The 144179-nt window shown below is 49.8% G+C and overlaps 1 protein-coding gene and 1 long non-coding RNA gene across 5 annotated transcripts in view; one reads left to right on the forward strand and one right to left on the reverse strand.

Annotated features, from left to right (window-relative positions):
• Positions 1-3660: 3660 nt before the first annotated feature.
• On the reverse strand, positions 3661-76498 carry LOC140400717 (uncharacterized). Of its 4 annotated transcripts, none has more exons than XR_011938090.1 (5): positions 76303-76498; positions 38502-38721; positions 15039-15253; positions 4299-4417; positions 3661-4169 (listed from the first exon to the last, which is right to left on the reverse strand). It is a non-coding gene; the product is annotated as an uncharacterized lncRNA (long non-coding RNA). The 4 variants fall into 4 exon arrangements; XR_011938091.1 differs by lacking the exon at positions 76303-76498 and adding an exon at positions 50129-50173; XR_011938092.1 differs by lacking the exon at positions 38502-38721.
• Positions 76499-111648: 35150 nt separating this feature from the next.
• gnpnat1 (glucosamine-phosphate N-acetyltransferase 1) overlaps positions 111649-144179 on the forward strand; it is a 112886-nt gene continuing 80355 nt past the window's right edge. The window contains exon 1 of the mRNA XM_072489733.1: positions 111649-111668. The gene's annotated coding sequence lies outside the window, so the exon portion shown is untranslated. The remainder of the gene's footprint in view (positions 111669-144179) is intronic.

The raw sequence follows: 144179 nt of genomic DNA on the forward strand, positions 1-144179 counted from the left end.
GAGAAGCAGCCCCAACAATTCTGATTGATCAGGTATTGCCCATCGTTCCATAGATACATAGAAGATGGGAGCAGGAGGAAGCCTTTTGGCCCTTCGAGCCTGCTCCGTCATTTATCACGATCATGGCTGATCATCCAACTCAATAGCCTAATCCTGCTTTCTCCCCATAGCCTTTGATCCCATTCTCCCCAAGTGCTATATCTAGCTCCCTCTTGAATTTTTTGCAATGATTTAGCAGCAATTACTTCCTGTGGTAATCCATTGCACAGGCTCATCATTCTTTGGGTGAAGAAATGTCTCCTCATCTCTGTCCGAAATGGTTTACCCTGAATCCTCCGACTGTGACCCCTGGTTCTGGACACACCCATCATTGGGAACATCTTCCCTGCATTTACCCTGTCTGGTCCTGTTAGAATTTTATAAGTCTCTATGAGATCCACTGCTTTCAAGACTATCAATTATAATTGTCAAATAGCTGAACAAAAATAAAAGTAATCTTCAAGAGGGAAGACAATGTACAATATTGGTGCATTACTCTAGTAGTAATACTCTGGAAGGGTTGGCTCATTATGAAGTTACAGAATGAATTCATACAAATGCAGCCCTCAACTTGCAATACCTGTTCAATTTATCTGCCATCTCCAATTTTCCAGACTCACTTTCTATAGGACCAATGCTCATTTTGTTAACTCCTTTTTAAAACTCTTACGATCTGGTTTTATATTTCTAGCTTTCTCTCGTACTCTAATTTTTTTCCTTCTTATTAATCTTTTAGTTAAAGGATTCCTTATATTCTCTCTAATCTGACCTATTTGGCAGAATTGTATGTTTTCTCTTTAAGTTTGACACTATCGTTAACCTTTCTAGTTAACCACAGATGGCGGGTCCGACCATTGGACTTTTTCTTACTAGTTGGAATGTATCCATTCTGTGCATTCAAAAATATCCCCTTAATTGTTTGCCACTACATCTCTCTATTGACCTATCCCTTAACCTAATTTGCCAAATCACTTTAGCCAGCTCAGTTTTTATGCCCTTAAAAAACATAGGGGGCAATTGTCTGGCCAAGTTGCCCCCAGCGCCAATCCCCCCATGTCGGGACAATAGCCGAAGAACTCTGACGGGTGCCAAACGGTTTGCCATTCTCCTGGCCTGCTCCAGCTGCCGTCATCAGGCTCTCACCCAGAAAGGACAAGAAACTGATCACACGTCATTTGCATTCATTTTAATCACAATAAATTATAATGCAGTGGCTGCCCGAGAGCCCCCCCCCCCCCCCCGCCCCCCCTCCTCCCTAGCCCACGGTGGGAAGTAATTCAGCCATTTTGTACTACTCTACAAAAGCGGGGACTAGGTGCCATGGACATAGAGGGAGAAAGGAGATGAGTAGCCCACTCCACTTGCCTCCATGCAACTCAAGGGCACTGTAGCTGATGGCTCCGTGCTGGCGAGGGGGTCCTTTAAGGGAGGGGGGCCCTTTAAGGGAGCTGGAGAGGGCCAGGTTGGGAGGTTGCCACAGGGTTGTTGGGGGGGGGGGGTGCAAGTTTTTAATATGTGAGGCATTCAAGCCACCTAGATCTTATGGACACCCATAACAGGGCTAACCACAGCTGCAGCCTATCTGCCCTACCAAACTCTCAGGACAGAGCCATGCTGCAGCTTGTCTCGCGAAAGTCCTTTTCACCCCCCTTTGACGTTCCAATCAACTGTGTGGTTTCAATGTTGCAGTCTGCCTTTTCTAAATTTGTTGTGGTTGACATTCCATTTCATACTCCTTTGGCTGTGACAAGCCTCTTGCTTGACAGCTGAAGGCTATCTCAAAGGAGGGATTAGCCATGTAAGTCATGGTAATACTTGATGGTCCCTGAACTCTGAAGTGTCTCCTCAAAAGATCAGGTGGCCTGTCTAAGGGGATAATTTTTAGGCTGGATGTCCTGCAATCAGAACAGCCTGCCTGTACCCCAGGAGAGTCAGTACCATAAAGGCAGCTGCCAACAATCAAACAGTAAAGAGCAGGGCTTCACTGGACCCTTTCGTGGCAAGAGGCTAACTAACTGGATGAGCGGAAGACAGCTGAGCACAACCTCCCTAAAATTTCTGGCAGTGGTCTGGGGTCTAGGGACTCGTGATCTGGGCAGGAGTAAGTGTGCAAAGCGAAGGTTACACAAGTGGCTCGCTGGATGGCACTCTGAGAGGAGGTGGTCAATCATGTTAAGCGTAGGGGAGGGTTCCAGCACTGACTCCCCGTCGGACATAAGGGGACAGTGCAAGCTCTGACATAAGAACTAGGAACAGGAGTAGGCCATCTGGCCCCTTGAGCCTGCTCCGCCATTCAATGAGATCATGGCTGATCTTTTTCGGACTCAGCTCCCTTTCCGGTCCAAACACCAAACCCTTTATTCTTCAAAAAACTATCTATCTTTATCTTAAAAACATTTAATGAAGGAGCCTCAACTGCTTCACTGGGCAAGGAATTCCATAGATTCGCAACCCTTTGGGTGAAGAAGTTTCCTCCTAAACTCAGTCCTAAATCTACTTCCCCTTATTTTGAGGCTATGCCCCCAAGTTCTGCTTTCGCCCGCCAGTGGAAACAACCTGCCCGCATCTATCCTATCTATTCCCTTCATAATTTTATATGTTTCTATACGATCGCCCCGCATCCTTCTAAATTCCAACGAGTACAGCCCCAGTCTACTCAACCTCTCCTCGTAATCCAACCCCTTCAGCTCTGGGATTAACCTAGTGAATCTCCTCTGCACACCCTCCAGCGCCACTACGTCCTTTCTCGGGTAAGGAGACCAAAACTGAACACAATACTCCAGGTGTGGCCTCACGAACACCTTATACAATTGCAGCAGAACCTCCCTAGTCTTAAACTCCATCCCTCTGGCAATGAAGGACAAAACTCCATTTGTCTTCTTAATCACCTGTTGCACCTGTAAACCAACTTTTTGCGACTCATACACTAGCACACCCAGGTCTCTCTGCACAGCGGCATGTTTTAATATTTTATCATTTAAATAATAATCCCTTTTGCTGTTATTCCTACCAAAATGGATAACCTCACATTTGTCAACATTGTATTCCATCTGCCAGACCCTAGCCCATTCACTTAGCCTATCCAAATCCCTCTGCAAACTTCCGGTATCCTCTGCAGGAGATTGCCATTCTGCGGAAGTTACGGCCAAAGTCTGTATGCAATAATAAGCACAGTAGCACCAATTCTCATAGAATGAAATCATTTTGTATAATAGTTTCTACTTTAAATGGTTTATTTTAGAAAGACACCATTGGCACATTTTGCAAATTAATTGGACAATTCCTGTAACATATTTATTGCAGTATTTAATTCCAGCTATATCGTTAGTTATTTTTGTAAATCCAGGTCACTGAGGGCGGGATTCTCCCAGCCTTGCGCCGGGTCGGAGAAACCCGCAACTGTGCCACGCCGCCCCGATGCCGGCACGCGATTCCCCGCGCAGCAGAGAATCGGCGCGGCGCCGGTCGCGGGCCGCTCTACGCGGCCGGGCTGCCGTTTCTCCGGCCCGAATGGGCCGAGCGGCCGCTCTAAGAAGGCAGAGTCCCACCGGCGCCGTCCACGCCTGGTCGCAGCCGGCACTCTGCGCGCAGAGTCGGAGGCCGGCCTGTGAGGGGGGGGGGGGGGGGGGAGGGGGGGCTCCGATGGGGCCTGGCCCGCGATCGGGGCCCACCGATCGGCGGGCCGACCTCTCGCTCTCCGGGCCTATTTTCTTCTGTGCCGGCCCCTGAACTCCCGCGCCATGTTGCATCGGGGCTGGCACATTGAGGGAGGTCACTGCGCATGCGCGGGTTGGCACCGGTGCCACTGCGCATGCGCGGATCCCGCGGCACACAGTTCGTGCCTGGATGGGAGGCTGGAGCAGCGTGAACCACTCCAGCGCCGTGCTGGCCCCCTGTAGGGGCCAGAATCGGTACTCCCAGGTGCCCGTTCACGATTTGGAGAATCCCGCCCCAAATTTATTCGAATAATAGGTGTCATGTCTTGAACTTCAAACTACACTGACTACAAATGGCTGCAAAAAGATGACTAAACGAGGGTCACTTGACTCTTCTTGTGGATTGAAATACTCCACTGTCTCAAGAGGGAGCAAAAGAAACCTTCCAGACTGATGTTGACTTGATGCTTTTGCCTGAAAATCAATTCAAAGGAGTTAATATTCAAATTGAATGGGTCACACCGATGCAAAAACACTGGCTGTCTCAAACTCTTGAGATGTGAAATCCAAAACACGGGATGTATAATCAACCTAGCCACTTGCCTTATTTAGGAAAAGGACTTTGGACCTGTAAAAGGTCATGTGATGAGTCAGCCATGTTTTCTGTTTGCTTTCAAGATAACAGCAAGAAGTTGTTCTGCAAAGTTCCATCAGAAAGCCATCTGCAAGTCACCAAAAGAAAGTTATAAACAGCACTTCCTTGTAACTAGGAGAAAAAGTCCTCCCTCCCTCCCCAACCTGTGTGGACTTCAAGATCACCTAAGAACCAAAACGTTTGATTACAAAGAAGCCTCATAGTTTACTGAGAATCCTCTGCTTTGTAAAACCTTCACTTCAACACATCTAAGAAACAACAGGATTGCCACAAAAGAGCCTGAGACAATCATAAATTGTAATTGTATTGTTTTACCTTCGCCTGTATCTAGTCTTGGTGTGTGTGAGTCGAGTGAGTGAGCCATCCTTGGAAAGTGTATGGTAATAATTAAAACCCAAGAGGCTTGCAGCAGGCAATTATTTAAATTAGGACAACCACTCTTGAGGATAGGAAAGCACACACCTTTACATACTGTATATTGATCACTGGCACTAAAAAGGAACTCAGAGATTCTGTCCATGACACAGTTACAAATGAATTGAGGTTTGGCAACTTTAATCTACTCCCCATAGGATGAAATTCTGCAACACAAAATCGGTGCCAAATTTTGACCAACTGGCAATTTCAGTTATGGTTTCCATGGACACGTGTACAGGACATTGATTCAAAATTTCTACTTTGCTTGCAGTCAAAAATCATTTTTCTGGATAACTGCTTAGAAGGACAGGGTGGTGTTGGTTTAAACATCATCCTGCCACACATGGGACTTTTGTTCAAATTGATCCCAGGTTGCTGTGTCTCCCCCTCCCCTCCAACCTGCGGCGCAAAACTGCCCTCAAATTGGCACAATGGGCATAAATTACAGGGGCTGGTTTAGCACACTGGGCTAAATCGCTGGCTTTGAAAGCAGACCAAGGCAGGCCAGCAGCACGGTTCAATTCCCGTACCAGCCTCCCCGAGCATGTGGCGACTCGGGGCTTTTCACAGTAACTTCATTTGAAGCCTACTTGTGACAATAAGCGATTTTCATTTCATTTCATTTTCAAATTCAACATTGTCAGTGGAAGTAGCCAACATAGCGTTCTGCCCTGAATTACTGCATCAGACATGACAATCCTTCCTAATGCAACCATGGAGCAATGGTTATCAGTGTTGTTGCAGGTTTTTCAGAGTTCTGTGGCGTATAGCTCTTATGACAAAAATAACCAGCAGCTTCATGATCTTTCATAATTTTTAAACAGTTCATCGTAAGTGGCACAATCACAGTCAATTGGCACCCTGATGCACTGTACCTTGAAGCAGTAGAATGTGGGTTCACAAATGCAGATCTCGTATGGTACCAATTCATTCGGCCAGGTTTACTCACATATATGTATCCCAACAGCAGGCATTGATACCTGGCATTTGATACACATTCTAAAAGAAAGACTTGAGGGACATTGAGTCTAATTCCCCTCCAACACTACATCTGTCCACAAATCCAACCCCAACCAATTGCATGGCTGGGAACAGTTAACCCAGTACAGATCAAAGGGTAGATTTTGACGTGGGCTGTCTGGCTAGAATGGGGTGATGATGGTGGTCTGACGATGTACTTACACTATTGCAGACATCATCCTCAAAGATCATTAATCAAAACATCTGAGTGCTTGTCTGCTTTTTCTAAATTTAAATTTAGAGTACCTAATTATTTTTTTTCCATTAAGGGGCAATGTAGCATGACCAATCCACCTGACCTGCACATCTTTGGGTCGTGGGGGTGAGAACCACTTAGACACTGGGAGAATGTGCAAACTCCACCCGGACAGTGACCCGGGGTCGGATCGAACTTGGGTCTTTGGCGCCACTGTGCTGCCCCTGCGCCTATCTGTTTCATCTGGCAAGTCCTCAGAATATGTACGTCAAACTTCTATACTGTATACTTCGTTCATTGTCTATGTTTATGTATTTTCATTCTGTATCCTCATGTATTTATTTTATGTTCTATGTGCTCATTGTAGCCACATAAAATGGCTGCTTCCCGATTAATTTGGCCAAAACCCGATTTTAAATGGCTACCCGGAAAGGCTGATGGGAAAAGCAGGTAACAAGACACAAACGGACAGCTGCAGGCAGAATATCATATTCGGCTCTGGGGAAGTCAGCCCAGATCGATACTCAGGGCTATTCATTTGCAGTTATACTCAGGACTCTTAACAGCCCATCAACCCAGACATCTACAGTTTAATCGGCTATCCCCGGGAACAATTGCAACATATTAGCAATTGAATACCAGGCCAGACCTGTCGGCGCCTGCAGTGGCCGAAACAAAGGCAGGTGAACGACTACCCCCCGATCGGGGAATCGCCTCGCAATTGGACGTATCGAACCCAGTGATTGGGAACAAGTCCAATGACTTGGGACTCAGGGTCAAGGGCCGCCCCGGGAGGCGGGAAGCCCCTGGGCCCTATAAAGTGAGGGGCCAAGTTCAGATCTCTCTCTCTCTCTCCCTTCTTCGCCTGCTCGAGACCTTCGCAAGAACAGCAACCGGCAACTGTAAGTTTGAATCCAGCGATCGCTATCCGATAAAGACTCCTAGCCATCGACCTGTATCAGCCTTTTGAATCCCGCGGGCCAGATCCGATTGGATAAGCCATTTGTTTCCCTGACCTGGTGGGCTCTTCCTAAAGTTAAGTATTGGCCAGTAGTGATAGGTTTATTATATAGATAGTAGGATTATTGTGTAAACATTACTTGTTGTATATAATAAATGACCGTTGAATTCAATCTTACTAAGCGGTGTGCTGATTTATTAATCATAACTTGAACTTGAACCACATGGCGGTATCAGAAAGATACCTGGCGACTCGTGAGCAAAGGTGACGTAATCAGAGCTAATAAACTAAGGCTAAAAAGAGCAACATCATGTATGGAGCAATTTGCTTGGACTATGCAGAACAATACTCACTGTACCTGGGACAAATCTAAATCTATGAAATGCAAAGGACTTTGATCATAGTTTTGAGGGACAACGCAGTGTAAAAAGTAGAATTATCTCATGACAATGTCCAGCTGCATTCTATGTTAGAACTAATCTGAAGCTATTATCCCCTATTAACACTTTAAAAATGCATTCTGATTTAATTAAATATCACCATCTAATTTTATTCAAGTGTGCATGCATTGAATTAATGTATATGAATGTGTGTACATGTAAATGATTCATAAATAGAAATAAAATATATAATACTCCTAATTGCATAGCATTTACAGCATAGAAACATGCCTTTTGACCCAACAGGTTCATGCTCCACATGTGGTTCCTCCCAATCTTCTTCTAACCCCATCAACATAGCCTCCTTTTTTTCCTGTCTCATGTATTTACATAGCTTCACCTTAAATGTTTCCATGCTGGTTTCCTCAACTACTCCATGAGATAGCGAGGCAGCACAGTGGTTAGCACTGCTGCCTCACAGCGCCAGGCACCCGGGTTCAATTCCGGCCTTGGGTGACTCTCTGTGTGGAGTTTGCACGTTCTCCCTGTGTGGGTTTCCTCCGGGTGCTCCGGTTTCCTCCCACAGTCCAAAGTTGTGCAGGTTAGGTGGATCACTCATGATAAATTACATCTTAGTGTCCAAAAGGATAAGTGGGGATACAAGAATAGGGTGGACTGAGGTACGGTGCTCCTTTGGAGAGTCAGTGCAGACTCGATGGGCTGAAAGGCCTCCTCCTGTACTGCAGATATTCTATGATTCCATGATACAATTGTGGTTATGGAAATTTATTGGAGATTATCCTGTATCTATGTTCTCTATTTCTGGTCTTTGTGCAAGTGGAACTGTCTTTGTGTCTACTGTATCAACTTTCACAGTTTATTATCAAGTCACTTTCCGTCTTCTCTTCCACCAATGCTGTCGAATCACACAGCACATGCATCCAATTCGATTCTCCAAAAAAAGAAGTGGTGCTAGTTCTACAGTGTGCTAAATATTATCATAAATTTTCTCTGTTGACTTCTGGTGGCGCCCTCGAGGAAGCAGGTCGCAGGTCGGATCGCTCCCGCCCGCGATGGGCAAACGGACCTGTTTCACAGGATTTTTTCGGGACCTGACTACCTGAATCGGTGGAGGAGACAAAAGGAAGAGGTTTTCCCCCCGGGGTATGAACAGTTGGACCAGAAGTGGTCGAGTGGAGCGGCGAAGTTCGAAGCAGGAGCAGCGGGGACCCCAGACCGGGCGGCGAAGCATGGCGGACGGCAGGGAACAGGGAGCGGAGGCTCACTGGCCAAGGGAGCAGCAGATGGAGTTTTTTAGGAACTGCTTCACCGAACTGAAGAGGGACACGTTGGACCCGATGAGGGCGGTGATGGACAGAATGGTCGAGGCGCAGGTCGTCCAAGAGAAGGCACTAAGGGAGGTTGAGGTGAAGCTCTCCACCCAGGCGGACACGGTAACGGAGCTGGAGCACGAGGTGGAGGAGCTGAACTCCCGCCAGAGGAGGATGCAGGAGCAGCTTGAAGAGCTGAGGAATAGAGCCAGGAGGCAGAACCTGAGGATCGTTGGCCTCCCCGTGGGCTATGAGGGATCGGATGTGGGTGCATATGTGATGGGTATGCTCGGGGCGTTGATGGGACCGGATGCCTTCCCTCGACTCCTGGAGTTGGATGGGGCGCATAGAGCCCCCGCAAGGAAGCCCAGGACTGGCGACCGACCGAGGGCCTTGGTGGTTCGCTTTCACCGGCTTGCCGACAGGGACCGTGTGCTGCGATGGGCCAAGGTGGAAAGGAGCAGCAGATGGGAGAACTGTGAGGTGCGCATCTACCAGGACATGGGAACGGAGCTGGCCAAGAGACGTGCAGGATTCATCAAGGTAAAGGCAGCTCTCTACAAAAAGCAGGTGAGGTTTGGAATGCTGTATCTTGCGAAGCTTTGGGTCACGTTTGAGGAACTCCATCACTACTTCGAGACACCAGAACAGGTTTGGGCCTTCATTAAAGAGAAGCTGGACTTGAACTAACGGGCACTTAGTTTTTTCAGTGCTCTACAGTGGCGGCGGTCTGTTAACCTAACTTGCTCTGACTAGGAATGGACTTTGACTTTTATTAAAAGAAGAAGCTGGACTTGAACTAAAGGACTCTGGGCTCACAGAGCTTTTGTGTGGCGGCGGTCTGTTAAATTATCCTGTACTGTAATGTTTTATTTAAGATTGTTTTCAGCCTGGACAGAGAGCAGGGGGCTGGAGGGCGCACTGCTTAGGGTGATTTTGGGAGATTGCAACGAGGGGTGAGGGGGGGGAAGAGAGGGGCCCTGCAGGGGGGGCCCTGCACTTGGTATCTTTTGGCGGGAGATCGGGGCCTCTGATGGGGGGATGGGCTAGGGGCTGGTTAAGGGACTTGAAAGCACGGGGAGATACAATCAGGTTAATGGGTCCTTGGTGTGTGGGGTGAGGGCCCGAGCACTTGGGCGGGAGACAGTCAGGCGCCAAGGGCAGGGGTCAGCGTAGCTAGCGTAGGTCAGGGGGCACCAGGGAGAGTAGAAGTGGCGGGCTAGGGCCAAGCGCGGGGCGGACCTGTCAGGTCATGCCTCGGGGGGCGGTGGGGGGGAGGGCAGCCGGGAAGGAGAGCGGAGAGGACTTAGGTGGGCAAGGGGGGGGGGGGGTGATCAGGGATCCCCCGGGGGAGAAAGTTGCTTGCAGGGAACAGCGTGGGAAACCGACAGCAGCAGCACCCGGGGTGGGGGGGGGTTAGAGCCACATTAGTTTGAACACGTGGTAGGGGAAGTGCCTTATTAATATGTTTATTCTTTCCCACTGTTCGTTTTCAATATGTTACGGCTTTTGTATATGGCCTTCTTTTTTCTCTGTAAATGTTACAAATCTGTTTTAAATAAAAAATTTCAAAAAACAAAAAAAACCAGAACAAAAAAAAATTCTCTTTTTAAATTAACAGAGGGAGTGAAATTTGTGAAGGATTACAGGTGGCTGCGACAGCATGTAGGCTTGGAAGCTGCAGAAAAAGTGGAAAGGCAAGTGATGGTCAAAGGGAAATGTCAGTTTCTTGGAAATGTCACTGGCTGTGAATTGTAACAGATTGAGAAAGGTGGAGTCATTAAAAAAAAATTTGAGATTGACCAATGGGAAACTGATCTGATTGAGATTGACTCAATAGATACCACTAACTCAACCATTGATCGTTTGCTGAGTAGGTAAATTAGCCACGCTAAATTGCTCCTTAAATGAAAAAAAAAGAATTGAGTACTCTAAATTTAAAAAAGGGGAAAAAATTATATAATTATATTTAATTATATAAAAAATTATATTAATTAATACACATGGTTCTGTTCTTCATACACATGTACAAAAATTGTATATTGCTCCTGTTTCAGCTAAAAAAAATAAGTGATAGCCATTCGCTGGTTCATTCCATAGGGCAAAAGGTTGGCACAGTTAGCACTGCTGCCTATGGCGCTGAGGACCCAGGTTCGAATTCCTATCCTGGGTCACTGTCCGTGTGGAGTTTGCACATTCTCCCCGTGTCTGCGTGGGGTTCACCCCCACAACCCAAAGATGTGCAGGTTAGGTGGATTGGCCATGCTAAATTGCCCCTTAATTGGAAATAAATAATTGGGCACTCTAAATGTATTTTTTTTTTATTCCACAGGGACTTGACTAATCAGGGTCAAGCTGATCATAGAATTTACAGTGCAACAGGAGGCCATATGGCCCATCGAGTCTGCACCAGCCCTTGGAAAGAGCAACCCATTTAAACCTACACTTCCAACCTATCCCCGTAATCCAGTAACCCCACTTTTGTGAGGGCCACAAAGAATCCAGCACAAGTTTCAAGGATACAATAAATAACATTTATTTACAATAACATATACACATATAACAGCATCAACCTCACTTGCTGCTTACTCCTTCCTGCTTGTTCCAAACTGGCCAGCTTTATTTATACAGGGAGTCTGCAAATGATTTCTCCGCCCCCCTCATTGGGGAAGCTCATACTCCCACAGGATTGTGGGATTGTCATTACTCCCCCGCCAATGGTAAGCAGGCAGGTTATAACACCCACCTAATGTTTTTGGACACTAAAGGCAATTTAGCATGGCCAATCCACCAAACCTGCACATCTTTGGACTGTGGGAGGAAACCGGAGCACCCGGAGGAAACCCACGCAGACACGGGGAGAACATGCAGACTCCGCACAGACAGTGGTCCAAGCCGGGAATTGAACCTGGGACCCTGGCGCCGTGAAACCGTGGTGCTAACCACAATGCCTCCGTGCTGCCCAAATGATGCTGATGGTCAAGAGGGTGGTGAATCTGTGGAGCTGTTTGCCGCAGAAGGCTATGGAGACCAAATCACTGAGTGCCTTTAAGATAGGTTCTTGATTAATAAGGGGATCAGGGGTTATGGGGAGAAGGCAGGAGAATGGGGATGAGAAAATATCAGCCATGATTGAATGACGGAGCAGACTCAATAGGCTGAATGGCCTAATTCTGCTCCTCTGTCTTATGGCCTTATGGTCTAAGCTGCTGGGTTTAAATTTCAAACGATGCTCAGCAATTAACTGCCAGTCACCATCAACTGGTGCATTCTCCATGACAGCGCCCCTGCCAATCAGATTCCACTTGCCAACTAATAAGCACCTCTTCTCAAACAGTATAAAGTTGTGGTATCTCCTGATATTGGTATTCATGCGATTGTCCTGTTGAGTGCAAGACAAAAAGATTTGAAAAATGTGGGCGGGATTCTCTGATCCTGAGGCTAAGCGATGACGCTGCCGTAAATGCCGTTGTGTTTCTCGACGGCGTCAACATGGCCTCAGGTGCAGCGATTCTGACCCCTACAGGGGCCAGCACAGCACTGGAGAGACCCACACCGCTCCAGCTGCCGATCCCGGTGTTAGATGGGCGCCGCGGGTCTGCACATGCGCAGTGGAGCCGGCGCCAATGCACACATGCACAGTGGGACCAGCGCGATTGGTGGCTCCCTACTCCGCGCCGGCCCCGACACAACATGGTGTAGGGCTACAGAGGCCGTCGCGAAACAAAAGGCGCCCCCAGCCCGAGAGGCCGGCCCGCCGATCGGTAGGCCCCGATCGCGGGCCAGGCTACAGCGGAGCCCCCCCCCCGGGGTCGGGACCCCCTCCCCCCCCCCCAATCAGGCCGCCCCCAAATCCATTGACACCGAGGTCCCGCCGGGTAAGACCAGGCGTGAACGGCGCTGGCGGGACTCGGGTTTTTTTGTACGGTCGCTCGGCCCATCCCAGGCCGAGAATCGCCGGGGGGGGCCCCGTAGAGCGGCCCCCGACTGACACCGCTCTGTGGAGAATCGGCGGACTAGCGTTGGGGCGGCGTCGCGCAATGCACACCCGTCCCGGCGATTCTCCGGCCCGGCGTGGGCTGAAAGAATCCCGCCCTGTATTTCTTCATCAACACTTATGTTAAATTATTGATCATATTTCAAGAGTGTTTTCTTTACATGCCTGGGACAGTTGATTAAAATTCAGCTTCAGATTTGTTGACAAAGTGTGCATATATGTTATTTAGTAAAATAATCAGTGTCCACAACAGATATTCGTATTCTACATCTTTAGAATTACCACCATATTTTTGAAGAGCTAAGTCACTGAATTATGAGGATGAGGAACACCTGTAAAGCATTGTAGCTCTTTACTCTTGGTGGGCAGTCATTTGAAAACCATTAGACCTTTTCATAAAGTATCTTGTTAGGGCGGCTGGTCAGTCACTGTCGCTTGTGCAAGCCAAGGTAAGAAGTCATTCGTTTGTTCAATAACCTAGCAGTAATTCATTATCACTGGAGAAAGGTCCTCACTTGTTTCCAATCAGTTCCATAGATGTTGTATTTTCACCAATATCTTTGTTCTGAATGCATGTAATCAGTCTAAAACAAAGATATTCATAAATACAGAATCATAAATAAATTGTTGTATAATGTAGATTATGGCAATATAGCCCAGACCATAGTTCTTTAAAGAATTTTTGTTTTATTTTCCCTGTTTATTCACTATCAAACTTCATGAGACAGGGGCACGGGTTCAATTCTGGCCTCAGATGACTGTCTGTGTGGAGTTTGCACGTTCTCCCCGTGTCTGCATCGGATTCCTCTGGGTGCTCCGGTTTCTTCCCCCAGTCCAAAGATTGCGCAGGTTAGGTGGATTAGCCACGCTAAACTCTGGACTTAACTCTCTAAACCTTTCCATGTCTCCCTCCTTTAAGATGTTTTCAAAACTAACACTGACCAAAATTATGGTCCACTTGTCCTAGTTTCACCTCATGCAACTCAGTATCAAATTTTGGTTTATAACATTCCTGTGAAGTGCTTTTTATTACGTTAAAGATACAATATAATTACAAGGTGTGGTTGGGTTCCATGCTTTCCCATGATCTTGCCTGATATTTTAGCTGTCTGCTGTCTGATAGCCAGTGTCCCAAAATGTTATTAGCTGACAATTGGATTTTAAGAACATAGGTACAGAACGAGGCTATTTGGTCCCTCAAGCCTGTTCTGCCATTCAATGATATCATGGCTGACTGTCAGTCTCTTTTGTCCCATATTCCTTAATACCATTTTTAACAAAAAGTCTGTCAATTCTGGATTTAAAATGAACAATTGGCCTAAGCATTGATTGCCATTTACCTCTGACTGCTCCCACTTTTGCATGCAGATGTGTTTCCTAAACACACTCTTCAAAGACCCCAGTTCTAATTTTTATGAGAATCCTAGATTCTCCAATCGCTCTGAATTACTCAATCTCACCAGTTTTACTTGTTTCCTTTTGCTGTTTTAGCTCTGCTTGTATCGCACAATCACTGGCTATGAAGTGACCTGTTCCTAATTCTTTGACTATCCCTGGGTTCACTCAACCTCTAATTTTTCCTTATTCGTTTTTGTGGAGATACGCCTCACTTCCATTGAACAGCTCTACTCGTTGATCCTCCCCAAAACCAGTAAGCATGAATGCATTCTAATCACTCTGTAGTACAAAACACGGCAAAATAGTAATAGTAATCTTTATTATTGTCACAGGTAGGCTTACATTAACACTGCAATGAAGTTACTGTGAACATTCCCTAGTCGCCACACTCCGGCGCCTGTTCGGGTACACAGAGGGAGAATTCAGAATGTACAATTCACCAAACAGCACATCTTTCGGGGCTTGTGGGAGGAAACCGGAGCACGCGGAGGAAACCCACGCAGACTCGGGGAGAACGTGCAGACACCACACAGACAGTGACCCAAGCCGGCAATCGAACCTGGGACCCTGGCGCTGTGAAGCAACAGTGCTAACCACTGTGCTACTGTGCCACCCAAAAGAAATTGAGTTGTAATTTTACAAATTTTGGCTGAGGTATCTTGTAAATATCAGGCACTGGCAAGATATTCTTTCTGGTGTTACAACACCCTGACCTGGGGCGCGGTCAATTCCAGCCCCCCTTGACCCAGAGTCGTAACACAATTGAATTAATCAATAATTCTTAGAAATATACCCAAAATCTTTGGCCCTTAGCTGCCCAATAATTATAGTCATCAGTTTGTAAAAGTAAATACAATTAAGTTTATCAATAATAACTATAATTAAATATGCAGCAAATACAACTGGTTATTATCTCATTCTTAATCTCCCCACATTAACTTGCCCCAACCCATATAATATGTATATATATATATATTATTATACATACTCATACCCACGTGCGCACACATGACAAACAAACACAGAGGGGAAGAGAGGGGTAAAATAATAAGTAAAAGATAAGAGTCTTTGTTTCAGATGGTTGTTTCTAGCACACTTTCCTTCAAACCAGACTCTTGGGTCGAGAATTTGGCCTTTCGGTCTGTAATGTTTTCACTCTAGATTCATTCGGGTCTCTGCAGTTTCAGAAATACAGCAGCTTTTCTGGAGAAAACACAAGAGAGAGAGGTCAGGTCCTTTCCCCTGCATGCCCAGGGACTCGACTCGTTCCTTAGGTCTCTAGAAATCATCCCACTCAGGCAGATATAATCATCACCTGTTACCAAGCTGAATATGGCCTCTTGGCCAATTCATTGGCCACCAGCCAACCAATCGAACTGAGTCCCACCCCATCTCTTGGGTGCCACAAAGTCTGTGTTCTGTTGCCCGAAGACTAGTACCATATACTATGTTGCAACTTTTTGAATTCTTCATTCGCTCCACTGCTTGACTTAAAGATACAGATCCATTAAGCATCCATGGATGAAAATGATAATAGCAAAAATAAAGAAACAGGAAATAAGGGAGTCATCAGGAAGGACCCTTACACTGGAAAATGCATAACATTTCACCTAAAGATTCAAGGCATATTATCAGTTATTTAGATCCTCTACAAAATTTGGAAAGGCAAACGCACTTATAGAAAATGTGAATTAAAATTAATTGCATGCTACAGGGACTTCGGAATTGTTCTTTGCTCTTTTCCATAACAGGTTTAACTTTCCGCCTGCTTATGTCATTCGTCCTTCACCTGACTGACAGAGGGAACGTCAGTGTGGGGGAGAGCTGTTTAAGTCACAGTGACTTTCAAATGCGTTCCATCTTTAATCTCATTATGTCGCAAGTTGCAAACTATTTTGTATTTATGAACATCTAAACTGTGGAATTTCCTTACCAAATTTCTTCACCCCTTCCTCTCCCATTTGCACCCTTCTTAAAATCTATCTCTTTCGGAAAGTTTTGGTCGTCCATCCTTATACCTACCTCTTTGACTGCCTGTCAATATACTACTATCATTATGCTCTTGCAAAGAACATTGGGATGTTTTCTGTATAGGAGGTGCCAAGCAAATGCAAGTTATTATTGGCTGAGTCAAGAAAATGCAATATTTCTCTTTTGGGAATATAATTTCATATTTCTTATGTGCTGGAAATCAAGCCATTGGAGGGTTACAAGTATTGTAATTGGAGTGAGAGACAGGGTGACTGCGAGACAGTAAATCAACGGTAAGAAATGGTTTTCACATGTTAATAAACCCAGAGTAACATCAATCAGGTTTTTACATATTGCAATGACAGGAATAGCTTTGAATGTATCGTTTGTTCAAAGGGGGATATATGCAGGGTGTAAAAAAGGTATGACTAAGTAAAGTAAAGATATGGTAAAATTGGGCAGCACGGTGGCACAGTGGTTAGCACTGCTGCCTCACGGCGCTGAGGACCCATGTTCGATCCCGGCCCCGGGACACTGTCCGTGTGGAGTTCTCCCCGTGTCTGCGTGGATCTCATCTCCACAATACAAAAAGATGTGCAGGGAGGTAGATTGGCCACGCTAAATTGCCCCTTAATTGGAAAAAAAATAATTGGGTACTCTAAATTAAAAAAAAAAAGATATGGTAAGATTAATTTTGAAATCTGAAAAGCTAAAGTAAAGAAATAAATGTAATCAGTTCTGGGAAGAAAGCATTTCTAAAGATATTGGGTGAGATAATGGAGAGATCAAAGGGAAAGAATGTATTTAAGGAAATAATAAAGCCTATGTGAGAGGGTATCTGCTTAGATCTCCCAGAAGACAACAGGATAATTGTCAGAACTCCCACTATGAAAAAAGCCAGACCTGAAGAACCATCTGCTGTCAGCCTCCGAGGATACCCCAAGAGAAAATAAAGCCCTATGTGGTAGCAATTAGTGGAATTCGATAGATTTTAAAATTTATAAGGATAGTTGCTGAACAGAGCTTAGCTCCGAGAATAGTGAAGATCTTTTGGAATTGTTTTAAAGGACTGATTATTGTGTGACGCCATTTTGTGCTTTGGTGTAATTCTATTTATTTGAATATATTTATTCTCCTTTTTCACATTTTCATCCAAATTTACACCCACCAACAAATACATTGACAATCCCCTGGCCAACATTCCTCCCTCCCACCAACCACAAAACAACCCTCAACATTTTAAATACAAACATCATAAAAAGGATTCAGGAATCCACCATCCACCCATACATAGTCACCAACAATATACACAGTCCAACACCAACCCCCCCCCCCCCCCCCTAATGTTTGATGTCATCCAATTCTTGAAAGTGCATAATAAACAAAGCCCATGAATTGTAGAACCCTCCTTCCTTCCCCTCAACTCCAACTTCACCTTCTCGAGTGTTGAAAACTCCAACAGATCCCCCCGCCACGCCAGGGCACAGTGTGGAGAAACTGACCTCCACCCCAACAAGATCCACCTTAGGGTGTTCAGCGAGGCGAAGGCTAAAACATCCAACCCCGGCCGATCCGATACCCCGAATATGACCTCCAGAGGACCCAGCTCAAGCCTCACATGTACCACCTTCAAAATTATCCTGAACTCCTCCCTCCAATACGCCTCCAGCTTTGTACAGGACCAAAACATATAAACGTGGTTTGCAGGCCCCCCCCCCCTCCCCCGCAACACTCAAACACATCCTTTACCCCCTCAAAGAGTCGGCTCATCCTCGCCTTTGTAAAGTGCACCCTTTACACCATCTTCAGCTGTATCAGCCCCAACCTCGTGCACAAAGTTGAGGCATTCACCCTCCGGAGCACCTCACACCACAACCTCTCCTCCATGTCCTCTCCCATCTATTCCTCCCACTTTGCCTTAATCCCCTCCAGCGGTGCCTTCTCATCTCCCAAAATAGCTCATAAATCGCCAGTACCACTCCCTTCTCCATTCCTGTCATCAACACCTCCTCCAACAGTGTGGAGTCCAGCGCCACCGGAAAGCTCTGTATCTCCTTCTTAGCGAAATCTCGGACCTGCAGAGACCTAAACATTTCCCCCTGCCCCAATCCATATTTCACCCCACCTCCTTCAATCCCGCAACAGGCCCCCTAGAAACAACTCCTTTAGTGCCCTGAGATTGTCCATGCTGACGCCCTCAGCCATCTGCCATTGCCCGTGGCAGATGAAGTGGTTACAACTCTCAAATTGATGGATACCTTGCCAGTGACGGCTACTCAGTCGCGCACATGGCTGCAGTGGGATCCAGGACTGGCGAAACTTCGCCTCATGTTGTTGAGCGACACAATGCACCGGGCCCTTCTTGTAGCCCTCTGTCCTTATGTCCCGATATTCGTGGAACTCAGTGTGGAGGACAGCGTCATATTGTAGAGAGCTTGCGTGGTCATCCCACTGCAGGGTCAGGTGTCCCTGATGTAGTATCTTCACAGTGGGCACCCAGGTGCCTCGAAGATGAAGATGTTGGCCTGTAGTTATGTCTGGTCGCCTGGCATCGATGGGGCCATCGAAAGGGTTGTGCGCAGCTGCTCGCCATGCCAGAACCATCAAAAGCTCCTGCCGAGGGCCTCCCTTCACCCCTGGGAATGGCGACGTCGCCCGTGGATGCGCCTACATGCGGATTTCTTAGGACTGTTCATTGGATCCATGTTCCTCGTCATTGCGGATGTCCACTCGAAGTGCGGCTGGAGATGGACAGGATGGCCTAGATAACATCCAGGGCTACAGCAGAAAAGCTCCGCAGCTCATTTGGCGCCCATGGGGGTCCCTGAGGTCCTGGTAACAGATAATGGGATGCCATTCGCGAGCAAAGAATTTGTCCCGTTTACGAAGCGAAAAGGCATTCTGCATATTTGAACCTCCCCGTATCATGCCTCCTCCCACGGTCTGGCAGAAAGGGCAGTCCAGACCTTCAAAAGGGTCATTAAAAAACAATCCATGGACACGGGGCTGGCGCGGTTCCTATTTAATTGCCGTACGATGCCACATGTGACGACGGGAACCGCCCCTGGGAACTGTTGATGTGCCGACAACTGTGAAGCCAGTTGATCTCACATTTCTGAGCTTCGGCAGGAAAGTGGAGATGCAGCAGGGAATGCAGAAGAGGCACCATGACATGAGGACACCAGGGCAACAATTTCACTCAGGGTGCAGTCTATGTCCACAATTTTGGTGATGGGGCACTTTGGCTCCCAGGCGTCATGCTGGACAGAATGGGTCCGACATCGTATAAAGTCCAGGTTCAGGTAAAAGTTCAGCGAAAGCACTTGGACCACCTGAAGAAGCGAGAGCCCGTGCTTCACAATGCCCAACCAGTGGTATTGATGTCTCCTCCGCGCCAGGAACTGCTCCTCAGCCTGGGGACCCAGCTGTCTGGATCACAGCGCCCGGTCCAGCAGGAGGAGGGTGTTTCCAGATCAGAGACGGACACAGATGTGTGCGTACCTACGGACAATGTCGAATCCGGGACCGAGTTGCTGTCTTGAGCAGAATATTGTATGTAGTTAAATAAATGTCTGTTCTCTTACGCTGGTTTCCTCAAGTTACTAAAAGCGTATAAGATACTTGTCATGATATTCAAACACACACATCATGATGGACACACTAACAGGCAAATCAGAGTACACAACACCACAACCAATCACAGACAAGAACACCAACCACATAAAAAGCACGAGCACGACACCTGGTGGTCAGTAGGTCTGGGGAGAAGGGAACAAGAAAGAGCTGTTAAAACATCACAAGCAGGGAACCCCCCACGTGCAGAGTGCAAAGACCAAACTGTAAATAGTAAGTTTAAATAAAGTAGCGTTGTACCATATGCAACCGTGTTGGCTCATCTGTGTGTCAGAACACCCAACACCACATGGTACAGGAGTGGATCGATACCTGCCTACTAACCTGCCATTCTGGACATGGACCACACCGGCAAACCGCAGCCGATGCAAGTCGCGGGGAACCTAGGTACCAACTGGAAGCTCTACAGGCAGCGATTTGACCTGTACATCCGTGCCACCGAGAAACAGAATGTCTCGGATGACACGAAGATTGCAATGCTCCTCTTCTACGCAGGTCCGCACGCCACCGACGTTTTCAACTCACTGGTGTTCGAAGAAGGCGAAAACCAAGCCAAATATGACACGGTCATCCTCAAACTGGACCAGCACTTTCAAGTTGAAGTAAATGAAAGTTTTGAAAGATACCTCTTTCAGCAACGCCTGCAAGGTAAGGAGGAGCTTTTTCAACCCTTTTTGACGCACCTCCGGATTCTAGCGCAGTCCTGCGGTTACGGCACCACCACAGAGTCCATGATCAGGGACCAGATTGTTTTTGGCGTTGCCTCTAGTGGCCTACGCCAGCAGCTTCTTAAAATGAAAAGCCTCACCTTAGCGTCTGCTGTGGAAGCCTGTGTCCTCCACGAAAATGCTACCTGCCGTTTTGCCCGATTTCAGGCGTCTGAGTTGGCACGGAGGGGGTCCCCAGCCGTCGAATCGGCAAGCCAGGCCGCCCACGACGTCGAACGCATCCAGGCCATCGATTACTTCCCGACCCACGGCCCGGACGACAGCGGCCGCTTCCCGCGCTTTTCGCGGTCTCCCGCGCAGGTGCGCGCCAAAAATAACGGCCACAACGAGGGACGCACTGCGCAGGCGCGCCCACCGCAAGATCGCACTGCGCATGCGCAGTGGCGCAACGAACGCCGTGACGTCATGACGTGCGGCAATTGTGGAGCTCTACATTTAAAAGGGCAATGTCCTGCAAAAAACCGACAGTGCCACAGATGTGGCACGATGGGCCACTACGCAGCCCACTGTCGTTCGGCTCAACCCATGGATCCGGCGCATCCTCGACAACCTCGCAGACGAGTCAGGACCGTCCAGCCCACGCATCAAGACTTCCAGTTAAGTGATGCAGATGACCAGGATGCCTTCCGAGTTTCCGTCATTGATGTCAACAAGGTCAATGCCATCAATCCAGCCGATGAGTGGTGTGCCACCCTGACGGTCAACCGATCGCGCGTCGCCTTCCGTCTGGACACCGGTGCATCCGCCAACCTGATTGCTTACTCTGCAGTCCAGGCCATGAAGGTCAAACCACCCATCACGCCATCCCGGCTCAAGATGGTTGACTATAACGGGAACGTCATCCCGTCCATAGGATCTTGCCAGCTACAGGTGACTCACAAGAGGTACACGGCCACACTCCCCTTCGAAGTTGTCGGCTCATCAAAGGACTCGTTACTGGGTGCACAGGCGTGTAAGGTCCTTCACCTGGTACAGCGCATTATGTCTCTCTCTCCAGATGAGATATCCGACTTCCCGGATGCTGAGTTCCACGCAAGTCTCCATTCCCTCCTTGCTCACAACCAGGAGGTTTTTGAAGGCATGGGGACATTGCCATACACGTACAAGATTCGACTCAGACCGGACGCCATCCCTGTCGTTCACGCACCTCGCAGGGTTCCTGCGCCACTCAAAGACCGCCTCAAGGCACAACTGCAGATTCTTCAGGACCAAGGGGTCCTATCCAGGGTCACGGAGCCCACGCCATGGGTCAGCTCCATGGTCTGTGTAAAGAAGCCCTCTGGCGAGCTCCGTATATGTATAGATCCAAAAGATCTGAATAACAACATCATGCGGGAACACTATCCCATCCCGAAACGAGAAGACCTCACCAGCGAGATGGCGCGAGCCAAAATATTCACTAAATTGGATGCGTCCAAAGGATTCTGGCAGATCCAATTGGACCCGGCCAGCCGAAGACTATGCACATTCAACACCCCTTTTGGCAGATTCTGCTACAACCGGATGCCATTCGGCATCATTTCGGCATCTGAAGTTTTCCACCGCATTATGGAGCAGATGATGGAAGGCATCGAAGGGGTACGTGTATATGTGGACGATATCATCATTTGGTCCACCACTCCGCAGGAACACATGCATCGTCTACGACGTGTCTTTACCCGCATACGACAAAATGGCCTGCGTCTCAACCGTGCGAAGTGTGCCTTCGGCCAGACGGAGCTGAAATTCCTCGGGGACCACATCTCAAGGTCCGGGGTCCGTCCCGATGCAGACAAGGTTAGCGCCATCACAGCCATGCCACGACCGGCTGACAAGAAGGCTGTCTTAAGATTCCTGGGCATGGTCAACTTCCTTGGGAAGTTCATTCCCAACCTGGCTTCTCATACAACAAATATGCGCCATCTCGTAAAAAAATCGACAGAATTCAACTGGCACCAATCGCATCAGTGGGAATGGGAGGAGCTCAAGCACAAACTAGTCACGGCACCAGTGCTGGCCTTCTTTGACACGACTCGCCCTACAAAGATCTCAACAGACGCCAGCCAATCTGGTATTGGAGCGGTACTCCTGCAAAAAGACAGCACGTCGTCATGGGCCCCGGTTGCATATGCCTCACGAGCCATGACCCCTACCGAACAGCGCTACGCGCAAATCGAAAAAGAATGCCTGGGCTTGTTAACTGGACTGGACAAGTTCCACGACTATGTGTATGGCCTGCCACGATTTACGGTCGAAACTGACCACCGCCCCCTGGTCAACATCATTAACAAAGACCTGAACGACATGACTCCTCGCCTCCAGCGCATCTTACTTAAACTCAGGAGGTACGATTTTGAACTGATCTACACTCCGGGGAAGGAACTCATCGTGGCGGACACTCTTTCCCGAGCAGTGAGCACACCACCAGATGCGGAGGGGTTCGTGCGTCAAATTGAGGCACACGTAACTCTGACAGCAGCAAATCTGCCAGCTGATGATCCTAGTCTGGCCCACATACGCGCAGAGACGGCGACTGACCCCCTTCTGCAGCGAGTGATGCGCCACATGACGGAAGGGTGGCTAAAAGGGCAGTGCCCCCAGTTTTATAATGTGCGAGATGATCTCACCAACATAGACGGGGTCCTTATGAAATCACACAGGATCGTTATTCCGCACAGCGTGCGCCAGATGATTCTTCATCAACTACACGAAGGCCACTTGGGCGTCGAAAAATGCAGACGAAGGGCCCGGGAGGCGGTATATTGGCCGGGTGAAGACATAGCCAACATGGTGCTCAACTGCACAACCTGTCAGAGGTTTCAGCCGGCGCAACCTCCGGAAACACTTCTACCACACGAGATGGTGACGTCCCCCTGGGCGAAGGTGGGTGTTGACCTATTTCACGCGCTCGGCAGAGATTACATTGTTATTATAGACTACTTCTCAAACTACCCGGAAGTCATGCCTCTCCATGATCTGACGTCGTCCGCAGTCATTGGGGCCTGCAAGGAAACATTTGCTCGCTATGGCATTCCAAGGACTGTCATGTCAGACAATGGACCTTGTTTTGCCAGCCGTGAATGGTCGTCCTTTGCCGCAGCATATGGTTTCACTCATGTGACATCCAGCCCTCTGCATCCACAATCGAACGGGAAGGCTGAAAAGGGTGTCCACATCGCCAAGCGGCTCCTGTGCAAGGCGGCTGCTGCCGGATCGGACTTTAACCTTGCCTTGCTGGCCTATCGATCGGCCCCGCTATCCACGGGTCTCTCGCCAGCGCAGCTACTAATGGGTCGCTCCCTCAGGACGACGGTACCTTCCATCCTGGCACCAACAACAGACCATGAGGCGGTTCTTCGGAACATGCAACTGCAGCGTGATCGCCAGAAAAGTCGGTACGACACACGAGCGACGGACCTGCCCCCCCTGTCCTCCGGAGACAAAGTACGCGTCCATCAACCGTATGGTGGCTGGTCAGCACCGGCCGAAGTCCTCCGACAAGTGGCTCCCCGTTCGTTCCTGGTTCACATGCCGGATGGTTCCGTGCGTCGCCGCAATCGGCGCGCCCTTCGCCGACTTCCACGCTCACAGCCACACAGCACGCACACGCCAGATCCTCAACAGGCTTCCGAGGATGACTTTGTGGAGCTGCCGCACATCACGCCCTTTCCATCGCCACCCATGGCCATGCCTGCACAGCAGCCGGTGGTTCTTGATCCACCCTTGAGGCGGTCAACCCGAACTCGTCGCAAGCCCATTAGACTGGACTTATAATACCGTTCATATGTTTAACAAGTTGCACAATTTTACATGATAACCTGTTGTTGTTTATCGTTCCAGATGTCGTCTGACTGGACAACTGTTCAAGTTTTTTTTTTCTTCTTCTCTCGTTCGCATTTATGTTATGTTATGGTACAACTTGGTTCATGTGACGCACCCGACATCGCCCCATGTACATAGTTCCGTCATATGCACATGCTGCACACGACACACACACACTCTTAGATGCACTCACGACACGATCATATTTATTACCACGTAGGCACATATCTTTGTAAAAAGGGGGGATGTCATGATATTCAAACACACACATCATGATGGACACACTAACAGGCAAATCAGAGTACACAACACCACAACCAATCACAGACAAGAACACCAAACACATAAAAAGCACGAGCACGACACCTGGTGGTCAGTAGGTCTGGGGAGAAGGGAACAAGAAAGAGCTGTTAAAACATCACAAGCAGGGAACCCCCCACGTGCAGAGTGCAAAGACCAAACTGTAAATAGTAAGTTTAAATAAAGTAGCGTTGTACCATATGCAACCGTGTTGGCTCATCTGTGTGTCAGAACACCCAACACCACAATACTATCATTTTTTAAAATAAATTTTGAGTGCCCAATTCTTTTCTTTCCAATTAAGGGGCAATTTAGTGTGGCCAATCCACCTACCCTACACATCTCTGGGCTGTGGGGATGAGACTCACGCAGACACGAGGAGAATGTGCACACTCCACACATAAGGTATTATCATAAGGTAAACTTTAGTCACAGCATTGAGACAAAATTATTTGATATTAAAATGTCAACGAATGTATTTTTATTTAAGTTGTAGAACAAGAGATACGATTTTATTAACATTCCTACAGAAAATATTTTGTTTATGGGGCAAAGCGTGCCTGCCGATTGATGTAGGCGGTATGGTGGCACAGTGGTTATCACTGCTGCCTCACAGCTCCAGGGTCCTGGGTTCAATTCCGACCTCGGGTGGCTGTCTATGTGGGGTTTGGACGTTCTTCCGTGTCTGCGTGGGTTTCCTCCGAGTGCTCCGGTTTCAGTCCAAAGTGGTGCAGGTTAGGTGGATTGGCTATGCTAAATTGCCCCTTTGTGTCCAAAAGGTTAGGTGCAGTTACTGGGACATGGGGATAGGGAGGAGGCATGGGTTTAAGTGGGGTACCCTTTCCAAGGGCCAGTGCAGACGTGATGGGCTGAATAGCCTCCTTCTGCACTGTAAATTCTATGATCTATGATGTCATATTCAGATCCCAATTTTCAAACCATATTTTTCAAGGCACAATGGAAAATGAACATAGAGGAGGGACCTCCAGTGTGGAGGAGTGGTTGTAAGTTCAAAAATGGTGAATCCAACCCCAACCTGCCCCCAATGCAGTCACTTTAGGTTTTAACAGAAGCAGATTGGAGATGGATGACTAACTTGCTCTCCGGAGTCAGGTCGCAGAATCACAGAATTGTTACGGTGCAGACGAAGGCCATTTAACCTGTCGTGTTTGCACCGGCTCTCCAAATGAGCATTGTGGCTTTAGTGCCATCCCCTGCCTTTTCCTCTCAAATACTCACCCTCTCGAATGCTTCGATTGAACTTGCCTCCACCACAGTTCCAGACAGTGCATACTAGACCCGAGCCACTCATTGTGTGAAAAGGTTTTCCCTCAGATTCTTAATTTAGATATTTATTTTGTAAATTTAGAGTACCCAATTCATTTTTTTTTAAATCAAGGGGCAATTTAGCATGGCCAAATCCACCTAACCTGCACATCTTTGGGTTGTGGGGGCGAAACCCACGCAAACACGGGGAGAATGTGCAAACTCCACACGGACAGTGACCCAGGGCCGGGATCGAACCTGGGACCTTGGCGCCGTGAGGCAACAATGCTAACCCACTGCACCAGCTTGCCCCAATTTTTGGCTGTATTTCAAATGAATTCCTGCAGTCAGGATTTCCCAGGCCTTGGGAAACCACTAAGCTGAAAGGATGTGAGAAGGACAAGATGGAGCGGCAAAGTGGCGCAGTGGTTAGCTCTGCTGTCTCACGGCGCTGAGGACCCGCGTTCGATCCCGACCCCGGTCACTGTCCGTGTGGAGTTTGCACATTCTCCCCGTGTCCAAAGATATGCATGGTAGATGGATTGACCACACTAAAATTTAAAATGAAACAAAAGAAAATGACCCGATGCACCAGTTAGCGCCTTGCCTGCACTGCTTGTGGGTAACGAGGAGCAGAAGGAAACTTGTTTCCCCCTCCCGGAGGGAGACTCCACCATGAAACCTCTGCAATCTATCTATGTACACATCTGCCCCTCATCTAACTGCCCCCATGAATGCTCTCTTATGTCTGCCCTCACATACCCATGCCCCTTGTCCCCTCAACTCATGATATCTCCTTCCCTCCTCCGCTATTCTCTGCTTCCCCAGTTGCCTCCTGCATGGCGCCACAGGACTTCCTGCTTGTTAGCCACCCAGCCTTTCCATCTAACTAGCTGCACCCTGGGAAACTGAGCCCAGAAGGTTAAATTGAGTCTTGCGATTAAACTTAGTAGATGTGGTAGTCACCACTCTTGTATTGTATATATCGCATACGAGGGGTATTATGGTAAGACCCCTGTACACAGGTACGGGGGTAGATCCCTGCTTGCTGGCTCCGCCCAGTAGACAGAGTACAAATGTGTGGGCTCTCCGAGCAGCAGCCATTTTGGCAGCAGCTGCAGGAGGCTACACATCTCTGCGTAATAAAGTCTCGATTACACACTACTCTCGTCTTGTCGTAATTGATAGTGCATCAATTTATTACGCAGAGATTTTACAACGAAGGATTTTACATCAAGCCTGATCGCCTGCAGCTGCACCCTCAAGCAGACAATGCCAAGTTGGCCTTCGCACATTGGCTAACTTGCTTTGAAGCCTACATCGGATCTGTGACAGAACCACCCCCAGAGGCACAGAAGCTCCAGATCCTTTACACGCGGCTGAGCTCCGATATCTTTCCCCTCATCCAAGACGCGCCTACCTACGCTGAGGCCATGGCGCTACTGAAGGAGAACTAAACTCAGCAGACCAACAAAATCTACGCCAGGCACCTCCTGTCCACGCGGCATCAACTCCCCGGTGAGTCTGTGGAAGATTTCTGGCCTGCCCTGCATGCCCTGGTGAGAGACTGTGATTGCCAGGCCATTTCGGCCGTTGAACATTCTGACCTGCTAGTTAGAGACGTCTTTGTTACAGGCATAGGATCGGCCTACATCCGCCAGCGCCACTTAGAGGGAGCTACCCTCGACCTCGCGGCGACCAAGAAACTAGCGATCTCGCTCACAGTCGCCTCACGCAATGTACAGGCGTATGCCCCCGACCGCATGGCCCACCCCTCCTGGGCATCGTGGACCCCACCAGCAAACACCCCATCATGGACCCCATCAGCGACCGCCCCCTGCCAACCTCAGGCCTGCGCGCGCGGCAGCCAACCAACCCCGGGGGATCCAAGTGCTACTTCTGTGGACAGACAAAACACCCCCGGCAGCGCTGCCCGGCGTGGAGCACGCTCTGCAAGGCCTGCGGGAAGAAAGGACATTTCGCTGCTGTGTGCCAGGCCCGCTCGATCGCCGCTATTATCCCTGCACCCCCATGTGCGACCCGTGGGCGCCGCCATCTTCGTCGCCTCAGACCACGTGCAGCCCGTGGGCGCCGCCATCTTGCCTGCCTCAGGACACGTGCGGCCCGTGGCATCGCCATCTTCCCGCCTCAGGACCCCTGCTCGTCAGCCACCTCATTGGGTCGCTCATCGCCTGCAACTGCCGCCGACCAACCGCGTTTCGCCTCCATCACGATCGACCAGTCCGGCCGCACAACCTCGCGACCGCGTCGACGACAGTGAAGGTCGACGGGCACAAGATATCCTGCCTTCTGGACTCCGGGAGCACTGAGAGCTTCATCCACCCCGATACGGTAAGGCGCTGCTCCCTCACGGTACACCCCATTAACCAGAAAATCTCCCTGGCCTCCGGATCCCACTCTGTGGTGATGCGAGGGTACTGCACCACCGCCCACACCATCCAGGGCGTAGAGTTCAGCGGCTTCCGGCTCTACGTCCTCCTTGACCTCTGCACTGCCTTGCTACTCGGCCTGGACTTCCAGTGCAACCTCCAGATCCTAACCCTGAAATTTGGCGGGCCCCTACCACCCCTTACTGTCTGCGGTCTCACGACCCTTAAGGTCAACCCGCCTTCTCTGTTTGAAAACCTTACCCTGGATTGCAAACCCGTCGCCACCAGGAGCAGACGGTACAGTGCCCAGGACAGGACCTTCATCAGGTCTGAGGTCCAGCGGCTGCTACGGGAAGGTATTATCTGGGCCAGCAACAGCCCCTGGAGAGCCCAAGTGGTAGTTGTGAAAACTGGGGAGAAAAACAGGATGGCCGTTGACTACAGTCAGACCATCAATCGTACACGCAGCTCAACGCGTACCCCCTTGATGCACGATCAATGACCACTAAAGCGATGTTGTAGTCCAACTGAAGGCTTTAATCAGCTAGATGTTTCCCCCAGCAGCTCAGGTACCGAATGAAGGCTGCTGGGGCGGCACGGATTCTTATACCATGCCAAGCAGGGCGGAGCTATCATACATTCTAACCAATAGAAAGCAAACAGTTTCCACCAATGGTGCTTTAGCCTATCAGATACCATAATACCTATAATACCACATTCACACCCTGTTAAAAAAGAGTCCGGCGGGGGTGGTGGCCTGAAACTACAAAACATGGCAACGTGGTAGAATTAGTTATGGAGGTACCGTAATACCTCCCTACAATGTTTAGTAACTATTTACAATTCTGATAGCTATGTATTATATGGTTTATATTTACAGTTAACAATTAAAATGAAGCAATCAGTCGATCGGGCGCCCTGGTTGTCCTCTGTGATCGTCGGAGCTTCGGTGGTGACTCCGGTGGAGGCTCGGGCGTCTGTGACTCCGGGAGCGTGGCTTCGATCTGCATGGCAGCTTCGGCACCCCTAGATGGCGCTGATGGGCAAAACAGTTGACCTGGGAAGGGAGCGCCTGCGGGGGACGTCGGTGGGTGGGGGGGCCTAGACGGGGCCGGCGGAAGGACAGATCCTTCTGTAAGGTGCTGCGGTGGAGGGGAGGGTGGGACTGGTGGCTGGGATGTGCGTGGGGTTCCGGCGGGCACCAGGTCCCATAGGGAGATCGTATCTTGTCGGCCGTCGGGGTACGCCACGTAGGCGTACTGGGGGTTAGCATGGAGCAGATGGACCCTCTCGACCAACGGGTCCGACTTGTGCGCCACACATGTTTTCGCAGCAGGATGGGTCCGGGAGCTGCCAGCCAGGTCGGGAGCGAGGTCCCAGAGGAGGACTTCCTGGGGAAGACAAGGAGACGTTCATGGGGTGTCTGATTGGTGGTCGTACAAAGCAGTGACCGGATGGAGTGGAGGGCATCCGGGAGGACTTCTTGCCAGCGGGAGATTGGGAGGTTCCTGGACCGTGGGGCCAGTAGGGCGGTCTTCCAGACCGTTCCGTTCTCCCTCTCTACCTGTCCGTTACCCCGGGGGTTGTAACTGGTCGTCCTGCTCGAGGCGATGCCCTTGCTGAGCAGGAATTGACGCAGTTCGCCGCTCATAAAGGAGGACCCCCTATCACTGTGTATGTAAGCGGGGAACCTGAACAGTGCAAAGATGTGTGTCCTTTTCTAACAGACGCTGGCGGATTTGTGAAGATAGCATACCTGCCACGAAAGCGTCCCGGACTAAGAGTTCCGTGTGTTCGCTCGCCGAAACCTGCGGGCAGCCGCAGCTTCGTCCCAACACCAGGAGTGCACGGTAGAATTCCTCCAGCGATTCCCCAGGGGTTTTTCGCCTTGTTGCAAGCAGGTGCCGGGCGTAGACCTGGTTTACCGGGCGAATATAGTGTCCTTTTAGCACTTTATTGCTGCATCAAAGTCTGCCACTTCCTCGATGAGGGTGTAAATCTCTGGGCTCACCCTTGAGTGCAGTTTCTGCTCTCCCGTGGGTGCGTTTTCGGCCGTCCCGAGATACCCTTTAAAGCACGCCAGCCAGTGCTTAAAGATTGCCGCTGAGTTCGCCGCGTGGGGGCTAAGTTGCAGACACTCCGGCTTGATTCGGAGTTCCATCCTTTCTTCTTAAAAAACTAGCTTATTAAATTGATGCACGATCAATGACCATTAAAGCGAGGTTGTAGTCCAACTGAAGGATTTAATAAGCTAGATGTTTCCCCCAGCAGCTCAGGTACAGAATGAAGGCTGCTGGGGCGGCACGGGTTCTTATACCCCGCATAGCATGGTGGAGCTATCATACATGCTAACCAATAGAAAGCATACAGTTTCCACCAATGGTGCTTTAGCCTATCAGGTACCGTAATACCTATAATACCACACCCCTCCCACGCATATCTGATATGGTCAATCACATTGCACAGTACTGGGTCTTCTCGACAGTGGACCTGAAATCTGCCTACCACCTGCTACCCATTCGCAAGGCGGACCGCCGGTACACCGCGTTTGAAGCGGACGGCGGCCTTTACCACTTCCTTAGGGTTCCCTTTGGCATCACTAACGGGGTCTCGGCCTTCCAACGGGAGATGGACCGAATGGTTGACCGGTACGGACTGCGGATCACCTTCCCGTACCTGGATAACGTCACCATCTGCGGCCATGACCAGCAGGACCACGACACTAAACTTTCCAAATTCCTCCACACCGCTAAACTCCTCAACCTAACCTACAACAAGGAGAAGTGCGTGTTCAGCACGAACCGATTAGCCATCCTCGGCTCTGTGGTCCAGAACGGAGTTCTGGGGCCCGATCCTGACCACATGTGCCCCCTCATGGAACACCCCCTCTCCCACTGCCCCAAGGCCCTCAAACGCTGCCTGAGCTTCTTCTCATACTATACCCAGTGGGTCCCTAACTATGCGGACAAGGCCCACCCACTCAGTCACTCCACCGTTTTCCCCCTGACGGCCGATGCTCACCAGGCCTTCAACCGTATCAAGGCCGACATCGCCAAGGCCGCGATGCACGCGGTCGACGAGACGCTCCCCTTCCAAGTCGAGAGCGATGCATCAGACATCGCTCTAGCCGCCACCCTCAACCAGGTTACATGCCCGTAGCATTCTTTTCCCGCACCCTCCATGCCTCCGAAATTCAGCACTCCTCCGTCGAAAAAGAGGCCCAGGCTATCGTTGAAGCTGTGCGGCATTGGAGGCATTACCTGGCCGGCAGGAGATTCACTCTCCTCACTGACCAACGGTCGGTTGCCTTCATGTTCAACAACACACAGCGGGGTAAGATCAAAAATGATAAGATCTTGAGGTGGAGGATCGAGCTCTCCACCTACAATTACGAGATTTTGTATCGCCCAGGTAAGCTCAACGAGCCCCCCGATGCCCTATCCCGGGGTACTTGTGCCAGCGCACAAGTGGACCGACTCCGGACCCTGCACGATGATCTCTGTCACCCAGGGGTCACCCGCTTTTATCACTTCATAAAGGCCCGCAATCTGCCCTATTCCATCGAGGAAGTCAGGACTGTCACCAGAGACTGCCAGGTCTGCGCGGAGTGTAAACCGCACTTCTACCGGCCAGACTGAGCGCACCTGGTGAACACCTCAGCGTGGAATTCAAAGGGCCCCTCCCCTCCACCGACCAAAACACGTACTTTCTTAATGTGGTTGACGAATATTCCAGATTCCCCTTCGCCCTCCCATGCCCTGATATGACATCTGCCACCGTCATCAAAGCCCTCAACACCATCTTCGCTCTGTGTTCAACCCACAGCGACCGGGGATCCTCATTTATGAACGATGAGCTGCACCAGTACCTGCTCAACAGGGGCATTGCCTCGAGCAGGACGACCAGCTACAACCCCAGGGGAAACGGGCAGGTGGAGCGGGAGAATGGGACGGTCTGGAAGGCCGCCCAGCTGGCCCTATGGTCCAGAACTTTCCCGGCCTCCCGCTGGCAGGAGGTCCTCCCCGATGCCCTTCACTCCTTTCGGTCGCTCCTTTGCACTGCGACTAACGAAACTCCCCATTAACGTCTCCTTGCCTTCCCCAGGAAGTCCACCTCCTGGGTTTCGCTCCCAACGTGGCTGGCAGCTCCAGGACCCATCCTCCTCCACAGGCATGTGCGGCTACACAAGGCGGACCCGTTGGTTGAGAGGGTACAGCTACTTCACGCGAACCCGCAGTACGCCTACGTGGTGTACCCCGACGGTCGCCAAGACCCAGTCTCCCTCAGTGACCTGGCACCAGCTGGCTCCCCACACCCCCCCCTCTCACCCAGCGCCACCCTCCCTCCCCCCAGCGCACCCCACCACAGCCCCCGCTCCAGGACGATCCGTCCTCCCCTTGGTCACACCCAGGGATGAAGATGAGGTCGACGCGCTCCCAGAGTCACCGACGACCGAACGGGCGCCGATATCGCCACCAGAACTGCGGCACTCGCAACGACGGATCAAGGCGCCCGATCGTCTGAATTTGTAAACTTTTCCTTAAAATGTTAAACACCTGAATGTAAATAGTTTTCCACCCCCGCTGGACTCTTTTTTAACAGGGGGTGAATGTGGTAGTCACCACTGTTGTATTGTATATACCGCATACGAGGGGTACTACAGTTAGGCCCCTGTACTACAGGTACAGGGGTAGATCCCTGCCTGCTGGCTCCGCCCAGTAGGCGGAGTATAAATGTGTTGGCTCTTCGAGCTGCAGCCACTTCGGCAGCAGCTGCAGGAGGCCACACATCTCTGCATAATAAAGCCTCGATTACTCTCTACTCTCGTCTCGTCGTAATTGATAGTGCATCAGTAGGGAACCACTGTACTGCTCTCCCACTTCCACTTCCCCTTACATATTGGATCCATAATACCTGCAACATTTTTCTCGTCAGTTCTTTTTTTAACCAAGACAGAGAGACTTCATTCAATTAAACGCCATTGAATCAAATTACCAGGACAAACCTATATTTAGTTTTTAATAGAATGTCCTTTGCATGACCTCAGTCTCTATATTAGTTCCCAATCCTTTCCTGAACGGTTGGTTTAGGAAATAAACCTATACGAAACATCAGTAAAGACAATGTGATCACAATTAGAATAACAGCATTATATCAGTTCAACTGTAAATAACTAAAACATAAAACCCGCTTGTGCTTGGAGAACAGGCAGCAGTAACAGGAGCTCGCTCATCAATCTAAAAAAGCAGGAAAAGAGTCACTGCCTAAAATGGTGTCTGAGAGTCAGCAGAACACACTGCATAAACACAAGGCTCCACTGAAGTTGTATTAGTTTCATGAGCAAGTTATTCACGTTTGGCCTTTCGCTGCATGGATCATTTTTAGTACATAGCTCAAGCAAATGAGCAGTGACTGGCAAAGTCAAAACAATCCTCTCGAACAGTGTCTCTCACTCCTGAGACGCAGTTTGCTGCGTGAAGCACCTTTTCTGCATAGCCACGAGATAGCCAACATGTGTTATGGTATTTTATACGTATGGGCAAATAACTAACAGAGAAATTATTGTTTTTTTTCTACCTAATTACTTAAAATTAAAACTGCTCAGAATTCTGCTAGTCCCAACCATACTGACTGAATTCTGATCGAGTTTGATGGTGTAGGCTGGGATGAGATTTAAATGGAGCAGCAACACAAACTTGGGCTGGTTGAACCAATTAGCCTGTTTTATGCTGTACATTCTATACAGTGCTCTTCTTGATTTTGAACATTCCTCTATTGTAAAACTAGAAAATGGCTTGTCTAATATGTTCTGGTCAACCTGTACTTGGAAGGATGGATTTGTGTTCACCATCTGGATTACATCAAAAAAGATTATAAACACTGAGCTCATGACGGTAGTCTGAGGTCAGGAGGTAGCTTTCTTGGGATGGGACAGTCTGCCTGGTAGTCCCAATGAGAGACACTTTTGGGTGGAGATTTTCGGCCCACCCCCCGCGCCGTGTTTCCCGGCAGCAGGAGGCGACCCTGGTTGGGGGATTTACCATGCACCCCCCCCCCCCCCACCCCCGGTATGTTTCTCGGCAACAGGAGGCGACCCGCCATTGGCCAGTGGCAGGACCTTTTGATCCCGCACCTGTCAATGGGATTTCCTAATGAATCTATCCCCCCCCCCCCCCCCCCCCCCCCCCACCCCCCACCACCACCACCACAACCGCCAGGAAGCCCATGGTGCGGCTTCTCCGTCAGAGGGACAGGAAGATCCTGTTAGCAAGAACAGCCGGAAAATCTACCCCCCCCCCCCCCCCCCCCGCCCCCCCCGTGTTTGAAAATGAGCAAATTCAACTCAATAAAAACACAGCGGGAGGGTCAATGCTATGGTTCGTCCGGAGGTGGCAGCCGTTTGTCGAGTTCTTTAGAGAAATGTAACTGTCAGCAGAGGGGGGGTGGCGGGTAGCCTAGATTACTGTTCAAGGAAGGTGGGACCTGTGAGGGAGGTAGAGGGTCTTTGCACTATGTTTATAGTTGTTTGTATATGACTTACTGTTACTGTTATAAAATCACAAATGCCTCAATAAAATACGTTACTAAAAAAAACCACAGCGGTTCCAATGTATTCAAAATCTCCTCGTGTTAAAGACATCCCTGAGAGAAGCGGGCAGTGGCATGACTGATTTGCAATCATAAAAGACAAATGATTGCCCATTCATCAAAAATCAATGCATTTTTCGATCATCTCCAGTGGTCTGAGAGGAATTTTCCACTGTTGCTTTTTCCTTCAATTGGCTTTGAGGTTCTTGCTTTGTTTTGTTTTGCCTCTCCCGGGAGGTTGCATGGCTATTGGGGGATGGGGAAGTTAGAGGGTTATGTTGCTGCATTGCAATACAGCTGAATAGGACAGACTTGGGGGAGCAGCTGGCCTCTTCCTGTCTGTCTGTCTTGTATGTTCTACACAAACCGCCCTCGTACTCCCATCCATTCAACGTGTCACATGGTGAAGATATGCACTTTTTAAAAAAGTGACATGTTTTTCAACTTAACAGTTTACTTTGTGCACAGTAGCACAGTGGTTAGCACTGTTGCTTCACAGCATCAGGGTCCCAGGTTCGATTCCCGGCTTGGGTCACTGTCTGTGCAGAGTCTGCACGTTCTCCTCATGTCTGTATGGGTTTCCTCCGGGTGCTCCAGTTTCCTCCCACAAGTCCCAAAAGACATGCTGTAGATGAATTGGACATTCTGAATTCTCCCTCCGTGTACCCGAACATGCGCCGGAATGTGGAGATTAGGGGCTTTTCACAGTAACTTCATTGCAGTGTTAATATAAGCCGACTTGTGACAATAATAAAGATTATTATATTAAACTTGCTATGGCCACAAGTAACCCCAAGCTATCGAACAGTTTTGATGCTCTGGAGCGTCACTAGCGCCCTGCTCTTCTCCTGCTTCCTCAGGTGTATCAATCAACTTGTTAAACAGGCCCTGGTTTCCTCTCAGCTGTCAAAAATATTAAGGCAAATATCCTGAAAATTTCTTGTTGCAAAAATATACTTTACTCATAAAATTCATAAAAGTACATTACATAACAGTTCAAATATCATTACAAAAGTGCAATGCAGAACATTCCTTTCAATACTGTGCATGAAGTGTCTCTCTTGACTTGCCACATAACAGGTCATATTTACGAAGAGCTCTTGACTTTGACTCTCCGTTCCTTCACGCTGGTGGCATTCTCCATTCCCGCCGCGGTGAATGGGGAGTTGGCTGAGCACCACATTCCCTGTCCTCACTGGCAGCGGTAGTGAAGCAGCCCCACAATGGAGAATCCCACTTGATTCTGGTTTCACTTTACCAAATTTGAGGCGGGCGGCAAAGTGCGCTAACTGATTTACGAAGTCAGAGCTTTGCTGTGAGATGCACAAACGGGGATGAGCACACAGTCCTGTGACATTTTACACGTTTGATATGTACATCAGCGCTTTTACTTGACACCCAGCGTATTCGGGGCGGTGGGGGGAGGGGGGGGGGGGGGTCGTCGTCAGTTAAGGCAGCAAATTTTCTACACGTGCTGATGAACTGGAGACCCGTGTGGTGCGGCTCTGCCCACATTTCTGATTGGCTGTGCTTCTTCTGTGAGTGCGAGGCTGGTCCCAAAGGCAGAAATGGCAAGCGCCGCAACAGAGCCAAGGCTGTTAAACTGCCAGAGTATAAACAGGTTGGATTTCAGGAGTCAGTGTTTTGTTTTTCCAAAACCAAGCAACTCAAGGCTATGCCGACGTAAACAGATACAAATTGTGAAAATCCATCTTTGTTTTTGTGATATTGAGCAATAATCTTGTTAGCTTTATTTATAAACCTTGAACCAGGCATAGCTGTCATCAAGCTGAATGTTATGCACCGTTCCCAATGCAGTTACTTGTATCTGTCATGGAAAAATCAATACATTTCGCTAAAAGAGTGACACAGGCTAAATATCAATTACATACTCTGAGGCAATTAAAAAAAGCACAGGTCTCTCAGCATAAGTTGATCTCTTCCTATAATTAAACATTTAGTCATGGAGAGAGGGCAAATGGGGTTTGGTTATTTTTCTGAAATGCTTTTGTGGGTTTGTATTTCCATTTTTCAGTGGTTAGGTTGTTGTGTGGGTGGTTCTGACTTATTCCACATTTTCATCAGGGAAAATGGGTTTTGTTTCTCCCTCCCTGCCTGTTGTTATTTTCCACTTGTTGGATATTTGAATGGAATTCAACACCTCAAAATTCCCAGTCACGTACCAAGGTACCACACAGGAGATTACACGAAAGACGTTCAAGACTATAGAATAAGGAGGAGGCTGACAATCAGGACTAAAAGAATGTGTTAGATTAATGGAGAACATAGAGCGGAAGAGTTATATACAGTTTTTTTTACAGTTTTCTTTTATTCATCCGATGCGGACTTCAGGTAGCCAGGTCAGCATTTATTGCCCGTGCTAATTGGCCGAGAGAGTGGCCATTGAAGAGTGCTGGTAAGGGTGGGAGATTCTCAGGTGGGTTTTTACCACAATGGTTTTGTGGTCATCATTAGATTTTTAGGGAACAGCGCGGTGGCGCAGTGGTTAGTGCTGCTGCCTCGCGGCGCCGAGGACCCGGGTTCGAGCCCCGGGTCACTGTCCGTGTGGAGTTTGCACATTCTCCCCGTGCCTGCGTGGGTCTCACTCCCACAACCCAAAAAGATGTGCAAGGTAGGTGAATTGGCCACACTAAATTGCCCCTTAATTAGAAAATGAGAATTGGCTACTCTAAATTTATTTTTTTAAATCATTAGATTTTTAATTCCAGATTTTTACTGTATTTAAATTTCAACATCTGTCATGGTGGGATTTGAATCCAGGTCTCCAGAACTTTACCCTGGGTCCTGGGATTAATAGCCCAGTGAGAGTACCACTGCACGATCACCACCCCTATGCTTGATAATGAGTTGCGATGTTCCCTTGGATTCATTTCTAGGACCATTTCTGGTCACTGTACATATCCATGATTTAGATATAGAACTAGAGGAGTGGGAGCAAAATTTGCAGATGATACCCAAAATAGGAGGTATAGTTAAGTCCTCAGAAGACGAAGGAAGCTATAAAGAGTAATTACATAAAACTACATCACATATACAGCACAGAATCGCTTCTTGGCCTTTTGGCTGAGGTGAGCATGGGATCAGGTGTATTGCCTGGATCTGGTATGTCTAGTGGGGACCATGAATTGGATTCAATTTGAATTGGTTTTTGGAGCAGGCAAGGAGCTGGATTAGGGGTTCGCCCCTGTCCACACTCTGAGCTCTGGCTTTGGGACTCTGATAAAGTAATGGATAAAAATAAAATATATATACAGCACAGAAACAGGACATTTGGCCCAACCAGTTCATGCCAGCATTTATGCCTAATTTAAGCCTCCTCCTGCTCATCCTCTTCCAACTCTATCAGCATAACCCTCTATTCCTTTCTCTCTCATTTCCTGTCATGTGTGCAAAATTGTGAGGGATATAGATAGGGTTTATAGGAAGAACCTTCTCCCTTTAGTAGAGGGGTCAATAACAGGTGGCATAGATTTAAAGTAAGAGGCAGGAGATTTAGAGCGGATTTGAGGAGAAACCTTTTCACCCAGAGAGTGGTGGGAATCTGGAACTCGCTGCCTGAAAGGGTGGTAAAGGCGGGAACCATCACAACGCAGAAGCATTTTGATGAGCACTTCAAATGCCATTGCATACAAGGCTCCGGACCAAGTACTGAAAAATGGGATTAGAATAAATAGGTGCTTGATGGCCAGCAGATACACGATGGACCAAAGGGCCTCTTTCAATGCTGTAAAACTCTATGACACTCTGACTTACCTAAATTATTCTCCTTAAATGCATCCACAATATTCACCACAACTATAATTCCCGACAGTAACGTTTTTATGTAAGCAGATCCCAATGAGTAGACAAATGGATTTTGAAAAGTTATCTATGGATGCACATTTTTCTGCATATGCTATCCCAGATTTTCTGATTGTTGATGGAAATCCATTCATTTTAATGGGCCACTCGCACCATTGGTTGGTGGATCTCACTGGTAAAGAAAAATAACATGGCTTTCAGGAAAAAGGTATGTAAATCTTCAAACATTTTGTTTAGAAAAGTACATTAATTGATGTAAATTGACTCAAAATTGATCAATGTCAAAATTGACAGAACTAATAATTGACAGGAATAGATAAGATGGGGGAATGGGTTAAAATGGGGTAGGTGGGAGTCAACGTCAATGTGAGGTGAAGCACTTTTTGTTAAAACAGCAATTCACTGAATGGAAATAGACCAAATAGATTTGAGGGTATAGTTTCACAAGTGCATTCAAGGTAGCACCTTAGCTAAAAGCTAATGGAAGTCTGTGATTCATCACAAAAGGAATACCGTATAAAAGCCAAGAGGTAACTATGAGCCTCACTTAGAGCTGTGTGCAGTATTGGACTCCACACCTTGGGTAGGATATTAGCGGCTTTAAAGAGCGTGCAACACTGATTTACCAAAATAAAAACATGAGGAAATGATAGCTACCAAGAAAGACGATAAATTGTATCTTCTTACATCAGAACAATGCAGGATGAATGAAAAAGGGCGGATATAACAGACTATGCCCTGTAGTTGGGGGGCCACATACAAAGAACCATAGATGCAAGATCAAATTCGGACAGTGGGCAGGAGAAACTTTTTTCGTTGTTGTGAGGCTGTGGAATTCACTTCAGAGATTAGTGGTTATTGAGCAGAAGCTGTCAGCACTCACAACTGGATTCAATGGGTGGGTGATGTAAAGGTGTTGAAGGGATTTGAAAATGGGATGGAAGGTAAATGCCAACACACTGATTGGGCTGGTAGGTCCTGTTGTGTGTTGCAACTTAACATGTACTTTTATATGTTATGTTTTCATATATAACAAAGAAAACACACTACATCTATAAATTCATGATGAAGTAGAATTAATCAAATTACCAAATATGTGGTGGTATTTATAATGATTAGCAAGAAAATGTGGGAATAATAAAATAATTTATCGGTACTGAACAGGAAACTTCCTTCAGAAACATGTGGAAGTGTTTTAATAATGAATGAGATATTCTTCTCCGGTCTTCAGTGAAGAAGGGACTGCATTGTTGTGTGGTGGCTACTTCATTTGGTCCAGACACTACTGGTCTACTCGCACCGGTATATAATTTTAAACCGGCAGAGGTCTTTACTGAATTTCCCACTGTTAATTCTGAGTGAGAACCCCAATTGATCATCACACCTCACAGTCCACTGGGCCACTTAAATCAAGAAAAGAAAGGTCTCGCAATTATATATCACCTTTTGTGACCTTGGATTGCAGTGCGGCTAGGCTGAGGTCAAGCTGGGCATTTGCTGAAAACATAACACCTGAGGGTGAGCGGCTAGATTACCTTTTGGTCTCTTTTTGGTGTGGCAGGGAGAGAGGAAATCAAAACATCCTGGGCGGGATTCTCCGCCCCGCCACGCCACATTCCTGCCCCGACCCACCGGCGGGATTCTCCGTTACGTCGGCCGGTCAATGGGGTTTCCCATTGTGGGGTAGCCCCACGCCGGCAAAACGGAGAATCACGCCGACAGAAATTCCCCGCCCCCTGCCCCTGCCCATGTCAATCAACTCACCTGAGAGCAGGAACTGAACCTAGCATTTGGAGCTTACACTAGTTGTTGTCTTTAGCCACCCGGCCACTGGGGGAGCAGTTGACCGATTGGCAGTATTGATCGTGTACTGCCACACAATAGGTCGCAGGGAAACCTGTTTTTTTTATTCCAGAGAAAATTTCTAATTCAGAGTGTTTGTTGACAATCTTATTCTCACCACACCATTTTCTCCCACAGTTTATTATAATAGTTATGCACATTTCTGGCACCACAGTTTATTGCATTTGTTGGCAAACTCTTGGAATCAAGATATGCAGTGATTCAGTCTTATTACTCATCGAAGCAGAACGTTGGGTGGGTAAGCCTTTCACTTGTGTGTATATATAAATATATATGTGTCATCTTGGCGTGGCAACCTCTATATAAATTGGATAGAAATAGTTATTTGTCAATGTGTATATGTCCCACCAGATCCAGCCACTGTATTCTCCAGCTCAGCAGCTTCTCTGTTATCTATTGACATCCCCTTTCAGTTTTCGTCTTCACTCAGCCTTGTCTGTCCTTTCCAGCATTTAAGGAAATTCTGAGTGACAAAGGTATCTAGTGAGAGAATGCGCACATTGATCTAATAAATCAACACTGAGTTCTGATGGAAGGCCATTGGCCTCAAACATTAACCCTTGTCTCTCTTTCCACAGCGGCCGGGAATTTGCAGCATTTTCTGTTTTCATTTCAAAATTGCTGATTTTGATTACTCCTAAATACAAGATTCATTGCGATTCTGTTCATACAAAAATAGCAAATTCAATCATGAGGGGGGAAAAATAGCCATTTACAGCATGCAATTAAGTGATCACAATATCATTATCGTTGTGTTCTCCTGGTGGATTAAAGCTGGTTGTGTAGCCTCCTGCTACATGAATAGACTGACAGGAGCAGCTCGGTAGCAAGGATTTACAGCCAATTTCTAAATGGAGGGAGGAGAAAATGCATTAGGTAAATCAATAGCTACCATGCCTCCCACCATACACACAGGCCTACAGCTTGAGGTTTTAATATAGCTGAAACCCTCTGCATTTAAAAATTAACTTTAACTGGGTACAAAAAAATTTACTTTAACTTATAGTTAAATGATGATCCAACATGGTTAAACATTGCTTAACTTGTTCAAGCAAACTGGAGAAAATGGCGCAAATTGTGCATGTAGTGTGAACTTTGAAGAGGACAGTGATGAACTGCATGAGGAATTAAACAGGATGGTGGAATGGGCGGGCAAATGGCTGATGAAATTTACTGCAAACTATTACGACCCCAGACCAGACCACAACAATGGCTAGGATGCTGCACCGAAAGCCCAATATTTTAGTTTCTTTAAGACTGTGCCGAAAGAATGATTCGCACCAGAAGTCATTTCATGAGGAAAATAGGGCTTTGGTATTTCTAAAACAAAAGTTTATCATAAATGTTGTGGGAAATCATCATTCTGATCCATGTCTGCATGCTCAAAGTAACTTCCTAGCATCAAGTCTACATCTGTGTATTGCTTCCCCAACTATCCTGTTCCACTTTCGAGGTGGAATTTCCAAAGAAAATGGCAAGGTGTCAGGTTCTGTCTGAAAACCAGCATGTTTCTCTCCAGAAACACAGCCAGGTTTTCTGTCCAGATCTTCCAACACTGTCAAAAACAATCGAAGGGGTAGGGCATGGTTTATACCATTACTCTGGCGGGGTGGGGCCTGGTCGAGCAGGCAAACCCAGCTACACACAGATCAGGACACCATCTTTAAGAAAAATGAACTCTTTCCCACCTCCCCGTAGTCATGAAGGGCCCCCTCCCCCACAAGCTTTGGGGTGACCGCTTCCCCCACCACAGAAGTATTGTGGGCACTCTCCCCCAAAACCATGCCTTTACTGGCACGCACCCTACCTACCCCCACCCTACCCCCCCCCACACACATAAGGAGAATATCCATCCCCCAGTGGTGATGAGTAACCCCCCTGGCACTGCCCTCTAGCAGTGCCCACCTCATCACCCCTGGCACTGCCAGGAAGCATTGAGGAGCATAGCCAAGGGGAAATGTCCAGCCTCAGCCCTCAACCCCGGGACCTCTGCCAGCTCCCAAGGCCCACCACTTCAGACAAAACATAAGTGATCCTCTCCTCTTGTATAGACCTCTAGAACATCTGCTACCGACATGATTGCGTTGTGGAGGAGCATGCTGACACCTGACATCTTGGTGAGATTTAGTTTACCAATGGTGACTCATTTCTCATCGTTGAGGTGCAGTTTCTTGCTTCAGTACATATGAAATAGGGCCGTGACTATTAATTCCGAACTTCACTACAGATGATCACAAGCTGACAACAAGCAAGAGATCAACGTTCTCTGGTTCTTTTTAATAACTGATATACTGTATGAAATTCTTCAGTTGACCCACATGTTCGCCATCACTTTGCAGTGAAGGGCTGGTTATGTTGACAGGAAGGACACAATGTTAAGTAATGGGTTAAGAGACATTGCAATTAGTTGTCTCATTTATGTTAAGTGTGCAAAGGCTGTTGGAATGAAATAAATGTGTGTTTGTGAAAAAGGAACAGAACTTTAGACTCTTCATATCACAGCAACTAAAACGTCTAACAATTGGTAGCAGAGGATGGTTGCTGTGTAAATGTGAAGGGTTGAAAGATACAACTTTTCCAGATCAAACCAAGGAGTGAGTGAGAAAAGAAAAACAAAAATGGATATATGGCTGAACCCAGGATAAAGATGGCTGGATATGACTATCCTCCCTTATTTTCTGAAAGGGAATCGTACGACCAATGGAGAAGTGCAGTAGTTCTGTGGACTAAGGCAACTGCTTTGGGAAAGAGAAAACAAGGTATGGCATTGGCTCTTTCCCTACCATATGGCAGTAAAATCCGAAACAAAGTGCTTTCTGAGTTGGAATTGGAAGAGTTAGACTCAGAAGAAAGTCTGGAGACCTTATTACATTATAGGGATAAGATTTATAAGAGAGATGACTTTTTTTTTTTAAATATATTTTATTCAGAATTTTGTGGCCAAACATAACAGTACATAGTTTTTCTTTTGAACAACAACAAAGCAATATAAATAACTGTGGCCAATTTTAAACAAATAAATAAATAATATATAAACAAAAACAAAAACAAAACCAAGTGGCAACTGCCTTGTCAAAAATAGTTACTCTCCAAAGATAGAATCCAACAATCCAATATACATTACCTATAACAAGTGTCTATACATATACAATGACATCCCTGAGAGTCCGTCCGGTTCCTCCCCCACCCCCCCACCCCCCTCCCCCCTGGGTTGCTGCTGTTGTCTTCTTCTTTTCCATTCCCTCTATCTTTCTGTGAGGTAGTCGATGAATGGTTGCCACCGCCTAGTGAACCCTTGAGCCGAGCCTCTTAATGCGAACTTGATCCGTTCTAACTTTATAAACCCTGCCATGTCGTTTATCCAGGTCTCCACACCCGGGGGTTTGGCTTCCTTCCACATTAACAATATCCTGCGCCGGGCTACCAGGGACGCAAAGGCCAAAACATCAGCCTCTCTCGCCTCCTGCACTCCTGGCTCTTCTGCAACCCTGAATATAGCCAACCCCCAGCTTGGTTCGACCCGGACACCCACCACCTTCAAAAGCACCTTTGCCACCCCCACCCAGAACCCCTGTAGTGCCGGGCATGACCAGAACATGTGGGTGTGATTCGCTGGGCTTCTCGAGCATCTCCCACACCTATCCTCTACCCCAAAAAATCGACTGAGCCGTGCTCCAGTCAAATGCGCCCTGTGTAGAACCTTAAATTGTATCAGGCTTAGCCTGGAACACGAGGACGATGAGTTTACCCTACGTAGGGCGTCAGCCCACAGCCCCTCCTCAATCTCCTCCCCCAGCTCTTCTTCCCATTTCCCTTTCAGCTCATCTACCATGATCTCCCCCTCGTCCCTCATTTCCCTATATATGTCCGACACCTTACCATCCCCCACCCATGTCTCTGAGATCACTCTATCCTGCACCTCCTGCGTCGGGAGCTGCGGAAATTCCCTCACCTGTTGCCTCGCGAAAGCCCTCAGTTGCATATACCGAAATGCATTCCCTTGGGGCAACCCATATTTTTCCGTCAGCGCACCCAGACTCGCAAACGTCCCATCTACGAACAGATCTCTCAATTGTACTACCCCTGCTCTTTGCCATGCTCCAAATCCCCCATCCATTCTCCCCGGAACAAACCTATGGTTATTTCATATCGGGGACCGCACCGAGGCTCCCGTCTTTCCCCTATGCCGTCTCCACTGCCCCCAAATTTTCAATGTAGCCACCACCACCGGGCTTGTGGTGTATTTCTTCGGTGAGAACGGCAACGGTGCCATCACCATTGCTTGTAGGCTAGTCCCCCTGCAGGACGCCCTCTCCAATCTCTTCCACGCCGCTCCCTCCTCTTCTCCCATCCACTTACACACCATTGAAACATTGGCGGCCCAGTAATAGTCGTTTAGGCTCGGTAGTGCCAACCCCCCCCTGTCCCTGCTATGCTGCAAAAATCCCCTCCTCACTCTCGGGGTCTTCCCGGCCCACACAAAACTCATGGGGCCGGGAAGAGAATCAAATACTCTTCTCGATTCTCTTGAAAAAAGCCTTCGTGACCACCACCGGGAGGCATTGAAACACAAGGAATCTCGGGAGGACCACCATTTTAACCGCCTGCACCCTACCTGCCAGTGACAGGGACACCATGTCCCATCTCTTAAAGTCCTCCTCCATCTGTTCCACCAACCGCGTTAAATTAAGCCTGTGTAATGTACCCCAATTCTTGGCTATCTGGATCCCCAAGTACCGGAAGTCCCTTGTTACCTTCCTCAACGGTAAATCCTCTATTTCCCTGCTCTGCTCCTCTGGATGCACCACGAACAACTCACTTTTCCCCATGTTCAATTTATACCCTGAAAAATCCCCAAACTCCCCAAGTATCCGCATTATCTCTGGGATCCCCTCCGCCGGGTCCGCCACATACAACAACAAATACAGAGATACCCGGTGTTCTTCTCCTCCCCTGAGTACTCCCCTCCACTTCCTGGAACCCCTCAATGCTATGGCCAGGGGCTCAATCGCCAGTGCAAACAATAACGGGGACAGAGGACATCCCTGCCTCGTCCCTCTATGGAGCCGAAAGTAATCAGACCCCCGTCCATTTGTGACCACACTCGCCATCGGAGCCCTATACAGCAACTGTACCCATCTGATATACCCATCACCAAAGCCAAATCTCCTCAGCACCTCCCACAAATAATCCCACTCCACGCTATCAAATGCTTTCTCAGCATCCATCGCCACCACTATCTCCGCTTCCCCCTCTGGTGGGGGCATCATCATTACCCCTAGCAGCCTCCGTATATTTGTGTTCAGCTGTCTCCCCTTCACAAACCCAGTTTGGTCCTCATGAACCACCCCCGGGACACAATCCTCTATCCTCGTTGCCATTACCTTGGCCAGAATCTTAGCATCCACATTCAGGAGGGAAATGGGCCTCTAGGACCCGCATTGCAGCGGGTCTTTTTCCTTCTTTAGAAGGAGCGATATCGATGCCTCTGACATAGTCGGGGGCAGCTGCCCCCTTTCCCTAGCCTCATTAAAGGTTCTCATCAGTAGCGGGGCCAGCAAGTCCATATATTTCCTATAAAATTCCACTGGGAATCCGTCTGGTCCCGGGGCCTTCCCCGCCTGCATGCTTCCAATCCCTTTCACTACTTCCTCCGTCTCAATCTGTGCTCCCAGTCCCGCCCTCTCCTGCTCCTCCACCTTAGGAAATTCCAGCTGATCCAGAAAGCACATCATTCTCTCCTTCCCTTCCGGGGGCTGAGCTTCATATAATCTTTCATAAAATGCCTTGAATACTCCATTCACTCTCTCCCCTCCCCTCTCACATTCCACGTGATCAGCCGGGTTGGGGGGCTCTTTACCCCGCCTTGTCGACGAGCCATCTCCTTTTCCAATCCAGCTCCTCACCCAGTTCCCACGTAGCCGTATCTCCCCCCAACGGCGCCCTCCCGCCCCGACCACCCCACCCCATACCAGCTCCCCCTTCTCCCCAGCAGCAGCAACCCAGTTAACCCCCCCCCCCCCGCTAGATCCCTTTCTAGCATAATTGGACCCCCATGTTGCTCCCAGAAGTCAGCAAACTCTGGCCGACCTCGGCTTCCCCCCGTGACCTCGGCCCCCACTGTGCGAGGCCCCCTCCTTCCTGCTTCCCTGTTCCCGCCATGATTACCATAGCGCGGGAACAAAGCACGCGCTTCCCATTTGGCCCCACCCCCAATGGCCGGCGCCCCCAGCTCTTCATCCTCCCTCCCCCCCTCCCCCACGACATGGGGAAGAGAGAGAAGTTACAGGGTCGCAGGATTAACAACTTGGGAAATCATCTCTTCCCCCATTTCCCCCCCTTCACCCCACGTAGTCACCCCACCACTTTGTCCCAAACGTTCTTTTTCTAGCCCGCTTATTCCAGTTTCTCCTCGACAATAAATGTCCACGCCTCTTCTGCCGTTTCAAAGTAGTGGTGTTTCCCTTGATGGGTGACCCACAGTCTTGCCGGCTGCAGCATTCCAAATTTAATCTTCCTTTTGTGCAGCACCGCCTTGGCCCGATTAAAGCTTGCCCTCCTTCTCGCTACCTCCGCACTCCAATCTTGATATACGCGGATCACCGCGTTCTCCCACCTACTACTCCGGGTTTTCTTTGCCCATCTGAGGACCATCTCTCTGTCCTTATATCGGAGGAATCTCACCACTATGGCTCGAGGAATTTCTCCAGCCCTCGGTCTTCGCGCCATAACTCGGTAAGCTCCCTCCACCTCCAACGGGCCCGTCGGGGCCTCCGATCCCAATAACGAGTGAAGCATCGTGCTCACATATGCCCCGACGTCCGCCCCTTCTGCACTTTCGGGAAGACCAAGAATCCTTAAATTCTTCCTCCTCGCGTTGTTCTCCAGCGCCTCCAGCCTTTCCACACATCGTTTATGGTGTGCCTCGTGCATCTCCGTCTTCACCACCAGGCCCTGTATTTCGTCCTCATTCTCAGCAGCCTTTGCCTTCACGACCCGAAGCTCCTGCTCCTGGGTCTTTTGCTCCTCCTTTAGCCCTTCAATCGCCTGAAATATCGGGGAAAACAGCTCCTTCTTCATCTCCTTTTTAAGTTCTTCCACGCAGCGCCGCAGGAACTCTTGTTGGTCAGGGCCCCATATTAAACTGCCACCTTTCGACGCCATCTTGCTTTGTGCTAGCCTTCCTGGCCGCTGCTCTAGAGGATCCACCGCAATCCGGCCACTTTCCTCTCCTTTTTCCATCCATGTCCAGGGGGGATTCCCTTCTGGTTTACCGCACAGTGTTTTTAGCCGTTAAAATTGCCGTTGGGGCTCCTATTAAGAGCCCAAAAGTCCGTTCCACCGGGAGCTGCCGAAACGTGCGACTTAGCTGGTCATCGCCGCACCCGGAAGAAAGATGACTTGTTAAGTGCGTATGAAGCATGGTCGGATTTTGATAAGTTCCGGAAAATGGAGGATATCTCCATGGAAAACTAGATAATGGAATTTGGCAGACTATATAAAAGGCTGCAGAAACACAACCTGGAATTTCCACAGTCTGTGTTGGCCTTTAAATTACTTGACTGTGCTAGAGTGAGCAACATGGATAGGCTCCTGGTTTTGACAGTTCAGTTTACTGATAAGGATACCTTATTCAAACAGATGACAAAAGCTTTACAAAAGTTTCTGGGGAAACATTCGATTCCGATGGCTCTGATGACCCAAATAGGTCAGCCTGCAATAAGGCAGAATATGGAAGATACACTACTAACAGGATGGCGAAATCGTATGGCTACGAACAGGGCTCAAGACTATAGACGGAGACCGAGACAAGGAAATTATGAAGACAGAAACCCAGTTAGAACCTACAATAGGAAGATGAACCCCAGAAATGCACGGGGCATGATAAATCGATGTTTTCGATGTGACTCTCAATACCATTATGCTTTCAACTGTCCAACTCGTTATGATAGAGTGTTTGATGTGACACATGACACGGAAGAGTCAGAAGAGGAAAAGGATAGTGACCAGAAAGAAGGCATTGTCTTATTGACAGGCAGTTTTACGCCGGTAATGACGGTGTTGGTTGCAGAATCCTTCAACTGTGCTGTATTGGAAAGTGGCTGCACATCTACTGTGTGTGGAATTGACTGGTTAAAATGTTACCTGGACTCTTTGAATGCTGAAAGTCGTAACAAGGTTAAGGAATTTGAAAGTTCCACAAGTTTCAGGTTTGGGGATGATAATACTCTGAAGTCGCTGAAAAGAGTGGTGATCCCTTGCAATATTGCCGGAGTGAATCATTTCATTAGCACGGATGTTGTATCAAGTGAGATACCTTTGCTTCTGAGCAGACCGTCGATGAAGAAAGCACACATGAAACTGGATATGGAACAGGATAAGGCAACAGTTTTTGGAAAGACGGTGGACTTACAATTTACACAGTCGGGACACTATTGTATTCCATTACTGACAAATAATATTTCAAGTAGAGTGGTTAAGGATGTGTTAATGGCAGTTGAAAATGGGACTTTAGCTGATAAAAAGCTTGTGGTATTAAAACTGCATAGGCAATTTGCACATCCGTCTCCTCGGAGGCTGAAAAATGTATTAAAGGATGCAGGGGTAAGGGATGACGACTATATTAAACTGATAGAACAAGTTAGTGACGGCTGTGAAGTTTGTAGGAAGTACAGAAGGACACCAGCACGACCGATAGTAACCCTACCTTTGGCCAGGGATTTTAACGACATTGTGGCCATGGACCTTAAGATCTGGGATAAAGCAAATAATATATTTATTTTGCATTTTGTAGATTTAGCAACCAGATTTAGTCCATCAACGAGTGTACAAAGTAAAGAAAAGAGAGTAATTCTGGATCAAATCGTGGAAAAATGGATAGGAACAGGAATGGGTCTACCGGCAAAATTCCTTACGGACAATGGGGGAGAATTTGATATGATGAGTTTAGGGATATGTGTGAAAACATGAATGTCAGAGTTATGAATACGGCTGCAGAAAGCCCATTTAGTAATGGTGTCTGTGAAAGGAATCATGCTGTCATCGATGACATGCTTTGGAAAATTTTGGAAGATCGACCAAATTGCAGGCTAAATTCAGCTTTAGCATGAACAGTACATGCAAAGAATTCATTGCAGATAGTTGGGGGCAATAGTCCTTATCAATTAGTGTTTGGTAGAAATCCTAAAATTCCATCCATTTTGGATGATCAGCCTCCAGCTTGGGAGGGGACTACAATTAGCTCTGGTTTTGCTAAACATTTAAATGCATTGCATAGCAGTAGAAAAGCTTTTTTGGAAGCAGAAGTCTCTGAAAGAATTCGCAGAGCTTTAAGACATAATGTACGGCCATCAGATGCCGTTTTTCAGCAAGGAGGCATGGTATACTATAAGAGAGACAATTCTAATGAATGGAAAGGCCCAGGGAAGATCATAGGCATAGATGGCAAAACAATTATTTTGCAACATGGTAATCAAACTGTTAGGGTCCATTCATCAAGGATAATGGGTACAGATTACAAATTTTCAAATTTAGACAGAGCAGACAGACATGACGAGGAACCAGAGTCATCTGGTATGCATGTGTTACAGAACTATGAGGACCAATTAACTGATATAGACAGGGTTTCTGTGGAGGAACACAACACTTCTGATGAATTAGAACAGGCCATTTTTCCGAAAGGGCAACTGCCAAAAGTTGGTACAAAAGTGACATACTTGCCTGAAGGGTCTAGTCAATGGAAGGATGCAACTGTTATTAGTAGAGCAGGGAAGGCCACTGAAAAGTATAAACATTGGTTGAATGTACAGCATTCAGGGAAAGGAGTCAAGATAATGGATTGGGAAAACAAAGTTCAAAAATGGAGGGCACAGAAATGCAGTGTCAGTTCAGATAGTACATCGGATAGTGAACAGGTCCGCAGGAAAAGGTCGAGAACTATTGAAAGGACATCCCACAGCAGAAGGGAAAGATCAAGCAGTAGCAGTACAGAACGAGATACCAGGCGGGAGAGGAGACGTAGTTTATCAAGATCTCGGAACATGAGGAAGACTCCGAATACTAATAGGAGTAGAAGCCCACATGCACGTGAGATTTTGGTGGCTTCAAATAAATTAGATGAAAAAGTTATCAAAGAATCTAAACAGCAAAAATTGCATAGTTGGAGTGAATTTGGGGTATACACGGAAGTACCGGATAGGGGACAAAGAGCTCTATCCCACACATGGATTTGCACGGAAAAGGTTCTTCCGGATGGAACTTATAAGGCAAAGGTCAGGCTTGTGGCAAGGGGATTTGAAGAAAACTTAGAAGATCAGGATTTATGGATCACCTACAGCATGAAAGGTTATTTTAAAGATCTTCTTGGCTCTATTAGCCACAAAGGCATGGGAATGTAAATCTATATATATAAAAGCTGCCTTTTTGCAGGGGCATCAGCTCCAGAGAGACATTTTTCTCCGTCCTCCTAAAGAAGCAGCTAACACAGAAGGGGTACTCTGGAAGTTGAACAAATGTGTATATGGATTAAATGATGCATCTAGAGTCTGGTATTTTTCGGTAAGGTCAGTTTTGTTAAAGTTAGGCTGTTGCCAGTTGAAAGCAGATCCTACAATGTTTTATTGGCACTATAAAGGAAATCTTTCTGGCATTTTTATGATGCATGTCGATGATTTTCTGTGGGGTGGGACTAGTGATTTTGAAGCTATTGTAATCTCTGGTTTGAGGAAAGAATTCAGGGTTGGAAGTCAGACTTCCGGTGCATTTAAATATATTGGACTGGAAATCGGACAAACTAAGTTAGGGGCAACTTTACGTCAGCAATCTTATTTGGAAAGCATCAGCCCAATAGCAATTAGTCGTGGCCGCGTTTCACAAAAAGATGCAATGGTTTCAAAGATAGAAAAAGAGCAACTGTGAAGTTTAATTGGGCAACTGAACTGGTTAGGTAGACAGACTAGACCGGACGTGAGTTTTGATGTCTTAGAGTTGTGTACAAAAATGAATGATCCCAAAGTGGAAGACATAATAAGAGCAAATAAAGCGTTGGCCAAACTAAAAATGCAGGAGTGTCTTTTGAAGTTCCTGGTTTTAGGTGACCTTAGGCACTTGAAACTCATAGTTTATAGTGATGCGTCCTACGCAAATTTATGTGATGGGGTTTCAAGCGCAGGAGGTTTTATAATTTTCCTTTTGGGGAACAATGGTAAATGTTGCCCGCTTGTGTGGGAAACAGAGAAAATAAGGAGAGTGGTAAAAAGCACTTTGGCTGCTGAGACGTTAAGCCTTGTGGAGGCGGTGGATATGGCCTTTTATATAAGTATGATATTGACAGAAATTTTGGGATTAGGGGATTTGGGTAATATACCTATTGACTGTCACATTGAAAATAAATCCCTGTGGGAAAATGTGCACTCTACAAAAAGTGTCAATGAAAAGAGGTTACGGATAGACGTCGCAGGTTTGAAGCAGATGTTGGACAGAGGGGAAATAACAAAAATTAAATGGGTCGACAGGAGCTATCAACTGTCAGACTGTTTTACGAAAAGAGGGGCGAGTTCACAGAAACGTTTGGATATTGTTAATGAAGGGCGCTTGTTTCTGTGAATGTTTTTTTTTCTTTCTCGTCCAAACAAAAAAAAAGGGGGGGAAATCATGTGTGTGTTTTTGAGTTTCTTGAAATTTTGTTTTCACCTAATTATTTTTTTTTCTCCAAGGAAGGGGAGACTGTTAAGTAATGGGTTAAGAGACATTGCAATTAGTTGTCTCATTTATGTTAAGTATCCATTAATTGACACTGATATGTAAAGGGGCTTCAGGTGGCCTCTGTCAGGTGATGTATAGTTAGAGTTTTGTGCAAAGGCTGTTGGAATGAAATAAATGTGTGTTAGGTGAAAAAGGAACAGAACTTTAGATTCTTCATATCACAGCAACTAAAACGTCTAACACACAATGGCAATGTGAGATGAATCAAAGTTTAAGTAATATCTAATCACAGCAGGCAAGCACCCAACAAGTGTAGAATTCTTGTCACATCCACAGATCAACAAACACATAGGGAATACCTTTGGACATGGCTCCTGGAACTCCATTTTAACTTCCCCAATATGTGAAAACTACGCCTGGAAACATGGAACCAGGAGACTTACCCATTCCTTTCCCATCCCAATCAGACTGCCGGCAATTTTAAACATTTGTTCTCACCTCTCTGGGGTGGGGTGCAATCCAATGATTATCCTCAGGCAAGTGAGTTACACTGTGCATATATTTATAATATTAAAGCAATAAATTACTGTACTTTTGAATACAAATGGGAAGAAGGCTTAGTGACAATTAACTCCTTTTTGATGCATGTTAACTTTGTGACTCGGCAAGCACGGTGGCACAATGGGTAGCACTGCTGCCTCACTGCGCCAGGGTCCAGTGGTCAATTCCAGCCTTGGGTCACTTTCTGTGCGGAGTTTGCACGTTCTCCCCGTGTCTGCGTGGGTTTCCTCCGGGTGCTCCGGTTTCCTCCCACAGTCCCAGGATGTGCAAGTTAGGTGGATTGATCATGCTAAATAGCCTCTTCGTGTCCAAAGATGTGCAGATTAGGTGGGGTTACAGGATTAGGGTGGGGGGAGTGAGCCCAGGTAGTCGGCTGTTTCGATGGGTCGGCGCAGACTCGATGGGCTGAATGTCCTCCTTCAACATTGTAGAGATTTTATGGGTGTTAAGGAATGAAAGATCAATATTGCACAACACTATGCGTGGGATTTTCTGTACTTTTCCACCAGCAGGATCTTCCGGTCCTGCTGACGTTGACCCTCGCCATGGGAACAGTCAGCCATGCAAATTGCCAATGCCTTCGGTGGGACTGGAAGATCCTACCAGCAGCCAATGGCAAGCAGCCTCCACCATGTGGGGGAAGGGTGGGGTGGTCTAGAAAACTCTGACTAAGTAATTTAAATGAAAGGAGCTCGCAAGCAGGCAGACAGCAGGCGTTACAATACTTCTGCATTGTGCTGGAGGAAATTTCGGAAAGCCTATTTATGAGGAGTAGCTTAGCGTTGGGTCAATGTGGCCAAATTCCTTCTTTTGGTCATTCCCGGACTGCCTGAAAGCTGTCAGTAAAAGTGAAGAAACACCAACTCTAATCTTCGAATCCACCAATCATGATGATTAAAAGCAACCAAAAGCATTTGCCGTTGGTTGCATTAGTGGACAAATGACTTGCTTTAAAAACATTAGGCAGCATACTGTTCAATAGTTGGGTCAGGTTTACAGTTCAACTAGTTATAATTTACTCTAAAAATTCATTTTGTTTTTTTAATATATTTAAAGTACCCAATTATTTTTCCCCCCCCCCCCCCCAATTAAGGGGCAATTTAGCATGACCAATCCACCTACCCTGCACATCTTTCGGTTGTGGGGTGAGACTCAAGCAGACACGGGGAGAATGTGCAAACTCCAGGCGGACAGTGACCTCGGGCCGAGATCGAACCTCGGTCCTTGATGCTGTGAGGCAGCAGTGCTAACCAGTGCACCACCGTGCTGATCTTTGAAAATTCATTTTGAATATGCAAGTAAAAAAGACTGAAAAAATATGCTTGTTTCCTCCTTGAATCTAATTGTTGTGCTTGCGCACTAAAATATCTGTGTTTATTGAAGAAAAATAGACAGACAAGTCAAACTTACTGTTGATGGGATAGCTTGGGGACTGACTTGGGTTAATACCCATGATGTTTACATACATAATTTCAAATAATGCATTTATTTCCTCTGGACTCAAAAACATTGAATGAATTTAATGGTGTCCACATGCTGGTGGAACGAAAAGGAGGGATTACCCCAGCGATGCACAAACCTGAATTCAGTTTGATGTCAGTTTAATGGAACTTCTGCTCCATTAAACATACATTCAAATATATTTCTCCAGGTCATTTGGCACAATGCCAATTCCAATTATTTTAAATAATCAATATTTTGTCTGTTAATACAGTGGTGCCTTGTCTGCATTTTCTAAGCCTACTGAAGCAGATCTTGTTTCAGCTGCAATGGTTGAGCCAATTCGTTGCTCCAATTTTTGCATTTTGAGTTAGCAAATATTTATTTAAATGAAGGTTCCCAAAGTACTGCAATCAGTGTCTTAGATCTGAGTACCTCTCTGTACCTTGTAGTTTCACTTTTAGTGTACAGTACTTGCCTGATTGTACTATTGGGATATTAGCAAATCTTTCGTCCCAAGGAATATGCTATAATGGTGGGCAGCACGGTAGCATAGTGGTTAGCACAGTTGCTTCACAGCTCCAGGATCCCAGGTTCGATTCCCGGCTGGGTTACTGTCTGTGTGGAGTCTGCACGTTCTCCCCGTGTCTGCGTGGGTTTCCTCCGGGTGCTCCGGTTTCCTCCCAAGTCCAAAGATGTGCAGGTTAGGTGGATTGGCCATGCTAAATTGCCCTTAGTGTCCAAAAAAATGTTAAGTGGGGGTTACGGGGATGGGGTAGATACGTGGGCTTCAGTAGGGTGCTCTTTGTAAGGGCCGGTGCAGACTCGATGGGCCGAATGGCCTCCTTCTGCACTGTAAATTCTATGATTCTATGATAGTATTAAAATGTCAGATGTAAATGCTCTTTTTTCTGTGAGGAATGAGTATAAGCTGATTTTAGAAATTTACATTCATGTTGTCTTTCAAATATATCTTTAGCGTTACCCTATCATATCTTTAAAAGGTTTGGGCCCTAATGTTCTTTTGTAGGCAGCTTGGGCATGGACCAAACTTAACTTGTTTTTCTGTTGGTTGCTTCGAGGTAACAAAATATTCAAAGAAGTTATACATTTTTAAAAATTAATCCTTCAGGTTAGCAGCTCCAGGGGTTAAAGTCAATTCAGCAAATATAACAATGTTATATTTGATGTGTTGAGTTCACATCAAGATCTCGCTCACTAGCAGGCACTTTTCTTTTGTCTGACAGATGCAGACTCTGGCTAAGCTAATGATCTCTGGGTGAACACCTCAGGGCAGATATTACTACAGGTACATCATTCCATTTTTTTTATCGACGCAGACTTGGAAAGGCTGACTGTAACTAGAATGGGTCCCCCTCGAGGGAATGGAGGTCCTGCAGGAGGCTGCAGATGTCTGCCACCACCGGATGCAGCAACCTCAGACTCCAAAAGCATTACTCTTCAGAGAGGTCATGCATGTTGAGCCTCTTCCTGTTCACTCCGTGAAGTGGACAGTGTCACCTATAAACTTAGCCTTTCTGCTGTGCGTGTGTGGATCCTACTGCAGAACAAGGCCACTGTTGTGGATGTGATGGTCTTTCTCTTCTGATGTGCTTAAACACAGCCGGCACCCCCTTTCCTCATCTTCTCAGTTTGAAGTCCTGAAAAGTTGAAAGAAGCTGGATCCACGGAAGCAATCTCTGTCAAACATTTGCCAGAGGGCCATGAAACAAGCTGTTCCAGTACAGCTACTGGCATCTATCCGGCAATGTGGAAAATTGCCCAGGTATGTCCTGTACACGAAAAATAGAACCCAGCCAAATACCGCCCCATCAGTCTACTCTCAATTATCAGTAAAGTGATGGGAGGGGGTCATCAATAGTGCTGTGAAGCGGCAGGAAAACTAACCAGTATGCCAAGTTAAAAACCATTCAAAAAATCATAGAAACATGGAAAATAGGTGCAGCAGTAGATCATTCGGCCCTTTGATATGATCATGGGCTGATCATACAAATTTGGTATCCCACTCACGCTTTCTCTCCATACCCCTTGATCCCTTTAGCCGCAGGAGCCACGTCCAGCTCCCTCTTGAATATATCCACCGAACTGGCCCCAAAAGTTTTCTTTGGTCGAGAATTCCACAAGTTCACAGCTCTCTGAACTCTGGTAGCCCGGAGACGGATCCTGTTGGGATGGAGGGACTTGGGGCCGACGAAACTGGGGGTGTGGGTGAGTGACCTCGCGGAATTCCTTAAGCTGGGAAAAATCAAGTCGTCTTGAGAGGGTCTGTGGAGGGGTTTGCCCTGGAGGGATTTGCCCGTAGATGGAAACCACTTAACAATTTCTTCCAGGACAGTTAAGTCAGCAGGGGGAGGGGGGGGGGGAACTTTGGGGTTAAAAAAGGAGGCAGAGTGGTCAGGGGGGTGGCAGGGAGGGTGGGGCATTGGGGTGTTGGTTATTTATTTGGTATGAGATTTCCTGTTTGTTCTCTTTTTGGTTTTGGTTGTGTTTGATGTGTGTATATATATATAAATGCCTTCATTAAAACAATTTTTTAAGAAAGTTCACAACTTTCTGAGAGAAGAAGTTCTTCCTCATCTCAGTCCTGAATGGCTTACCCCTTATTCTTAGGCTGTGACCCCTGGTTCTGGACGTCCCCAACATCCGGAACATTCTTCCCGCATCTAGCCTGTCCAGCCCCATCAGGATTCTATGTTTCTATGAGATCCCCTCTCTCTTCTAAGCTCCAGTGAGTACAAGCGCAGTCGATCCAGTCTCTTTTCATATGTCGGTCCTGCCATCCCTGGAATTAGCTTGGTGAACCTTCGCTGGACACCCTCAATCGCAAGAATGTCCTTCCTCAAACTAGGAGACCAAAACTGCACACAATACTCAAGGTGTGGCCTCACCAAGACCCTGTATAACTGCAGCAAGACATCCCTACTCCTATACTCAAATCCTCTCGCTATGAAGGCCACCATGCCATTAGCTTTCCTCACCACCTGCTGTACCTGCATGTTAACCTTCAGCGACTGTTCCACCATGACACCCAGATCTCGTTGCACTTCCCCTTTTCCTAAACTGCCACCAATTTGATAATAATCTGCCTTCCCGTTTTTGCCACGAAAGTGGATAATCTCACATTTACCCATATTATATTGCATTTGCCAAGTATTTGCCCACACAGCCAGCCTGTCCAAGTCACCCTGCAGCCTCTTTGCATCCTCCTCACAGCACACACTGCCACCCAGCGTAGTGTTATCTGCAAATTTAGAGATATTTCATGCAATTCCTTTGTCCAAATCAGTAATGTATATTGTGAACAGCTGGGGTCCCAGCACTGAACCCTGTCGTACCCCACTATTCACTGCTGCCACTCTCAAAAGGACTTGTTTATTTCCACTCTCGTAGAACATAGAACATACAGTGCAGAAGGGGGCCATTCGGCCCATCAAGTCTGCACCGACCCACTTAAGCCCTCATTTCCACCCTATTCCCGTAACCCAATAATCCCTCCTAACCTTTTTGGTCATTATGGGCAATTTATCTCTCTCTGCTCCCTGTCAACCAGTTCTCTATCCATGCCAATACATTACCCCCAATACCATGAGCTTTAATTTTGATCACTAGTCTATTGTGTGGGACCCTGTCAAAAGCCTTTTGGAAGTCCAGATACACAACATTCACTGGTTCACCCTTGTCCACTCTACCAGTCACATCCTCAAAAAATTCCAGAAACCACGGGTGAGATTCTCCACTCCCGCGCCGGTTGGGAGAATCGCCTGAGCCGCCAAACTTTCCCGGGACGCTGGTCCGACGCCCTCCTGTGATTCTCCCAAGCGGCGGGAATGGCCCCGTCGAGTTCCGCGGGCCGCAGGCTGGAGAATCGCCGGAGACACCCAAAATGGCGATTCTCCGGCACCCCCGCTATTCTCAGGCCCAGATGGGCCGAGCGGCCAGGCCAAAACGGCGGGTTCCCCCCGGCGCCATCCACTCCTGGACGCTGCCGTCGGGAACAGCGCGGAAACGCTGGGGGGGCGGCCTGCTGGGGGGGGGGATGGGGGATCCTGCACCGGGGGGTACCTTAAATGTGGCATGGCCCGCGATCGGTGCCCACCGATCGTCGGGCCGTCCTCTATGAAGGAGGACCTCCTTCCTTCCGCGGCCCCGCAAGTTCCGTCCGACATCTTCTTGTGGGGCGGACTCAGAGAGGACGGCAACCACGCATGCGCGGGTTGGTGCCGGCCAACCCGCGCATGCGCAGGTGACGCCAGTTATGCGGCACCGGCCACGTCATCTATGCGGCGCCGCCTTTACGCGGCGACAAGGCCGGACGCATGTAGATGACGCGGCCCCAATCCTAGCAAATTGCCGGGGCCTGAATCGGTCGGGATCGGGACCGTTTCGCGCCGTCGTGAACCTCAACAGTGTTCACGACGGCATGGGCAGTTCGGTGCGGGAGTGGAGAATCCCGCCCCCCATGTTTGCGTGGGTTTCGCCCCCACAACCCAAAAGACGTGCAGGGTAGATGGATTGGCCATGGTAAATTGCCCCTTAAATGGAAAAAATGAATTGGATACTCTAAATTTAAAAAAATAAATTCCAGAAGATTTGTTAAGCATGATTTCCCTTTAGTGAATCTATGCTGACTTGGACTGATCCTATCCCCACTTTCCAAATGCTCAGTTATTTCATCCTTAATAATTTACTCCAGCATTTTCTCCACCACCAATGTCAGGCTAACCGGTCTATAATTCCCTGTTTTCTCTCTCCTTCCTTTTTTAAAAAGTGGGGTTACATTAGCTACCCTCCAATCTATTGGAACTCTAAGTACCCTGGGATGCAGAGCATCGGGCCCTGGAGACGTCTAGGGTTTTAATCTCATCAATTTCCACAACACAATTTCCTGACTAATAAGGATTTCTTTCAGTTCCCCCTTCATGCTAGACCCTCTGTCCCCTAATTTTTCTGGAAGGTTATTTGTGTCGTCCTTAGTGAAGACAGACCCAAAGTATTTGTTCAACTGCTCTGCCATCTCTTTGTTGTTCATTATGAATTCACCTGATTTTAACTTCAAGGGACCTACATTTGTCTTCACCAATCTTTTTCTCTTCACATATCTATAGAAGCTTTTGCAGTCAGTTTTTATGTTTTCTGCAAGCTTACTCGCGTATTCTATTTTCCCTTTCTGAATTAAACCCTTTGACTTCTGCTGAATTTTACATTTTTGCTAGTCCTCAGGCTTGCTACTTTTTCTGGCCAATTTATATGCCTCCCTTTTAACTTTAACACTATCCCTGATTTCTCTTGTTAACCATGGTTGGGCCACCTTCCCCGTCTTACTCTTGCACCAGACAGGGATGTACAATTGTTGAAGTTCATCCATGTGTTCTTTAAATGTCTGCCATTGCCTATCCACGCCCAACCGCTTAAATTACCCTTTGCCAGCTTATCCTAGCCAATGCACATCTCATACCATCAACGTTAGCTTTCTTTAAGGTCAGGACCCTAGTCTCAGACTTAACTGTGTTACTTTCCATCTTAATGAAGAATTCTACCATATTATGGTCACTCTTCCCTAAAGTATCTCGCACCACAACGTTGCTAATTAATCCTCTCTCATAGCACAATACCCAGTCTAGGATGGCCTGCTCTCTAGTTGGTTCCTCGACATGTTGGATTGCTACCAGTTTGATTAGCTCAATCGATATGCAGATTGAAGTCACCCATAATAACTGCGGTACCCTGACTGCATGCACCTCTAATTTCCTGTTTGATGTCATCCCCAACCTCACAACTACTATTTGATGGATACACAACTCCCACTAATGTTTTTTTGTCCTTTGGTGTTCCACAGCTCCACCCATACAGATTCCACATTGTCCAGGCTAATGTCCTTCCTTACTATTGCATTAATCTCCTGTTTAACTAGCAACGGTATTCCACCTCCCTTTCCTTCTAACTTTCCTGAATATTGAATATCCTTGGATGTTGCGTTCTCATCATTAATCACCCTGGAGTCAGGTCTCCGTGATCCCAATTATATCATTAATGATTGTCAATGCAGTCAATTCATCAAACTTATCACAAATGCTCCTCGCATTGAGACATAGAACCTTCAGACTTGTTTTTTTCACATTTATTGACCCTTTAGAATTAGGATGTAATATTGCCCTTTTTGATTTTTGTCGTTGGTTTCCCTGCCTTCCACTGTTCCCTGTATTGCCTTTTGTTTCTGTCCCAACCTAACTTCCCTCCGACTTCCTGTATTGGTTCCCACCCCCCTGCCATATTGAACCCTCCCCAACAGCGCTAGCAAACACTCACCCTAGGACATTAGTTCCAGTCCTGCTCATGGGCAGACCCTCTGGTTTGTGCTGGTCAGGACCGGTTCCAATGTCCCAGGAATTTGAATCCCTCCCTCTTGCAACACCCCTCAAGCCACGTATTCATCTTAGCTATCCTGCCATTCCTACTCTGACTAGCACTGGTAGCAATTCTGAGATTACTACCCTTGAGTTCCTGCTTTTTAATTTAACCCCTAACTCATTAACTCCTCTCTTATTAACATTTGTCAATAAGTACCTGCCAATTAGAAAATCCCATTGCCCATTCAAATACATTTCCATTAAACCCAGGCATGGGTAAATAGGAGGTGGGTTGTTCTTCACTGTAGGAATCGTAAAATAATTAACCTCCAGTCTCATTCTTGGGGGAGGAGTTAAACCTGCCATCCCCCCTCCCACCCCCACCCCCTACTCCACCTCCATCTTGTGTTGCCAAGAAACCGAGATAACTTTGCCATAAATCCAATTATTTAAAATCACCAAAAAACAAAGGAGAAAAAGAAAAAGGAGTCCGGGACCGTCCATGGTCACCATTAACCTATAGAGTCCACTCCCCCTCCCCCTACACTCAACGCCATCCAACCTCTGAAAGAGTACCGTACATGATACCCAAGAGTTGTACACCCCCCCTCCCCCCCCCCCCCCCAAGTCTCCAGCTCCTCCCGTCCACTGCCTCTTGTAAAACTCCTCCTCCCAACCTCTGTTCCTTCCCCCCAACTTTCCACCCTGGCTAGACGACTCGGACCCTGTTCTGCCAGGCTCTGATGGCCGCAGCCCCTCCCCCCACCTCATTCCCGTTCACTGGCCGGTTTAAACCGGCCAGCGTGGAGGCCCCCGCCCGGGTCCCTTTCCCACTTGCCCGGCCCTAGGAAAGCCCAGAGATCCCCTTTTAGCACACACACCCCGCATATCCACCTACACCCCAAAGAGCCCTCATTTCGAGTGAAAGTCCCATCACTTCCCTTGTCCAAATATATACAACATTGGCTCCTTTAGCCCCTACACCCGCACGCAGTGAAACAAAAAAGAAGAAAATACAGTCATGAGGTTACATCGGCACATGGCCATTTCTCAATTTCTCAGTTCTGCCACAGTCCTTCTGCCTTCGGAAACTCCTCCGCTGCTTCCGCCGTTCCAAAATAAAAGTCCCTCAGCTTATAAGTCACCCTCAGCTTCGCTGGATATACAATGCCGCACTGCACCTTGCTAATGTACAGTGCCCTCTTCACCCGGTTGAAGGCCGCCCGCCTCCTCGCCAGCTCCACCGTAAAGTCCTGGTATACACGTATACCAGCTCCAGCCCACTGCACCACCCACTTCTGCTTGGCCCAGCTCAGGACCTTCTCCTTCACACTGTATCTACGGAAGCACAGAGTCACTGCCCTTGGCGGCTCACTCGCCTTTGGTACAGGCCTCCACGACCGATGAGCCCAATCCAGTTCATATCGGGAGGGATCCTCCCCCTCCCCCAATAGTTTTGCCAGCATCGCGGCAAAGTACTCAGTCGGCTTCGGTCCTTCAACTCCTTCGGGCAGCCCCACAATCCTCAAATTCTGTCCCCTGGATCTGTTTTCCAGGTCTTCCATTTTTCCTCGCAGATCCTTGTTAATGTCCATCACCTTCTGCATCTCCTTCCCCATCGAGGCAAGTTGATCACCGTGCTGCAATAACGTCTCCTCCACTTCCTTCAGTGCCTCCCCTTGTTCTCGCACCTCCGCCACTGCGCTCGCCACCGCCGTCATCACCGGGGAAATCGCCTCCTCCACCAGCGCACTCAAAACCTCCCTCATCTCCTTCCTCATCGTCTCCATGTATTTTGTAAACTGCACAGAGGAGGGGAATGTCGAAGACCAGCAAAAAAACGGCCGTGAAAATTTGCATGTTTGTAAATGGGTCGAGCCAATTCTTTGTTCCAGTTTGAAACAAAATATTTTCAGAGTTCCTGCAGAACAATCAAAACTTGCGTTGACAGCCTCACATGAGCTGAAGCGTGAAATAACAGTGAAATATGAATTTAAACATTAAAGAAATGTTAAATTCAAGCTCTACTTCCAAGGTTAATGCTAATGGTGGGACAATGAAGTACAGGTTCAAATGGGTGAAAGATGTTCGGAAAGTCCTTTATTCAAGAGCGTTTGACACTTGAAATTATGTTCTGGACTGAGTCGGTGAAAGAATGGTCCTAAATGTAATCCTTCGTTTGCATTGCGAGTTGACCAAATAGGTGTAAGGATGCTGCAATTAATCTGAGTTCGTGCAACAAGAAAAATCAACTTGGGTTCTGCTCTTGTTTGCTAAACAGTAATTCCCATGGGATAGTGCTTGTGTTTGGATATTGAATGAGGCTGTGACACTCTTCATGGTGCTGATTCTCACCTAATTTCTCAGATAAAAGGTGGCCACTTTAAAACGATACGATATCCCAGCATAAACTCAAAAAGAGGTATGGGTGTAAAATCAGCAAGAAACCGCAGCGACCGTATGGAAATGGTTCAGTGGTTTGGACTTGCTATCAAACTAGATTTGCGAATGAATATTGCCGTTGTTGGTGAAACTGAATGCTTTTGAGAATTAAAAATGCATGCTAATCCTCCGACAAATTATCCCATTGTGTTCAAGGAGAACTTAACCCCGCCTCACTATTTCCATTGATATCCTCAGGGTTTCGTTCATTGTCTGCCTTGGGTCTGTGCAATGTCAAGAATGAGCATTTTTGAAATGCCACCATTCAGATTCTCAATTTAACAAACATCAAAGAGATTTTCTTAGCTGAAATAGCCAAATTGAGATCTAATTGTTCTGTTGTTGCAATCTTAAAATCACCACAACTGAGAAGCAATTGGGTTACAAGGCAAGAATTTGTTCCTATCACCTTAAAACATCAACAGCCCTTCGATTTGCTCAGTGTGAACTGTCAGTCGACAAAACTGAGAGGACATCCTTCACAAGACTGTAGTCCTCTCCTAGTCAGCAGGGCAACAATTTGTGTTAATATATTAATGAGTTAGAAAGATTTAACATGGAAGTCACCTTGATATATGTGTACATCATAGAACTACTGAACACCAGCCTTATTACAGTCACAGTCAATCAATCATTCACTGAATTACCGATGACACTTTAATGAGACTGATTTTGTGAAGTACACAAAGTATTCTTGTTCTTACAGCTGAAAGCACATACGTTGACTGCATATGCATCCTTATGCTTATAATTTGGTAAAACATACAGGGGCCTGGACGCAGAAAAAAATTATATTCAAAGAAGAGGAAAACCTTTTCAAACCACTGGAATACCTTAAAGAGCTTTATGGACAATGGTGTACTGTTGAATGCAGTCACTGTTGCAATGTAGGAAACACAGCAAACTACCAGATACGAAGGTTGGGATTTTGCAACCCCCCCCTCCCTCCGCCATGCTTTCTGATGGTGGAGGCAGCTCGCCATTAACTGCAGGGAGGATCTTCCAGTCCTGCTGAAGTCAATGGCCATTTATGTTCCATGCCCTTTGGCTGGACTGGAAGATCCCACTGGTTGGGGGAGGCGGGGGGGGGGGGGGGGGGGGCTGGGGGGGGATCTCCACCTCTGTTTTTGTGATGTCAAGGAAAGCTTCCTTATTCTTCTTTGAAATAATGCCATGGGATCTTTTCTGTCGAGCTGAGAGCAGACAGAGCCCCAGTTTAATGTTCCATCTAAAAAGCAGCACTACCAGCAGGACTAAATCCTAGGGGCAGGGATGGGGACTGTTTCCTGCTGCAAAGGCTGATGGGAAATCACACCATATCGTCTGTCCCCGATGTAATTAATTATGCATCCGGGGATCTTGCGCTGTCTCTGTGATGGGGAAGGGGGGGGGTTCGATGGCACAAGTCCCGCTCTAATATCCATGAGTATATTTAAAAGACACCTGACATAACTGACCCACCATTGAAGAAAAAAAGCTGGATCTCCAGGAACACTCTGACACTGGAAGATAAACCTTCTCGATGACATTGAAATTGGAAGATCCACCTGTTAGACACTCTTCCCCGCCCACTGCTGTGGTGTTCCAGTGTCCAGGGTCACTGGCGGCCACCATCCCGAACTCCAGAGGCAGCTCCAAGCCTTCTTCAGGTAAGTCCCGACTTCTGCACGCCACATTGGCCCAGACATGTTCAGGACTGGCGTGTTATCCCATTGCCATCACAGAGAATCAGGCATGGGAGAAGATTCCGGTTGGGCCTTTATCCGCATCCTATTAGCAGATACAAATCAGTTTCAGGCTGGCCTCCAGCGTGGCTCCCGATCCATCATGGTGGCCACCAGTGGAAGATTCTGCCGAATACACCACTCCCCCCGCCACCTACCATTGATCCCGCTGATGGGGGATGGGAGAATTCCGGCATAGACCTCTGTGCTCAAGAACCTAAAAGTGTTCGACCAACTGAGCCCCTGACACTAACAAATCAAAATCAAACTGAGCCACTGACACTCAGTTGCTCCTCTCTTGGTTCCCTGCTCACTTTCTCCCAGCTTCAGACAGTGCCCAAATTTCCTGAAAAATCACTTCCTCACTGTCCTCCTCAATCCTTCCTGGCCTTTGCCCTCCTTCCCCTTCCAGGTATAGAGTCATAGAATTATACAGCAGAGAAGAGGCCCTACAGCCAATGCGTCTGCACTGACAAAACTACATTAAACCTACACTAATCCCACTTTCCATATTCTCATCGTGTCTCCGTGGGTCTCACCCCAACAACCCAAAAGATGTGTAGGGTAGGTGGATTGGTCACGCTAAATTGCCCTTTAATTGGAAAAAACAGAATTGGGTACTTAAAATTGTTTTTTAAATTCCCACTTTCCAGCACTTGGCCATAGCCTTGAATATTATGAGGTCCCAGGTGGCATTGCCAGCAGGCATGGGCACTGACAGGGTGCCATGTTGGCACTGCCAAGCTGCAATGCTGGCATATTTTGCACGCGCACAACCCCTTGCCCTGTGTGGATGTTGGGGGGGGGGGGTTGCGGGGGTGGCCAGGGACCCTCCCATACCAATAGTGTGTTCGGGCTGGGGGCGGTGGTGGCAGTCGGGGATTGCTTTGGGCGTTTGGAGCAGAGCTCCCCAGCGTACAAAATGGAGCTATGTGCGGCCTTGGCTGCGCATTCCCCGATGAGGCCCCTTATACAACGTGAGTCGTGTTGTATAGCCATGTGTTTCCCAGCACTGCGAACGCTGGGAAACACGCGGCTAAATGCACTCGCTATAGGACTTTGTTCCCAATTAGTTGAAACGAGTAAAAGGCTTTGCTGAAATTGATATAAACGACATCAACTGCACTACCCTCATCATCACACCTGGTCCCCTCCTCATAAAATTCACTCAAATTCGGTAGATATGACTTCCCTCTGACAAAGCCACGCTGACTATTCCTGATTAAACCTTGCCTCTCCAAGTGGAGATTCATTTCCTCCTTCAGAATTTTCTCCAATAGTTTCCCTACCACTGATATGAGACTCACTGGTCTGTAATTACCTGGTCTTATCTCTACCACCCTTCTTGAAAAGTGGAACCACATTAGCTGTCCTTCAGTCCTCTGGCATCTCCCCTGTGGCCAGAGAAAAACTGAAAATTTGGGTCCAAGCCCCTGTCATTTCCTTCCTTCCCTCCCACAGCAGCCTGGGATACAACGCATCCGGACAGGAGGATGCCCGCCAAATCGTTCAATACTTGTTCACTCCCTATGTCAAACTGTTCAAGAACCTCACAGACCTTCTCCCCAAAATCAGTACCTATATCGTCCTCCTCCCGAGTGAAGACAGGTATGAAGTATTCATTTAACACCCTACCAACATCCTCCGGCTCCACGCACAGATTGCCCCCTTGGTCCTTAATGGGCCCTACTTACTCTTTCCCTGGTTATCGTCTTCCCCTTAATACGCTTATAGAATAGGTTGGCATTCTCCCTAATTTTACCCACCTATGCTTTTTCATGTCCCCCCTTTGCTCTCCTAATTGGTTTCTTATGTTCTCCCCTGCACTTTCTATACTCCACTAAGGTCTCTGCTAATTTGCTCCATTTGTACCTACTAAAAGCCTCTCTTTTCTTCCTTATCCACTCGTGAATATTCCTTGACATACAGGGTTCTCTGGACTTGTTGCTCCTATATTTCACCCTAAAGGGAACATGTTGGGCCTGTCATGTGAGAGTACCTTTAAGAAATGGGGGTTTATTACTGCAGTGATGTCAGAGAGTGTGTGGAGCTGGGCTGTCTGTCAGCTTTTTACTTTCGCTTTAGGCTTTTTGCTGCAGGGTGGGTTTGGTTTCATTTTCGTTTTGGAGAAGCTGCAATCACAGCAGGATGTGTGTAAATCTCTGCAAGCTTATGAATGTCCATTTGCTGATTTCAACGTGGTAACTGTTCTCAGTAGTGAAGTTAAACCTGAGGTGCTTCTGTTAAAGGTTTTGTTTTTAAGTCTTATGGATGTTAAAAGGAAAGCTTAAAGGAATACTTAGTGTTGTAGTCTTTGGGGGTTGTATTTGAATTAATGGTTGCTAAGATGTTCACTGTATGTTTTAAAAAGGTTAACTTGAGTTCATAGAATAAACATTGTTTTGCTTTAAAAAATACTTTTCCATTTCTGCTGTACCACACCTGTAGAGTGGGCCGTGTGCTCCCCATACCGCAATCTATTAAAAGTTGTGGGTCAGGTGAACTCCATGATACACTTTGGGGTTCTCTAAACCCTGGCCCATAACAGGCCTGTACTCTCCCCATTTTGAACACCTATTACTGCTCTGCTGTAGAGGTTCCCACAAGAAGCTGTTACCACTCTACTTTGGCCAGATCTTGACTTATTTTAATAAAATCTGCCTCTTCCCCCAAATCCAAAACCATTTTTTGCTGACCATCTTTATCCCTTTCCATAACAAACTTACATCGTACTTTGTTGTGGTCACTATCATAAAAATGCTCCCTCACTGCCACCTTGTGCACCTGTCTATCTTCGTTCTCCTGAATTAGATCCAGCACTGTGCCGTTGACATAAAAAGCTCTCCTGAATACATTTCAAGAAATCTGCTCATATAAACACCTTACATTATGACTATCCCAATTAATGTTGGGGAATTTGAAATTCCCTAATATAACTATTATTATTACACACCTCAGTGAATTGCCTATATATCTGCTCCTGCCCGTTGACTGTTTGGGGACCTAAAGTGTATTATGAAGCTCACCTGACCTATAACTTTTATGTTGAATTTGGCTAGGATGAGCACAAGAGCCTTCACTTCAGGGGTGATTCATCAGACTTCCTAGGCGCTTTTATCAAAACAAAGTTTTTTCTAAGAATGTAGTTAAGAACATAAGAACTAGAAGCAGGAGTAGGCAGCAGGAATGGGCGCCAGGGACAGAGGGCCCCACCGCCGGGGCCAGGAGTGGGGAGGATAAGAACATAAGAACTAGGACAGGAGTAGGCCATCTGGCCCCTCGAGCCTGCTCCGCCATTCAATGAGATCATGGCTGATCTTTTGTGGACTCAGCTCCACTTTCCGGCCCGAACACCATAACCCTTAATCCCTTTATTCTTCAAAAAACTATCTATCTTTATCTTAAAAACATTTAATGAAGGCACCTCAACTGCTTCTCTGGGCAAGGAATTCCATAGATTCACAACCCTTTGGGTGAGGAAGTTCCTCCTAAACCCAGTCCGAAATCTACTTCCCCTTATTTTGAACCCCCTACTTCTGCTTTCACCCGCCAATGGAAACAACCTGCCCGCATCTATCCTATCGATTCCCTTCATAATTTTATATGTTTCTATAAGATCCCCCCTCATCCTTCTAAATTCCAATGAGTACAGTACCAGTCTACTAAATCTCTCCTCGTAATCCAACCCCTTCAGCTCTGGGATTAACCTAGTGAATCTCCTCTGCACACCCTCCAGTGCCAGTACGTCCTTTCTCAAGTAAGAAGATCAAAACTGAACACAATACTCCAGGTGTGGCCTCACTAACACCTTATACAATTGCAGCATAACCTCGCTAGTCTTAAACTCCATCCCTCTGGCAATGAAGGACAAAATTCGATTTGCCTTCTTAATCACCTGTTGCACCTGTAAACCAACTTTTTGCGACTCATGCACCAGCACACCCAGGTCTCTCTGCACAGCAGCATGTTTTAATATTTTATAATTTAAATAATAATCCCTTTTGCTGTTATTCCTACCAAAATGGATAACCTCACATTTGTCAACATTGTATTCCATCAGCCAGACCCTAGCCCATTCACTTAGCCTATCCAAATCCCTCTGCAGACTTCCAGTATCCTCTGCACTTTTTGCTTTACCACTTATCTTAGTGTCGTCTGCAAACTTGGACACATTGCGTTTGGTCCCCAACTCCAAATCATCTATGTAAATTGTGAACAGTTGTGGGCCCAACACTGATCCCTGAGGGACACCACTAGCTACTGATTGCCAACCAGAGAAACACCCATTAATCCCCACTCTTTGCTTTCTATTAATTAACTAACATATTAACTAACAATTAACATATATAAAACACAGCAAGAATTTGTTATCAATTACAAACATGAATAAACACAACAGCGACATAACTCTTAATGAATTCCCCCTTAACTGTTCCAATTCAATACAAAATCCAATAAACCAAAACCCCTTTCAAGGGCGTGGCCCAGCACACTGTAATCTCATTTGAATGGGACTGGTGCTTTCCCTGAGATTCTGGTCCAGTTTCCAACCAGCAGATACAAAACTCCTTCAGGAAAGCAAACTTACCAAGGCAGTTTGCCACACCCAATGTGTTTTCAGTTCACTGTAACAGTTTGAAAATAAAACAGAGAAAACAGGGAAACACTGCTTCTTCTTCTGCAGTCCAAATGAACAACCGAAAATGAAACCAAAACACTAAACCCCCTCTCACCTGACAGCCACAGCCCAGCTCCACCCACAAATGACATTACTGAAGTCATGCTACAAGCCATGTGGTAAAACAAAACCTTTCTTAAAGGAGCACTCACATGACACCTATAATACACTCCCAGCAATCTGACTGCCCGCTTTTTGATTTCTAAGCTCTACCCACAAAGCCTCATTTGAACACCCTTCCAAGATTTCGTCCCTCCTTACTACAGTAACTGACTCCTTACTTAATAATGCAACACCGCCACCTCTTTTACACCCTCCCCTGCCTCGCCTGAAGATCCTATACCCGCAACCACATCACTGTCTTGGCAACAATATCACAATTCCACTTTTCAATACATGCCCTTAACTCATCAGTCTTACCTATAATGCCCCTAGCATTAAAGTAGAGACCATCCATCCTCACCTTACACCCTTGGAACTCAACATGGCTGAACTCCATCTGTCTTTGTTCCTTTACTGTAGTATGCTGTGACCTTATTGTACGAATGCTCTGTGTCCCATCCCTCTCCTGAACTAGCACAAACTCCTCCCAACAGCACTAATAATAGCAAACCCACCCACAAGGATGTTGGTCCCAATCTGGTTCAGGTGCAGACCGTCCCACTTATAAGTTTCCTATCTTCACCAGAAATGGTCCCAGTGATCCAGGAATCTAAAACCCTCCCTCCTGCACCAACTTTTGAACCACACATTCATCTGCCCTACTCTCCTATTTCTGTACTCGCTAGCACGTGGCACTGGGACTAATCCAAAGATTACAACCTTTGAGGTCCTGCTTCTTAAACTGCTGCCTACTTCCCTAAATTCTTGACGCAGGACCTCATCCTTCATTCTACCTATATCATTGGTACCAACGTGTACCATGATCTCTAACTGTTCACCCTCCCCCTTTAGGATGCCCTGCCACCATTCACTGACATTCCTGACCCTGGCCCTAGGGAGACAATACACCACCCCGGAGTCGAGTCTGTGACTGCAGAATCGCCTGTCTGTTCCCCTAACTAATGAATCCCCTATCACTATCGCTCTTCCTTCCTTCTTCCTCCCCTCCTGCACAGTCAGGCCGCTTGTGGTGCCAGAAGCTTGGCTTTGGCTGCACTGCATGGAGGAACCAACACCCTCATCAACTTCTAAAATAGAAAACTGATATGATAGTGGCACCCCAGGGGACTTCTCCATTACCTGCCTGTTTCTCTTGGAAAGTCTGGTGGTCACCCTTCTTTCCTCCAGTTCCTTGAGCTGGGGTGTGACCACCTCTCTAAACGTGTCATCCACATAACTCTCAGCCTCGCAGATGCGCCAAAATGTCTCCGGCTGCTGCTCGAGCTCTGAAATCCAGAGCTCAAGGTTCTGCAGTTGGGAGCACTTCCTGCACATGTGATCATCGAGGATGCCGGTAGGGTTCATGTCTTCCCACATAGGACAGGTCACACACTTCACCCAGCTCCACACTCCCTGCCCCACCCTCTCTGCCCAATCTTCCCTGGCCAGGAAATTATGACATGGAGTTGGATCTGGGGTCTGAGTTGAGTACCCCACACAACCTTGGCTACCGCATGTCCCAGGGGGTGAGGAGATCCTTGATGAGGTACCAAAGGGCCTGGCTCCTGATTTCCCAGGAAAAGAGAAGAAGAGGGGATAGGGAAGCAGACCAAAAGAGAGAGTGATGGTAGGACACATGCAGAATAGAAATTGGAGATGCAAAGTCAAAAGACTTGCAGACAAAAAAAACGAAAGAGTGAGAATAAAATATGGTGACAGATAAAGTGAAAGAAAGAAGCTTAGAAAAGAGTAGTGGAAAGAAGAGATAGAAAGAATTTGAGAAAGGGGAAAATAGAGGGACAATCACAGGAGAAACACATTCTTTCTTTTATTTGTGTTTGTCAGCCAATTAAGTCAGCCAGTAAATGAAATGAAACTCGAGAATGGTTCGCAGGATTAGGGATTGCAGTTACATGGATAGACTGCAGAAGCTGGAGTTGCTTTCCTCAGAGTACAAAAGGTTAGGAGAATTGATAGACTGTTTAAAGTCACGAAGGGTTCAAATAGAGTAATATAGGGAAACTATTTCCACTGGCTGGAAATCAATAATAACTGGAAGACAAAGATTTGAGGTGATTGGCAAAAAAACAGAAACAACAGCCGGAATTTAGCCGCCGTTCCTGCTGGCGGGATCGTCTGGTCCCACCGACGGTGAACCCCCGCCACGGGTTTCCTGGCGGTAGGAGATGTATTAACCAGGAAACCCATTGACAGTGGTGGGACCAGTGGGGTTTCCCATTGTTTGCACCCTGCGGTGGGGGGGGGGGGGGGGGGGGGGGGGGGTTGGAATGTGCTGCTTGATAGGGTAGTGGACAAAGATTCAGTAGAAACCTTCAAAAGGAAATTGGAGAAATACTTGAAGGAGATCTTGTTAAAGTGATCATAGAATCATAGAATTTGCAGTGCAGAAGGAGGCCATTTGGCCCATCGAGTCTGCACCAGCTCTTGGAAAGAGCACCCTACACAAGCCCACACCTCCACCCTACTCCCGTAACCCAGTAACCCCACCTAACCTTTTTGGACACTAAGGGCAATTTATTATGGCCAATCCACCTAACCTGCACATCTTTGGACTGTGGGAGGAAACCGGAGCACCCGGAGGAAACCCATGCAGACACGGGGAGGATGTCCAGACACTGGATAGACAGTGACCCAAGCTGGGAATCGAACCTGGAATCCTGGAGCTGTGAAGTAACTGTGCTAACCACTGTGCTACCGTGATGTGAAGTATTTTAAAAAATAAATTTAGAGTACCAAATACATTTTTTCCAATTAAGGGGCAATTTAGTGTGGCCAATCCACCTACCCTGCACATCTTTGGATTGTGGGGGCGAAACCCACGCAAACACGGGGAGAATGTGCAAACTCCACACGGACAGTGACCCAGGGCCGGGATCGAACCTGGGACCTCGGCGCGCCGATGTGGTGAAATATTGTCACAAGCAGACTTACATTAACACTGCAATACAGTTACTGTGAATAGCAGGGAAATGGGATTAACTGGATTATTCTTTGAAGGAACCGGTGCAACTTCGGTGAGCTCAATCATGGCCTCCTCCTGCACTGTAATTCCATGAAAAAGAACCAAACAGCCAGTGTGACAGACTGAGAGTTGAATCAGAGGAAAGAGTTCCCCATGGGCTCACGCCAGTCTTGCTGGTTCAAATACAGGTACTATTCGCACAGTTGAAATATGTAACTATAAGTTACATATATAATGATACAATCAGCAATGTGTTTGCTTCGCATGACCATTTCATTTATCAAGGATCTAGGGCGGGATTCTCCCCTACCCGGTGGGGCGGGGGGTTCCGGCGTAATGGAGTGACGGGAACCACTGCGGCGTCGGGCCGCCCCAAACGTGCGGACGTCTCCGCACCTTTAGGGGCCAAGCTCTCACCTTGAGGGGCTAGGCCCGCACCGGAGTGGTTTGCGCTCTGCCGGCTGGCGGGAAAGGCCTTTGGTGCCGCGCCAACCGGGGCTGAAAGGTCTTCGCCGGGCGACGCATGCACGGTAGCGTCAGCGGCTGCTGACGTCATCCCTGCGCATGCGCAGGGGAGGGGGTCTCTTCCGCCTCTGCCATAGTGAAGACCATGGCGAAGGCGGAAGAAAAAGAGTGCCCCCACGGCGCAGGCCCGCCCGCGGATCGTGGGCCCCGATCGCGGGCCAGGCCACCGTGGGGGCACCCCCCGGGGCCAGATCATCCCGCGCGCCCCTTCCCCCCCCCCACCAGGACCCCGGAGCCCGCCCGCGCCGCCTTGTTCCGCCGTTCAAAAGGTGGTTTAATCCACGCTGGCGGGACAGGCATTCCAGCAGCGGGACTTTGGCCCATCGCGGGCCGGAGAATAGACGGGGGTGGGCCCGCCGACCGGAGCGGCGCGATTCCCGCCCCCGCCGAATCTCTGGTGGCGGAGACTTCGGGACACGGCGGGGGCGAGATTCACGCCAGCCCCCGGCGATTCTCCGACCCGCCGTGGTGTCGGAGAATCCCACCCAATCTCTAACGAGAGGTTGACCTTCCTGAACACTCTAGGCAAATACTGTAAATGGTGAAATAAATCATTTGTAACCGAACACCTGAAGCACTGACAAGCTTCACCAGCAACATTTATTCAAACTACCTCTCAATATATTTCTTCAATGATCTGAGTTCTTAATGGAATTTAATATTCCACATGGGATTTAATAAGCCAAAAAGAGACAGCTTTCACTCTGGCCTATCGTTGAGCTTTTCTCATTTGGGGGAGGATGCAGTTATAACTAGCGATGGATTAAAACAGTGACGATTGTCATGATATTCAGGTGAACATCATAGCAAATACATACATACATAATGATGGACAGATCAACGGACCAATCAACACACACAACACGACAGCCAATCACAGACAAGAGCATACACAGTACAAAACAGGGAACACGACACTTCCTGGGCACTCGAGCAGGAGACGGCTCAGGGCATAGACCTCATTGCCAGCCACTCAGACATTCACCATGTGCTGAGTACCAGAGTTTACTATGTTAATAGTTGATTGAAATAAAACTGCGTTGTACCATTCGCAACCGTGTTGGTTCGTCTGTGTATCAGAGTACCCAACACTTCAATGATGAGAAAAATCCAGGCACCTAGTCTACTCATAGAAGCATCTGAAAAGAGCAGACAGGATAATTCTCACAAAGGGGCGGAATTCTCCCCCAACGGCGCGATGTCCACCGACTGGCGCCCAAAACGGCGCCAATCAGACGGGCATCGCGCCGGCCCAAAGGTGCGGAATGCTCCGCATCTTTGGGGGCCGAGCCCCAACATTGAGGGGCTAGGCCGACGCCGGAGGGATTTCCGCCCCGCCAGCTGGCGGAAATGGCGTTTGTTGCCCCGCCAGCTGGCGGAAATGGCGTTTGGTGCCCCGCCAGCTGGCGCGGAAATGCGGCGCATGCGCGGGAGCGTCAGCGGCCGCCGACAGTTTCCCGCACATGCGCAGTGGGGAGCGTCTCTTCCGCCTCCGCCATGGTGGAGGCCGTGTGGAGGCGGAAGGGAAAGAGTGCCCCCATGGCACAGGCCCGCCCGCGGATCGGTGGGCCCCGATCGCGGGCCAGGCCACCGTGGGGGCACCCCCCGGGGTCAGATCGCCCCGTGACCCCCCCAGGACCCCGGAGCCCGCCCACGCCGCCTGGTCCCGCCGGTAAATACCAGCTTTGATTTACGCCGGCGGGACAGGCAATTTCTGGGCGGGACTTCGGCCCATCCGGGCCGGAGAATTGAGCGGGGGGTCCCGCCAACCGGCGCGGCCCGATTCCTGCCCCCGCCCAATCTCCGGTACCGGAGACTTAGGCGGGGGCAGGGGCGGGATTCACGGCGGCCAACGGCCATTCTCCAACCCGGCGGGGGGTCGGAGAATGACGCCCAGGGTCTCTAAAAAAATGAATGGAGGCATTTTATAGGACTGACCAAAACACAATGTTGTGGGGGAGGGGGAAGGTGTAACAAGCAGGTAAAAGGATGGCCTTAACTTTTCAGACCTTAACTGTCTCAGCCTATTTCCTGACATGGCAGATACACTCCCATCTGCAAAATTACCTTTTCTCCCTCTATTTTGGAACTGTTTAACTGACTCTGCCTAATACCTTTCCATATCATCGCAGAGGTGATTTTTAGATTGAAGAAAAAGTATACCTGCTCAAATGATATTAAACTCCCTTTGTAACAGTAGTCAGCATATCTGCTTCATGATCTTCACCTATCGTTTTCTCCTCCCTTCTATTGGTCGCTCCCATAATAGGGATTCTTGCTTCCCGCTTTCCTATCTGACAAAGCGTCTCCACCCTAAACGTTGACCTGCATTTTTGCTTTTCAGATGTTGATGACCCTGTTGCAAAACCTCAGTGTGCTGTTATTAGAGGATTTAAAAGGCAATTGTTTCCCCCCACTATTCTCCCATCTCCTGAAGGTGTTGAGCAGGGTGGCACGGTAGCACAGTGGTTAGCACTGTTGCTTCACAGCGCCATGGTCCCAGGTTCAATTCCCGCTTGGGCCACTGTCTGTGTGGAGTCTGCATGTTCTCCCCGTGTCTGCGTGGGTTTCCTCCGGATGCTCCGGTTTCCTCGCACAAGTCCCGAAAAACGTGCTGTTAGGTCATTTGGACATTCTGAATTCTCCCTCTGTGTACCCAAACAGGTGCTGGAGTGAGACGACTACGGGCTTTTCACAGTAACTTCATTGCAGTATTAAAGTAAGCCTACTTGTGACACTAAAGATTAAAAAAACAATGATGCACCGTCAATTACCACAAGACAAGAATGGTGGAACAATCGAGGCTTCATTGAGCAAGATGTTGTGCCTCCTGTAGCTGGAACCAGAATGGCTGCAGCGCAAGTGAGCACACTCTTTTATACGCCGCCTGCTGGGCGGAGCCAGCAGGCAGGGATTTACCATTGTACCTCTAATGTACGGGCAGTGCCATAATACATATAATATACCACTAGTGGTGACTATCACAAACAATAATAATAATCACTTATTGTGACAAGTAGGCTTCAATGAAGTTACTGTGAAAAGCCCCTAGTCGCCTCATTCCGGCACCTGTTCAGGGAGGCCGGTATGGGGATTGAACCCACGCTGATGGTCTTGTTCTGCATTACAAGCCAGCTGTTTAGCCCATTGTGCTAAACCAGCCCCTGGGTTACAATACTGGGATACAATTCCACTGGTGCCTGCAACCATCCAGCTTCATGTTTAACTTTTGGCCCCCAGCCTCAACAGCCCTTTCTGAACCTTTGTGCTTGATTTTATGTGGCCACTTGCTGTCCTTCGGGAGAAAGCAAGGAGCGAATAGGAAAAGCAACTGATCATGAAAATAAATGACAGCTATACTTACCTAAAATGGCTGCCACTGAAGCCAGAATTCAAACAGCTGTTATTAGGGAACTTTATTGCTCACACATAATCCAGTGCAGCCTGACCTGTCAACAAACGAACCCTGCAATTTCTACCCCGTGTGGTTTTGAGCAGCACATTGAGTCCAGCAGATCTCAGCTGCAAAGCCAAAAACTGACAGGCAATCTCGAATAGTAGCGGAGAATGTTCAGTAACTTAAATGACACAAGAGGATGACTTATTAACCATAATATTTAATTTGTAATCATATTGCAGACATTCCTAACCACACTCATGTAAACTCAGATCGTTCTAGTTTACGTGTACTTTGGTAACTCAGACACAGTGAGTGGATGGGTGTTTTCAACACTCTGATACCTAAAATATTCCACGGTGAATCACTACCACGTCCAAATGTGTGGAGCAGTCACACGTTACAGAGTAGGGTTCGGACAGGCAAATTACAACATTTTGTAGCAAATCAGCACCAAGTTTTATTTAAGCAGTTAAAATAGTATAGGGGCTGGTTTAGCACAGGGCTAAAGAGCTGGCTTTTAAAGCAGACTAAGGCAGGCCAGCAGCACCGTTTAATTCCCGTACCAGCCTCCCCGAACAGGCGCCGGAATGTGGCGACTAAGGCCTTTTCACAGTAACTTCATTTGAAGCCTACTTGTGACAATAAACGATTTTCATTCAATAGTTTAAACAGAAAAAGTAGGACTTAGTGTGAGGGTTAATATTATTTATGCACAGAGGAGTTATTCTGTGGCTGTGTGGGAAGTCAGTTACAATTTCTTTGCTCATCTGCACATACAGGCAAGCAGACGTTGCCATATTTGATAATGTAATGGCATTAAAAATTTAAAATATGCTTCCTGTTTCCCTCTTCACATAGCGAGCACTACAAGTACCTATATTTATATAGTGTCTTTAACATAGAACATTCCAAGGCATATGACAGGAAAAATACAAAACAAAACGTGACACAGAGTGACAAAAGGAGGTATTAAGCCAGGTGACCGAAAGGCGTCATCGGGCATGCTGGCAGCTGATTGGTTCACTCATCCTCAAACCGGCAGGTTCGAAGGTCCTGGCTCCATTTTTAAACACCAGTCCAGCACACTCATATCACTCAGCCCACCTGTCTTCACCAGACCGTGCAGGATGCTAGCAACCCAGAGGGAAAAGGCTGGCAGCCTCAAGAAGATGTCTATTCATCCAGTTAACCTCTGCCAGCTTCGCTTCTGAAAACCCGCAATCGGCACCCTTTTATCTGCAGGACTGGTAAAATGATCAATAGATTTCTTAGGCTGTTGGCGGTATGACAGAACCTCTGCCAACAGATACAGAAATTCAATCTGACTCTGAACCAGTCTTCCAAAGGCATTTGAATCTTTTGGGGAGCTCTTTTGTTGTTCTGTGAGCCCGGGTGTGTTGCGCCAATGTAAAACTTCAATTCCAATGCCAGAATGAATCTTTCTGGCCTGCTTGTTTGATTCGGACATGCCCGAGTTGACAAACCATGATTGTCTAAATGGTTTAAACTCAGAGTAGGTCGGCCACCTTCCAATTCAAGCTTGGGAATTTTGTGGACATTTTTGTAACATTCCCCAGACCTTTCTGCTTCTCGGCCATTTAAAAAATATTCCTGCTGTTTTACTGATCAGGATGCTATGAATTACTGCAGTGTGTCAGCTGCTTGTCGATCCTCTAATCATCACAGCATGTTTCTCTGCTGCTGAAGCACTTGTGGCAATGCTGCTGCCTGTGCGTGTTTCTGAAGTTGGGAACACACCACAATGCTCCACCAGATGAATAATGGCGCCAAAGACTTTTACAGCTTTCATCGATTTTGTCTTTCATTTCCACAACCTTACTCGGCCCGATTTACGCGATGTTCCCTTGCCCTTGATTGATCCAGACTTTCCTGACTGAGCAATGCCCCACGCTAAACCGCTCAATGTGCTGGCCATGCCAGTTGGAGTCATAGACTGTACGCCTCGCTCTTTGGTTACTTTGCTCAGCGGTTTTGAACTGTGGACGTTTTCCTGCGTACCACCTTCTTCATCAGCACTGGCACCACTTTGCGTAAGTATGCCTTAAAATGAAAAAGCTCCACCATTGGCACCGTGTTGTGCTTTTCTTTCCAAGGGCTTACTTATTACATAAACATTAAGGCACAAACCACACATAAGGGATCAGTTAACACAAAAATATGTAGGTTTGTTTATTAAGGATTTGAGAAGTTGGTAGCAGTATCACACAGTTGGAGAGTTTTCATACATGTCTGAATTGGTAGCTTCCTTCCAACAAACTGAGGATACGTCTGACTCACACGATACGTTGCATCATTTCCTCTCTAGTGGTGTATGAACATAACATAATCACACCCACTAAATCTGAGCCACAACGTTGGCGGTGAGGAGCTGGATATCAACATTGTACATGTGAATATTAACTGTGTTTTCTCAGATGATGGGGTGAATTCTCAGCCTCCCCAGACACATGCTACTCACCAACATGGCATCGGCAGCAGCGGGGGGGCGGGATTCTTTCAGCCCGGGGACAGGCCAGAGAATCGCCGCGACCGGGGCGAATCGCGCCACGCCGCCCCGACGCAGGGACGCGATTCTCCGCAGACTGGAGAACCGGTGCCATTGGCGCCGGTGCCGGCCGCTCTACGGGGCCCCCCCTCGGTGATTCTCAGCCCGGGATGGGCCGAGCAGCCGCAACAGAAAACCCGATGTTGCGTCGTAGCCGACGCGGAGAAGGGCGCCACTGCGCATGCGCGCGTTGGCGCTGGTGCCACTGCGCATGTATCCATTGGCGCCGGTGCCATTGCACATGAGCGGACCCCGTGGTGCCCAGTTGACGCCGGGATCAGCAGCTGGAGCGGCGTGGGACACTCCAGTGCCGTGCTGGCCCCCTGTAGGGGCCAGAATTGCAGATCCTGAGGCCATGTTGACGCCGCTGGGAAATGTGATGTCTCAAGATCACAGAATCCAGCCCGGGATTCTCCTTTCCAGCCCGCAGCCAATGGGATTTCCCATTGTGGCCAGGCCACGCAGCCCAGTTCTGGTGGAACGGCGAATCCCGCTGAGGAAGAATTCACCCCAAAGTCTCCAAGGAGCAACTTATGGGCCCTGTTTCTCCGACCCCCCCACCCCGTGTCGGAGAATCCCCGGGGCGAGGCCCAAATCCCGCCCTGCCGCCCCGACGCCGGCTGCCCTATTCTCCGGCACTGTTTTTCGGGGCCAGCGGGATTCCCGACACGCCGGTCGGGTGCCATTGACAGCGCCCCCCCCGACGATTCTCCGGGTGGGCCAAGTGGCCATAAAGTTTTGGCCAGTATCGCCGGCGTGAATTACTCACCTCACGCATGGCGGGACCTGGCAGGTACATGTGCGGGGGCGGTCCTGGGGGGGGGGGGGGAGGCTCCCCATGGTGGCCTGGCCCGCGATCGGGGCCTACCGATCTGCAGGCGGGTAGATTCCGTGGGGGGCCTTCTTTCCTCCATGCTGGGCCCCTGTAGGGCTCCGCCATGTTGCCCAGGGGGAAGGGAACTCCCGCGCATGTGCGGAAATACGCCAGCCGGTCTGCGCATGCGTGGAAATACACCGGCCGGTCCACGAATACACAAGATCACGCAAGCCATTCCGCGCATATGCGAACTCGCACCAGTCGTTCGCCGCCGGCTGAAGTGGTGCCAACCACTCCGGCGTCAAACTAGCCCCCGAAAAATTGGAGCATTCCTCACTTTCGGGGGCTGTTGCCGCCAGTTTTCCTGCCAGCGTGGGGACATAGCCCCATTTTCGCAGAATCCCGCCCAAGGATGAGAAATAGGAGGGGGTCAGGGAAAGATCCTTGGGGGTCACCAGAGGTAATGGTATGGGAGTGGGAAGAGAAGCCATTGAAGTGATACTCTGGCCATGATGAGATAAGTATGAATGTAAATAGGGGAGAGCTGTCCCATCCAACTGGACGATAGCACTGGGTCATTTGAGGATAATGGTGTGATTAACTGTGTCAAAGGCTACAGGCAGATTGAGACGGACAAGAAGGGATAGTTTACCTTTGTCACAGTCACATAGATTGTTATTTAGATTTTAATGAGAGCTGTTTCGGTGCTGTGGCAGGGGTGGAAACCTGCCTGTATGGATTCAAATATAAAGTATTGGGAAATCTGGATTTGGGAGGTGACAGGATGCTCAAGGACATGGAGAGGCAAGGGAGTTTGGAGATTGGGTGATAGCTTGCAAGGACAGTGAGGTCAAAAGTTTTTTTTAAGGAGGTGATGACAGCATGTTTAAAGGCAAAAGGGACAACACCTGAAGACAGAGAGCCATTAACAATATTGCAATGATTGGTTGTTGTGTGATTGATTTTGTGAACCTGTTTACTATTAATGCTCACTGTACTTGATTAGTTAACAGAAAAGTAAAGAAAACTGGAAAGAGCTGGAAGCCTGAGATAAAAGCATGGAGTAGACATTTTAAAGCACTGTGAATAAAACCTGTTGCTCATATAGAAACTAATGTAATATCTGCATCTATCCCAGATATAACACATACAACGAATATCAGCTAACACGGACTCAGCAGTTCAGTGCGAATAGGTTCAAAGGAGCAGGAGGTGGGTCTAATGGACAACTTGAGCGGTGAAAGGAGAAACACTAGGGGAAGATGTGAGTTCAAGGCAAGGACAGCAGGGCACTTTAGAGCAGGTTTGGCCCAGTGGGCCTTGTGAATAATGTATAAATTGTTATCTATTAAATTTTATAGTTGTGGCAGTAATGTTATTAAAAGCCTGCGTTAAGGTATATATTTGTTGCAGTAATATTATTAAAGAACTTCGGTTAAGATTGTATGTCTGCTAAAGCTGTAATTAAGTCGTAAAAGATGAGGTCATGATTTATTCCAACCACTTACTTGAAATGAGGGAATCTGTTTTCCAGATGCAGATAGAGGAGGAAGCTGCGTTGGGGCATTGGAAGTGCGATGAGTGCACAGTGAGACAAGGAAAGGATCAGGAATGGCTTTGTCTGTGTGACTGATGCGATGGGGCTAATAAGACTATGTGAGGTGGCCAAGAGTATGGGTTGGGGAGTTTACAGAGGGGGCGGGGGGGGGGGGGGGGAGATTTTGGGAGAATGAGAAGGCAGAGGAGAGAGAGCATGATGAGTAGAGATGGAAATTGAAATCACCAAGGATGAGAAGTCAGAGGTTATGGAGTGGCTGAGGGAGGAACGTAGTGAATATATCTCGGTGAAGTATTTTCATCATATTTGGGAGGGAAATACTTTAGTGAGGTTCATAGAGTGCAGCAGAACTAAGGGTGGCAGCATTTAAAAGGCATTGATCGTATTGCTTGAAGCTGATGATGGGGCAATTTTCTGCTGCGGACAACTCTTTGTACTGTGGCTGAAAATCAGGGGCCACCCCTTTGAATGGTGAAAACCTGCTTGATAATTTTCAGATGGGCCTGTAACCCCTCGGATTTTGCCCCCCTTGAAGAGCAATCTTCCCAACAGTGCTGGACAACTCCCCAACTATATACAAACTAAATAAAAAAGCCGAAAGTGATTAGGACCTCCCACTGAACGTACTGAGCATGTCTGGTATCTCCCGGCCTACTTTGCATCCTCAGAGCAGACAGGGGAGAAGCTAGTGTCTTTGATGCCTGGATGTTCTGTTGGATGAGATTCTGCGACTGAGGGAAACATTCCCTTCCCCCAACCGCATCCTCCCCCACACCAGTAGGCAGCAAATGTGGCAGGAGACAGCTACAGCAGTAGTGAAAGTTCAGCCTCCTATAGGGAATAAATAAAAGAGGTTCTCTGGGTTGAAGAATGCCTCGGGAGGACTGACTCTCAATTTGACCCCTCAATTGGGCTTTTTCATGTGATCAATGCCATTTTCAGGGCAATTTTCTGTGGGGGGCACAGTAGAGTACTGGTGATGTCACTGGGCTGTCGTGTTAAGCACGTTGAGATAACACGGGCTGCAACTGGATGCAGCTATAACTCAAGTAGACTCCAGACCTTGAGTTTAGTTCAACTTGATTTATTGAACCTGTCACACAGTTAGCACAGTCCTATGTGAATTGTACACAACACGAGCTCAAAGTCATACCGTCTGAGCCGGAGGAGGATGCGCTGCAGCCAGGGTGTCATGTCATTCAGGTCCTTGTGAATGATGTGGACCAGAGGCCTGTGGTCCGTCTCGACGGTGAACGTCGGCAGGCCGTACACATAATCGTGGAACTTGAGGATTCCAGTAAGCAGACCCAGGCATTCCTTTCCGATCTGGGCGTACCGCTGCTCGGTGGGTGTCATCGCCCGTGATGCGTAGGCCACCGGAGCCCAGGAGGAGGTGTCGTCGCACTGGAGCAACACCGCACCGATGCCATCCTGGCTCACATCTGTCGAGATCTTTGTTTCCCTGTCAGGATCAAAAAAAGCCAACACGGGTGCAGTGGTGAGCTTGGTTTTCAGCTCCAACCACTCTGCTTGATGAGCTGCCTGCCACTCAAAGGCAGTGGATTTCTTTTCCAGGTGTCTGAGGGCCGTGGTGTGTGATGCCAGATTCGGGATAAACCTGCCCAGGAAGTTCACCATCCCTAGGAAGCGCAGCACCACCGCCTTCTTATCTTCAGGGGTCTTCATGGCTTTGATGGCCTTGACCTTGTCTGTGTCCGGGCACACACCCTGCTGAGATATCTGGTCACCCAAGAACTTCAGTGTTGTCATGCCAAAAGAGCACTTTGCCCTGTTCAGCTTGAGGCCATTGGCATGGACACGGCGAAATACCTGCTGGAGAGATGTGCTCTTCGGGGGTAGTGGACCAAATGATAACGTCGTCCACATACACACAAACCCCTTCAATGCCCTCCATCATCTGCTCCATGATTCTATGGAAGACCTCCGAGGCCGAAACAATGCCGAACGGCATACGATTGTAGCAGTACCTGCCAAATGGTGTGTTGAAGGTGCAGTGCCTTCTGCTGGCCTCATCCAGCTGGATTTGCCAGAACCTGTGTGATGCATCCAGCTTTGTGAAAAACCGGGTGTGCGCCATCTCACTTGTCAGTTCCTCCTGCTTCGGGATGGGGTATTCACGCTCCTCCTATCAACTGCGGGGGATCAAGCCATCCAAATCTTTAACTCGTTCAACTTCGCCGCATGATATTCTGGTTTAGATCCTTGGGATCAATACAGATGCGCAGCACCCCTGACGGTTTCTTTGCACAGACCTAGTCAGTCGGTTCTGTGACTTTGGAGATAATGCCCTGGTCCTGAAGATTCAACTGTGCCTTCAGGTGCTCCTTCAGTGGAGCCGGAACCCGGCGTGGAGCGTGGACCACAGGCGTGGCATCGGGCCACAGCGGGATCTTTTAGCGATATGGCAGAGTGCCCATCCCGTCAAATACATCCAGATATTGAGTGAGGCTGTCATCAATGCTGGCTTGAAGATCCACGTTGGGGGAGGTCATCGTGTAGACCCGCTGCACCATATTCAGCTGCTTGCATGCCTGTGCACCGAGCGGGGAGGCCCTGTCAGGCTTGACGATTTCAAACCTGAGCCTCGCATGAGCGCTTCTGTTGGAGACAAGCAGATGGCAGGATCCCAGTGCTGTGATGGCGTTGCCGTTATAGTCCAAGAGCTGGCAGGCTGCTGAAAGGATGTTGGGTGGCTTTTTGATGCGGTGGACATCCGCCTGTGAAAGGAGATTGGCAGAAGCACCTGTGTCCAGCTTGAACCGGATGGAGCACTGATTAACTTGCATCACCGCACGCAAAATGGTCGCTTTCATCAAGGCTGAGGCGCTGCATCCGGGCGATGACCTGCACACTCTCTGCCTCGTGGGAGGCAAGTTTCTCAGTTTCCGCCGATTTGTATAGCGAATACCGATTTTTGGCGTGCTCATGCACCACACACATTTCGATCGCGACTGACAGGGTCATATGTTTGATTTTCAAAAGCTGCTCCCTCAGCGGATCGGAACGAACGCCAAAAACAATCTGATCCCTGATCATGGAGTCAGCAATGTCACCAAAGTTTCAGGATAGCGCTAGTAGACGGAGATTAGTTAGAAAGGAGTTGAAAGATTCGTCTTTACCTTGTATGCGTTGCTGAAAAATATAGCGCTCAAAGATTTCATTGGTCTCCACTTCACAATGACTGTCAAACTTGTTCAGGATGGTCTGAAACTTCATCTTGTCCTGGCCTTCAGCGAAGTTGAACGAGTTAAAGATTTGGATGGCTTGATCCCCCGCAGTTGAGAGGAGGAGCGTGATTTTCCTGGTATCAGACGCACCCTCGAGGTCTGAGGCTTCAATGTACAGCAGAAACCTTTGCTTGAAGGTCCACCAGTTGGCACTGAGATTGCCGGAGGACCGCAGCAGTTGAGGAGGCTGGATCTTCTCCATGATGCCAGGATGTCTTTGCTGGTCTTCACGGAACAGATTGAGGTAAACCACATAGATAAAGCAGACTTCTGGTACCATGTCGTGTTAAGCACATTGAGATAACACGGGCTGCAACTGGATGCAGCTATAACCCAAATCGACTCCAGACCTTGAGTTTAGTTCAACTTGATTTATTGAACCTGTCACACAGTTAGCACAGTTCTATGTGAGTTCAACACTCTGCTAACCTAGCTGTGATTTCTCTATCTAGACTGAACCAAACTAGCTCTTCTCCACGTGCTGTATGTGTTATGTGATATGTACACTGGACTCACTCTGTAGATGTACCCAGTGGAAAGAGGCAGAGTGTGAGTGCCTCGTGCCTTTTATAGTGGGAAACCACCTCCCAAGTGTTCTGCCTGCTGACTGGTTATGTCCTGTTCCCTGTGCTCATTAGCTGCCTGTCTGTATCTCATTAAGTGCCTGTCAGCATATCATGACACGGGCTAGTAATCCAGAGGCCCAGGCTAATTCTTTGGGCACACGGCAGCTGGTGGAAGTTAAGTCCAGTTAATAGATCTGGAATTAAAAGTCTTGATAATATTGACCATGAAACGTGTAGATTGTCATAAGACCATATCTGGTTCACTAACGTCCTTTAGTGAAAGAAATCTGCCATCTTTACCTGGTCTGGCCTACATGTGACTCCAGACCCACCGCAATGTGGTTGACTCTTAAATGTCTTCTGAAATTGCTTTACGAGACATTTGGTTGGGTGCCTTATTGACCTTGAGTGTGCGAGGGGTGGATGAAGAGAGAGAGTGTGAGTGGGATGGGTGAAGAGAGAGGGTGCATGGGGTGGATGAAGAGAGAGGGTGCAAGGGTTGGGTGGAGAGAGAGAGAGAGATCGCGAGGGGTGGGTGGAGAGAGAGTGTGAGTGGGGATGGGTGATGAGAGAGTTTGCGAGGGGTGGGTGGAGAGAGTGTGTGAGTGGGGTGGGTGAAGACAGTGTGTGAGTGGGGTGGATGAAGAGAGAGAGTGTGTGAGGGGTGGGTGAAGAGAGAGTGTGCGAGGGGTGGGTGGAGAGAGTGTGCGAGGGGTGGGTGAAGAGAGTGAGTGAGTGGGGTGGGTGAAGAGAGAGAGTGTGTGAGGGGTGGGTGAAGAGAGAGTCTGCGAGGGATGAGTGGAGAGAGAGTGTGAGTGGGGTGGGTGAAGACAGTGTGTGAGTGGGGTGGGTGAAGACAGTGTGTGAGTGGGGTGGGTGAAGAGAGAGAGTGTGTGAGTAGGGTGGGTGAAGTGAGAGAGTGTGTGAGTGGGGTGGGTGAAGAGAGAGAGTGTGCGAGGGGTGGGTGGAGAGAGTGTGTGAGTGGGGTGCGTGGAGAGAGAGTGTGAGTGGGGTGGGTGAAGTGAGAGAGTGTGTGAGTGGGGTGGGTGAAGAGAGAGAGTGTGTGAGGGGTGGGTGGAGAGAGTGTGTGAGGGGTGGGTGAAGAGAGAGAGTGTGCGAGGGGTGGGTGGAGAGAGAGAGTGTGCGAGGGGTGGGTGGAGAGAGTGTGTGAGGGGTGGGTGGAGAGAGTGTGCGAGTGGGGTGGGTGAAGAGTGAGAGTGTGTGAGGGGTGGGTGGAGAGAGAGTGTGAGGGGTGGGTGGAGAGAGAGAGTGTGCGAGGGGTGGGTGGAGAGAGTGTGTGAGGGGTGGGTGGAGAGAGTGTGCGAGTGGGGTGGGTGAAGAGTGAGAGTGTGTGAGGGGTGGGTGGAGAGAGAGTGTGAGGGGTGGGTGGAGAGAGAGAGTGTGTGAGGGGTGGGTGAAGAGAGAGAGTGTGAGTGGGGTGGGTGGAGAGAGTGTGGGAGTGGGTGGGTGAAGAGAGAGAGTGTGAGTGGGTGGGTGGAGAGAGTGTGTGAGTGGGGTGGGTGAAGAGAGAGAGTGTGTGAGGGGTGGGTGAAGAGAGTGTGTGAGTGGGGTGGGTGGAGAGAGAGAGTGTGGGAGTGGGGTGGGTGAAGTGAGAGAGTGTGAGTGGGGTGGGTGGAGAGAGAGAGTGTGCGAGGGGTGGGTGAAGAGAGTGTGTGAGTGGGGTGGGTGGAGAGAGAGAGTGTGAGTGGGGTGGGTGGAGAGAGAGAGTGTGTGAGGGGTGGGTGGAGAGAGAATGCGAGTGGGGTGGGTGGAGAGAGAGAGTGTGTGAGGGGTGGGTGAAGAGAGTGTGTGAGTGGGGTGGGTGAAGAGTGAGTGTGTGAGTGGGGTGGGTGGAGAGAGAGAGTGTGGGAGTGGGGTGGGTGAAGAGAGAGAGTGTGTGAGGGGTGGGTGGAGAGAGTGTGCGAGTGGGGTGGGTGAAGAGAGAGAGTGTGCGAGGGGTGGGTGGAGAGAGTGTGTGAGTGGGGTGGGTGAAGAGAGAGAGTGTGCGAGGGGTGGGTGTAGAGAGTGTGTGAGGGGTGGGTGGAGAGAGTGTGTGAGTGGGGTGGGTGAAGAGAGAGAGTGTGCGAGGGGTGGGTGGAGAGAGTGTGTGAGTGGGGTGGGTGAAGAGAGTGTGGGAGTGGGGTGGGTGAAGAGAGTGTGTGAGTGGGGTGGGTGAAGAGAGAGAGTGTGTGAGGGGTGGGTGAAGAGAGTGTGTGAGTGGGGTGGGTGAAGAGTGAGAGTGTGTGAGGGGTGGGTGAAGAGAGAGTGTGTGAGTGGGGTGGGTGAAGAGAGTGTGCGAGGGGTGGGTGGAGAGAGTGTGTGAGTGGGGTGGGTGAAGAGAGTGTGTGAGTGGGGTGGGTGAAGAGTGAGAGTGTTTGAGGGGTGGGTGAAGAGAGAGTGTGTGAGTGGGGTGGGTGAAGAGAGTGTGCGAGGGGTGGGTGGAGAGAGTGTGTGAGTGGGGTGGGTGAAGAGTGAGAGTGTGTGAGGGGTGGGTGAAGAGAGAGTGTGTGAGTGGGGTGGGTGAAGAGAGTGTGCGAGGGGTGGGTGGAGAGAGTGTGTGAGTGGGGTGGGTGAAGAGTGAGAGTGTGTGAGGGGTGGGTGAAGAGAGAGTGTGTGAGTGGGGTGGGTGGAGAGAGTGTGCGAGGGGTGGGTGGAGAGAGTGTGTGAGTGGGGTGGGTGGAGAGAGTGTGTGAGTGGGGTGGGTGAAGAGAGTGTGGGTGGGGTGGGTGAAGAGAGTGTGTGAGTGGGGTGGGTGGAGAGAGAGAGTGTGAGTGGGGTGGGTGGAGCGAGTGTGTGAGTGGGGTGGGTGAAGAGTGAGAGTGTGTGAGTGGGGTGGGTGAAGAGAGTGTGCGAGGGGTGGGTGGAGAGAGTGTGTGAGTGGGGTGGGTGAAGAGTGAGAGTGTGTGAGTGGGGTGGGTGAAGAGAGTGTGCGAGGGGTGGGTGGAGAGAGTGTGTGAGTGGGGTGGGTGAAGAGAGTGTGGGAGTGGGGTGGGTGAAGAGAGTGTGTGAGTGGGGTGGGTGAAGAGAGAGAGCGTGTGAGGGGTGGGTGAAGAGAGAGAGTGTGCGAGTGGGGTGGGTGAAGAGAGAGAGTGTGCGAGGGGTGGGTGGAGAGAGTGTGTGAGTGGGGTGGGTGAAGAGAGAGAGCGTGTGAGGGGTGGGTGAAGAGAGAGAGTGTGCGAGTGGAGTGGGTGACGAGAGAGAGTGTGAGTGGGGTGGGTGGAGAGAGAGAGTGTGCGAGGGGTGGGTGGAGAGAGTGTGTGAGTGGGGTGGGTGACGAGAGAGAGCGTGTGAGTAAGCTGGCCTACTCCTAAAGGACAAAGCTGCTAGTCTGAGGGAACTGTTGGAAAAGGGTTTCCAGCAGAGTAAGGGTTAATGTGGGAATGGAGAACAGTGCCACCAACATAGTGACGTTGATAGCCACATGATAGCAGAGAAGAGTCTGGAAGGAGCCACCATGGAGACAGCAGCTATGCATGGCTGCACCTTGGGGATGTTCATAGTTATGGGTTAACAATAAGTGGTTTATGTTCAACCAGGCACGGCTCCAAACACCTCTCTGAGTAACACTGAACAATCTTTACAACACAAAGCAACAAGAAGAAACGCCTCATTGACCTCACCCTCACCAATCTGCCTGCCGCAGGTGCACCTGCCCAGTGCCGGCAGGAACAACCTCTGCACTTGTCCTTGCGGAACCAAGCCCCAGTTTCACATTGAGGGTACCCACCATCGTGCTGTGAGGCACTATCACCGAGCTAAATAAGGAGCATACCCCTCCCGAAACACCCAGTTATTGGGTGTTTTGATGATTCTTCCTCTCCTTGTTGGTGGGGGTCTCTTCGGTGGAGGATGGTGTGAATCTTCCAGTGTTGATGGGGCCAAAGTGGTGCCTCTGATGTGGCTGGAGAGGAGTGCCGTTGGTTGTGTAGTGAATCTTGGCATGGTGTGGGTATCCTTGGATTATTGGCTCCTGTATATCAGTGTACAATGCCAAGCCACGTCTTGTACTGAGGGCTAAATCCTGTTGTTCCCCTTTGCTTGGGGTATTCCTCCTTGGCCCAGATGTCTTGGGAGGCTGAATGAAATTTGAATGAGCAACTTTTTTCCTTTTGTGGGGGGAGGGGGGGGGGGGGGGGGGGATTGGGAGGTGGGGGTGAACCATGGGGCTCATGGCTATATTTTTTAAAAATCATTTTTACGGGATGTGGGCTTCACTGGCTAGGCCAGCATTTGTTGCCCACCTTGAGAAGGTGGTGGTGTGATGCTTTCTTGAACCACTGCAGTCCCTGTGGTGTAGTTACACCTACTGTGCTATTAGGGCACGGGTTCCAGGATTTTGACCCAGTGACAGTGAAGGAATATATTTCCAAGTCAGGATGGTGAGTGACTTGGAGGTGAACTTCCAGGTGGTGGTGTTCCCATGATGTTGGGGCTGGTTTAGCACAGTGGACTAAATAGCTGGCTTGTAATGCAGAACTAGGCCAGCAGCGTGGGTTCAATTCCCGTACCGGCCTCCCTGAACAGGCACCGGAATGTGGCGACTAGGGGCTTTTCCAGTAACTTCATTGAAGCCTACTTGTGACAATAAGCTATTATTATTATCTGCTGACCTTGTCCTTCTAGATGGTGGTGGTCGTGTGTTTGGAAGGTGTTGCTGAAGGAACCTTGGTGAGTTCCTGCAATGCATCTTGTAGATGGTACACACGGCGGCTATTGTGCGTCAATAGTGGAGGAAGTGACTGTTTGTGGATGGGGTGCCAATCAAGTGGGCTGCCTTGTCCTGGATGATGTCGAGCTTCTTGAGATCCTCTGCTCTTTGTAGTATCTTTTTATCCTGTCGTTGTCAGTGTGAAGGGAGACGCTGACTACAATGATTACAATCTGAACCAACTGTATGAATATTTGGTGGTCATCTCTATATAAACGTGTGGAAAGATGATCGCTCTGTACTGTGCTAGACCTCGGAGATTTGTTGCGTCTAAGGGTTATATGTAAAATATCCTCTTAGAACTGAAGTCTGCAAATTTTTTCTGTAGTGTTTTCTTTGTTATTTTGAGGTTAAAAAGTCATTGACTGGTTCCTGCAAATGTACAGATAGGTCTTATATCCAAGAAAAATATGTCATAATGTGTTATTGAAGCCTCTGGTATGATTAGAGTTGGGAAAAGTATTTTGATGCACGTCCGAACATGGCGCATAAATCTTAAGCCATATTTTTGTTGGCTGTAAGAGTAATTGCTACATGTGAAGGTGTGCACCATTTTATCATATCTTTGTGGTTTTATCATCTTCTCCCTCATTCTCTAGCTTATCCATTGGTACATATGGAGGTACCCAGTTTAATGATTAAGCTGAGCAGACTGTGTTGTTCTGTATTTGTGTATGCTGAGACATTTATACAGTGTTGTACCAAACCTGAGGATTTAATGTGTTACTTGTAAAAATGAAAAAACTCTAATAAAACTATATATTTTTTAAAAAACAACTGGAGGAGGTGGCTCCACAAATATCCCCACTCTCAATGACGGAGGAGCCCTGCACATCTGTGCAAAGGACAAGGCTGAGACATTCGCAACAATCTTCAGTGAGAAGGGTCGAGTGGATGATCGATCACAGCCTCCTCTTGAGGTTCCCAGCATCACAGATGCCAGTCTTCAGCCAATTCGATTCACTCCACGTGATATCAAGAAACAGCTGAAGGCACGAGGTACTGCAAAAGCTATGGGCGCTGACAATATTCCAGCATTGTTATTGAAGACTTGTGCTTCAGAACTAGCTGCACCCTTAGCCAAGCTATTTTAATACAGCGACAACACTGGCATCTACCCGGCACTGTGAAAAACTGCACAAGCCTGTCCACAAAAAGCAGAACAGATCTAACCGCAAATTTTCAGTCTACTCTCGATCATCAATATTATGGAAAGAGTCATTGACAGTGCTATCAAGCGGCACTTACTCAGCAAAACGTATTCAGCATTAATCTGCTCATGGACACTCAGTTTGGCTTCCGCCAGGGCCATTCAGCTCCTGACCACATTACAGTCTTGGTTCAAACGTGGATAAAAAAGCTGAACTCAGGAAGCAAAGTGAGAGTGGCTGCCCTTGGCAACAGGGCAGCATTTAACCGAGTATGGCATCCAGGAGCCCCGGCAAAACTCGGGTCAATCAGAATCAAGGGGGAAACTCTCCATTGGGTGAAGCTATACCTAGCATGAAGGAAGATGGTTGTGGCTGTTGGAGGTCAATCAGCTGGGACATCTCTGCAGGCATTCCTAAGGGTAGTCTCATAGGCCCAAACATCTTCAGCTGCTTCATCAATGACCTTCTGTCCATCATAAGGTCAGAAATCCAGAAAAATGTTTTTTTAAATAAATTTAAAGTGCCAGATTCTTTTTTTTCAATTAAGCGGAAATTTAGCGTGGCCAATTCACCTACCTTGCACATCTTTGGGTTGTGGGAGTGAGACCTACGCAGATACAGGAAGAACATGCAAACTCCCCAGGGCCAGGATTGAACCCGGGTCCTTGGCTAACCACTATCATAGAATTTACAGTGCAGAAGGAGGCCATAAGGCCCATCGAGCCTGCACCGGCTCTTGGAAAGAGCACCCTACCCAAGGTCAACACCTCCACCCTATCCCCATAACCCAGCAACCCCACCCAACACTAAGGGCAATTTTGGACACTAAGGGCAATTTATCATGGCCAAGCCACCTAACCTGCACATCTTTGGACTGTGGGAGGAAACCGGAGCCCCCAGAGGAAACCCACACACACATGGGGAGGACGTGCAGACTCCACACAGACAGTGACCCAAGCCGGAATCGAACCTGGGACCCTGGAGCTGTGAAGCAATTGTGCTATCCACAATGCTACCGTGCTGCCCCAGAAAAATGTTTTTTGATAAAAATCAGGGGCGAAATTCTCCGGAAACGGCGCGATGTCCGCCGACTGGCGCCCAAAACGGCGCAAATCAGTCGGGCACCGCGCCGCCCCAAAGGTGCGGAATGCTCCGCATCTTTGGGGGCCGGGCCCCAACCATAAGGGGCTAGGTCGGCGGCGGACGGATTTCCGCCCCGCCAGCTGGCGGCAAAGGCCTTTGGTGCCCCGCCAGCTGGCGCGGAAATAACATCTACGGGTGGCACATGCGCGGGAGAGTTAGCGGGCGCTGACGGCATTCCCACGCATGCGCATTGGAGGGAGTCTCTTCTGCCTCCGCCATAGTGGAGACCGTGGCGAAGGCGGAAGGGAAAGAGTGCCCCCACGGCACAGGCCCGTCCGCGGATTGGTGGGCCCCGATCGCGAGCCAGGCCACCGTGGGGGCACCCCCCGGGGCCAAATCGCCCCGCGCCCCCCCAGGACCCCGGAGCCCGCCCGCGCCGCCTTGTCCCGCCGGTAAGGTAGGTGGTTTAATCTACGCCGGTGGGACAGGCATTTTAGCGGCGGGACTTCGGCCCATCCGGGCCGGAGAATCGCGGGGGGTGGCCCGCCAACCGGCGCGGCGCAATTCCCGCCCCCGCCGAATATCCGGTGGCGGAGAATTCGGCAACCGGCGGGGGCTGGATTCACGCCAGCCCCCAGCGATTCTCCGACCCGGCGGGGGGTCGGAGAATCTCGCCCCTGGGGTGGGGATGTTCGCTGACTATTGCACAATGTTCAGCACTATTCACAACTCCTCAGACACAGAAGCAGTCCATGTGCATATTCAGTGAGACCTGGACAACATCAAACTTGGCTTGATAAGGAGCAAGTAATGTTCAGCCCCTCACAAGTACCAGGCAATGACCATCTCCAGCAAGAGACCATCTCCCCTTGACATTTAATGGTATTGCCCTTGTTGAATTCCCTATTATCAACATCCTGCAGGTTACCATTGACCAGAAACTGAACTGGACTAGCCATATAAATACTGTAGCTGCAAGAGCAGGCCAAAGGCTAGGAATCCTGCGGCGAGTAACTCCTATCCTGACTCCTCAAAGCCTGTCCACCGTCTACATGGTACAAAGCCAGGAGTCTGATGGAATACTCCCCACTTGCCTGGTTAAGTGCAGCTCCAACAACACTCGAGAAGCTCAACACCATCCAGGACAAAGCAGCTTGCTTGATTGGCACCCCAACCACTACCTTCAATATTCGCTCCCTCCAAGACTGACGGACAGTGGCAGCAATGTGCACCATCTGCAAGATGCACTGCAACAACTCGCCAAGGCTCTTTCAACAGCACCTTCCAAATCCATGACCTCCAACACCTAGCAGGACAAGGGCAGCAGACACATGGGAACACCACCACTTACAAGGTCCCCTCCAAGCCATACACCATTCTGACTTGGAAACTACATTGCTGTTCCTTCACTGTTGCCATGTTAAAATCCTGGAACTCCCTTCCGAACAGCACTGTGGGTGTACCTACACCTCAGGGGCTGCAACAGTTCAGGAAGGTAGCTCACCACCACCTTCTCAAGGGCAATTAGGGATGGGTAATAAAATATGCTGGCCTAGCCAGTGAGGCCCACATCCTGTGATAAGTATTTTTAAAAATGATGATTTTAAAAGATGCAAGGATGGGACAGAGTTGATTCAAGCAGATTGCTTCCAGTAGTTAAAAGGTCTAGAATGAGGTGGGGTGATAATTACAAAATTTAGAGAGATGAAGATTTTTAGAACAGAGCACGGGTAAAAAAAAACTGTTCACACAGAGAGTTGTGTATCTGTAAAATTCAACATCCAGCTTTAGCAGTGACAGAAACTATGTCAACATTCAAGATTAGATTGGGCATGTTGATGAAAGATAGGGGATGAAGGGATATGGGAACAGGGCAGGTAAATATGATTGGGACTGTTTGCTTGCTTGGAGGGTAAACACTGACATGAACTAATTATTTCAGCATGATGCCACATCAGCAACCCAGCTTGTCCCAGTCCTCACACAGCAGTATCGTCTCATTCAAAAAGATCAACTCATACTCCAGATTATTGAGATGGAGCCTGTAGACAAATTTAGTGAGGAAAAATGTGGTGGTATCTGCCAGGGTATTGACCATTCACTTGCAGCATTCTGCTCCAGTGATCTGGCATCAGCTTTATGCTTCTATACTGAAAGGTTTTCCTATTTGTGTACACCCAGTAGTGATTGTTAGGGGCCTTGACAATTGCATCATTGGCATCCCTCAACTTAAACAAGCTGGTCACCTGGTTAAAGTGCTGTGTTCTCTCCAGCTGTTGCCTCTATTACCATGGGAAGCGTAACATAAGTGGAATGATTTAACAAAAACAGGGCTTTTTCTCTTCGCACACAGACTTAACCAAAATGGTTGACCTGAAGATTGTAATCCATTTTACAAAGAATGGATTTGGTTTCAAGCCCAACCTGGAATCTTAAATGAAACGGGGCACGTAACATTTGGTTCTAAGTTTTGGAGGGCAGAGAACTGTTGTGGTCTCCAGAGAAATGATGAATGGAATACTTCTTTTAGGCACTTAATGCCAACACCAAGCACTTCCAGAACACACGCAGCACTGCCAACAACAAAGTACAAATCCCTCTACCTTGACCCAATCATACACCTTGATATGAACAAAGAGAAGCACCCCATATTACATCACCAACTGCAGAGCCATCATATAATAATAATCGCTTATTGTCACAAGTAGACTTCAATGAAGTTACTGTCAAAAGCCCCTCGTCGCCACATTCTGCGCCTGTTCGGGGAGGCTGGTACAGGAATTGAACCCGCGCTGCTGGTCTTGTTCTGCATTACAAGCCAGCTGTTTAGCCTACTGTGCTAAACCAGCCCCTATTGGCTTGTGAATAATATTGCCAATTCTTGTCAAAATTAGTTATAGTTTGTGCTGTGAATTCATGCAACCAAGGAACTAGAACAAGAGGTCATTGTTTTACGATAAGGGTTTTAAAACAGAGGTGTGGAGAAATTACTTCTCTCAAAGGGTCATGAATCTATGGAATTCACTACCCCAGAGGACTGTGGATGTTGGGACATTAATAAAATTTGAGGAGATAGTCAGATTTTTAATTAGAAATGGGCGGAAGGCTGATGGAGAATGGGCAGGAAAAGTGGAGGTGAGGCTGAGAGAAAACCAGCCATGATCATGCTGAATGGTGGAGCAGGCTCGAGAGGCTGAATTGTCTACTCCTGCTTCCAGTGGGGCGAGCTTCTCCGACCCCCCCGCTGGGTCGGAGAATCGCCGGGGGCTGGCGTGAATCCCGCCCCTGCCGGTTGCCGAATTCTCCGGCACCGAAGATTCGACGGGGGCGGGAATCGCGCCGCGCCGGTTGGCGGGCCCCTCCCAGCGATTCTTCGGCCTGCGATGGGCCAAAGTCCCGCTGCTGGAATGCCTGTCCCGCCGGCGAAGATTAAACCACCTACCTTACCGGCGGGACAAGGCGGCGCGGGCGGGCTCCGGGGTCCTGGGGGGGGGGGGGGGGCGCGGGGCGATCTGGCCCCGGGGGGTGTCCCCACGGTGGCCTGGCCCACGATCGGGGCCCACCGATCCGTGGGCGGGCCTCTGCCGTGGGGGCACTCTTTTCCTTCTGCCTTCGCCACGGTCTCCACCATGGCGGACGCGGAAGAGACCCCCTCCACTGCGCATGCGCGGGGATGCCGTGAGCGGCCGCTGCCCGGCAATGTCATTTCCGCGCCAGCTGGCGGGGCACCAAAGGCTTTTCCCACCAGCTGACGGGGCGGAAATCAGTCCGGCGCGGGCCTAGCCGCTCAAGGTTAGGGCTCGGCCGCTCAAGATGCGGAGGATTCCGCACCTTTGGGGCGGCGCGATGCCGGACTGATTTGGCGCCGGTCGGCGGACATCGCCCCGATTACAGAGAATTTCGCCCAAGGGTGTTCTACATTGTGACTGCCACAAAATTTATTTTGTACAGCATTCAAAAAAACAACAAAGGGATTAGTTTTCATCCTAACAGTCTGTTCTAGATTTAAAATCAGTTTGGGAACAATGTTCGGCCATCATTTCAAGAGGTCGGAATCTTTGAATCATTTTTTTTGAGTCAATATGCGCAAGTTAGTGATTTGAGCAAAGTTGGCTCTTTACTGTAACTTAACAGTTTAGGTTTCGTCAGACTCTTCAATATCGTTAACTCAGCTGGCTTCTATTATAATCAGTTTTTATGGTGAAACACTGGTAAACTATTTCACTGTACGCATTGGTTCCACTGACGTTTGCAGACAAATACTTTAAAAGTGTCCCACCTACTGGGAAAGCTGTGTGTTAGTGAGTTCTTTTTTCCAGACACCGTGGGCAGGAGAAGAATTAGCATGTGGTGCAGAGCATTTGGCAGAGGATTGTGCTGATGAGTAACCCATTGAAATTAAGCATTTTAAACCAATTGACTTTCCTTTTAACTCTAATATACTAGATGTTTGACTCATCCCTTAAATGAATAAAAGAAATATTGACAATTATTTATACCCTCCCAGCATTATGCTCCTGACATGCAGTTTCTAATTATATCCATTATCTGCAGCCCTGACTATCATGGTCCACCTTTTAGAATTACAAATGCATAACATTTTGCCTTAAGCCATGTTTGAGGTTCATAGGCAGAGATAAAAGCCCCTGAGATGAAACAGGAGTCAGCATTGTGACAAACCATGACATGAGAAACATAGCACAGTGTGCGTACAGCCGTTTACTTCGACAGCACATTGCTCATGAAACACAAAAGCTTCGCTGCCGCAGCCCTGTTTTGAAGAATTTATTGAACAGCTCAATGGGACCCACTCTCCTTGACGTACACGTTTTCAGGAGAATTAGAAATATGCAAATGAGCATTGGCACTATTTGCTTGGCCATCTGAAGTCAGACGTGTGGATGATTGTGAAAAGGCTCCTACCTTAACACAATAGCGTTCCATGTCAGTTATCACTAAAGGGTCCTGCATTTCCAAAGGGCATCTCCACTTTGGGAATCAATGCCATTAAGTTTTATTTGTGAGGACAAGTATCTGAAAACCTGTCCTCGCTAAAAACATTTAAAGATTTTGCATTTTAATTCTAGGTTTGTAGCTTGAGTGTGGAGAGTTAAGGGGTGATACGTTGGGAGGGGGAAGTAGGCACCTTTCCACCAATTGTTTCTCTGACTTCCTGAAGGCGTTGTATTACTGAGATTCATCTTACAGGCCTCAGGTATTTTCCACTACTTTACCCAGATGAACATTCTTTATGGATGAGCGTAGGCAGAGAGGGTGGATAGACTTGCAGAATTAAGCCCGCTTCCCTTCTGTGCCAGCTGCACAGGTGGCTCAGTTGGCCGTGCTCCCACTTCTGGGTCGCAAGGTTCCAGCTTCAAGTCTCGCTCCAGGTCTTGAGCACAAAAACCTAGGCTGATGCCCGAGTGCAGTGCTGAGGGAGTGTTGCATTGTTGGAGGGGCCGTCTTTCGGGCGAGAACCCATATCTACTGCTTGAGTGGATGGGTCAAAATCCTGGAACTCCATTCCTAACTGCACTGTGGGTGTTACTTATATCGCACGGCTTGCAGCAGTTCAGGGAGGCAGCTCTCCGCCACCTTCTCAAGGGCAATTAGGGATGGGCACTAAATGCTGGCCTAGCCGGCGACCTCCGTCCCCATGAAAACGAGCAGGGGGGAGTCGTCCTACCCCTCAATCAGCATCACAAAATCAAATTACACTATCACATTGCTGTTTCTGGCGGATTGCTGCTCACCAATTGGCTGTTTCATTTCCTGTATTACATTGGCACCTATGCTGCAAAAAGTACTTTATTGGCTGCCAAGGGTTTTGAGACATCCGGTCTGTGTTTCTTTCTCATTGTAATACTGACCCAAAGCAATCGAGAGCAGAAGTTAACTTCTCCTCTCCCAACATCGCAGCACAGTATAGAGCTTGCCTACTACTGATCAGAGTTTTTATAGAGAGCTGCGACAGCTTCTGAGGGAGCTCCTGTGCAGGATAACTCAATTCTACGTCATCCTTTAAAAAGATTTGCCCTTTCTCCCCTGTCTCCCCCCTTCCGTTGTTTTAAGTTCCCCTGCTCGTCCTAGAAGGTTCATGTTGCTCATGAATATGAGTTTGATCGGCAAAGTTACTCAGTCCACCCCCCAAACATGCCTGCTCCTTTGTTTCCATCTGAGAGGACTGGGTCGTTGCTCAAACTGGGCCTCCAAATACCTGGACTTCTCTCTGCAATCAAGACTAAGCTGCTCCGCTGGACTGCAGACTGATGCCAGCTACCGAACCCCCACCCTGCACCACATGCCAACACCCATCCCCCCCCCCCCAGGAGAAGGTGATTCACAACCGCGGGGAGTGGGAAAGCACTGGAGGGGGAGGGGGACCAGCAAACCCACAGCCTCTCACCGCAGCAGAGCATCAGGCACTGTACCTGATCGTTGGACCCGGGGAGAGGGCAGTCACCGAGGCAGAGGTTGGCATCGGGCGAGCAAGTGAGACCCTGCTGAATTGCGGTTCCCCGTGGCACATGCCACACCCCCAAACCCCCCCCCCTCCACCAACACCAGCCACCCCAACCGCGTTCCAATCATGCATCATGTCTTTTGTCTTGCAGGATTTCCAGGCGATCAGGCGGGCCCTTCTGGTGGCGCCCGACCCCGACCCCAACCACAACCCCAGGAGGAGAGCAGTGAGGAGGAGGAAGACCGGACAGTGATGGGAGCCCGAGACCTGGAGCCCGAGACACCTCTGTGCACCAGTCTGGGGACGACACCGACTTACCTTCACGGCTGGTTCCAACACCCTCCACCATCCCAGAGACACTCGCCTCGGTTGGGCATGTTAGCAAAGAGGTTGCTGGGACACTGAGATAGTCTGGTGCACACCACATACATGCAGTGATACAGCAGGCGGAGGTAGGAACCCCCGAACTGCCGTCCAGATGGGTTTCGGGCATCTGGAAAGATTAGCCGGATCTATACTGGAGATGCAATTGCAGAGCCAGGGACTGCATGAGGGTATGTCGGCAACCATCCAGCGCCTGCCTGTTCAGTCGGAAGAGTCGAACTGCCTGCAGGAGTAGGAGATGGTACCGACCATGCATGTCACCCAGGCCAACACCACATGGTGGTGTCCACAGTGGAAGCTTTAGGGATGAAGGTTTCGGCCATGGATCAAGATATCCAAGGTCTTGGGCACTCTATGCTGGCGGTGGCCGAGGCCCAGGACCGGGCTGCCCTATCACGGGCAGCCATGTACCATGGCCACCTGGGAATTGCAGCGGGACTCCAGAGCGTGTCATGGCTGAGAGCGTCGGAGGCAGAGTCCACTCCCTCTGCTCCATGACCGCGAGCATGCAGACCCTGGTCGGGACAGGAGCGGGCCTACAGAACTGGCAGTGCCAGGTGGCGGGGAAACCTCAGGGGCTAGCTCTGCTCGCACCCCTGTCCCATTGAGTAGCCCAGGGACCATCAGACACCCTGAGGGAGGTGGAGGTGATGGGCCCGTGCCGTGACTCACGCAGGGAGCTGCTGAAACACCACAGCCCCTCGGACTCTCCCGCCCCCCCCCCTCCCCGGCGCATCTGTGGGCAGCAGGCAGGACCGGGCAGCACCACGCCACCTGGTACAGCCAATCAGCAGCTGGGCCCATCTAGGTTCGGTTGTCCCAGATGACGGCTACGAAAGAGGACCCAGGTTACAGGGCGAGAATCACAGCAAGCCGCCTCCACTCCTGATGTATCGCCTCGGGATCCACTTAGACATAGCGTTAGGGCCGGTAAGGCCAGAAAGGTCGACACCAGTTGCAGGCCGCCGCAATGGCAGTCTGTAACTGGGCACACCGGTCCGGCCACATCGAGGGGGGCATTCCAACCCCACAGCCCATCCCATGGTCACCCTCCATGCTCTCCCCCCAGGCCTGTCAGAAGTTCCCACGCACCCCCCCCCCCCCACCCACCTCCCCCCCCGCCCCCCCCCCCCACCCCACCCCCCACCCTCACCCCCGAATAATACCATGCAGAAGAGACCCTTCAGCCCATCGGGTCTGCACTGATGCATGAGATGCATGAGAAACACCTGACCTGCCTACCTAATCCCATTTGCCAGCACTTGGTCCATAGCCTTGAGTGAGTGTTCGTCCAGGTACGTTTTAAAGGATGTGAGGCAACCATCAGGAATTCCCCTCAATGTAGGCGGAGCATCGCGGAGGCCCCGGAGCATACTGGGTCAGGCTCGCTAGTGACATGCCAACGGCATTTACTGTACCTGCAGAGTAGAGCGCATTGACACCGCTGTTGAGCACAGGAGCACGGCACTCTGACGTGGGCTCGCGCTCGCCACGATTTTGGCTTCATGACCGATTCCCCGCCCAATCGCGTTTCGCAATTCCGGCGTCGGCCGACGCAAATCCCGCCTGCCATGTGCACACACGGACAAACTGCTGGTTCACACATCAGCCTCCACTACCCCTGCCTCTTCTCTCTAGGGCTGGGGAATTGGCTGCCGACAAAGGGTTTATTGCTGAAATCCCGCTGCCGGCTGCTTTCACATCCGCACTGCTGATTAGACAGTGGCACATTTATGCACCTCAGTAAATCTCAGCCCACATTAATATTTCTGCTCACACTCCATCGTGTTAGCGTAACTGCGGAATGATTGTCTCTTCTGCTCAAAATGGTCGTTAAAGCTTTTAAATGTCCTTCCACTAAGTATTTCAGAGATCCTCTATCAGCAGATTTAAATCCACAATTAACATTTGAATTTTGATGAAGCGCTGCCGGTTGCAAATCCGTTTGCAAAGGGGTCCTCAAACCTCACTGTGCTGGTTTGCCGATTAGCAAGCTGGGGGTCCGTGGACCCCTGGAGGGTAATAAGAGATTTTACAGGGGCCTAAGGGAGAGCGAGAATCAGACAAGCTACCACTTTGTATAACCTAACAGGAGGCAGTCATACCCATTATAGGAAGCTTTTGGTTAAAGAGCTGTCAATGAAAACAGAATATTCCCTCGAAACCTGTGTCATTCACCAACTCCACAAATCAGAGATACCAGGCTGGTGAGCCTGTTGAGACAGAGTTCACAACCGATAACAGGGTATTTTTAAAGGTTTTTTGTAAAGCATTTTCAGATGCAGTGGCCCTTTTTGTAAATAACCCTGATCGTTTAGAGTTCGAATAAGCCACAAATGAGGTTTGTAAACCAGCTGACAAGCTATGTAGGTTTGTGTTTGGAAAAATAATAGCAATTTCTGTTTTTCATAGCAAACCTTTTGATTTTTAAGAGCTCATCTTCTGAATTATTCTGATTTATGAGACAATGGGACTGGTACCTGTCACTAAGAGGCGGAAGTCCCTTTGCTGGGGCCAGTAGCAGGGGGGGCCACCCTCTATGGCCAGAAGTGGGGCCTGGGGAGACACGGTCCCATGAAGGATGTCTTTCTACCCCCAAGTTCTGCTGAACCAAACAACTAGTGGGGGTCAATACTGATGCTGCAGCCAATGGGTGAAGAAGCCTTAATGGCCTTGGATCTGCGAAAAGTGGTAAGTGAGGTCTGAAGATGCCAGGGCCAGGCAGGCAGGCCCTGAATATTGGGGTGACGGTTTGATAGTTGTTGATGATGACTACTGCCACCATTGGCACAACATCAACACCAGTGGACCCCTTTGAGGGTCATGGGAGTGCCCGAAAGGAGGGGCCCCAGGGAGCTAGCTGGGAGGCCGTCAGGTTTCACTGGACAATCTCCCCATGTGGCAGAAGGTTCCCCAGTGCTGGCAGTAGGTGAGAAGAGCACTTAAAATGGCCACTTAAGTGGGCCGCCAGTGGGTGGCGCACCAGCCAGATTCCCTACCACTGGCAATATGGCACACACTGGACATGCTGCCTGATGCCTTCCCACACCATTCTGCCAGACTTCTCACCTCCATGTCCGTCATCGAGGTGCTGACGTAAAGCTCCAATCTAAGATTCAGCTGCTGTGACTGATCGTCTATCCAGCTGTTTAAATAATAAGGTCACTTTATCGAGAATAAGCCCATTTTAAATTACTGCTGATAACTTTGAAGCTTAGAACTGTCATACTATATTTGAGCTTCATTTTGCGGCAGTGTGCTTCCTGGGCAGAATCTCACTCTCTCGGGCCTAAATCTTTTTTTCTGCCCTTCTAGGTCTTATAATGAACTCCCACCATTTTGCAATTGATTCTGCGCATCTCCTCTCCTCACTCCATTCCCATGGAAATAACTCCAACATCATGACCTCCAACACTCTATCCATTAAATAGTTTCTAGAATCAATGTCAAAGCTGCCATTAAGTATGGACATCATCAGCGGGATTCTCCATTGCGCCGGTAACGCACCCACACCCGGGGTGGCCACAATGAGAAATCCCATTGGCAGGTGGCGGGAACTGAGAGTCCCATTGCGGGTGAGGGGGCGTTGCCCAGGAAAACGCGGCTGGCGGACTAGAGAATCCCGCCCCATGCCTCTAAAGTGTCAAGTTATTATAATGTAGTACCTTGGGCTTACTAATTGCTCATGAGAGATTGGGGAAAACATTGTGGATTCTTTTATCAAGACTAGGCACAAGAGAACAGTCCTCCATAGGTATAAAGCTTGAAGACATCAGAGCTGTGTGTCTGTGCTCTGCTCTAAGAAAAAGTAAATCTAAGACTGAATCACATGGCACATTTCCCTTTTATTTTTGTCATGCTGATATCTCTTCAGGGGCTATCACAACATAAAGGGCACATGTGACACTTGTCAGTGCCTCCTTACAAGAAGTAATACCAGCTTCACCACTCTACTCTCCCACTAATCTTCCCAGTTATTTCAGCAGCATGGGCTGAACTTTCCAATCTCCTTTCCATTCCACCCACCCTTTGCAGAGCTGACCCTGTAGACTCTGTCAGTGGATCAGCTCTCACCGCCCCCCTCTGTATTTCTCCCCAGAATTTCCGCTCACTTGTGAATAAGACCCTTGCCATCCGGGAGCTTATTGTGAATGATTGCATTGACATCATGGCCTTGACAGAAACATGGCTCAAATGTAGTGACATTTACTTGTGATAGAAATAATTATCCACCTAATGAAGCCTCCCCACCTGGCTATACCTTCCACCACTTGCCCCGTCAAGACTGTTGCAGTGGTGGTGTGGATCTTATCACCAAATCACAACTTGGCCTGACAAGTACATTCCCTCAACCCCCCATACTGGCTATTCCTCTGGAAATGTTTCCTGCTTAGAACATCTAACCGTCTCCCATTCATCCTTGCACATTCTTAAACAACCTCCTTCACTATTGCCCATTCAAGTACCATGCCAAATTTCTCACTAATAATGGGCGAAATTCTCCGGTATCGGCGCGATGTCCGCCGACCGGCGCCAAAAACGGCGCAAATCAGTCGGGCATCGCGCCGCCCCAAAGGTGCGAAATCCTCCGCATCTTGGGGGGCTGAGCCCTAACGTTGAGGGGCTAGACCCGCGCCGGACTGATTTCCGCCCCGCCAGCTGGCGGAAAAGGCCTTTGGTCCCCGCCAGCTGGCACGGAAATGACATTGCCGGGCGGCGCATGCGCGGGAGCGTTAGCGGCCGCTCATGGCATCCCCGCGCATGCGCAGTGGAGGGAGTCTCTTCCACCTCCGCCATGGCGGAGACCGTGGCAAAGACGGAAGGAAAAGAGTGCCCCACGGCACAGGTCCGCCCGCGGATCGGTGGGTCCCGATCACGGGCCAGGACACCGTGGGGGCACCCCCGGGGCCAGATCGCCAGGACCCCGGAGCCCGCCTGCGCCGCCTTGTCCCGCCGGTAAGAGAGGTGGTTTAATCCAAGCCGGCGGGACAGGCATCCTAGCAGCGGGACTTCGGCCCATCCTGGCTGGAGAATCGCGGGGGGGGGCGCCAACCGGCGCGGCGCGATTCCCGCCCCTGACGAATCTCCGGTGCCGGAGAATTCGGCAACCGGCGGGGGCAGGATTCACGCCAGCCCCCGGCGATTCTCCGACCCGGCAGGGGGTCGGAGAATCTCGCCCCACAATCTTCACTGCTTTCTTCCCTCAGCACTGAGCAACAACTCATCTTTGGTGACTTCAAGCTCTATCTCAATTCATCATGCCCATTCTCCCCTGTGCTCACTGGCCCTCATGTTCTGCCTTCATGTCTTCCTCAGTATAAACACGCCCTCACTTCTACCATTGATATCCCTGTCCCAGCTAACTCTTCCTCTCTCTCACACTGGCCACTCCCCCTGGTTTGGGCACATTCTCTGCTCCCTTATCTCCTATCTGAGCATCTCCTATTTGATGGACAAATGGTTTAGCCATTCATTGCCAGATCTGGCTCGGCAACATCAAGCATTATCGGATTTTCTTTCCTCTGCCAAAACTGCTCACTATTCCAGGGTCATCATGAAGATAGACCCCAGCTTCTCGATACCACTATTGTCCATTTGTTTTTAGGTAACCTCACTTCTGCCTCCTCCGCTCTTACCTCCAACAAGAAATGTGAAGAGCTCTTGGGTATCTTTATCGCTAAGATTGAGATAATCTCAGAAGCTGCCTCTTCTCTCCCTTCCTCTAGCCGATGAAGCCAATCTTCCTCTAAGGTTCCTCCCTGCTTTGGCCTTGAACTCTCAACTTTCTTTATTTTTTCTCATGCCCTCTCTGAGCTCATTGTCCAGGAACCTCACCAACTGTTCCTTTCATGCTGTTCACACAAAACTGCTGACCAACTAACATCCCTTCCTGGCAGTCGTGTTAACTGATATTGTGAGGAATTCCCTTTCCTCGTGCTCCCAGTCTTTCAAATCTGCCATTATCAGACGTGCAGGTTACGTGGATTGGCCATGTTAAATTGCCCTTTAGTGTCCAAAAGGTAGGTGGCATTACTAGGTTACAGGGATAGGGTGAAGACGTGGTCTTAAGTAGGGTGCCCTTTACAACGGCCGGTGCGGACTCGATGGGCTGAATGGCCTCCTTCTGCACTGTAAATTCTTGATCCCTCTGTAGTTGCAAACTGCTGCCCCATGTCCAACGTCCCTTTTCTCTTCAAAGTTTTTTTGAAAATGGCACCAGCCAATCCGTGCCCACCTTCCCCAGAACTCCATGCTTGAACCCCTCGAAACAGATTTCCACCCTCGCACTGTCCTCAAACACCCCTAATCAAAGTCACAATTGGCATCCAATGTGACTGGGACAAAGGTAAACTATCTCTCCTCGTTACTCTTGACCAGTCTGTAGTCTTTGTCATGGACGGCCACACCATCCTCTTCTAATGCCTCTACTCCGTCATCGAGCTCAGAGGGACTGCTCTCAACTGGTTCCGTACTTATCTATCCAGTGATAGCTTGAGAAACCGCGGCAATGGAGTCTACTTCCATTCCTACAATGTTATCTTGTAGCATATACAAAGTATTCTTCCAATGTTGGACACTTATCAGCATTTTACCACAGAAAGGTGATTACTTGTGGCGAGATAATCAACAAGTTTACACTGTGGCAATATTTTCTTTATTGTCTGGTACAAATTTGGTAGACATAGCAAAGAGGAAGATTTTTTTTATTTTCCTTTATTGCCACAATTCCTGTCAGCTTTTACCTTTATAAATTCCTTTATAAATACAGTCACATTGATAATGAAAACAACCCACATTCAGGTGGCAAGGTAGCACAGTGCCTGGCGCTGCTGCTTCACAGCGCCAGGGACCCAGGTTCGATTCCCGGCTTGGGTCACCGTCTGTGCCGAGTCTGTACATTCTCCCGGTATCTGTGTGGGTTTCCTCTGGGTGCTCCGGTTTCCTCCCACAAGTCCAGACAGGCGTGCTTGTTAGGTAATTTGGACGTTCTGAATTCTCCCTCGGTGTACCCGAACAGGCGCCGGAGTGTGTCAACCAGGGGATTTTCACAGTAACTTCATTGCAGCGTTAATGTAAGCCTACTTGTGATACTAATAAAGATTATTATTATTAAACTTATCACACTAAAACTACACTTCCCTGTCAGTGGGGCACTGTTTAGGTCTTATGATAAATGTTGTTACTCTCACATTAATGATATCTCAAAACTTTCCAAGTAAAACTACATGATCCAAAACAGATTGTACAGTTTTATTACATTACTGTTTATGGGGATTTGCTGTATGCATACTGGCTGATGTGTTTCCTCCACATCAAGTACTTAATTGACTGTAAAGCAGTTTGGAACGTCTAGAAGTTGTGAAAGTTGCTATATAAATGCAAGTCTTTCTTTTGTCTTTGACCCAAATGTACACTTGCTTCAATCTCCTGAAATGGTAATTTATCAGATTATCCAAACCTCCCAGTGAGTCATCCTCCTGTAACATAGCTGACGTGGTGTCTATACAATTTCAGCAGGAGCTGGATGTGTTCTTTTCCAAGTGTGCTGTTTAAATTATTCAGGAAAAAGAAGCTTTAAATGATTACATGCATTTTTATTGGAATCAGTGGGAGCACTGAAACACATCACCCAAATGTAGCTCCTGCCCTGCCAATGCAATTACATAAGTGAATCTTGGAACATTCGTCAGCATTTGTTTCAGCTTCTGGGCTGTTGATACATGCTGCCTCCTTGTGGTCTGTTCCAGAATTGCCTCCCATATGAATAATTGTATTTATCTCACAAATTAAATAATTCTCTAACTATATCAACCCAAATGATTTTTGTTTTAATTTAAAGTACCCAACTCTTTCTTTCCCAATTAAGGGGCAATTTAACGTGGCCAATCCACCTACCCTGCACATCTTTGGGTTATGGGGGTGAAACCCATGCAGACACGGGGAGAATGTGCAAACTCCACGGGGACAGTGACTCGGGGCCGGGATCGAACCTGGGACCACGGCGCCGTGAGGCAGCAGTGCTAACCACTGTGCCACTGTGCCATCCGACCCAAATGAAAATTGACCACATCTTCCTCTATTTCTCACTCAATTTGTAAAGTGCACAGAGGTGAAAATGTTATTGTCATGACTACATTGGAAGATTTTATTTTATTTTTAACATTTAAAATAAAATTTAGGGTACTCAATTCTTTTTTTCCAATTAAGGGGCAATTTAGCGTGGCCAATCCACTAACCCTCCACATTTTTGGGTTGTGGGGGTGAGGCCCACACAGACACGGGGAAATTGTGCAAACTCCACACGGACAGTGGCTCAGGGCCGGGATTCGAACCAGGGTCCTCAGCGCCATGAGGCAACAGTGCTAACCAGTGTGCCATCGTGCTGTCCTTGGAAGATTTTATACCAGCAATTTAGATGCTGTACAACATATACTATAAACTGTATGAGGACTTTTTGCCAGATTAATGTCCATAACATAACATCATGATTAAGTTATGATTCTCTTGCTCCATCAGGATACTCTTACTGTGTTTGACATCAGTCGGTATCTGAACACATTGGGCTGGATTCTCCGATTCTGAGACTAAGTGCTGACTCCGGCGTGGCAATGGAGGCCTTTTACCACCGAAAAAACGGCCATCGATCCCCCGTCTGGTGGGGGGGGGGGCAAGAGGCACGCAGCGTAGAGCACCCGGCTGATACGGGCGGAGAATATCCGGGTCCGTGGCCGCGCGTGCGCACGGTGGCGGCCTGCAGTGGCCGCGCCGTGCAACATGGCGCTGGCTGTGCACGGACCCAGCCTGCCAAATAATGACCCTCTTTGGCAAGGCTGGTCACCCCCGGACCACCCCCCACCCGTGCCCCCAGCCCCCGCCAAAGCCCCCCCCCTGCCCGCGGATCGGCTCCCCCCCCCCCGCCCCCGACTGTGGGATGTTGGACTCAGTCCGCAGCCGCCACGCCGAGTTCCTGAAACAAAATTGCTTGAGAGGCTCACGCCGTTGGGAACCCAGCCCTTCGGGGGTGGAGCATTGGGGTAAGCACCTTGTGACCTATTGAGCACCAAGCACCTAGTGAACTAGTGCAATTCCGATGAAAAACGGTGTCCGATTGGGCGGGGTGACAAGCAGCAGCCACATTATCAGCACTCCCCACACACACTCATCCCAGTCAACAAGGTGGCAGCACAAAGAGCGGCACCCTGGTTCGCAGGTGCGGAGCTTGAGACCCTGCTGGGCGCCGTGGAGGAGGGGTGGGCCACCCAGTACCACGGGGTGCGAAGGAGGCTGCCACCCGCCGCCGTACACTGGGCCAGCGCACAGGTGGCAGAGGCCTTCCTGCCAGGACCAACCAGAAGTGCCGGAAAAAGCCCCTGGCACCAACCCCCGTCCCACACATGAGTGACCCACCCCCCCCACACAAGGAGGGCGACCGAACCCCCCCCACACAAGGAGGGCGACCGAACCCCCCCCACACACGGAGGGCGACCGAACCCCACACACAGGCAGTTTGCTCACATCCCACCCTGCACCACATGCCAGCAGCATACCGCCTGCCATGGCCGGGTGCCCTGGTCACACGCCCACCAGCTGCACACCCCCTGTGCTACCCGTGTCCAACTGCCTGACACTGTGTATTTTCTGTCGTGTCCCCCCCCCCCCTCCAAACCAGGGCGGCGCTCAACCGCAGAGAGAGAGAGAAGACTGGAGGTGGCCGGCTGGACCTGCGGCCTCTCACTGTCGCAGATCGGCCGCCGCTGAACATGTTCGGTGGGCCCCGGGAGAGGTCATTCGCCGAGGCAGAGATCGGCATCGGGGAACCCGAATTATGATGTCCCTTTGGCACGTGTGGCACAACCCCCACACCATCCGCACACCAGCCCCACCTCCCCGACACCACACCGCCACCCCCACACCGCCACCCCCACACCAGCCCCACCTCCCCGGCAACACACCGCCGACACCACACCGCCGACACCACACCAGCCCCACCTCCCCGACACCGCCGACACCACACCGCCGCCCCCACACCAGCCCCACCTCCCCGACACCGCCGACACCACACCGCCACCCCCACACCAGCCCCACCTCCCCGACACCACACCGCCGACACCACACCGCCACCCCCACACCAGCCCCACCTCCCCACACCGCCACCCCCACCAGCCCCACCTCCCCACACAACCCCTGCACCCCGCACCATCCCACAACCCTCACCCACCCCACCTCCCCCCCTCCCCCACACCACCCCACCAACACCCCCACCTCCCCACACCACCTCCCCCACCCCCCCACACCACCTCCCCCACCCCCCCACACCACCTCCCCCACCCCTCCCCCACACCACCCCACCTCCCCCACCACCCCACCAACACCCCCACCTCCCCACACCACCTCCCCCACCCCTCCCCCACACCATCCCACCTCCCAACCACCCCACCCCTCCCCACACCACCCCCACCTCCCCACACCACCCCACCTCCCCCTCCCCACACCACCCCACCTCCCCACACCACCCCCCCACCCCTCCCGCCACACCACCCCCACCTCCCCACACCACCCCCACCTCCCCCACACCACCCCCACCTCCCCCCACACCATCCCACCTCCCCCACCCCACCTCCCAACACCATCCCACCTCCCTCACCCCATCTCCCCCACACCACCCCCACCTCCCCCCCACACCATCCCACCTCCCCCCCACACCATCCCACCTCCCCCACCCCACCCCACCTCCCAACACCATCCCACCTCCCTCACCCCATCTCCCCCACACCACCCCCACCTCCCCCCCCACACCATCCCACCTCCCCCACACCACCCCACCCCTCCCCACACCATCCCACCTCCCCCACCCCCCCACCCCTCCCGCCACACCACCCCCACCTCCCCCACACCACCCCACCTCCCCCACACCACCCCCACCTCCCCCCACACCATCCCACCTCCCCCACCCCACCCCACCTCCCAACACCATCCCACCTCCCTCACCCCACCTCCCCCACCCATCCCCACACCACCCCCACACCATCCCACCTCCCCCATACCCCCCCACCTCCCCACACCACCCCCACCTCCCCCCCACACCATCCCACCTCCCCCACACCACACCACCTCCCAACACCATCCCACCTCCCTCACCCCACCTCCCCCACCCATCCCCACACCACCCCCACACCACCTCCCCCACACCATCCCACCTCCCCCATACCCCCCCACCTCCCCACACCACCCCCACCTCCCCCACCCCCACACACCACCCCACCTCCCCACAACATCCCACCTCCCCACACCACCCCCACCTCCCCCCCACACCATCCCACCTCCCCCACCCCACCCCACCTCCCAACACCATCCCACTTCCCTCACCCCATCTCCCCCACACCACCCCCACCTCCCCCCACACCATCCCACCTCCCCCACACCACACCACCTCCCAACACCATCCCACCTCCCTCACCCCACCTCCCCCACCCATCCCCCACACCACCCCCACACCACCTCCCCCACACCATCCCACCTCCCCCATACCCCCCCACCTCCCCACACCACCCCCACCTCCCCCACCCCCACACACCACCCCACCTCCCCACAACATCCCACCTCCCCACAACATCCCACCTCCCCACAACATCCCACCTCCCCACACCATCCCACCCACCCCCACACCACCCCACACCACCCCACCTCCACCACACACCACCCCACCTCCACCACACCACCCCACCTCCACCACACCACCCCACCTCCCCCACTCCACCACACCATCCCACCTCCCCCACACCATCCCACCTCCCCCACACCACCCCACCTCCCCCACACCTCCCCCACACCACACCACCTCCCCCACACCACACCACCTCCCCCACACCACACCACCTCCCCCACTCCACCCCCACCTCCACCACACCACCCCACACCACACCACCTCCCCCACACCACACCACCTCCCCCATACCACCCCACCTCCCCCACACCACCCCACCTCCCCCACACCACCCCACCTCCCCCACACCACCCCACCTCCCCCACACCACCCCACCTCCCCCACACCACCCCACCTCCCCCACACCACCCCACCTCCCCCACACCACCCCACCTCCCCCACACCACCCCACCTCCCCCACACCACCCCACCTCCCCCACACCACCCCACCTCCCCCACACCACCCCACCTCCCCCACACCACCCCACCTCCCCCACACCATCCCACCTCCCCCACACCACCCCACCTCCCCCACACCACCCCACCTCCCCCACACCACCCCACCTCCCCCACCCCACCCCACCTCCCCCACACCACACCACCTCCCCCACACCACATTACCCCGTCACCCACACTCCACCCCAGCACCCCACCGTCTTCACACCACCCCACACGACCCGGCTACCCCTCCAACACCCAACCCGCGATCCAACCCCGTGCGCCTCTGGGAACATGACCTACCTCCTCTCTCCCCTCAGCAGCCACGGTGCCTGATTCCCGATTTTTAAAACCACAAGTGAACCTTGTCATCGGTTATTCCTCCTGGCAGATGTGGAGCATCACGGGAGCCCTGGAGAATACTGGGACGGGCCTGATAATAATATACCAATGGTGTTGACTGTATGTGCGGCATAGAACATGTCGAGGCACCGGAGCATGGCATTCGTCGAGCGCCCGATGTCGCCCTCGATCTTCGGCCGACGGGCAATTCTCCGCCCGACTGAGCCTCTCGATTCTGGCATTGCTGGATGGAGAATCCCACCCAAGATGCAGAGCGTATGGCTCCCAAAATAGTAAAGGAGGTAGGGAGGAATTTCCAGAGGGACTACTCATGGTTTTCAAAACTTTTGGAACAGGAATTGTGCATAACAATATCAAACAGTATATACACCAGAACATTGTAAATCAGTTGTTGTAGCCCAGTTGTTGATAAGCTTTTAGAGTCTGTGCTATAAGAAATACATTGGTGAACACTGGAAAAAGCATGGGCAAATCAGAATCCAACATCCACAGTCTTTAGCTTATTTTGTTCATGGATTTGTAAAGGTTTGCCTGTGATTGATGTATTTAATTAAAAGAAATGAAGGAAATCATAGCATATGGGTGAAGAGAATGCAGTGGAGATTACATCGATAATATATTTAAAATCTTCAGTTGAGGGGCAGCACGGTGGCGCAGTGGTTAGCACTGCTGCCTCACGGCGCCGAGGTCCCAGGTTCAATCCCGGCTCTGGGTCACTGTCCGTGTGGAGTTTGCACATTCTCCCCGTGTTTGGGTGGGTTTCGCCCCCATAAACCAAAGATGTGCAGGGCAGGTGGATTGGCCACGCTAAATTGCCTCTTAATTGAAAAAAATGAATTGGCTACTCTAAATTTATTTTTAAAATATCTTCAGTTGTGGGCACTTCTGCATTCTGTGTCTACATGCAAAATGGCAGCTGTCCATGTCACCATGCCGCAGGGTAATTACAGCCTCCTGCCAGTAGAGATGCCAAAGCACAACCGCCACCAGGATGCCACGATGACATGAACAATTCCCATTATAAATGTGGAACTAGGAATTTTTAAAAAATTTGTTCATGGGATGTGGGCGTCGCTGAATGGGCCAGCATTTACTGCCCATCCTGGAGGGAAGTTAAGAGTCAACCACATTGCTGTGGGTCCGGAGTCACATGTAGGCCAGACCAGGTAAAGACGGCAGATTTCCTTCCCTAAAGGGCGTTTGTGAACCAGATGCGATTTTACAACAATGGCTTTGTGGTCATCATTTTAAAAAAATAAATTTAGAGTAACCAATTCATTTTTTCCAAATAAAGGGCAATTTAGCATGGCCAATCCACCGACCCTGCACTTCTTTGGGTTGTGGGGGCGAAACCCACCCAAACACCGGGGTGAATGTGCAAACTCCACACGGACAGTGACCCAGAGCTGGGATCAAACCTGGGTCCTCGGCGCCGTGAGGAAGCAGTGCTAACCACTGCACCACCGTGCTGCCCCATGGTCATCATTAGACATCTAGGGTGGGATTCTCCGATAACGGCGCGATGTCCGCCGACCGGCGCCAAAAACGGCACAAACCAGTCCGGCATCACGCCGCCCCAAAGGTGCGGAAGTCTCCGCATCTTGAGCGGCCGCGCCCTCACCTTGAGGGGCTAGGCCCGCGCCGGACTGATTTCCGCCCCGCCAGCTGGCGGGAAAGGCCTTTGGTGCCCCGCCAGCTGGCGCGGAAATGACTTTGCTGGGTGGCGCATGCGTGGGTGTGTCAGCGGCCGCTCACGGCATCCCCGCGCATGCGCAGTGGAGGGGGTCTCTTCTGCCTCCACCATGGTGGAGACCATGGCGAAGGCGGAAGGAAAAGAGTGCCCCCACAGCACAGGCCCGCCCACGGATCGGTGGGCCCCGATCGCGGGTCAGGCCACCGTGGGGGCACCCCCCGGGGCCAGATCGCCCCGCGCCCCCCCCCAGGACCCCGGAGCCCACCCGCGCCGCCATGTCCCGCCGTCCCAAAGGTGGTTCAATCCACGCCGGCTGGCATGGGTTGACAGCGGCGGGACTTCGGCCCATCGCGGGCCGGAGAATCGCCGGGGGGGGGCCTGCCAACCGGCACGACGCGATTCCCGCCCCCGCCGAATATCCGGTGCCGGAGAATTCGGCAACCGGCGGGGGCGGGATTCACGCCAGCCCCCGGCGATTCTCCGACCCGGCGGGGGGTCGGAGAATCCCGCCCCTAATTCCAGACTTGTATTGAATTCAAATTTCACCATCTGCTTTCTCCTGGATTTTCTGGAATAGTTGTCCAGTGACAATACCACTATACCACTCTCTCCCCTAAATTGAAAGCATTGTTAAAGTGACTTATTTCCAACTGGACAGGTTATTCATCATCTTCAAACACTCCTAAACTGAACACTAGAGCCACGTCTGAAATCCACAGAATGAATAGAACATATAGGACGGGATTCTCCGGCCGGGTCAGCCCGGCGACCAGGGAATCCTGCCCGAGGTCAATGGACTTTTTCATTGTCCGCGTCTCGCCCGTGGCGTTCTTGTGGCAGGCAGGGCGGAAGAATCCAGCCTATCGATTTTCAGAGGGGGTAAGAGTGGCAACAACTTGCATTTATATGGTGCTTTTACTGTGGTAAATCATCCAAAACAGTTTCACTAGAGCATTATCAAACAAAATCCGACACCAGGCCACATAAAGACATATTAGAACCAGTGACATGTTGTAGAGGTAGGTTTGAAAGAGTGTTTTAAATGGGACAGAAGTAAAGAGGCAGGGAGTTTTAGTGTGGGAATTCAAGAACTGAGCATCCCGGCAGCTGATCGGCTTACCAATGGTGCGATGACGGAATTCAGGCCACAAATCCCAGAGGATGGTGGAGCTTGAGTTTTAGTGTGGGAATTCAAGAACTGAGCAACTGAGCATCCAGGAAGCTGATTGGCTTACCAATGGTGCGATGACGGAATTCAGGCCACAAATCTCAGAGGATGGTGGAGCTTGAGAAGGTTAAAAACAGAGGGAAGAATAAGGACATGCAGGGATTTGAAAACCAAGTTGGGAATCTTAAATTTGAGGCATTGCCAGATGTCGGTCAGTGAGCACAGGGTTAATGGTAAATGGGAACTTGCAGTGAATTATATGACAAGAGTAGCAGAGTTTTGGATGACCACAAGTTTACGGAGGTTATCCTGCTGACGGATGTGAGAATCAGGCCAATAAGTATTAGAATAGTGAAATTGGATCCAGAATTGGCTGAGTGGCAGGAAGCAGAGGGTGATGGTCGAGGGGTGTTTTTCTGACTGGAAGCCTGGGCGCGATTCTCCGACCCCCCCACCGGGTCGGAGAATCGCCGGGGGCTGGTGTGAATCCCGCCCCCGCCGTGTCCCGAATTCTCCGCCACCAGAGATTCGGCGGGGGCGGGAATCGCTTCGCGCATGTCGGTGGGAATCGCGCCGGTCGGCGGGCCCACCCCCGGCGATTCTCCGGCCCACGATGGGCCAAAGTCCCGCCGCTGTCAACCCTCGCCCGCCGGCGTGGATTAAACCTCCTTTTGAACGCCGGGACAAGGCGGCGCGGGCAGTCTCTGGGGTCCTGGGGCAATCTGGCCCCGGGGGATGCCCCCACGGTGGCCTGGCTCACGATCGGGGCCCACCGATCCGCGGGCAGGCCTGTGCCGTGGGGGCACACTTTTTCTTCCGCCTTCGCCATGGTCTTCACTATGGCGGAGGTGGAAGAGACCCCCTCCCCTGCGCATGAGCAGGGATGCCGTGAGCGGCCGCTGCCGCTCCCGTGCATGCATCGCCCGGCGAAGACATTTTGGCGCCGGCTGGCGGAGCGCCAAAGGCCTTTCCCGCCAGCCGGCGGAGCGGAAACCACTCCGGTGCGGGCCTAGCCCCTCAAGGTGAGGGCTTGGCCCCTAAAGGTGCGGAGAATTCCGCACCTTTGGGGTGGCCCGACTACGGAGTGGTTCCCGCCACTCTATTACGCCAGAACCCCCCGCCCCGCCGGGTAGGGCAGAATCCCGCCCCCTGTGTCCAATGGGGTCCTGCAGGAATCAGTATTGGGGCCCTTGCTGTTTGTGGTTTATATAAATGATTTACACATGGATGTAGGAGGGTTGATCAGTAAGTTTGCGGATTGTAGGAAAATTGGTGGGGTGGTAAATACTGAGGAGATGATGGGATGATATAGACGAGCTGGGCAGATGGGCCGATCAGTGGCAAATGGAATTCAATCTGGAAAAGTGTGAGGTGATGCACTTGGGCAGGACAAACAAGGCAAGGGGATACATGATAAACGGCAGGATCCTGGGAAGCACCGAGGATCAGAGGGACCTTGGTGTGCGTGTACACTGGATTCTTTAGGTATAAGGGCAGGTAGATACAGTGCTTAAGAAGGCATATGGTATCCATGCCTTTATTAGCTGAGGCATAGAGTTTAAGAGCAGGTTTTTTTTGCTGGAACTGTATTAAACATCAGTTTTGTGACAGCTAGAGTATTGTGTGCAGTTCTGGAATCCACATTATTGGAGGGAAGTGTTACCACTGGAAAGGGTGCAGAGGAGATTTACCAGGATGTTGCCTGGGCTGCAGAGTTTTAGCTATGAAGAGAGATTAAATAGATTGGGGTTGTTTTCCTTGGAGCAGAGGAGGCTGGGGGCGGGGGGGGGGGGGGGGGGCAGTACACAAGATTGAGTTCTGTAAACTAATGAGGGACATAGATAGTGTAGACAGGAAGAAATGTTTCACCTTGGTGAAGGGATCAATGACTAAGGGGCATAGATTTAAAGTAAGGTGCAGGAGGTTTAGAGGGAATGTGAGGAAAAACATTTTCACCCAGAGGATGGTGAGAGACTGGATCTCACTGCCTGACAGGGTGTTGGAGGCAGAGGCCCTCATAATATGTAAGAAGTATTTAAATATGCTCTTGTCATACCAAGGCATACAAGGCTATGGGCCAAGTGCTGGAAAATGGGATTAGAATACTTAGGTGGTTGTTTTTGACTGGCACAGACGCGATAGGTCAAAGGGCTTCTTCTGTGCTGTAGACATCCATGACTCTATGAAATCCGGAGGTAACAAAAGCTGAAGGGCTGAGGCAGAGATGGATAATATTACAGAGATGAAAGATGGCAGCCTTGGCGATGGAAGAAGAAATTTGAGTAGGAAGCTTTGCTCAGGGTGAAATATGAGATCAAGTCTGGTTCACACACGGACAGTGATCAGTGCAGGGGATTGAGTTGGTGGCGAGAGAATGCAATTTGTGTTATTAACCATGAACAATGACTTTTTTGCTTTCTGATATTTAATTGGAAGAAACTTCATCCAATATTAGATGTTGGACAAGCATCCGGACAAATCAAAGATGCTAGACAGGTTGAGGGAGGAGGAGGTAAGGTGGATGTTATGTTCTTGTGCACTGGCCGATAGGAATGATGAACTACAGAACATCTAGTCCTTGACTAGACAAAATAAATTGATTATAAAACAAATGCGTAGCAAAGATAACTGTAATAAATATATTACAAACTACTAACACTAACTATTCTTGAGCTACTGCAAAATACGTCTATCCACCAATCCGACTCACTCCCAACTCCCCGAGGCACAGAGTCACATGGTAGGTTTATATTGACATCTGCTGGTCGGAGATCATGTACATGGGTCACTGTCTGTGCAGAGTCTGCACGCTCTCCTCGTGTCTGCGTGGGTTTCCTCCGAGTGCTCTGGTTTCCTCCCACAGTCCAAAGATGTGCAGGTTAGGTGGATTGGCTAGGCTAAATTGCCCTTAGTGTGGGGTTACTGAGTTACGGGGATAGGGTGGAGGTGTGGGGCTTAAGTGGGGTGCTCTTTCCAAGGGCCGGTGCTGACTTGATGGGCCAAATGGCCTCCTTCTGCACTGTAAATTCTATGAAATTGTTATATACAAGATTGCTTATGCATATCATCACAGTGGAGTTAAGTGTCACTGGTATACAGGACAGATTTAAGGTTTGGACAAGAGATGCAGATGGGATGTGAGGAAGAACGTTTTTACTCAGCAAGTAGTAATGATCTGGAACTGGCTGCTTACAAGGTTGATGGGAGAGGAAACAATCAAATATTTCAAAAGAAAAGTCCGTGGCCACTTGAGAGAAATGAACTTGCAGGGCTATTAGAGTTGAGAATGGGCCTAACCGATTGGCTCTATGGAGACCCAGCACGGACCCATGAGCAGAATGGCCTCCTTCAATGCTGCAATGACTCTTTTATTTTGAGTAAATCTTAACATTTTGGGTTTCAGATGATTGTCAGTCAGAGCCAGCAGGCAGATGAAAAGCATTTGGGTGGCTCCACAGGTAACTAGCAGGAGCAAAAAGAGAAGCCATTTGGGGTGATTTCAAACAGATAGAAATTTACAGGCAGCCCTGTTTATTGTTAAGATAGTTTATGATTTATGTTGGCTGAATCAAAGGACCTACACCTGGTTTGACAAATTTTGACCCAATGTGCTTTAAAAAATGTGCGGTAAGACATTGAAATGTTCAGTTATGAAAGGAAATATTAAAGGAAATAAGACTGCATGCTTAGAAATACAACTGTCAGACAGGAGGCCTGTGCAAATAATGTAAATGGATGCTTTTGGATTTGTAGGATTTGGTTAGTGCTGTGCACTTGGGATTTATTCTAGGACCTCTGTTCTTTTCTATTTAAATGGATTACTTTGCCACAAATGCCAGAGGAACTCTATTGGAGCTTGTTATTATAGTAAATAGAGGAACATGGCAAACTGTGAGGAAGAATGTAAATGGCTGCAGACGGGCATGGACTGGTTAGCAGTTGGCGAATAGATGCAGTTAATGTGGAGAAGTGTTAAATACATTGTGCGTTATATAGATCTTCAAGGTTGTGTGCAGCTTGAAAAGGATATCAAAAAGAAAATGAAGGGCAGGTTAATAGGGTGGTGAAAAGGGCATATGGGACATTTGCTTTTATCAATCGGGGCATAGATTACAAAAGCAGGGCGGTCATGATAGAGTTGTATAGAACACAGGTGAGGCCACAGCTGGCAGTGCTGTGTGCAATTTTGGTAGCCACATTATAGGACCGATGTGATTGCGCTGGAAGGGGTACAGAGGCGTTTCACCAGGATGTTGCCTGGTATGGAACATGTAAGTTATGAAGATAGGTTGGATAGGCTTGGGTTGTTTTCTCTGGAGCAGAGAAGACTGAGGGGTGACCTGATTGAGGTGCACAATATTATTTGGGGCATGGACAGGGTAGATAGGGAACAGCAGTTGCCCCCAAGGTCAGTTACGAGGGGAACGCAACTTCAAAGTTGGGGGGGGTAGGGGGGGATTTGAGGAAAACTTTTTTTTGCCCAGTGAAGGTCTGGAATGCACTGCCTGGGAGGGTGGTAGAGGCGGGATGCCTCACATCCTTTAGAAGTACCTAGAAGAGTACTTGGCACGCCAAGTGCTGGCAAGTGGGGTTAGGTGGCCAAGGCTTTTCATGCGTCGTTGCAGACTCGATGAGCGGGAAGGGCCTCTTCTGCACTGTAGTATTCTGTGTGAAAATGCTGCTGAATTTCTGCAGGACATTGGTTAGGCCGCAGTGGATGGCACTTTTGAAAAAGTCATGTGGGAAACTCGCTTTTATCAATCGGGGCATAGATTACAAAAGCAGGGAGGCATGATGGCGCTGGATAGAACTTTGGTGAGGCCACAGGTGGCAGTGCTGTGTGCAATTCTGGTCGCCGCATTGTAGGAAGGATGTAATTGCACTGGAGGGGCTGCAGAGAAGATTCATTAGAATAAAAGGGTATAGTTGAAGAAAATGTTGTATTATTTGTTTAAAAAAAGGAACTAATTGTTATGAGAAGGTACATCCACATTTCATTGCTGCGCTGATAAGCACTGTATCAGTTGCCAGCCACATGCATTGTTGCCAACTGTGATTAAACGTATTGAAGGCTCCAGCCTTCCTACACTAACCACATTGTCCAATTGGATGATGCTGGTTTGTCAGCCTTTCCGCCCACCCCTCCCATTTGCAATATTTTAAAAATCTGGTAGAAGAAATGTTCAAAGGAAATGACAAAAAAAAAATATTTTTAATATAACAATGATTTTTCTCCAGGGTTGCATAAAGTAATGTCCTGGAGATTGATCTTCAATTCCTGGAGACTCCAGGCCAATGCTGGCAACCCTAACTACATGGAGAGCTATAGGAAACACACTTGATGAACTTACAGCATTTTGGGTCTAAAGTGTGATCTGGGGCGAAATTCTCCGGTATCGGCACGATGTCCGCCGACTGGCGCCCAAAACGGCGCAAATCAGTCGGGCATCGCGCCGCCCCAAAGGTGCGGAATGCTCCACATCTTTGGGGGCCGAGCCCCAACCTTAAGGGGCTAGGCCCGCGCCGGACGAATTTCCGCCCCGCCAGCTGGCGGGAAAGGCCTTTGGTGCCCCGCCAGCTGGCGCGGAAATGGCATCTCCGGGCGGCGCATGCGCGGGAGCGTTGCGGCCGCTGACGGCATACCCACACATGCGCAGTGGAGGGAGTCTCTTCCGCCTCCGCCATGGTGGAGACCGTGGCGAAGGCGGACGGAAAAGAGTGCCCCCACGGCACAGGCCCGCCCACGGATCGGTGGGCCCCGATCGCGGGCCAGGCCACCGTGGGGGCACCCCCCGGGGCCAGGTCGCTCCGCGCCCCCCCCCCCCAGGACTGTAAGGTAGGTGGTTTAATCTACGCCAGCGGGACAGGCATTTTAGCTGCGGGACTTCGGCCCATTCGGGCCGGAGAATCGCAGGGGGGAGCCCGTCAACCGGCGCGGCGTGATTCCCGCCCCCGCCGAATCCCGGCGGGGGGTCGGAGAATCTCGCCCCATTTCTTTTTTTTTTAATTTAAAATTTTTTTTTTAAGAGTGCCCAATTAATTTTTTCCAATTAAGGGGCAATTTAACCTGGTCGAACCTGGGACCTCGGCGCCATGAGGCAGCAGGGTCAACCCACTGCGACACCATGCCGCCCGTGATCATTTCTAACTTATGGCAACCAGAAGGCATAGCAATGTGAAAAAACGGATTTTACTTCAGTGGAACAGAGAAGTGTGACCCAACGGAGGGTTAAAAAAAAACAATGGAAGATGTTGCAAGGTTAAATAGTGAAAGTTTGTTCCCGCTGTTTGTCAAATCTGCAACAAGGGAATAATTACTGGATTATTAGAACAAGGGGGAAGTTAGAAAGAAATGTTTTCTTATGATTATTGGAATACGCAATGCCTTTTGCAGTTGTACCTTCAACTGCCCCAGGGCCCACAATCTGGAATTCCTTGCCTCGGCAATTCCTTCCCCTTTGTCCTTCAGAAAATTCACCTGCTTCTAATGTCGTCATCCCTTCAAATAATATCTTTGGTCTGTTGTCCATTTGTTTCTGATTACATTGCTCAATGTTTGAAGAACTTCCCTATGTTAGAGGTATTTAGATCATTTTTTTTCCAATTAAGGGGCAATTTAGTATGGCCAATCCACCTACCCTGCTCATCTTTTGGGGTTTGTAGGGGTGAGACCCACGCAGAAACGGGGAGAATGTGCAAACTCCACACAGACAGTGACCCGGGGCTGGGATCGAACCCGGGCCCTCAGCGCCGTGAGCAGGAGTGCTAACCACTCTGCCACCATGCTGCCCTTTGGTTCTTAGATAAATGCAAGTTTTGTTCAGTCGGATTAAGAGATAATGCAATAAATTTTGATTTCAGCTCAGTTCAAATTAAGCTGACAAACAGCAGATGCTTGTCTCTCGATGACGCCTGTTCATGATCAGCATTTCCAGATTAACATTAGTTAAACAGATAACGTTCCAATTCTTTTGCTATCCATTCGTCAGCAGAAATACGATTGAGCATATTGCTAACTGCATTGGCTCAATCCTTTTTGTCAAAGATCCAGCTAATTGTAGGGTTCAGTCCAGTGCACAGAAATTGCTGCAAAGGAAGTTGTTTAAAATTATATTTATTCCATCAGCAAGGGTGATGGCATGACTCATAACAAAGTCAAGTGGATTATTATACAGATGTATTCATGAGTAGTATACCATAATCAACAATTTCCTTTGTCAAATTGATGATGCATATGGCTAGATTCATAAAAAGCATTTTGAAAGGTTATTTTAGTCATAAAAGTCACTGATACTGTGGTCCAGAATTATTTCAGATACTGCTTGCTGGTGCTAAAAGCTAGTATATGAGTGTATTATTTTACAATCGACCTGGCAGGATATTATTGCATGTACAAAAGGTATATTCCATGTTTCACACATGTAAAATATCAGTTGTCCATTGTCTCTCCTTATATCTGCCATGACTATACGACCTGCATTCCCTCTGCATCCAGCCCCATTTACGTTTTAGTTGCTGCTCTGGACTTAAGTTCCTTCCTCTTTTTTATCTTGGCTGCTCATGGACCCTCCCCGCCAGGCTATACTTTCCACTACCCGACCTGTCTAAACTCTCACAGCAGTGATCTGACCCTTTTTAAAAAATATATATTTTATTCAGAATTTTGTGGCCAAACATAACAGTACATAGTTTTTCTTTTGAACAACAACAAAGCAATATAAATAACCGTGGCCAATTTTAAACAAATAAATAAATAATATAGAAACAGAAACAAAACTGAGTGGCAACTGCCTTGTCAAAAATAGTTACTCTTCAAAGATACAATCCAATATACATTACCTATAACAAGTGTCTATACATATACAATGACATCCCTGAGGGTCTGTCCGGTTCCTCGCCCCCCCCCCCCCCCTCCCCCCTGGGTTGCTGCTGTTGTCTTCTTCTTTTCCATTCCCTCTATCTTTCTGTGAGGTATTCGACGAACGGTTGCCACCGCCTGGTGAACCCTTGAGCCGAACCCCTTAATACGAACTTGATCCGTTCTAACTTTATAAACCCTGCCATGTCGTATATCCAGGTCTCCACACCCGGGGGTTTGGCTTCCTTCCACATTAGCAATATCCTGCGCCGGGCTACTAGGGACGCAAAGGCCAAAACATCAGCCTCTCTCGCCTCCTGCACTCCCGGCTCTTCTGCAACCCCGAATATAGCCAACCCCCAGCTTGGTTCGACCCAGACCCCCACCACCTTCGAAAGCACCTTTGCCACCCCCACCCAGAACCCCTGTAGTGCCGGGCATGACCAGTACATGTGGGTGTGATTCACTGGGCTTCTCGAGCACCTCCCACACCTATCCTCTACCCCAAACAATTTACTGAGCCGTGCTCCAGTCATATGCGCCCTGTGTAGGACCTTGAATTGTACCAGGCTTAGCCTGGCACACGAGGACGATGAGTTTACCCTACGTAGGGCGTCAGCCCACAGCCCCTCCTCAATCTCCTCCCCCAGCTCTTCTTCCCATTTCCCTTTCAGCTCATCTACCATGATCTCCCCCTCGTCCCTCATTTCCCTATATATGTCCGACACCTTACCATCCCCCACCCATGTCTCTGAGATCACTCTATCCTGCACCCCCTGCGTCGGGAGCTGCGGGAATTCCCTCACCTGTTGCCTCGCGAAAGCCCTCAGTTGCATATACCGAAATGCATTCCCTTGGGGCAACCCATATTTTTCAGTCAGCGCACCCAGACTCGCAAACGTCCCATCTACGAACAGATCTCTCAATTGTACTACCCCAGCTCTTTGCCATGCTCCAAATCCCCATCCATTCTCCCCGGAACAAACCTATGGTTATTTCTTATCGGGGACCGCTCCGAGGCTCCCGTCCTTCCCCTATGCCGTCTCCACTGCCCCCAAATTTTCAATGTAGCCACCACCACCGGGCTTGTGGTGTATTTCTTCGGTGAGAACGGCAACGGCGCCGTCACCATTGCTTGTAGGCTAGTCCCCCTGCAGGACGCCCTCTCCAATCTCTTCCACGCCGCTCCCTCCCCTTCTCCCATCCACTTACACACCATTGAAACATTGGCGGCCCAGTAATAGTCGTTTAGGCTCGGTGCCAACGCCCCCCCCCCGTCCCTACTACGCTGCAAAAATCCCCTCCTCACTCTCGGGGTCTTCCCGGCCCACACAAAACTCATAATACTCTTCTCGATTCTCTTGAAAAAAGCCTTCGTGACCACCACCGGGAGGCACTGAAACACAAAAAGGAATCTCGGGAGGACCACCATTTTAACCGCCTGCACCCTACCTGCCAATGACAGGGACACCGTGTCCCATCTCTTAATGTCCTCCTCCATCTGTTCCACCAACCGCGTTAAATTAAGCCTGTGTAATGTACCCCAATTCTTGGCTATCTGGATCCCCAAGTACCGGAAGTCCCTTGTTACCTTCCTCAACGGTAAATCCTTTATTTCCCTGCTCTGCTCCCCTGGCTGCACCACGAACAACTCACTTTTCCCCATGTTCAATTTATACCCTGAAAAATCCCCAAACTCCCCAAGTATCCGCATTATCTCTGGCATCCCCTCCGCCGGGTCCGCCACATACAACAACAAATCATCCGCATATAAAGATACCCGGTGTTCTTCTCCTCCCCTCAGTACTCCCCTCCACTGGAACCCCTCAATGCTATGGCCAGGGGCTCAATCGCCAATGCAAACAATAACGGGGACAGAGGACATCCCTGCCTCGTCCCTCTATGGAGCCGAAAGTAATCAGACCCCCGTCCATTTGTGACCACATTCGCCATCGGAGCCCTATACAGCAACTGTACCCTTCTGATATACCCATCTCCAAAGCCAAATCTCCTCAGCACCTCACACAAATAATCCCACTCCACTCTATCAAATGCTTTCTCGGCATCCATCGCCACCACTATCTCCGCTTCCCCCTCTGGTGGGGGCATCATCATTACCCCTAGCAGCCTCCGTATATTTGTGTTCAGCTGTCTCCCCTTCACAAACCCAGTTTGGTCCTCATGAACCACCCCCGGGACACAATCCTCTATCCTCATTGCCATTACCTTGGCCAGAATCTTAGCGTCCACATTCAGGAGGGAAATGGGCCTCTAGGATCCGCATTGCAGCGGGTCTTTTTCCTTCTTCAGGAGGAGCGATATCGTTGCCTCTGACATAGTCGGGGGCAGCTGCCCCCTTTCCCTAGCCTCATTAAAGGTTCTCATCAGTAGCGGGGCCAGCAAGTCCATATATTTCCTATAGAATTCCACTGGGAATCCGTCTGGTCCCGGGGCCTTCCCCGCCTGCATGCTTCCAATCCCTTTCACTACTTCCTCCGTCTCAATCTGTGCTCCCAGTCCCGCCCTCTCCTGCTCCTCCACCTTAGGAAATTCCAGCTGATCCAGAAAGCACATCATTCTCTCCTTCCCTTCCGGGGGCTCAGCTTCATATAATCTTTCATAAAATGCCTTGAACACTCCATTCACTCTCTCCGCTCTCCGCTCCATCTCTCCCTCCTCATCTCTCACCCCCCTATCTCCTTCGCTGCTCCCCTTTTCCTCAGTTGGTGGGCCAGCAACCTTCTCCCCATATTCGTACTGTACACCCTGTGCCTTCCTCCATTGTGCCTTTGCCTTACCCGTAGTCAACAAGTCAAATTCTACATGTAGCTTTTGCCTTTCCCTGTACAGTCCCTCCTCCGGTGCCTCCGCATATTACCTGTCCACCCTCAAAAGTTCTTTCAACAACCGCTCTTTCCCTATCCTCCTGCTTTCCTTTATGTGCCCTGATAGATATCAGCTCCCCTCTAACCACAGCCTTCAACGCCTCCCAGACCACTCCCACCTGAACCTCCCCATTGTCATTGAGTTCCAAGTACCTTTCAATACACCCCCTCACCCTTAAACACACCCCCTCATCTGCCAATAATCCCATGTCCATTCTCCAGGGTGGGTGCTGTTCTTTTTCCTCCCCTATCTCCAGGTCCACCCAATGTGGAGCGTGGTCCGAAATAGCTATAGCCGTATACTCCATCCCCGTCACCTTCGGGATTAGTGCCCTTCCCAAAACAAAAAAGTCGATCCGTGAATAGACTTTGTGGACATAGGAGAAAAACGAAAACTCCTTACTCCTAGGTCTACCAAATCTCCAGGGGTCTACTCCTCCCATCTGCTCCATAAAGTCCTTGAGCACCCTAGCTGCAGCCGGCCTCCTTCCGGTCCTGGACCTCGATCTGTCCAGCCCTGGGTCCAGCACCGTATTAAAATCTCCACCATTACCAACTTCCCCACCTCTAGGTCCGGGATGCGTCCCAACATACGCCTCATAAAATTGGCATCATCCCAGTTCGGGGCATATACGTTCACTAAAACCACCGCCTCCCCTTGCAATCTGCCACTCACCATCACGTATCTGCCCCCACTATCCGCCACTATGGTCTTTGCCTCAAACATTACCCGCTTCCCCACTCATATAGCCACCCCCCCTGTTTTTTGCGTCTAGCCCCGAATGAAACACCTGCCCCACCCATCCTTTGCGAAGTCTGACCTGGTCTATCAGTTTCAGATGCGTCTCCTGCAGCATAACCACATCTGCCTTAAGTTTTTTTAGGTGTGCGAGTACCCGTGCCCTCGTAATCGGCCCGTTCAGCCCTCTCACATTCCACGTGATCAGCCGAGTTGGGGGGCTCTTTACCCCCCCCCCCCCCTTGTCGACTAGCCATCTTCTTTTTCAATCCAGCTCCTCTCCCGGTTCCCACGTAGCCGTATCTCCACCCAACGGCGCCCTCCCGCCCCGACCACCCCACCCCACCCCATACCAGCTCCCCCTTCTCCCCAGCAGCAGCAACCCAGTTAACCCCCCCCCCCCCGCTAGATCCCTTTCTAGCGTAATTGCACCCCCCATGTTGCTCCCAGAAGTCAGCAAACTCTGGCCGACCTCGGCTTCCCCCCGTTGCCTCGGCCCCCACTGTGCGAGGCCCCCTCCTTCCTGCTTCCCTGTTCCCGCCATGATTACCATAGCGCGGGAACAAAGCCCGCGCTACCCATTTGGCCCCGCCCCCAATGGCCGGCACCCCCAGCTCCCCATCCTCCCTCCCCCCCTCCCCCACGACATGGGGAAGAGAGAAAAGTTACAGGGTCGCAGGATTAACAACTTCGGAAATTATCTCTTCCCCCATTTCCTCCCCCTTAATCCTGATTGTCACTGATGCTCCCCTCAAGTCAATCTCAGAATTTCTCACTCTCCCTCTTTTCCTCCCTTAACCTCTCTATCTTCGCTCCCTTTGCCCCACCGCATCTGAATTCATTGACCTCCTGCCCCTGTTAAACTTGCCCCTCCCATGTACTCGCTCTTACCCACATTTGCACGATTTCTTCTTGACATTTCCCCCTGCATTTATACAACAATGTTAACACAATAAAATGTCACAAAGCATTTCACAGAAGTATTATGAAACAAAATTTGACATTGAGCCACATAAAAGGATATAAGGGCAGGTGACCAAAAGCTTTGTCAAGGAGATGGATTTAAAGGAGAATCTTAACAGAGGGGAACAAGGTAGAGAGGTGGTAAGGCGTAGGGGAGGAAAGTTCCAAGCATAGCACCTACACAGCTGCGGCACAGCCTTCAATTGCAGAGTGATTAAAACAGGGGAAGTGCAAATGGGGGAGGAGCACAGATCTCAAAGGATTTTAGGACTGGAGGATGTCAGGAAATAGAGAGGTGCAATGCCAAGGAGGGATTTGAAAACTAGGATGGGAATTTTTTTAATTAAGAGATGTCGGACTGGGAACCAACTTAAGATTGAAGGGTGAAGACGGGCTGGTGCTAGTTAGAATATGGGTTGTAGGTATTTGGATGAGCAGACGTTTATGGATGGTGAAAGATGGGACACTGGCCAGTAGAGTACAGGATTGAACAAGTACAGAGGGATCAAAACATGGATGGGCTGTGTCATGATATGCAAACATGCAACCAATGAACACTCAGAATAGGACACAACCAATGGGCAGTCAGGACGCTCAGAGGTGGCGTCACCACAAGGGGGCATGACATAAACACTATAAAAGGGATGAGGCACTCACACCCTGCCTCTTTCCACAGACAGACATCTAGAGAGTTAGACAGGTGAGATACCCTCAATTACGACTCAGGAGAGGAGATTGATAACTCAAAGGCTATATTTACCAGAGAACCAGACAGCTGCCGAGAAGTGTGCTCACTGCACGCTGCCTACTGAACGTAACCTTATATACAGCTTCCTGGGGGCGGAGTCCCCCAGGGTTCCAAACTCGGTCTTAAAGGGGCCTACGCATTAAAGGTACATGTGTATACAGATATCATTCATCACATTCACCCCGTTTTTCAAAAACGCAGAGTCCGTCGGGGGTGAAGTGGAATTACAAGTTCAGTCTTTTGGGTGGTCTGATTGCCCGTGTCGACCTTCTCAGCGCCGGCGGTGGTGCAGCGGTTACGGTCGTCCTCGGTGGGGGTATATCCGGGAGCATGGTTGTCTGAGCCTTTGCCCGCGTTGGAGCAGGGGGGGTATCCGGGGTGACTAGGGTGATTGGTGCCAGAGCCGGCTGGGGGGGCACTATGGGGGAGGTGCTGTCGGAGTCGACAGCTGGTGCGGGGAGGGGAGCGTCGGTAGAAGGGGGGGCGTCAGTGGGGAGCCAGCGGGTGCCAGGTCTCGCAGGGAAACGGTGTCCTGCCTGCCGTCGGGGTGCTCGGCGTAGACGTATTGAGGGTTTGCGCGTAGTTGGACCCTCTCGATCAGCGGATCTGTCTTATGGCTCCTCACGTGCCTCCGGAGTAGAACTGGTCCTGGAGTCGTCAGCCAACATGGAAGCGAGACCCCAGAGGTGGACTTCCTGGGGAAGACAAACAAACGGTTGTGAGGGGTCTCGTTCGTGGCCGTACAGAGGAGCGACCTAAGGGAGTGTAGGGCATCGGGTAGGCGATTGGGAGACTTCTTGACCATAGGGCTAGAAGGACGGCCTTCCTCCAAACTGTCGCGTTCTCCCTCTCCACCTGCCCGTTTTCCCGCGGGTTATAGCTGGTCGTTCTGTTCGAGGCGATGCCCTTGTTGAGCAGATACTGACACGGCTCATCGCTCATGAACGATGTACCCCGGTCACTGTGGATATAAGCGGGGAAACCAAACAGGGTGAAGATGCTGTGCAGTGCCTTGATTACGGAGGCCGAGGTCATATCGGGGCAGGGGACAGCGAAGGGGAAGCGGGAGAATTCATCGATGACAGTGAGGAAATAACTGTTGCGGTTGGTGGACGGGAGGGGCCCTTTGAAATCCACGCTTAGTCGCTCAAAGGGCCCAGAGGCCTTTACCAGGCGGGCCTTGTCTGGTCGATAGAAGTGAGGTTTTCACTCCGCACAGATCTGGCGAGCCTTGGTCATGGCCTTGACCTCCTCAGTGGAGTAAGGTAGGTTGCGGGACTTGATGAAATGGGCAAGCCGGGTGACCCCCGGGTGGCAGAGGTCATTGTGGATGGCCCGGAGACGGTCTTTCTGCGTGTTGGCACACGTGCCACGGGACAGGCTATCTGGGGACTCGTTGAGCTTCCCCAGATGATATGTAACATCGTACGTGTAGGTGGAGAGTTCGATCCTCCACCTCAGAATTTTATCATTCTTTATTTTGCCCCGTTGTGCATTATCGAACATAAAGGCGACCGACCGTTGGTCGGTGACGAGGGTGAACCTCCTACCAGCTAGGTAGTGCCTCCAGTGCCGCACAGCCTACACTATGGCTTGTGCCTCCTTCTGACTGCAGGGTGTCGAATTTCCGAGGCGGTGAGCGTTCGGAGGAACTCTACAGGTCTGCCCGCCTGGTTGAGGGTAGCAGCCAGGGCGACATCTGATGCGTCGCTTTCTACCTGGAAGGGAATGGTTTCGTCCATCGTGTGCATGGCGGCCTTGATGATATTGGCCTTGATATGACTGAAGGCCGACTGAGCCTCAGCCGTCAGGGGACAAACCGTGGTCTTAATGAGTGGACGGGCTTTATCCGCATATCTGGGGACCCACTGGGCATAATAGGAAAAGAGCCCCAGGCACCATTTGAGTGCCTTGGGGCTACGGGGGAGGGGAAGTTCCTTAAGGGGGCGCATGCGGTCGGGGTCTGGCCCTAGGACCCCGTTTTCCACAACATAGCTGAGGATGGCTAGCCGGGTTGTGTGTAACATGCATTTCTCTTTATTGTATGTCAGATTGAGGGCCCGAGCGGTCTGGAGGAACTTCCTCAGGTTTTCGTCATGGTCCTGCTGGTCATGGCCGCAGATGTTGACGTTGTCCAAGTACGGGTATGTAGCCCGTAAGCCGTACTGGTCGACCATTTGATCCATCGCCCTTTGGAAAACGGAGACTCCGTTTGTGACACCGAAAGGGACCCTGAGGAAGTGGAAGAGCCGATCGGCTACTTCGAAGGCCGTATAGGGGCGGTCCTCTGGGTGATAGGGAGTTGATGATAGGCCGATTTTAGGTCGACCGTGGAGAATACTCGATACTGGGCGATTTGGTTCACCATTTCTGCTATGCGGGGAAGTGGGTACGCATCAAGTTGCGTAAAGCGGTTTATGGTCTGGCTATAGTCCACCACCTTACGTTGTTTTTCTCCGGAGCGGTCTACCAGTACTTGTGCCCTCCAAGGGCTGTTGCTAGCCTCTGTGACCCCCTCTTTTAGTAACCGCTGAACCTCTGACTTGATGAAAGTCATGTCTTGGGCACTGTACCGCCGACTCCTGGTGGCGACGGGCTTACAGTCGGGGGTGAGGTTCGCGAAGAGGGGGGGGGTGGTGCAACTTTGAGTGTCGCCAGGCTACATACCGTGAGCGGGGCAGGGGTCCACCGAACTTCAGTGTCAGGCTTCGGTGGCTGCACTGAAAGTCCAGACCGAGCAGCAGGGGCCGCAGAGGTGAGGGAGGACATAAAGTTTTAAACAGGCGTGTTTGGCGCCTTGGAGAGCGAGGTTCGTGACACAATACCCCGTGATTTGGACCAAATGAGACCCAGATGCGAGGGCGATAGTTTGGGAGGCGGGATAGGTGCGCAGGGAGCAGCGTCTTACCGTGTCTGGATGGATAAAACTCTCCGTGCTCCCGGAGTCAAAAAGGCAGGAGGTGTTGCGGCATGTAGCGCACAAAGACTCCGAGAGACGAATAGAGTGAAGTCGATGAGGCTTTATTAAGCGTGTCTGTTCCCCCGCAGCTCGATAGTAGAATGGCCTGCGGGGGACGACTCCGCCTTCAGGGCGGAGCTAGAGGTCAACGGCCAACCAGGACCCGGGATCTGTCAGCCAATGACATTAGGGCTTCCAGTCCCACATGACCCCTAATACATACTACCACATTCACCCCTTGTCAAAAATGAACCCGGCGGGGTGATGCTTCGCATGGTGGTAAGGGTTTACAGGGCTGGTCCTGGGAGGAAAACATTCATATGGCAATACAGTATGTACAATTTTGTCCTGTTTCAACTATTTACAAAGGGTATCGGGAGAAAAAGCAAAATGTTCTTGTGAAAAGTCCATATATTGATTTAGATCGACGCCACGAGTCGTTCGGGCGGTCTGGTCGTCCGTGTCGATCGCCTCGGCCCCGGTGGTGGTGATGGTGCTTCTTCCGGTGTTGTCGTCTCCGGGAGCCTTACGGTTTCAGCTTGGGCTTTATTCTTGGTCGGGCCTGAGGGGAGGGGAACCGATCCTCCTGGGAAGGGGGCGGTCGCGGGGTGCGGCGGTGGCAGGAAGGGGGGGGGTTGGGTGAATGGTGTTGGGGGGGGTGTGTGTGTTGCCGGCGGGCGCCAGATCCCGCAGGGAGACCGTGTCCTGTCGGCCGTCGGGGTACTCCACGTAAGCGTACTGCGGGTTCGCGTGGAGGAGGTGAACCCTTTCGACCAACGGGTCCGCCTTGTGTGCCCGCCCATGCTTTCGGAGCAAGATGGGTCCTGGGGCCGCCAGCCAGGTCGGCAGCGACGTTCCAGAGGAGGACTTCCTAGGGAAGACAAGGAGACGCTCATGAGACGTTTGATTAGTGCTCGTACATAATAGCGACTGGATGGAGTGGAGAGCGTCCGGGAGGACCTCCTGCCACCGTGAAACTGGGAGGTCCCTGGACCGTAGGGCCAATAGGACGGTCTTCCAGACCGTGCCGTTCTCCCTCTCTACTTGCCCGTTCCCCCGGGGGTTGTAGCTGGTCGTCCTGCTTGAGGCTATGCCCTTGCTGAGCAGGAACTGGCGCAGCTCATCACTCATGAAAGAGGACCCCCTGTCGCTGTGGACATATGCGGGGCAACCGAACAGTGTGAAGATGGTGTTCAGGGCTTTAATGAGTGTGGCCGCGGTCATGTCAGAGCAGGGGATGGCGAATGGGAAGCGGGAGTACTCGTCCACCACATTAAGGAAGTATGTGTTGCGGTCGGTGGAGGGGAGGGGCCCTTTGAAATCCAGACTAAGGCGTTCAAAGGGGCGGGAAGCCTTAATCAGGTGCGCACCATCCGGCCTGAAAAAATGCGGTTTGCATTCTGCGCAGATGTGGCAGTCCCTTGTGACTGTACGGACCTCCTCTAAAGAGTATGGGAGGTTGCGGGACTTGATAAAGTGGAAAAACCGAGTGACCCCCGGGTGGCAGAGGTCCTCGTGGAGGGTTTGGAGGCGGTTAATTTGTGCGTTGGCACATGTGCCGCGGGATAGGGCATCGGACGGCTCGTTCAGCTTTCCGGGACGATACAAGATCTCGTAGTTGAAGGTGGAGAGCTCGATCCTCCACCTTAAGATCTTGTCGTTTTTGATTTTGCCCCGCAGTGCATTATCGAACATGAAGGCTACCGACCGTTGGTCGGTGAGGAGCGTGAATCTCCTGCCGGCCAGGTAATGCCTCCAATGTCGCACAGCTTCCACTATGGCTTGGGCTTCCTTTTCCACTGGAGTGGCGGATTTCTGAAGCGTGGAGGGTTCGGGAGAAAAAGGCCACGGGTCTGCCCGCTTGGTTAAGGGTGGCCGCTAGAGCTACCTCGGAGGCGTCGCTCTCGACCTGGAAGGGGAGGGACTCATCAATGGCGCGCATCGTGGCCTTTGCGATATCCGCTTTGATGCGGCTGAGGGCCTGGCAAGCCTCTGTCGACAGAGGGAAGGTCGTGGTCTGTATTAGGGGGCGGGCCTTGTCTGCGTACTGGGGGACCCACTGGGCGTAGTATGAAAAAACCCCAGGCAGCGTTTCAGGGCTTTTGGGCAGTGCGGGAGGGGAAATTCCATGAGGGCGCGCATACGTTCGGGGTCGGGGCCTATTATCCCATTGCGCACTACGTAGCCCAGAATGGCTAGCCGGTTGGTGCTAAAAACGCACTTGTCCTCGTTGTACGTGAGGTTCAAGGCTTTGGCGGTCTGGAGGAATTTTTGGAGGTTGGCGTCGTGGTCCTGCTGGTCGTGGCCGCAGATGGTTACATTGTCGAGATACGGGAACGTGGCCCGCAACCCATGTTGATCAACCATTCGGTCCATCTCCCGTTGGAAGACCGAGACCCCGTTTGTGACGCCAAATGGGACCCTTAGGAAATGGTATTATCGCCCGTCTGCCTCGAAGGCTGTGTACTTGCGGTCACTTGGGCGGATGGGGAGCTGATGGTAGGCGGACTTGAGGTCCACGGTGGAGAAGACTTTATATTGGGCAATCCGATTGACCATGTCGGATATGCGGGGGAGAGGGTACGCGTCTAGTTGTGTGTACCTGTTGATGGTCTGGCTATAGTCTATGACCATCCTTTGTTTCTCCCCTGTCTTCACTACTACCACCTGTGCTCTCCAGGGACTATTGCTGGCCTGGATTATGCCTTCCTTTAGTAGCCGCTGGACTTCGGACCGAATGAAGGTCCGGTCCTGGGCGCTGTACCGTCTGCTCCTAGTGGCGACGGGTTTGCAATCCGGGGTGAGGTTCGCAAACAAGGACGGGGGTTGCACCTTGAGGGTTGCGAGGCCGCAGATAGTGAGTGGGGGTATTGGGCCGCGGAATTTGAACGTAAGGCTCTGTAGATTGCAGTGGAAATCTAATCCCAGTAATGTGGGGGCGCAGAGTTGGGGAAGGACGTGTAGTTTGTAGTTTTTGAACTCCCTCCCCTGCACCGTTAGGGTAACTATGCAGAAACCTTTGATCTGTACGGAGTGGGATCCTGCAGCTGGGGAAATTTTTTGTGCGCTGGGATAGGTGGTCAAGGAACAGCGTCTTACCGTGTCGGGGTGGATAAAGCTCTCCGTGCTCCCGGAGTCGACTAGGCATGGTGTCTCGTGCCCGTTTATTAGCACCGTTGTCGTCGTCGTCTGGAGTGTCCGGGGTCGAGCTTGATCGAGCGTTATTGAAGTGAGACGTGGTTGTAGTAGTGGAGCGTCTTCCTCGAACCCCGTGGAGCCGTCGACACTGGGGTCCGTTGTTGCCGTCCAAGATGACGTCGGGGATGAACAAAGTGGCTGCCCCCATACATCGCACATGGCTGGGGGGTCACAAGATGGCGGCGGGGGTGGACAAAATGGCCGCCCCCATGCGTCGTACACGTCTGGGGTGGTCCAAGATGGCGGCGCCCTTCCTCCCCTCGTGGTGGCCGGGACCCAAAATGGCGGCGTCTGCGGGTCGCACATGGGGCGCTGGGGGGGTTGGGGAGCGTTAGGACCGCGCGGGGCTCCCTCATGTCTGGGGACAGCGGTGGTCGGGATCCAAATTGGCAGCGCCGGCGGGTCATACGTGGGGACGGGGGGACGGGGGTTGGGGAGCGTAAGCGGCGTGCAGGGCTCCCTGTTCTCCCGGGACCGTGGTGGTCGGGACCCAGAGTGGCTGCGCCTGCGGGTCGTACATGGGGCGCTGGGGGGGGTTGGGGAGCGTAAGCGGCGTGCAGGGCTCCCTGTTCTCCCGGGACAGCGGCGGCCTTGCGGGACCGGCACACAACCGCGAAATGGCCCTTTTTCCCGCAGCTCTTGCAGATTGCTGCGCGGGCCGGGCAGCGCTGCTGGGGGTGTTTCGCCTGGCCGCAGAAATAGCAGCAGGCGCCCCCGGTGCGGCTTGGCGTTTGGACCGCGCAAGCCTGTGGGGTGTCCGGGGGGGTGGTGGGTTTGTCGCGACGGGTACGTACGGAGCCCAATGGGCTGCCGCGCGGTCGGGGCCGTAGGCGCGGGTATTCCGCGCGGCCACGTCTAGGGAGGCTGCTAGGGCCCGTGCCTCTGAGAGTCCTAGCGACTCTTTTTCTAGAAGTCTTTGGCGGATTTGGGAGGAATTCATACCTGCCACAAAAGCATCGCGCATTAACATGTCCGTGTGTTCATTTGCGTTCACCGAAGGGCAGCTGCAGGCTCGTCCCAAATTCAGCAGCGCGGCGTAGAATTCGTCAATCGATTCTCCGGGACTTTGCCGTCTCGTCGCGAGCTGGTAGCGAGCGTAGATTTGGTTAACTGGGCGGACATAGAGACTTTTCAGTGCTGCGAACGCCGTCTGGAAATCCTCCGCGTCTTCGATGAGGGAGAAAATCTCCGTGCTTAACCTCGCGTGCAGGACCTGTAGTTTTTGGTCTTCTGTGACTCGGCCGGTGGCCGTTCTGAGGTAGGCCTCGAAACAAGTCTGCCAGTGCTTGAAGGCTGCTGCCGCGTTCACTGCATGGGGGCTGATCCTCAGGCATTCCGGGATGATCCTGAGCTCCATAGTCCTTTTTAGGCACGCTTAATAAATTGTAGCGCACAAAGACTCCGTGAGACGAATAGAGTGAAGTCGATGAGGCTTTATTAAGCGTGTCTGTTCCCCCGCAGCTCGATAGTAGAATGGCCTGCGGGGGAGGACTCCGGCTTCTTATACTCCGCCTTCAGGGCGGAGCTAGAGGTCAACGGCCAACCAGGACCCGGGATCTGTCAGCCAATGACATTAGGGCTTCCAGTCCCACATGACCCCTAATACATACTACCACACGGCAGTTGATTTGAACCTGCATCATTGAGTTTCGCAGGAGCTTCGGCCGAGATTGATCGAGGGTGTTCGCTCCAAGTTACGGACAGTCAGAGTCCTCGGTTGAATCGGACTCCCAAAATGGCCGCTGCCGTCGGTCGCACATTTTGGGTTTTGAAGATGACTGCCGCCAAGATGGCCGCCTCCATGACTCGCACAAAGCCGATGACGCGTCGGAAGTAGGCGTGTCTGACCGCCGCGCGGCCGCGTTGCGGGGCCTGTGGTCGCGGGAGTTCGATTTCTGGGCCCGATGAGACTTTTGTTTCTGGCCTTTGGGCCCAGCCAGGCAGACCTTCGCGAAGTGCCCCTTCTTTCCGCATTCGCCGCAGATAGTGGAGCGGGCCGGGCAACGCTGGCGTGAGTGCTGGCCTTGCCCACAAAAATAGCATGGGGGGGCCCCTGGTGTGAGCGGGTCGCCGCGCGGCGCAGGCCTGTAATGTGGCCGAGTCTGGAGGGGATCGAGAGGGATTCGCAAGGTCCGCGGAGTACATGCGGAGATTATGGTGGGCCGCTTCCAGGGAAGAGGCGAGCGTTACCGTGCCTTGGAGGTCCTTTGCTCCGTCTTCTAGGAGCCGCTGCCGGATGTACGTGGATCGGATACCGGACACGAAAGCATGACGAATATGTAAGTTCATGTGGACTTCTGGTGTCACCTCTTTATGGTCGCAGTTCCTGGCGAGCGCGGTGAGTCTCTCCAAGTATTCATCTAGCGTTTCCCCGGAGCGCTGGTGGCAGGCCGAGAGCAAATGTCTGGCGTGTACCTCGTTTATCGGCTTTACGAAGAGCTTCTGTAGGATTTCGACCGTCGTTTCGTACGTCGTAGCTTTCTCGATCACGGAAGATAGTCTGTGGCCCACCCGGGCATGTAGTAAGCTCAGCTTGCGAACTCCGTCAACTTCAGTCTCTGAGGAATTCAGATAGGCCTCAAAGCACCGGAGCCGGTATTTAAAAATGTCAGTGGCCTCCGGCGACCGAGCGTCCAAATTGAGCTTCTACGGCTTTAGACCGCTGTCCATCTTGATGTACTCTCGTTATTAAATTGAGATACCCTCAATTACGACTCAGGAGAGGAGATTGATAATCAAAGGCTTTAATTACCAGAAAACCAGACAGCTGCCGAGAAGTGTGCCCACTGCACACTGCCTACTGAACGTAACCTTATATCCAGCTTCCTGGGGGCAGAGCCGGAGGCGGAGTCCCCCAGGGTTCCAAACCCGGTCTTAAAGGGGCCTACGCATTAAAGGTACGTGTGTATACAGATATCATTCATCACAACAGGGTTGATCAGCAGCATCTCACCCCAGCACGTGGCTTAGAGCAAGCTGGTACAGTTAGACTGAGTTACTACAGTTAGATTAACAGAGAATCGAACTCATTTGAGAACTGTGTTACTAGTTCAATAAACACGTTGAACTAATTTCAGAGTCTGGGGCATCCTTTAGTTAAGACTGTGTTATCCGAAGCAGCATAACACAACAAGCTGTGTAGGGGCAGAGTCAGATGATGTTACAAAGGTGGACGTAGGCGATCTTGGAGCAGTGTGTGGTTGGAAATTCATCTCAGGGTCAAATAAACATTGTGAACTGTCTGGTTCAGCCACAGACGGTTGTCATGGAGAGGAATGAAATCACTGGCTATGGAATAGAGTTTGTGATGGTGTCATCTAAATATTTAGCTGAGGGAAATTTCTGTCCATCTAGAATTGTATGTCGGACAAGCAGCATGGCTAATCAGAGACAGGCGTGGTGGTGAGGTACATCAGTGTTATCAACAGTGTACATGTTCCCAATGTTTATTCACCGAAGGGCATCATGCAGATTAGAAATAGGATGGGGCCAAGGGGGACTCCAGATGTAATGTTGTGATGGCGGGAAGCAAAGCTATTGCAGATCATTCTCTGACTACAATCAGATGGATCAGAATGGAACCAGACCAAAGCAGTCCCATCCAACTGGATGACAAAGGAGAGGGGTTGGTGGAGAATGATGTGAGCAACTATGTCAGAGGCTACAGACAGGTGCAAAGGATGAGGAGAGATGGTTAACCAGAGCCACGGTCATTTGTAACTTCGATAAGGGCAGATTTGGCACTAATTGGAGGAATTTAAATATGATCTGAAGGGTGACACGGCGCCGGCTGGAGCAGCGGGGACGACTCCGGCAGCATCCTAGCCCCCTAAAGAGATGAGAATTCCTCACCTTGGGGGGGGGGCCATTGATGCCGGAGTCGTTGCCGCCTGTTTTCCCACCGGCGTGGGGACATAGCCAGATTTTCAGAGAATCCCGCCCGTGGTGTTTGATTGACAACTGGGACAGTTCAATATGAAACTAGAAATACAATGATTCCTTTATAACATGCTTTTGGTGCAGCCACATCTATAGGACTCTTTCCAGATTTGGTCTTTTGACATGCAGCAGCGTATTGAGGGGAGTGTTGCTGCAACAGTGCATGGCGTTGGTGAGACCACACCTGGAGTACTGTGTACAGCTTTAGTCCCCTTATCATAGAACATCATAGAATTTACAGTGCAGAAGGAGGCCATTCGGCCCATCGAGTCTGCACCGGCTCTTGGAAAGAGCACCCTACCCAAGGTCAACACCTCCACCCCATCCCCATAACCCAGTAACCCCACCCAACACCAAGGGCAATTTTGGACACTAAGGGCAATTTATCATGGCCAATCCACCTAACCTGCACATGTTTGGACTGTGGGAGGAACCCGGAGGAAACCCACGCACACACGAGGAGGATGTGCAGACTCCGCACAGACAGTGACCCAAGCCGAAATCGAACCTGGGCACCCTGGAGCTGTGAAGCAATTGTGCTATCCACAATGCTACCGTGCTGCCCCACGGTGTGTGAGGAGGGATGTAGTTGCATTAGAGGCAGTTCCGAGGAGGTTCACTAGATTGATTCCAGAGATGAAAGGTAAAGTTGTTCTCGGGAAAATTGTGCACATTGTTAAATTAAATAATAAACTAAGGGTGGAATTTTCCTGCCACTCCCTCCAGCCTGTCAGAAGTCAATTGACTTTTGAACGGCTTGCTGTATTTTCCAGCCCTGCAGACACCCGCCACCGGGGCAGGATTTGCGGAGGTCTACGACAGCAAAACTGGCACCATGCCTGGACCAATTCAACGACCATTAAGGGGATGGCACCAGGTGGAACACAATCAATTCCAATGAGAAATGGTGCGTGATTCGCTGGGTTTGGGATTGACACACAGGAGGCTGACAAGCTGCAGCTGCATATACTCACTTCACTCCCCACGCACACCATCCCAGCCAACAAGATGGCAGCGAGGAGAGCGCCACCCCATTTCACGGACGCCCAACCTGAGACCCTGCAAGTCGCCATAGAGGGGAGGAGGGTGACCCTAAGCTGTGAAGGAGGTTGCCAGCCACCGCCGTTCGCTGGGCCTGGATGCAGGTGGCAGAAGTGGTCAACGTCGTGGGCAATGTCATAATATTCATGCATGTATATAATGAAGAGCAGACAGGCAGTGAGTGACACACAGGATGACCAGTAAGCACACAGCACAGTGCAGCCAATCACCAGACAGGACACCACCACTATAAAGCCAGAGGGCACTAGGTTTCCCGCTCTCTCGGGACCCAGCCACTGAGACAGTCAGAGTCCACGAGCTAGCACAGTGCAAACACCATGCGGTAGCTAGTAAGTCTGGTCAGGCTAGTACAAGGTCTCCAGTCAGTTCAGTATAGTGTCGACCCACAGTTAAATATGTATGTTCTATCGTTCAATAAAACCGTGTTGGATCTTCTACAGTGTTAGAGGTCTGTTACTCGCATCGCTGCATCAAGTGCAGTCCACACCGAACCGACCTGCCTAACACATCAGGGTGCCACGGAGCGATACTGAAAATTGACAGACCTACCTCGAGTGAATTAGCATTGACCAGCAAGCAGCCATCCGGTGACATGGAAAACATCCAGCCTCCTCCGCAGCTCCGCATCTCTGGCAACCTCGGCGCAAATTGTAAGCTCTTCAAGCAAACGTTCCTCTGGTACATCGAGGCCTCCGACCTCGAAGCAGCATCGGATGCCAGTCTCGTGTTGGGTGTTCCGCTATGCAGATGAACCAACACGGTTGTAGATGGTACAACTCAGTTTTATTACTCTTGATAACAACATCTGTAAACTTATGACTGTGGTTCGTAATTTACCCGTTAACCTGTAGCCCTCACACTATCTTAGAGAGGCACTCAGCACATGGTGTATGTCTGAGTGGCACGCTGTGAGCTCTGTGCCCTGAGCTGTCTCCTGCTGGAATCAGCGGGAACTGTTGTGTTCCCCGTTTTATAGTGCGTGTGCTCTCACTGGTGATTGGCTGTGATGTTGCGTGTGTGTTGATTGGTCCGTTGATCTGTCCATCAGTGTGTAAGTGTGTTTGCACCATGATATGTTTATCTGAATATCATGACAGCCAGGAAGATTGCGCTATTTCTCTCCACCGCGGGGGGCCACGCCATCCACACCTACAACTCCCTCACGTTCACTGACGGTGAAGACAAAACGAAATTCAAAACAGTCCTGCTGAAGTTTGACAACCACTGCGACATTGAGGTGAATGAGAGCTTTGAACGGCACGTTTTCTAGCAGAGGCTTCAGGGTAAGGATGAACCTTTTCAGTCCTTCGTCACCCATCTCCGCATCCTAGCCATGTAGAAATTGAAGCTGTTGATACAATTGAAGATCAGCTATTAATTGAACCAGAAATGTAAGAAGTTGTCCCAATCTTAGAAAAACTAGCCTTGAAGGTGACCCGTTTCAAGTCCTTGAAACGGCTCCGGTAATTTACTCCCAAGCAGTCAACGGCACCGATGACGAATGGGTGAAAGATGAAGACATTGATTACAGCGACATGGAGATTGTAATAGTAGGCAACTCTGACACTGACTCTGAGGACGACCGAATGACTATCTCATTATGCAGTTCCACCGACCACTCGCACGTTTGCGAATTTGATCAAGAAGACCCAGTGCCTGGATCAGCTCAGCCAGAAAGCATAGTCATCTCCAGTGATGAAGAGCAGGTCACCGATGCTCCATGTGTGCCAAGAAAGGGTGAAACTGACAACCACAGTTCCATCCTTCATGCCGGCACTAGAAACCGAGGTGATCCAGCATGTCGATGAGATCGCAGAAGTGAGTGTGGTCACATCAGCCAGAGATGATGCGATGCCTAAACCTCTGCAAACAACTCAACACAGAAAAAAAAAACCAAGAGATACACCAAAATACATCTGTTATACCGTCAATTCACTGTGAGACCGTGAGAACAAGTGAATACTCGGCTTTATTATCCAGGAACTCACTTGCCATTATCTGCTGTACAAATGAGTGCCACCCACAGGTGGCCGGTCTATATATCCCCCGGTGAGGGCGGAGCCAGAGGCGGAGCCCACCGAGGTTCCAGTACAGTACCTGGAAGTAGACCGTATTATCATTTCCAGGTCATAGGTCACAGCACTATACAGATAGTTCATACTCAGGTGAATACATTCACCACATCACTGTGTCCTAAAAATTAAAAGAAAAAAGAGAAGACAGGGAGAGCTACCTCATCGAACCAGCCAACTAGCAACGAAAACAGTCGCAAGTAGCAAGCGACAGCATGCAAGAAGAGAAAGTGACTGGTAACACAAATATGGTAGTCTTGGACACAGGCCTTTCAAAGGCACAGGGTGAAACGCAAGAGAAGCAAGATGCCGGCAAGTCAACCAGTCTCTGATGAGGTGGGCAACATAATATGCGATTGCGCGGCGTGGTGGCAGAGTGGTTAGCACTGCTGTCTCACAGCTGCAGGGATCCAGGTTCAATTCCCGCCTCGGGTGACTGTGTGGAGTTTGCACTTTCTCCCTGTGTGTGCGTGGGTTTCCTCCGGGTGCTCCGGTTTCCTCCCACAGTCCAAAGATGTGCAGGTTAGGTGGATTGGCTGTGCTAAATTGCCGCTTGGTGTCCAAAAGGTTAGGCGGGTTACTGGGTTACCGGGAGAGGGTGGAGGCGTGAGCTTAAGTAGGGTGCTCTTTCCAAGGGCCGGTGCAGACTCGATGGGCTGAATAGCCTCCTTCTGCACTGTAAATTCTGTGATTCTATGAACTCGAAAGAATGCGATCTGTACAAAGGAAATGGACACTTGTCAGGCACAGCACGTATAAGACCAAAAGACATAGGAGCAGAATTAGGCCATCTGCTCTGCCATTCACTCATGGCTGATATTTTTCTCATCCCCATTCTCCTGCCTTCTCCCCATAACCCTTGATCCCCTTATTAATCAAGAACCTATCTATTTCTGTATTAAAGACACTCAGTGATTTGGCCTGCACAGCCTTCTGCGGCAAAGAGTTCCACAGATTCATCACCCTCTGGCTGAAGGAATTCCTCCTCATCTCTGTTTTAAAGGATCGTCCCTTTAGTCTGAGATTGTGTCCTCTGGTTCTAGTTTTTCCTACAAGTAGAAATATCCTCTCCACGTCCACTCTATCCAGGCCTTGCAGTATCCTGTAAGTTTCAATAAGATCCAACGAGTACAGATCCAGAGCCCTCAACTGTTCCTCTTACGGCAAGTTCTTCATTCCAGGGATCATTCTTGTGAACTTCCTCTGGACCCTTTCCAAGGCCAGCACATCCTCCCTTAGATACGGGGCCCAAAACTGTCTACAAAACTCCAAATGGGGTCTGACCAGAGCCATCTACAGCCTCAGAAGTACATCCCTGGTCTTGTATTCTAACCCTCTTGACATGAGTGCTAACATTGCATTTGCCTTCCGAACTGCCGACTGAACCTGCATGTTAAGCTGAAGAGAATCGTGAAGAAGGACTCCCAGGTCCCTTTGTGCTTCTGATTTCCGAAGCATTTCCCCATTTAGAAAATAGTCTATGCCTTCATTCCACCTTCCAAAGGGCATAACCTCACACTTTTCCACATTGTATTTCATTTGCCACTTCATTCCCCACTCTCTTAGCCTGTCCAAATCCTTCTGCAGCCCCTTTTTTCCTCAATACTACCTGTCCCTCTACAGATCTTTGTATCATCTGCAAACTTAGCAAGTGCCTTCAGTTCCTTCTTCCAGATCATTAATGTATATTGTGAAAAGTTGTGGTCCCAGCACAGACCCCTGAGGCACACCACTGGTCACTGGCTGACATCCTGAAAAAGACCCCTTTATCCCCACTTTCTGCCTTCTGTCAGTCAGCCAATCCTCTATCCCCATGCCAGACTCATATCTTTAACACCATGGGCTCTTAACTTATTTAAGTTTCCTATGCGGCACCTTGTCAAACGCCTTCTGGAAATCTAAATAAATCAGGTCCACTGGTTCTCCTTTGTCTAACTTCCTTGTTACCTCCTCAAAGAACTCTAACAGATTTGTCAGACATGGCCTCCCTTTGACAAAACCTTGCTGACTCAGTCCTATTTTATCATGCACTTCCAAGTACTCCGCGATCTCATCTTTAATAATGGACTCTAAAATCTTAGCAAAGACCGAAGTCAGGCTAACCGGCCAATAATTTCCCATCTTCTGCCTCCCTCCCTTCTTAAACAGCGGTGTTACATTAGCCACTTTCCAGTCCTCTGGGACCCTTCCTGCGTTGTGATTCCTGAAAAATCCCCATCAATGCTTCCATAATCTCCTCAGCTATCTCTTGGAGAACCCTGGGATGTAGTCCATCCGGTCCAGGTGATTTATCCACCTTCAGACCTTTCAGTTTCCCGAGAACCTTCTCCTTAATGATCGCCACTGCACTTACCTCTGATTCTCCTGGAGCTCTGACATCTCACTGGTGTCTTCCACCGTGAAGACTGATGCAAAGTAACTATTCAGTTCCTCTGCCATTTCTTTGTTTCCTATTATTACCTCTTCAGCCACATTTTCCAGTGGTCCAATGTCTATTTTTGCCTCTCTCTTATCTTTTATATATTGAAAAAAACTCTTCCTATCTTCCTTTATATTACTAGCTAGCTTGCACTCATATTTCATCTTCTCTCCCCTTATTGCTTTTTTAGTTGCCCTCTGCTCGCTTTCAAAGGCTTCCCAATCCTCTGGCTTCCTACTAACCCTCACCACTTTGTATGCTTTTTCTTTTGCTTTTATGCTGTCTTTGACTTTCCTCGTCAGCCATGGATGCCTTGCCTCCCCTTAGCATGTTTCCTCCTTGGGATGAATTTCTGTTGTGCCTCCAGAATCGCCCCCAAAAACTGCTGCCATTGCTGTTCCACTGTCTTCCCTGCTAGGCTCCTTTTCCAATCAACTCTGGCCAACTCCTCCCTCATGTCTTTGTAGTTACCCTTATTTAATTGTAAAACCGTTACATCTGATTCTAGCTTTTCCCTCTCAAACTGCAGGGTAAATTCTATCATATTGTGATCACAGCTCCCAAGGGTTCCTTCACCTTATCTTCCCTAATCAAGTCTGCCTCATTACACATCACCAAATCCAGAATGGCCTGTTCCCTTGTGGGCTCTGTCACAAGCTGCTTCAAAAAACCATCTCTTAGATATTCAACAAATTCCTTTTCTTGGGATCCACTACCAACCTGATTTTCCCAGTCCACCTGCATATTGAAGTTCCCCATGATGATTGTGATATTGCCTTTTTTACATGCCTTTTCTATCTCCTGATTTATTTTCTGCCCCACAACCTGACTACTGCTAGGGGGCCTGTACATCAGGGTCTCTTTAATCTCTTTATCTTTGTGATTCCTCAACTCTACGCACAGAGATTCAATGCCTTCTGATCGATTTAATTTAATTCCTTACTAATAAAGCATCTCCTCCCCCCCCCCCTTTGCCCATCTGCCTGTCCTTTCGATAGGACACATATCCTTGGATATTTAGATCCCAGCCCTGATCCCCTTGCAGCCACGTCTCTGTGATGCCTACAACAATGTACCAGCTAATTTCAA

Source organism: Scyliorhinus torazame, chromosome 2 (assembly GCF_047496885.1).
Source record: "Scyliorhinus torazame isolate Kashiwa2021f chromosome 2, sScyTor2.1, whole genome shotgun sequence".
NCBI classification, from domain to species: domain Eukaryota; kingdom Metazoa; phylum Chordata; class Chondrichthyes; order Carcharhiniformes; family Scyliorhinidae; genus Scyliorhinus; species Scyliorhinus torazame.